At 51.5% G+C, this 105634-nt stretch overlaps 2 protein-coding genes across 4 annotated transcripts; both read left to right on the top strand.

The window, feature by feature from the left end:
- Nucleotides 1-699: 699 nt before the first annotated feature.
- On the top strand, nt 700-39395 carry P2RY6 (pyrimidinergic receptor P2Y6). 3 transcript variants are annotated; one of them, XM_081281984.1, is made up of 2 exons: nt 700-793; nt 35555-39395. In XM_081281984.1, exon 2 carries the CDS (start codon nt 35589-35591, stop codon nt 36573-36575), a length of 987 nt encoding a protein of 328 aa, XP_081138110.1. In that variant the 5' UTR covers nt 700-793; nt 35555-35588; the 3' UTR covers nt 36576-39395. The 3 variants fall into 3 exon arrangements, with proteins under 3 accessions (XP_081138110.1, XP_081138111.1, XP_081138109.1); XM_081281985.1 differs by lacking the exon at nt 700-793 and adding an exon at nt 818-892; XM_081281983.1 differs by lacking the exon at nt 700-793 and adding an exon at nt 10911-10993.
- A 7295-nt stretch (nt 39396-46690) lies between these two features.
- Nucleotides 46691-105317, top strand: ARHGEF17 (Rho guanine nucleotide exchange factor 17). Its single transcript, XM_081281979.1, has 21 exons — nt 46691-50985; nt 84999-85076; nt 89988-90170; nt 92076-92192; nt 92414-92506; nt 92729-92905; nt 93191-93241; nt 93505-93614; nt 93722-93807; nt 96158-96276; nt 96643-96856; nt 97397-97470; nt 98054-98253; nt 98401-98702; nt 99176-99425; nt 99689-99775; nt 100102-100169; nt 100411-100559; nt 101369-101543; nt 101657-101926; nt 103773-105317. The coding sequence occupies exons 1-21, from the start codon at nt 47803-47805 to the stop codon at nt 103967-103969; spliced, it is 6183 nt and encodes a 2060-aa protein (XP_081138105.1). The 5' UTR covers nt 46691-47802; the 3' UTR covers nt 103970-105317.
- Nucleotides 105318-105634: the final 317 nt, after the last annotated feature.

Genomic DNA, 105634 nt, shown 5'->3' with positions numbered 1-105634 from the left:
TTTTTTTTTTTTTTTTTTTTTTTTTTTTTTATGAGCACTAGGCAGCAGTATATGGTGTGGAAAGTGCCACACACTCACACTTCAGGGATAGTTGGGCTCTTAAGTCAGACTATCTGGCTTCAAATCTCAGGTCTACCACTAACTAGCTATGTGACCTTGAGCAGGTCACTTCATCTGTCTGTGCCTCAGTGTCCTCACTTGTAAAATGGAAGTAATGATATCTCTGGCATTGGTATAGGTTTAAATGAGGTAATGCATTAAAATAACTAGCACAGTGTTCAGCACATAGTAGGTGCTCAAGAAATTATACTTCATATTCTTCCTCACTCCTCCCCCTGTCCCCTGCCGCCCCCAACTCCACCATTCCGGAACTGTAGAATGTCAGAGTTGGGAAGATGGGTGAAATCACGATTCCTCAACCGCACACACCCATACACGCCAGAGTAGGAGTCCCTCCGAAAGGGATCCTCACTTGAGACCTACACTCGGGTCCGAGCCCAGGAGCCGCCCCCTGCAACCCGCGGCCTCTTCCAGACAGGATCACCGCCTCCTTGTCCGGCTCCTGGGCGATCAGCCCAGCTCAATCCTGGCTGGGCGGGACTCCAGCGCGGGTGCCAAGCAGTCAGAGTCACAGCTCCTCCCCGCCGCCTTTTGCTCTCACCGCGCGGGCTCCAGAGACATTTGGGGCCCCTGCAATCACAGCCTCTGAGGCACCTGCTGCTCCGTTTGTGGGTTCGCCGCCCAGCACCTGAGCGACGACTAGACTGGTGGGAACTGGTGCTGCGCTGAGCAGGTGAGGGATGCGCATGGCGGACCAAAGGGACAGCGGATGGGGGCGCGAATGCAGCGCAGGACTGCTCACCTGGTGACGGTCCTAATGAGATTCCCAGGGGTGAGTCGGGGTGAGGGGGGGATCCTGGGCCGTGACTACTGTGAGCAGAGGGTTGTGCACAGTTACTGTGTGTCCTGCACAGTGTGCCACAAGTGACCAATGGATTGTGGAGTGTCTGACTTCAAGAAGTGTGTATGATACCCATCTGTTGCCAGGGTAGCCCAGGGCTTCCACCACGTGTGCGCCATGTGACAGGAGCCCTTATCCCCAAAGTGCACTGCTTGTGTGTTGTACAAGTTCTGAGACGTTTTGTGAGCATATCTGTGGCCCCTGTGGTGTGCAGAGCCAGGAATTGAGCGTTGTGCCCTGGTCGCACAGACAGGTTTCCCATGACCCTGGGGTGGCTCTCACTTTTGCACCCAGCACTTCTGAGCTTGGGAGAGCTGACCCCAACCTGAGTGGAGGGAACACACCAGATCCCATACTCGACCCTCCTCCACCCGACTCACACACACATCTACAAGCGTGAGCTCTTCCATTTTTTTTAAATCTCCAAAATTCCTGTGGGTTTCACATCCCTGTCTATAATATTTCTGCATTTGTTTTAATACAAAAACACTGCTCTGATAAAGGCTCACCTGTTGACTCAAGGTTTGCATGCTCCTATCCTGTGCTCAGAGCCCTCCAGCACCTTGTACAGCCCCTGCCTGTCCTCTGAACTGAGAAACAAGGACTTAGACTCCACAGAGCATGTTTACGTGTGTGGTGTGCGGTGTGTGTGTGTGTTTTGGGGGGTGTATTCGTGACTTCTAGTAAAGGGGCAGGGGAGCTGGGCTTCTGGGGAAGGGCCCCAACCTTCAATGGCTCCCACCTCTACTATACCTACAGGACCCCAGGGGACCATGGAGGGTGGGTTTCTTTAGCAGGCTGCCATCTGGGACTGCCAAGGTGAACGGATTGTGCAGAAGTGGTTCAGACCCCAGCTCTGGCACATTACCTGATGTCCATGGGTGAAGCTCTCTGTGCCTCAATTTTTTTGCAGAATAGAGATGTTAAAGCATTTACTTTCTAAGGCTATTATGAGGACTGACAAGAGTTCCTAGATATAAGTTGCCTAGCACAGTCTCCGGCACATAAAAACCCTAACAATCAGTGACAAAACTGTAATGACAGTGATCGAGACTCCCACATGAGTGGGTCCCTGCCCACCCAGAACCCTCAGTTCTCATAGAGCCAATAATTCCAGTGAGCTGGGCAGGTGGGAATCTGAGACCCCCCCCCCCAATTTGGGTGCCTCCAGGACCCGTTCCTGTCCCCAGATGGTACCATTGTTGCATTCTCAGTGACTCCCTGATGCCTGGGCATATGGAGTCAGAGAACTTGCAAGTCTGCAGAGCATGGGAAAGAGGCTAAGGGGGAAATGCAGGGTAGCCTGGGGCTTGGATAGAGACCCGCCCAGCCTGATAACCACTGCAGGATCAGACACTTGTGCACTTCCGGGGTGGGATGGGGGGGAGGGGTGAGAACTAGCAGAGACAAGGGCTGGAGTCCCTCTGCCAGAAATGAAGAAAGGCAAGATGAGCAGGAAGAGGGACGTTTGTTTGGTCCTTGGACCAATGCAGGCTCCGAGAGCTGGAAGGGAGCCTGTGAGGACAGAATTGAGCTGCAGGCCCAAGCGGAACAGTAGACCCCTCAGGCAGGGCTTTGTTTCTGGGGCTAAAACATTTGTGTTGGCAGAGCAAGAGCCCCTATTCCTGGTGACTTCATCGGGCCTGTTTTAATAAGGTGCCCGGAGGCCTTGGAGAACAAGGGGACATAAAAGGCAGTGTTGGGAGCTGTGGAAACATTTGGGGGGAGGGCACCTAAATATATCTCCCGTGGCAGGGTACCATGATGGGCTGGTGGGAGGCTTGGGCAAGGGTAAGGGCTATTGTCGTTACTGCCCAATGACCTCCAGCAGGGAGTGCTTCTGCTCCAGAAGCCCCAAGTACCACTCCACAAGCTCTGGAGGAAGGAACCCTCCTGGACAGAAGGAGGCCTGGCCCAGCCCTGACTTGCCTGGTGACCAATGAGGCCAGTTTTTTCTTCTCAGCTATTAGGGAGCTGGAACCACGTGAAGTTGGCGTCACTTCTGGTCCCAGTTTCCTTTCATCTACAGTTCTGGTTATAATTGTTTATGATTCCAGTCCTAGCCCTACAAGTCTATAATTTTTCAAACATTCTAAAAGTCTATAATCCAAAGTCCAACTTTCTACAATTCAGCTCTGAGGATCCCTGATTCCAGCTCTCATGCTGGAGGATTCTGCCCCCAGTTTTGGCAATCGAACATTCTCAAGCTTCTAAACTACCAGGGAAGATGGACCGGGGGCCACTTTGACAGAATCAAGAAGCCCCAGAAAACGCCCCCTCCATTGCATCCAGCCTGGAATAAAGGACTGTTCCTGATTTTAAAAGGCCAGCTGCTCCTGGGATGGTGACAGTGAACCTAGAGGCTCCTGATCATCAGGCAGAAGTGGTCAGAGGAGCCTGTGGCTGGTGCGTTCAGATCCCGGTGTATGCATTCCTCAGGATGGGGGAGCTGGGGGGTCGTGGGCACCTTCAAGGGCCTTTCAGAGGAAGAAAAGAGAAAACAAGAAATGGGGCTAGCGGGGTGCAGTGGTGCATCCCTGTAGTCCCAGTGGTTCAGGAGACTGAGGTAGGAGGACCATGAGTTCAAAGCCAGCCTCAGCAAAAGTGAGGCACTATGCAACTCAGTGAGACCCTGTCTCTAAATAAAATACACAATAGGGCTGGGGATGTGGCTCACTGGTTGAGTGCCCCTGAGTTCAATCCCTGGTACCACCCCCCACACCACAAAAAAAAGCAAAAGAAATGGAACTAAAGAGACTCAAAGGCAAGTCCTGTTCTCTGAGACCCACCCTCCAGCCTTAGTGGTGGACAAGACTCCAATGGAGTGAGCGGGAGCCACAGCTGCTCAGCCAACCTTGACCTCAGCGCGTGCTGGGAGTGGAGGGACTGCAATGCCAGCTGCAGCTCTGTGACTTTGGACCAGCCCTTTTCCCTCTCCGGACCTCACTTTCCTCATCCGTAAAACCGGCAAGTAGGACCTGCCTGTCTTCTACCACTGGGAAAGTCAGAGCAGTCCTTGGAGGACCAACCATCCCTAGACATGAGCCCAAAGCTTGAGTAGTGAATGAATGAACGAATAATCAAGTGAACAGATGTGAAAACGCAAACTGAGTGATGATCATGGTCTTCTTTCCATCCTTCCACCCAGCCTGTACCGCCGTGTGAGAAACTGATCTCAAACTAAAAGACTGACAGCCTGCTGGGTGGGGGGCTGTTCTTTGGAGAACCCAGGATTGCCTGAGAGTTTAGATGGGGGCTGGGAACTCTCCAGGTGTCACCTGTTACCCTGTAGCATTTCCACTGCCAGTAGTCCTGAGGGGTCCTGGGTTCCCAGGAGGTGGAGTGTGTGGCCCAGGACCAAGTACTGTTGGCACAGATAGAGGGGGAGGCAGCCCTCGTTCTCCAGGCCCGGGCAGTGTGAGGTGCTGGGTTAGTTCCCACAGCAGCCCTGGCAGGAAGGAGAGGCTTGGGCACAGCCTGGACTTCTTCCTTCATTTTTCCTTCTTGCTCATTCTCCCATTCAATATCAAGCCCCCAAATATTTCTCCAGTGGTTCCCTTGTTTCCATCCCTGTGACCTTGGCCCAGCTCTAAAATCCTCCCAGCCTCCTCTCCTCCAGCCCATCTCTCCCTCTATCCTCACCCATCAGAGTGACTTCTCCAGCACAAGCCTGACCACTCTCTCTTTTTCCTGAAGCGGTCCCATGGCTCTATGGCTCAGATGATGCCAAACTCCATGGGCTTCTTATTGATTCAGGCCACCCCCATTGACCCTTGCAGACCCCTCTAGCCATAGTTCCTTCTCAGCCACACCCAACCCCTGCTCTTTCCTATATCCTGCTCTGCCCTGAAGCAGGAATGGTGCCTCAGGCCTTGTGAGCTCTGGTCATGCTTCAGGACCAGCTCGTCCCTCTCCCTGGGTATATCAGAGAGTCCACAGGAATGACTTTCTTGTGTACAGGCACAAGAAAATGTGCCTGGATTCTTGTGCTGGATGCCATGTGCACCCCCTCAGCACTCTGAGAAGCCCCCAGGTGCCTCCTGCCTGCCTTCCCTGGGCAAGGTCCACGCTGTATTTCTCTAAGCACGACTGACCTTGGCCTTACCAGAGGTCTGGAGAGCAGGGGTAATGTTAGAGAATCACATATATGAAAGGACAAGTCTAACCAGGTCTTCAGGCCTCTCTGCTCTTGGAATCCACTCACTTCCCTCCTGGGACCCCCTCCTAAGCATCTTCTAGTTCTTCCCTTAACCCCTATTAGAGGCTATGTCACAGGCACATCACCCATCATCCAGGGCCTCTCCCCACCTCAGGGCCACAGCTAGAAGGAGAAAAGTCCTGCAATGCCATTGTCCCATCTCAACAACCAGTTCTTGAGCCCCAGAGAAGACAACCTTGTGGCTCTGAAAAAGCACCTTGTGTTCTTGCATTACTGTGACAAAGTTAAGGTCACTGGAGTGCTTCTCTCCAATCACAATTGCCCTGGCCCCAAGGTGCATTCGGGCTTCTACCTCACACAGCAAAAAGACCTGAAGAAGCTTTGCAAATTTTTTTCTTAATGTTCTTCAAAGCATTCCTAGGAATCAAGGTCAAAAGTCCAAGACTTCCACCCCATCTCAGCAGCCCTGGCACTTGGAAATTTTACCAAATACAGTATCTTTTTTTTTTTTTTTTTTTTTTTTGCGGGAATGGATGTGGGCAGCTCTGAAAGGTCACAGCCTTTTCCTTTCCTGCACCCTGTGCTGGTCTCTTTGCTTGTATCTCTCTCCCCCTCTTCAGTGAAGCCCCTGGAATTCCAGGACCATGACTTTGTACTTGTTATATGTGCTTCCATTTATATATGCCCAGTGCAGCCCAAAGTCTGCACAGAGTTGGTGCTCAATATTGCTTACTGATGGGGGCTGGGGTTGTGGCTCAGCAGTAGAGCGCTCACCTAGCATGTGCGAGGCCCTGAGTTCAATCCTTAGCACCACATAAAAATAAATAAAATAAAGATATTGCGTCCAACTACAACTAAAAAATAAATAAATAAATATATTTTTTTAAAATAAATATATTTTAAAAAAATAATGCTTACTGAATTAGATTGTCCTCCCCTTTGTGGCACTCATAGAACATTAAGCAGGATTATCCCAGTGATTAGATCCATTCCCCCAGACAAATATTTGTCTCCCTTTTATCATTAAAGAACCATAAATCCTTGCTATATTTTTCTTTTTTACTTTGTCCTCTAAGAAGCCCATCTTAGCCTAGGTTTTATCTCTCTCATATATATATGTTGTAGATGAGCAATATGTATGTGTGTATATATATACATATGGCACAATATCTTTATTTTTTTAATCTATTTCTTTTTTGGCCCCTCAGTAGGATCATGCGGCTGAGACTTATGTGGCTTTTTCTTTCTTTCTTTCTTTTTTTTTTTTTTTTTTTTTTTTTTAGCAGGGATTGAACCCAGGGGTTTAACCACTGAGCCACATCCCTGGCCCTTTTTATATTTTATTTAGAAACAAGGTCTCACTAAGTTGCTGAGGCTGGCTTTGAACTCGCTATCCTCCTGACGCAGCCTCCTGAGTTGCTGGGATTACAGACGTGCACCTGGCCATGTGTGGCTATTTTCTGAGCTACCTAGACCTTTCTGAACAGAGGTGTGAATTCTAAAGCAATCAATAATAAAACCCCGTTATCTCCTAGATTATTATGACAAGGTCCACTGTCTCCTTGTATTTGTTACTTTTCTCTGTTGTCTCTCTGCCACACTGACACCTGCCCAGTCTTGGAGGGAGACACTGCAGCTGTAAGGGGCAGTGGATTGGTTCAAAGCATTATGTTCAAAGCTTGACTCAACCACTACTAGCTCCATGAATGCTGGACTAGTTGCTTACCCACTGGGTGCCTCGTTCCCCAGCTGCAATATGAGGGTAATTATGTTACCTGCCTTAGATGGTGTGAGGGTAAGTTAAGCTCTTCTGTGTGTTAATAGCTAACAATTCCTGGCCAGTGGTGAGCACCATGCAAGTGTTTGACAGTGTTTGTACCATTCCCTTCAGTGGGGACCATAGGGAGGGCTGGCTCTGTAGAGCATTCTATATCAGTGCTTCTCAAATGTTAGCATGCCCCAGCGTCACTGGGAGCTCTGATCAGTAGGTCAGCATGGGGCCCCATCCTGTAATTGAGTTGTGGCTGGGATCCACTGAGATGATCCAGAGGGGAATGAAGGACCCTGGGACTCGTGCCCCTGAGCCCCATTCTGAAGCTCCAGGCAGGCAAGGCGCTATGCTGAGGACAAGAATCATGATTCTCTTGCATATCACAAAGTCACCAGCATTCAGAAGGGCTCAATAAATGTAGATTGAAGGAACAGAGCAAAAGCCCAGTGAAGTTCGGATTGAAGTCTGAGAATAGTGGTCAGGGCTCCCTTGGTCTGGGTATGGCTCTGTCCTCTTTGGAACACCCATTATCCCAAATTCTGCCCTTTGAATTCCAGAATTCAGAATGATTAGCCTGAAGCCTTATTTTGAGCTGGTAGCTGACTGGGTAAGTCAGGGACCACACTCCCAAAGGGACCTTTGCCTGCCTTCTCTGAGTGTTCTGGCCAGGGTTTGTAGGATGGCTGAAGAGGGGAGCCCACCAGACCATCAAACCACCTATCCTTGGGAAAACCCTGTGACCTCTGGGAGGAAGCAGAAGGTCCGGCATCCATCCAAAAATTGCTCCTCGCTTTCCATCTTTCCGGGTTCAGAAAGTTTCTTATCTGCAACTTGTCGCTGAGCTAAACTAGAGCCCTGCCTGTGCCAGGCAGGATGTGGGTGCACACATATGTGGGTACATGTGGGTGTGCTATGGGGGAGCATGCCTCCGAGTGCGGCAGGTGCCTGAGCATGTATGCACCGACACAGGTGGACTTGTGTGCCAGGGTCTGGATGTGCCTCAGAACAGGATCACACCCACAGAAGTGTGCTTCTTGCACCCCTGCCAGCTCTCCACAGCCACTGCCTTCCTAAAATGTCCAACAGCAGACCCCAGGCCCTTGTCAGGATGAGGGGTTCAGGGTGCAGAGCAGGAAAGCTGAGGCTCAGTGAGAGGGCCCAGTATCCCCTGTCTGAGGACACCACTAACCTTGCTGCCTCTAAGCCTGCAGTGCCGTCAACTAAATGGTTCCTGCCAGAGCTCATCCCAGGCCATAGAGATCCTTTTCAGCCCTTGCCAGTGGGCGGGGATAGCTCCATTCCATAATGGGGGAAACCACTGGTTCAAAAAGATGAGACCCACCCAGGGGAGGGCCCAGGACTGCACTATTAGTGCAGCCCAGGGCCAGGAAGGAGGATCCTGAGACTAAGCCAGCAGTGGCTGCCTGGGGGCAGGGCCTCCTGAGGGCCCAAGATCAGTCGGGGTGTTTTTGGTCAGCATCAACCAATAAGAACATGGGTATAAACTGCAGAGCACTTGACTCATTCTAACATAGGCCATGGGGTCCCTGCTGGTGAGTGAGGGGAGGACAGTGACTAAATGGGCCAGTATCCATAAGCAGCTGAGGGTCTGAGGACAAGGGGGCTGTGACCTTGGCAACCCCCACCCCCAAGAGCTGAGCTGGGAGGGCCTAGTTAATCCTCTAAGCTGTCCCCATCTTCTTAAGTAAATACTTTTGTTCTGGGGAAATTCAAGAGCCTGCGGTGCCTGGGAACCCCACAAATCTCTCTTAGCATGTGGGCCATCCTGGTACTGTGGCAAGGAGTGCCCGCCTGGGAAAACAAGGCTTGTGGACTGAGGGTTTGCAGGGCTCCCCACCAAGTGGGCAGGCACAGGCAAACACACATGAGAACAAACACACACTCCAGAGCACAGACACGCGTGTGCCTGTACACACTACACAGCGATTCCAAATACACATCTCCTGGGAGTACACGTGCATCTTCCAGGTCAGATCCACACACGGCTGATGAGCCTCAGAAGACATGCATGTACCAAACATTCATGTACAGCTGCCATGCATGGCCTCTCCCCTCCTGGGGGCCTCAGGTGGTGATGGGTTGCCCTCAGTTACCTGGAGGCTATGTCTGCTCCTCCCAGGGGTCCCCCTTCTGTCCCTTTCTCCTTTTTTCACCTTCTCACCAGAGGAACAGAGGACTGCCCTTCCTGTCGATGCCTGCCACCGGTCGGGAGCAGAGATAGTTTTGCCTTTTTAAGAACAGGTTCTGTGGAATTTCCACTTATTTCTCATCAAGGATAAGGGCTTGCTCTTGGAGCTCCCTAAGGACCCCAAATTGTGAGGAGGCTGATTTTCAGATGAAAACCATTTCATCTGAAATGTTTTTTTTTTTCCATCTGTCATTTGGGGAGTGCTTCATGATACCTCCAAGATGCAGGTGCCTTCATTTCTTCTAGGTCACTTAGAGAGAGTTGAGGCAGACTTAAACAAAACTCTCCCAAGCTTGGCCTGGAGGAAAGTGCTTTCAGCCCCATTGGTGCTTAGAATATGAGAATTGGGCCTGCTTCAGAGCCCAGAGCAAGGGGCAGGCTGGGACTACCAAGTGGGCTAGACATGAGAACTTCATACTCCTTTACCTGTGACTGCCTGAGGTCACAGCCAGCTCCCTCACAGGACAGCACTCTTCTCCAAAGCTCAGACTGTAATTTACCCGTGTGCACATGCCACAGGAGAGGGTAGGAGGGAGAATAAAGATACCTGTACTTTGCTGCGTGACCTAAGCAAGACTCTGCCCCTCTCTGGGCCTGGCACCCTCCTCTTTGCAGCAGAATGCTGGGTTGTCTGGGGGATGTTCTGCCCTCTGAGCCTGCAGAGGGCTTTCCTAGAGAGAGAAGTGGAAGGCAAGCTCAGGATGTTCCAAACCAAAACCTGGAGATCCTGAGACCTGGAAGCCCAGACTTGGTCTTGGTTCACTTGTGGGATCCACCCAGGCTGGGCCTGGTACAGCACAGGGCCAGGGTCTCCTTTTGGCTGGATGGGCCTCTCCAAAGAGAAATAAGAGGTGGTGGGTGGACAAGGGGGTCCAGCAAATCCAGGTAGGGCCAGTGCTACAGATCTGAGATGGCAGCTCCTGAGTCTCTGCCCCTTACCCTCCCTCATGTTTCCTGTGGCTCTTATCACTACCTATTTACTCATTAACTAAAATAAATCCATTTCCCCTGCTAGAATGCTGGTGCCTCTAGGGCAGGGATTTCCTTTTGTGCCCTCAGGTGCCTCACTCCCTGGATCGAGCAGGTGGTCATTAAGTACTTGTAAAAAAGATGAGGAAGAGGAGGAGGAGTGCTGAGGAGGAGGAGGAGTAATCTTAGAAATGGGGAGGGGCCATCCCAGGCCTATCACCGACCAGAGGCAGAGCCACCCTCAGTCTAGGAGGGACTGGAGCTGGGGAGGGGGATGGTCAGCGGGGCTCTGCCCTTTCTCCCAACCACCTCTACCTGAGGCTCCCTCCTCAGTCCCTGGGGAGCACATGTCTGGATCCGTGGGGTTGGAGCCACAGACAACAGAACTGTTGTTCTCAGGGTCTCAGTCTTTCTTAATGGACCTTCCAGGCACTGCTGAGAAAACCAGGGTAATTGTTCCCTGTGGCAGTGATGAACAGGAACAGGACTCTCTCCAGACTTGAGAGAAGCCAGGAGAGGGCTGGGTGGGGGTAGGGGAATGGTCTTGGGATGTGCCTTCCCTGGCCAGGCCCTGGCCCTTAAATCCTCCCTCTCTCCATCCTCCTAGCAGCCCTCGGTCTAGACTGCTGGTGCCTATTCTTGGGGTGAGGTGACTTGCTCCCAGCTGGGTGCTGGTTGAGTCAGCCTTGACATTAGGCACTTGAGCAAGGAGGTCCTCAGGAGCTGAATGGGGCCCTGCCACTCGCCAGCTCTTCGTGACAGCAAGTCACTTCCCCTCCTCCTCTTTCTCCGTTTCCTCATCTGCTGCTCCCCGGACTGCTGCAGGAGGCAGTCTGTGGTGCGGGGACTGACTAGCAGTAGGGGCTGCTCCACAGGTCAGGATCCACTGTTCTTGGACTGCAAGCAGAGCGCTCACTAGCGCCGGTGAGTTTCCCAGGTGGGCCTTGGGTACTCCCAACTCCTCTGGAAGCTTCTGAGAGCATGCTGTGTTATCTACTTGCTGCCACTGGCGGCTCACTGTTGGGTGAAGCAGTTGCAGGACAGGTGTGGGGGGATCTGCCCACTTGTACCTGGAGCCTGCTGCACAGCTAGAAGGGTTGAGATGAGGCACGCAAGGCAGGAGGGGAGGAGGCAGTGACGTGGGGACTGGGCTGTGCCTTGGTGGAGGAGTGGAAGAGTGGAACAGGATTTGGAGCCACATGGGTCTGAGTGTGGATCCTGATGACACAGGACACTTTTCATTTCTGGGCCCCGATTTCTTACTATGGAAAGTGGGGGTAGTAATGATCTTTCCCTAAGATTGGTGGGTGTGTGTTGTTTTGTTTCGTCTGGTGATATTGGGAATCAAACCCAGGGCCTCACACATGCCAGGTAAGCACTCTACCATCCAGCTACATCCCCAGCCCCTCCCCTGAGTTTTTAAAAACTGTTCATTGTAGTGTGGTGTTGAGGGTCCCCTTGGGACAGAAGCTGGGCCCTGCCCCAAAGGTTCCCCAAGAGCCTTGGTGGGAGTGAACAGGCAGGATGGCATGATCAAATTCCCATTTGGTCTGCAGAGGAGGCTCCAGGAAGCCTCTTTTTTTTTTTTTTTTTTTTGGTATTGAGGATTGAACCCAGGAGGGCTCAACCCCTGAGCCACACCCCTAGCCCTTTTTAATATTTTATTTAGAGACAGGGTCTTACTGAGTTGCTAAGTGCCTCGCTCAATTGCTGAGGCTGGCTTTGAACTCTCAATCCTCCTGTCTCAGACTCCCAAACCGCTGGGATTATAGGCATGTGCCACTTATTTCTGTCTTCCCACTTAAATCTTGGACAGACCGAGCTGACTCCATGTGAATAATGGGGAAATTGTGTCCCTTAGTCCAGGTGTGACTTGTGAAGTTAGAGAGAGCAGTGTGAATGAGTGTGTCCAAGGGAGCAGGATTTTCTATTGCACCCAACTCTGCTGATCCCACCACAGGGACAGCAGGCAGCACTCTGAGCACACGCTCAGCCCTGGCTCCTGAAGGTCGTGGGATTCACGTGTCTTGCCACCTCTAGAATGGGCTGAAAGCCAACTCAGGGACAATCTCTCCCCCCCTCGGTATGAAATGAAATGAAAAATGAGACTGTCAAGTGCTGTGTCTCTACACGTGTGTGCAAGTCCTTGGGTGTGTAGGCATGAGAATGTGCAGCTTGTGAACATGTGCATGTGTGTGTAGCCTGTGCACGGTCCACACTCTCTAGATCTGGCCAGGTGGGACTAACTTACACTGCCAAACTCACTCTTTGGCTGGGGCTCTTCTTCTCAAAGTTCTTATAATCATTTTTTTTTTTTTTTTGTATTTCCTCGGCATTTGTTAGTTTACCAGAAAGGGAGGGGGCCACCAACCGGAAACCTAGCAATTGTGTCTGAGCCTGCCCCCCTGGCCCCATCCTGTGGCTTCCCTGGAGACCTGGCCGCTGGGAGCTCCCGCATGGCCCTGTTCGCAGGGCCAGGAGCTTGCTGGACACCTCTGTGCACTCCACCTGCCACCATTTCTCCCTCTAAGGCTCTGTCCTGGCTGGCTGCTTTTGCATCATTGTCCCATCAACTCTTTATAACATTCCAGTATCCTCCAGGGATGCTGTCATTGTTCCCATTTTACTGGCAAGGAAATGAAGGCTCAGTAAGGGAAATGACTTACCCAGAATACCTAGGGGACTAGTGGCAGTGCTCCGACGTTTCAACCCAGCTCACTCCGTAAATTTCTTTCTTCACTGTTGAGGCTGACCTGGTGGGCACGTGCTGCCTGGTTGACCGATGAACCCAGGAAAGAGCAAACGAGTAAATCTCACGTTCCGTGTTGAGCTGAAGGAGAAGGTTAAGCCGCCCCAGCAACGGCTGTCATGAATCCAACACCTACAATGTGCCCAGTGTTTCACATAAAATGGACACAGCCCAGGCGATTGTCCCCTCCATTTTGCAGTGAAGAAAGCTGAGGATCAGAGAAGTTAAAGTGTCCTGTCCGCTGTGGGAGCTGGGATCACGGTGTCAGACTCCAGACCCAGAGCTCTGAGCTAGGATTTCTGGTTCCTTAGTGGAGGGCTGAGTCGCCAGAGCCTGGTGACAGATGGCCATTCCAGAAGAGAACCTGGGGCAGGTCAAGAGTCTCAGGAGGCTGGGTCCACAGGGCAAGCGCTGCTTCACAGCACCCCAGCCCACCCCTCTCCCTGGGGTCATTTCCCCATTTGCCTCTGAAGTGGGTTTCTATTTTAGTCTGGCGTGGGGATCTGGCAGCCCAGCCTCAGACTCTTCTGTGCTGTCTGATGACATGTCTAGTTAGAGCCATTGTCCTGCCCAGGGAACATGGCATTTGTTCTCTTCCCGACACCCTCCCTCACAACCTCCCCCAGGGCTGGCCTTGTCTCCTCAGCTCTGTGGAAGGTCAAGGCCTATGCAGCATGCATTGCTGGTCTGAGGAGATGGCCCAGGCTGGGTCAGTGACCTCTGTGCCCAGTCATGTACTGGACACCAGGGGCCCAGGAGCTAGGAGATCTAGAGTCCTCAGTAGCTGAGGCAGAGTCAGGCCCCCTGACTCCCAGGGCAGAACTTGTTTTCGTAGCCTCAATGGAGTGAGACTGTTCAGTGACACCAGGAGGCAGATCTCAGCTCAGAATAAGGAAAAGAATCTGTGTCATGCCAGAGGAAAGGGAAGCAGCCACTCAGAGGGGCCCGCAGTTCTGGAGTGCCTTGTGCCTTCTGTTGGGGGATCAGGACATGACAGGGACAGACTCTGGCCAGGGGAAAGAAATCAGACTTCAAAATCCAAGCTGGGTTTGAATCCAAGCACCAGCATTTGCTGACTGTGGGATCTCAGACAAGTTACTGGACCTTTCGGAATCTCAATTTACCCATATGTAAAATGGGGTAATAGAACCCGCCTGAGCAGTTTATGGAATAGATAAAATAAGAAGCATATAACATTATCTGTATATCTTAGGAAGTCTTTATTCACCTCCCTTGGTGCCCGGGAGAAATTCCCTTAGGCAACAGCTTGTCTAATGGTTGCAGCAAGAGACAAGATTTGTAAGATGTTAGAATCAACCCTGAAGAATCACCAGTACTTGATATTATGGTGCACGGTGTCTCATCTCATGTCCTTGCCTTGGTCCTGGCCAAGCTCCTGAGGTAGACATGCCTCCCTAACATGGGGAAGAGCGCAAGAGAGGTTAGTGCCTCTGTTTTTTGTTTTTAATGTGCAGGAGTAAATCATATAATAGATTGAAAATGAAAACAGCCCTAGGCTTCCGGACCAAGCAGAAGATCTCCCAACTCGTGGATTCATTGGTGAGATTCATTGAGGATTTGCTTTAGGCCATATCCACATCAGGTTTTATTAAAGATTTAACTGAGTTAATACTGTAATTCACTTTTTTTTTTTTTTTTTTTTTGGCACCAGGGATTGAACTCAGGGGCACTTGACCACTGATCCATATCCCCAGCCCTATTTTGTATTTTATTTAGAGACAGGGTCTCCCTGAGTTGCTGAGTGCCTCACTTTTGCTGAGGCTGGCTTTGAACTCATGATCCTCCTGCCTCACCCTCCCAAGCCCCTGGGATTACAGGTGCACACCACCACACCCCACAAGAGCTGGTTTTCTAAGGAGCAACACTCCTCCTCTTGGAGGCTGCTTCTCCCTTTTCATTCCAGCTGCCAGGAAACTCAGTCAAAATTCCCTGATCACCTACCTTAGGATCAACATTAGACTGAAGCTTCTGTGTAATTTCTAAATCCCTGAACCTGATTCTAAAAACATCAAGATGTAATTCACATTCCATAACACTTAACATTTCAAAGTATTTTAATATATTCACATTGTCCTGTGGAAATTCACAAGATGGTGCAATCATCATCACTATCTAATTTCATAATATTTTCATACCACGAAAAGAAACCCTGTGCCTCTTAGCAGTTACTCCCCATCCCTTTTCTCTCCCCACCCATCTGCCACAGAAACTACTAATCTCCTTTTCTTATGAATATGCCTATTCTGGAAATTTCATGTAAATGAAATCAAACAATATATGCTTTGGGGTGTCTGGCCTATTTCACTCAACATAGTGACTTCAGGTTCATTCACATGGCATGGATCAGAATTTCATTTTCATAGCTGAGTGATATTCCATTGTATGGGCATGCCATGTTTTGTTTACCTGTTCATCAATTGATGGACATTTAGATTGTCCATCAATTTTTAGCTGTTATTAATAATGCCAGTATCTATGTTCAAGTTTTTGGGTAGATATATGTTTTCAATTTCCTTGGGTATATACCTAGGCGTGGAACTACAGGGTTCTACAGGCGTTCCATGTTTAACTTGTTGAGGAGCCTCCAGACTGGTTTCCAGAGTGTCTGAGCCATCTTAGACTCAACAGCAGTACGTGAAATTTCTGATTTCTCCATGTCCTTTCCAACTCTCTTCTTTGTCTATCTTTTTCATGACAGCCATCCTAGTGGGTCTAAATTAATAGTATAGCATCCGTCGACTTGCATTTCCCTAACCATTCCTTTTTGTGTGTTATAGATATTTTTGCCATTTTATTGTATGTATTTCAGAGGCCTTTTAGGACATCTTTTATGGAGCAAGCTCCCCTTGGAATGGGAGAGTCCTGGGTTTGGATCCTCCCTGTTTCTATCAGCTGTATGACCTTGTGTATTATTGGACACTGAGTCTCAGTTTCCCAACTTGTTAAATGTGAATTAAAGCCAGGTGTTGTGGCACACGCCTGTAATCCCAGTGGCTCGGAAGGCTGAGGCAGGAGGATCACGAGTTCACAGTCAGCCTCAACAACTTAGCAAAACCCTGTCTCTAAATAAAAAATAATAATAAAAAGGGGTGGGGATGTGGCTCAGTGGTTAAGAAGTCTTGGGTTCAATCCCTGGTACCAAAAAAGAAAAAGAGAAACCAGCTCTTTAGGTACTTAGCTCTAGTACCAAGACTCTGTACCCAGTAAACAGCAACTCCTCTTTCCCCCTCTCCTCCCAGCTCCTGGAATCCACTATTCTACTTTTTGTCTCTATAACCTGGTCCACTCTAGGCATCTCATATAAGTGGAATCATACAATATTTGCCCCTTTCCATATGGGTTATTTCACTTGGCATATTATTTTCAAGGTTCATCCATGTTATGGCACATTATCAGAATTTCATTGCTTTTTAAGGCTGCGTAATAATATGTTGTGTGTATATAGCACATTTTGTTTATCAGTGTCAATGGGCATCATTGGGTTGCTTTTTGGCTATTGTGAATAGTGCTGCTGTGATCCTTGCTGTATAAATGGTTGTTTGAGTCCCTGCTTTCAGTTCTTTTGGTTGGAATTCTAAGAGTGGAATTGAGGGATGGTATGTTAATTCTATGTTTGTTTGTCTATTTATTTATTTATTGAGAAACGGTCATACTGTTTTTCACAGCTGCTATATCATTTGACCGTCAGGTCAGTAATGCAAAGGGTTCCAATTTCTCCATCTGCTCACCCACATTTTTTACTTCCTGTTTTAGGGGTTTTGTTTTCATAATAGCCATCCTAATGGGTGTGATGTGGTGGCTCCAGGTTTTAATTTTCATTTCCTTAATGGTGATGTTGAGCATCTTTGCATCTTTATTGGCTATTTGCATATCCTCTTGGAGAAACATCTGTTCGAGTCCTTTGTTGATGTTTGAATTGGGTTGATTTTTGTTGCTTGCGTCGAGTTGCAGGAATTCTTTATATATTCTGGATATTAGCCCTTTATCAGACATATGATTTTCAAATATTTTCTCCCATTCTGTGAACTGCCTCTTCACTCTGTTGATGATGCACTTTGATGCGCAAAAGTTCTGAATTTTGATGAGATGCCATGTATCTATTTTGTTGTTTTTGTCACCTGTGCTTTTGGTATCAAAGTTTGATTGCAAGTGTCAAATGTAATTAACTTGGGCAAGAAAAAAATTCATGTAAATAAAGAGTCCAAGGTAGACCTAGATCTGACGTAGCTAGATCCAGCAGTTACAGTGATTCTATCAGCATTCTATTTTTTGTATTTTTGTTAGTCATATTTTCATCACTATAATCAAAATACATAACCAGAACTACTTAGAGGAGAAAAAATTATTTGAGGCTCAAAGTTTCAGAGGTTCAGTCCCTGTTCATTGCTCTGGACCCAAGGTGAGGCCAAGAATCATGGCAGAGATCCTGGCGGGGCAAGGCTACTCAGTTGAGTGCAGCCAGGAAGCAGAGGGAAAGAGAGTAAGGCTCCAGGGATAAAATATAAGCCCCCAAAGCATGCCCCAACTGTGACCTACTTCATTTATTCCCCAGATGCCAAGAGTTACCACCCAGTTCAATAATCCTTTCAAATTATTAATCAAATAGATTAATCCACTGATTGGGTTACAGCTCTTATAATCATTTATTTCTGAACCTTGTTCCATCGTCTCACATAAGCTTCTGGGGGACAGCTCACATCCAAACCCTAGCAGTATCCTTTCTCCTGACTTTTTGCGGGGTTCCTACATTCTCCCTTCAGTTCTTCCCAGCAGTACCATGGTCCTCACAGTTGATAATCCAGGAGAAAAGAGAGAGGGAAGCTTTCATGCTGGCTCCACCTAGATTGCTGAGGCAACTCTAATCGGTTGTCCCTGTTGGCTCTACGTCAGGTGTCCACCTTGAATGAAAAAGATTAGCACTGAATAGGGCAGGAGACTCCCCATAGAAAGAGGTGCTGGACAGTCAACCATTCCTCCCTCCCAAAGAATCTGGGAATCTGATGGGCAGCCAGGGTTGGGAGGTCTGCTTGAAAGGGCGTCCCTTAGCTCAGGCTTCTCAGCAAGGCCTGCAAGAAGGAGAAGGACTCCTAGTTGTTCCCTGCAGACTTTCTGAAGGAGGCAGCCCTGTGGCTGGTAGGAGAGTGAGACCAGAACAGGCTGAACTGGTATACTGACAGCTCCAGCCCTGCTTGCCACCCTCAAGGGCCTCATTCAACCTCTGCCCTCCCTGTTCCCTCTACCTGAAGTGCGCTTTGCCGCATGTTCACTTGACCATTTATTCCTGCCCCCTCGGTGAGCCTTCCCTGCCTGGGCTCCTGCATGACTCAGGCACTGATGTCTGCACAGATACATGTCCCCTGTCCACACTGAGCTCCTGGGGGTGGACCTTGTGGTCAACCTCAGTCTCCAAGGTTTCAGTGGGAATTTTCCAGCTGCAGATGGCGGAAGAGGGAAGGCCAGAGACTGACAGAGCACTGACCAGGGAGCAAAGGAGAGCACAGCTGGTCCCAGGAACAGGAAGCAGATCAGGGCTTGACCCATCACGTGCAAGGGGCAGAGAAAGTGCTGAGAACCGAGAAGCCACAGTCTGCCTCTCTTCTCAGGAACTGGGAAGCTATAAAGGGCTTGGGAAGAGGAGTGAAAAGGTCGAATTTTTGTTGAGCAAATGTCCCTCTGGCTGTAGAAAGGGGATGGATGACAAATGACAGAATGGAGCACAGACAGGTCCTGGTAACTGATGTGATGGGGGCCTCAGGTCTGCAGCAAGGGAAAGGGCAAGGAACAGGCCTGGCCCACTGGCCTCTGCAGGTGGGACTGGACACAGCAGGCACCTGGCCTGGCCATTTTCACCAGTAGCTGTATCTCCCCTGTCATCCTGCACCCCCTCTCAACCTATCACCACCCTGCTAGGGTCCAGATCAAGCACAAAGCCAGACTCTCAGGGGCCTGATGGAGGCTGCAAGCTCAAGGACCAGAGCTGGGTCTCCATCCCGTGGGAGACCTGGTGGGGCTAAGAACAGGGCGCAGCCTGGCTGAGCTCTGCTGATGGTGCGTCTGGCTTCTTGGGGCAGGGAGGGGCTCGGATTCCTCCACCCAAGAAGAGATCTAGCCCAGATCCACAGTGCTCTGGAACAGATGGCACATGGTTCCTTCCTGTTTTGTTCCTGTCAGCCATGCCTTGCAGAGACACAGGCTGGGATAGAAGGGAAGTGACCCTTGGGAATGGTGTAGGACACAAGAGCCAGGCAGAGGAAGACACTGGTGCTGTGGGTGCTCCTCTCTCCACCAGCTGAGTGCCCTCAGGATCCAGGGGCAAGGCTGGGGCTAGGAGCCAGGTACTGTCCCACGCCCAACACACACCCAGTGTCCAGAGGACTTGTGCTGTCCCAGGGCCAAATGCCTCTTGTTTCCTCTACTCCAGAATGGGCACGAAGGAGATGAGAGGACTCCTCAGTCTCTGAGGGCTCCCCTGCCCAGTCCAAGAGAGGAGGGCCTCCGTGGTCGTGCCTTGATTTCCCTGGAACAAAGTGCTAGCCAGGAGCAGCAGGCTTGGGGCTGGAACACAGAGCTGGGAGGATCCCCACAGGTTCACTGCAGGGTTACAGTGTCCTCTTGCCTGCTTCCCGCCTCAGCTTCCCATATGTGACCACAGGACTGGAGCAGGGCGTCTCTGACGCTCCTTACTATTCTGTCTTTCTAGCACTCTGGTTGTCAGGCCTCCTGGAGGGGTGGAAGCCTGCTGTGAGCCTCATTTTCAAGGCCCCTGATTTACTCCTATCTTTGGCCGGTCCCTGATGCCTCCCTGACCCTACCCAGGGTCCCACTTTGGACCCTATTTGCTCTGGTCTAGACTTTAAACACAACCAATCCATCCTCCATCCAATTTAAGGGACCTCCTAAATCTCAAAGTTCATGACTCTGGCTGCTTGAGAAGCCATTGAGGAGCCGGGGTCAGTGGTGCACACCTGTAATCCCAGCTGCTCAGGGGGCTGAGGCAGGAGGATGGTGAGTTCAAAGCCAGCCTCAACAAAAGTGAGGCACAAAGCAACTCAGTGAGACTCTGTCTCTAAATAAAATACAAAATAGGGCTGGGGATGTGGCTCGCCTGGCATGCGTGCGGCCCGGGTTCGATCCTCAGCACCACATACAAACAAAGATGTTGTGTCCACTGAAAACTAAAAATAAATAAATATTTTAAAAATTCTCTCTCTCTCTCTTTAGAAAAAAAAAGAGAGAGAGAAAGAATTAATACCAATACTTTTCAAGTTATTTCAGGAAATAGAAAAAGAGGGAGCTCTGCCAAATTCATTCTATGAGGCCAACATCACCCTGATTCCGAAACCAGACAAAGACACTTCAAAGAAAGAAAACTACAGACCAATATCTCTGATGAACCTAGATGCAAAAATCCTCAATAAAATTCTGGCGAATCGGATACAAAGGCACATCAAAAAAATTGTGCACCATGATCAAGTAGGATTCATCCCTGGGATGCAAGGCTGGTTCAATATACGGAAATCAATAAATGTTATTCACCACATCAATAGACTTAAAGATAAGAACCATATGATCATCTCGATAGACGCAGAAAAAGCATTTGACAAAGTACAGCATCCCTTTATGTTCAAAACACTAGAAAAACTAGGGATAACAGGAACTTACCTTGACATTGTAAAAGCTATCTATGCTAAGCCTCAGGCTAGCATCATTCTGAATGGAGAAAAATTGAAGGCATTCCCTCTAAAATCTGGAACAAGACAGGGATGCCCTCTCTCACCACTTCTATTCAATATAGTTCTCGAAACACTGGCCAGAGCAATTAGACAGACGAAAGAAATTAAAGGCATAAAAATAGGAAAAGAAGAACTTAAATTATCACTATTTGCAGACGACATGATTCTATACCTTGAAGACCCAAAAGGGTCTACAAAAAAACTACTAGAACTAATAAATGAATTCAGCAAAGTGGCAGGATATAAAATCAACACACATAAATCAAAGGCATTTCTGTATATCAGCGACAAAACTTCTGAAACGGAAATGAGGAAAAACACTCCATTCACAATATCCTCAAAAAAAAATAAAATACTTGGGAATCAACCTAACAAAAGAGGTGAAAGACTTATACAATGAAAACTACAGAACCCTAAAGAGAGAAATAGAAGAATATCTTAGAAGAGGAAAAATATACCCTGTTCATGGATAGGCAGAACTAACATCATCAAAATGGCAATATTACCAAAAGTTCTCTATAGATTTAATGCAATGCCAATCAAAATCCCAATGGCATTTCTTGTAGAAATAGATAAAGCAATCATGAAATTCATATGGAAAAATAAAAGACCCAGAATAGCAAAAGCAATTCTAAACAGGAAGTGTGAATCAGGCAGTATAGCGATACCAGATTTCAAACTATATATTACAGAGCAATAGTAACAAAAACAGCATGGTACTGCTACCAAAACAGGCGGGTGGACCAATGGTACAGAATAGAGGACACAGAGACTAATCCACAAAGCTACAACTATCTTATATTTGATAAAGGAGCTAAAAGCATGCAATGGAGGAAGGATAGCATCTTCAACAAATGGTGTTGGGAAAACTGGAAATCCATATGCAACAAAATGAAACTGAATCCCCTCCTCTCGCCATGCACAAAAGTTAACTCAAAGTGGATCAAGGAGCTAGATATCAAATCAGAGACTCTGCGCCTGATAGAAGAAAAAGTTGGCTCCGATCTACATATTGTGGGGTCGGGCTCCAAATTCCTTAGGACACCCATAGCACAAGAGTTAATAACAAGAATCAACAAATGGGACTTTCTTAAACTGAAAAGTTTTTTCTCAGCAAGAGAAACAATAAGAGAGGTAAATAGGGAGCCTACATCATGGGAACAAATTTACTCCTCACACTTCAGATAGAGCCCTAATATCCAGAGTATACAAAGAACTCAAAAAATTAGACAATAAGAAAACAAATAACCCAATCAACAAATGGGCCAAGGACCTGAACAGACACTTCTCAGAGGAGGATATACAATCAATCAACAAGTACATGAAAAAATGCTCACCATCTCTAGCAGTCAGAGAAATGCAAATCAAAACCACCCTAAGATACCATCTCACTCCAGTAAGATTGGCAGCCACTATGAAGTCAAACAACAACAAGTGCTGGCAAGGATGTGGGGAAAAGGGTACTCTTGTACATTGCTGGTGGGACTGCAAACTGGTGCGGCCAATTTGGAAGGCAGTATGGAGATTTCTGGGAAAGCTGGGAATGGAACCACCATTTGACCCAGCTATTGCCCTTCTCGGATTATTCCCTGAAGACCTTAAAAGAGCGTACTACAGGGATACTGCCACATCGATGTTCATAGCAACACAATTCACAATTGCTAGACTGTGGAACCAACCCAGATGCTCTTCAATAGATGAATGGATTAAAAAAATGTGGCATTTATACACCATGGAGTATTACACAGCACTAAAAAATGACAAAATCATGGAATTTGCAGGGAAATGGATGGCACTAGAGCAGATTATGCTTAGTGAAGCTAGCCAATCCCTAAAAAACAAATACCAAATGTCTTCTTTGACATAATGAGAGCAACTAAGAACAGAGCAGGGAGGAAGAGCAGGAAGAAAAGATTAACATTAAACAGAGACATGAGGTGGGAGGGAAAAGGAGAGAAAAGGGAAATTGCATGGAAATGGAGGGAGACCCTCATTGTTATTCAAAATTACATATAAGAGGTTGTAAGGGGAATGGGATAATGAACAAGGAGGGAAATGAATTACAGTAGATGGGGTAGAGAGAGAAGATGGGAGGGGAGGGGAGGGAGGATAGTAGAGGACAGGAAAGGTAGCAGAATACAACAGTCACTAATATGGCAGTATGTAAAAATGTGGATGTGTAACCGATGTGATTCCAATCTGTATTTGGGGTAAAAATGGGAGTTCATAACCCACTTCAATCTAATGTATGAAATATGATATGTCAAGAGCTTTGTAATGTTTTGAACAACCAATAAAAGAGAGAGAGAGAGAGAGAGAGAGAGAGAGAGAGAGAGACAGACTAAATGTGTAGTCTGGCACTTTGAGGCCTGTTGGGACCTGGCTCTTATGACCTCCAGCTTCTCCTCCTGCTGGGCCCCTTCACACCTGCACACAAACACTCCCAGATACCCTATACCCACATCTCTAGTGGGTCTCCACCTGGAACAACTTCCCTTTCCTTGTCTACACTCCATTGAAGAATCTCCTCTTCTAGAAGGCCTTCCTTTCTATCCTAGGAAGTGGTTGAAGCCTCCTCTGCCTTCCTAGAGATCCCCAGGTTTAGAAGTCCTAGCACATTTTAAGACTTCTAGTAAATGTTCATTGAATGAATGAATGAGTGAAGTTGCAAGGTAGGTCGTTTCTTGTGAGGTTGGCTGCTTGGTCATATAATGATGAGCAAGACTAGGAGCTCCGCTCAGTGACAACTTACTGTATACCAGATGCCGGGCTCTTCAGTTCCATTATTTCATTTGAGCTTCCAACAATGCTGCAATTATTCTTAATTTTTTTTATAATTAAAGACTCTGAGGCTCAGAGAGAGAGAAAGTCACTACCCATAAGCTGAACAAGCAGGACAGGACCAGGTCTGTTGGGTGCCAAGCTTTGCAGAGGAAGCAGTGATGGGTGGCAGAGGGGTAGAAATGCCAGGAGCAGGTGTTTGATCCACTTCTGGCTGAAGACTTCTGGGTTTTCCAGGGAGCTCTGAGGAGAAACCTGCACCAGGAGGGGATAGCCATAATTTGTATCCTCCAGAGGTGCAGGGGCAGCTCTCACCTGCCACCCTCTGCCACCTTCCCCTGCTCCATCATCAATTCCTCCTGTCCTGTGATAAAGACCACTGATGTCTTCTCAAACCAATGAACCAATGTCATGAGCTATGCAACGGAATCATCTCCAGCCAGTCCCCCACCTGCGCTCTCTATAACCCCCCAAACAGATGTTCTGGAGGCGCCATTTGCCACCCTGTGCCCCACCCACCTTCTGGGCAGGGTCCAGACCCTTTCCTGGAAGCCACAGAGGCAGCTCCCCTCCCCCAGCCCTGCACCCAGCCTCCAGTGGTGCCTGGATGTCAAGCCCACAGTCACCTGCAAAGACTCATTCCCCCCAGGCCTGTTATGTCAGATCCCTTAGGAGATGTCCTCGGAATGGAGCTCAGATGGTGGCTGGCTCCTCCATCCCATTTCACCAGCTTCACCTAGGAAACAGGGTGCCCACTGCTCTTCCTGGAGCTGGGCCTGAGGACTTCCACCCTGCCCTGAGCTTGAGCCCAGGGGTGTGGGAAGTGGGGTCAGAGAGGAAGTGTGATGTGAGGGGAGGAAGAGATGCAGCTGGAGAGGCACGTGAGAGGAGGTTTTCTGAGAGGAGAAAGTGGGTTGAAGGGAAGGAGCCACAGATGTGATGTATTGATGAAGAAGGGCTAGAGGAGCTGTCTGGCTCTGGGGGCCTGAGGAGAGAAGGGAGCAAAGAGGCTTTATTAGGTGGCAGGAAGTTGAAGACAATTCCTTTGAAAGGGCCCTCTTTTTTTGGGGGGGGGGTACCAGGGATTGAACTCAGGGGCACTTGACCACTGAGCCACATCCCCATCCCTATTTTGTATTTTATTTAGAGGTAGGGTCTCACTGAGTTGCCTAGGGCCTTGCTAAGTTGCTGAGGATGGCTTTGAACTCCTGATCCTCCTGCCTCAGCCTCTCAAGCTGCTGGGATTACAGGCTTGCGCCACTGCACCCAGCTTGAAAGGGCCTTCTTTACAGTGAAGAAGTTAAGGGTGTAAGGCTGACAAGATAGGGCCCAGGCTTAGAAGAGAGAGGAGGGAGTGAGGGGCAGTCTGATGGGCCAGGCATGAGGGGTACAAATTGACCGGCTGTATTCATCAGAATCCTGGGTTTTGGGGTAGAGGTCCAGACTCGCAAGGAATGGGAGGGAGGCCAGGATGCTGGACCGGGTGGGGTGGGGGGACTAGATCAGAGACCCAGTATAGAGAGAGTGTGTGGGCAGGTTGGAAGGCTGGGAGACTCTTAGGAAAGCCAGTTGGGGCTAGTGTGGGCTCTGAGAGGTGGTGCAACACCTAGAGAAGACTTCAGACAGGGTAGGAAGGAAGGGTCTGCAACGCAGCCCCACCTACTCGCCCTGTTTACCCCCTCGGTTGGGATTGTTCACAGCCTCAATCTCATACACCACCAGGTAGAAGCAGCCCCAGGGGTGGCTTAAGGGCCTTCTCTCCCTACATTTCTTCTCTATCTTCTCCCAGTCCCTAATAAATATGTGCTGTAAGTACAAACCACAGCCGAGTCCCCTACATGCCCAAGTGAGGTTTCTGCCCCTAAGTCCTCTCTGTGTAGACATTCTTGAGCCACCCCTGGAAATTCATGCCCCCAAAATATTTATTGAGCACCTACTATGTGCCAGGCAGCCGTGAACAAATGTGAAAAACCTGGTGAAGCTTCCATTCTGGTAGAGGGAGAGAGCCAGTAAACGAGCAAGTAGAATAGTGTTACAAGAAGGTGAACACTAGCTAGAGAGAAGAACACAGCAGGTAAGGAGAGCAGGAATCCACAGATAGCTGTGCGGGGCAGGAAGTTGCAATGCTAGCTAGGTGGCTGCGGAAAGCCTTGAGGAGAAAGGTGTCATTGGCGTGAGGAACTGGAAAGGAGGTCTCTGCTCTTCACATTCCACATGCCACCACACTTCCAGGGCAGGAGCCGCCTGTCTCAGGGCTTGGTGTGATGAGGCACTTCTCCCAGGGAGCTCTCTCCTGATGGAATGCAGCAGCCTGGGAGAGGGGTGAGCTCTCTGTCATGGGAAATATACAAGAAGGAGGCCAGACAAGCCCTGTCAGGGAGGTTTCCCAGGGGTTCCTCCTCTTGGGTAGGAGGTAAAAGAACTCTGAGTCAGATGATCTTAAGGCTTCTCCAGCTCTGAGAGTCTAGAACTCACAACCCCCCCCCCCTTGTCATTGGCCCCTGGACTCAGGGGCCAGTGGTATATCTTATCTCTACCAGATGGGCTCAGGCCTTGGAGGTGCTTGGGAGCCATCAGAGCAGCAGCCAAGACAGGGAGCTGCCTTTGGGGAGGAGGCTGGGCTCTCTGAGGCTCCCTCCATGCTGACCAGAGTTGTGCATAGTCTGTTTGCTTTAGTGCCTCAGTGTCTGTCTGTGAAATGGGCGGAATCATAACCCATAACTACTCGGCAGTGTTGGCGGTCTGCCCTTCTTGAGGTCAAGCCTGGGGGGCCCAGGCAGGCTCAGAGATGCTATTCCTGCAGGCCTTTCCTTTACTCCTCCGGACAAATTTTCTCCATCATCAGTCAAAACAAATAATTTTTTAAAAATTTATTGAACAAGGCAGCACCAAGGACAGAGCCCTGTTCTCATCTTTACTGATCGGATTCACTCATGACCTGTTTCCCGGTGCTTCTTGGTAGCTGGACTCCTTGCTGGTCTTTGGGGCCCTAAAGGCAAAGCAGCTCTTGTCCCTAGTTCCTGACCAAGTTATAGAAGGAGGGAGTCTGTCTGATATTGACCCTTGGTCTGGCTTCTGTGCCCTGACTCCTGTTTCTTTTCCTGTCCCAAGCTCCTCTGTTCCTGAGGGGCAGGTGTCATGGTGCGACTACTGTGTGATTTGGCATGTTCCTAATCTCTCTGGTTTCAGTTTTCCTGTAGGGAAAAGTCACCTCTTTCCTGAACCCAGATTTTATCATTGTTCAGATTTGTATCATCTTCCAGGCTCGCCAGTGACTCGCCATGCCACCTTGGGTGAGTCACCAGCCTTCTCTGACCCTGTCTCCGCATCTGTGAAATGGGAGCAAAACCAACCACCACCCAGGCACTTGTAAAAGAGCAAGTGAGACCCTGGAGCAAATGCTCAGCGCAGTACCTGGCACCTACTGAGTAGCCAAGAAGCTAGCAGCAAGTAGCTTAGAAAAATGAGACTCAGGAAGGTGAAGTGACCTCCCCAGGTCGCATAGCAAGTGGGTGATAAATCTAGGATGGCATCCAGGCTCCTGGCTTCCCATTTTCCCTCCCAGGAGCCACTGAGAATGACACAGCTCTTACTCATGGGAAATGAGCTGGGGGTGGGGGAGCTTCCCTGGCTGCCCCTGGAATAATCAGTCTCAACCTGGCAGACCCTCTGTCCCCTCCTGCCCTCTTCTGGTGGCCTTCAGATACGTGGTCAGTTCTTACCTCCCATGCAGGAACACTGGTGTTTGGGGACCAAAACTGTGAGCAGGGGTCTGTGGAAAGAGGAGGGGGAGGCATGGGGCACAGTTCTACAGGCAGGACACCTGATTTCAAGTGACAGAATTCAGGTCCAATGAATTGAGACAAAAAGGGAATTTATCAGACATACCACCAAAAAAATCTGTGCAGTTAAAGTTTCAGGTGTAGTGGGAACCAGGTGCTCCATGATGTTCTCAGGAACCCGTGTGTTCCCATCTCTTCACTCTGCCTCCCTGTGGCTTTATTTTTGGATGGTCTCCCTGGTGGTGAGTCTCCGGTGCTAAGATAGTGCCTGGCACAGAGTCAACTGGCGATAGCAGATCTAGATTCACTTCCTGCCAGCTTTGCAAACCCAGTGGCAAACTTGTCTCCTTCCCAATCTTCCAGCAAACACCCCAGAACTGATTCCCAAGCACCCAGGGAAGGTGGCCTTTGCTGGGTTTCTGTTCTCTCAACTAAAAGGCTCAGGGGTCACTCCAGGTAAACTGGGCTAACTGGGCTGCACAAAATAACCACATAAGAGACACAAGTACCTTTTTCTTTGGGGTCGCTGTGACGGCTCCTCTGACCTTAAGGGTTTGCAGGAAGAGAGAGAGCGCACTGCACAGCGCTGACCCCTTTTATTGAGGAGAAGCTATTCAAATGAGGCAAGGGGTCAGGTTTCAGGGGGCTGAGTCTATCTTCATGATGTCCACTGTCAGCAGGTTGACTGACACCGGGTAGGCCACACCCAAGGGCACAGTAAGAGAAGGGGACACACACAAGGCGCTTCCATGGAAGATCCTATCCTAAACAGGGCAAGGGGTTATATTACAAAGGAACAGGTGAGCATGGCTTCACCCATGGGGCTGTAGCAAGACACACCCATGCACAGACCCCGACCCTCGAACCCAAGAAGGGTGGGGAAAGCTCTGCCACATTTCTGTGACTGAGCGCCTCAGCACCCAGCCGGGGACTGTGACTCAGTCACATTCAAGGTTGGTCTCCCACAGGCCTTCCCATCCCCAAGGAGCCCACTTGCAGACCCACCTCTCCAAGATCCTCCAGACGCTGAGAAGGTGGGGATCCCCCAAAGGCAAAGCAGGGGCGGGGCTTCATCATGAAAGAGGGTCTGGTGGGGAGAATCTGCACAGGAACCCAGCAGTGAGTGACTGCAGGGCAGGCCACGTACTGGACTGCAGCCATCTCTTCCCGGATGGAGCCCGGTTATCTGGGAGGATGGGCAGGTTCTGAAGGCACTGGGGAGGCTGCAGCAGCCAACTTCTCACAGCCAAGCAGCCTCCTCTGACTCCAAGTGGCCTCTTCCACAGGGAGTGGGCAGAGCTCATGGTACAAGCAAGGCCCACAGCCCGCCTGCCACACTCGATCCAGGACCAGGATTTATAGGAAGGCCCTGAGGGGTGCTGTGGCCCCCAGGGGGCAGGAAAGCAGGACCCAGAGCTCCTCCTGCGCTCCCCACCTGCCCTGCCTGGTTGCTTTCTGGCCTTCTGCTTTCTCCCAAGCTCCTCAGCCTCACCCTCCCTGCAACCTCTCAGCTCTGTGTCCACTAGGGCTGCCAGCGTCCCCAACCTCCTTCAGCCAGAGAGAAACTCTTGCTAACTTTGCCACCCCTCAGTTTCCTCATGTGCCAAGCGGGGACAGTAATCATGAAGATTGGTGGGCCAGTCACCAGTGAGGGTTTTTGCACAGAGCTTGGCACATTGCCCATGCTCCATAAAGCCCTGTGTCTCAGGGCAGGTGGGGACCCTGGGAGCGCCAGCACCTGGCAACTAGGGGCTCAGAAGATGCAAGTTCCTTCTTTGTTCAGAAAGAAACCAATGGAAGTATTCCCAACCCCCAAGTCCCCAAAACTGCTGCTTCCCTTTCCTTGCTCTCAAAATGGAGGTTTCAGTTCCAATTTTAATTCCTGTGGAACAGGAGAGAAGAAAGGGAAGTGGAAAAGGAGAAGAGAAAGCAATTCCCCTCCCCTCCCCTGTGCCCCGCTGCCAAGTTTGTCTGTCTCTGCAGTCAGTCTGATACCACATGTAGGACCAGAGCTCTCCAGCTGGGGATGTCATCCACTGTCATCTGGCTCCCAAGGAGGCATGGCCTCGGGTTGGCCTAAGGTGGGCTTTGCAGCACCTCTGCCCCAGGTCAGATGCTGTCCAGGGTCAAGACTGGGTTGGTGCCTGGAGCATGGAGGGCATCATGACCCAGCAAGGTAGGTGCCATAACTAGCCCTGTTTATTAGCCCAGAGTCAGAGAGGGTAGTGGCTGACCCCAGCTCATGCAGCAAGTTGTTGGTGGATCCCAGCCCATCTGACTCCTCAGGGGAAGGAAGCTGGGTCTTGACCCCTGTCATCCTGTGCCCTTGCTACTAATCTCATGCACCAGGGGCTCAGCAAGGGAGTTCCCGGGCTTGGTTTCCCAGCAGGCTGGCGGGCCAAGGTTGGGAAGCTTCCCAGACCCAACTGTGTCTGGCCACTTTCTGCCTCAACTGGCTGGCGGGCGGTGACTCAGGCTTTGGGCTTCTGGTTGACTGGCCCCTCATCCATTCAGACACAAAGGCCTTAGAGGCGGGATAGGTGTGGGGTCATCAAAAGGGCATCCTGAGACCACTGAATCTAAGTAGTTGAAAGAGCTTCAGCCTTGTCAGTTCTTCCTTGGGTCCAAACTCAGCTGCTTCTGCTGCAGAATTGACCTCGTGGTTGTCACCTGAGCTGAGAAAAGGAAACCAGCAGAGGTTGTCCTCCTGTGGGGTGAAGGGCTTCAGTGTTTCTGCTGAGGATGTGCCTAGAGTGGAGACAGCAGCACTCCTGGGGCCTGTACCCCAAAAAGGCAGTATTTGGCACCAGCCCTGTCACCACTACCAATGTCCCCAAGGCTCCTATGAGCCATATTGACCAGGGTGAAGGTCCCAGAACTTGAACTTGTTTGGGAAGGATAAGTAGTAGAAAGGACAGAGTAGTGGGTCAGAGGAACTGAGGCTAGGGACCCACCCTAAGGTGGCTCAGTGCCAGTCCCAGAGGGGCAGTTCCTGCTGTGTGCTGACCATCCCGGACTGTCCACTGGCGCCATCTCATGGCCGCAGGCACTCACTGCAGGAAGACACCTGCCCCAGTGGTAGGAACCAAAATATTCCGATGTTCCACCCAAGTCCTGCCCTGGGACTGACACCCCTTAGGAATCCCTCAGAGCTGTACAGATAGTGACCTGCCCTGGTGGGGGTATCCATGGGAGGTCATCCTGGGGGATCGGTTACTGGGTGGTAAGTAGTCCAAACTACCTGTTCTCCTGGTCCCCAGCACCGTTCAAATCATACAGGGAAGTCCATGGTTGTACAGAGACATCCTGAATAAGCAGTAAGTGCTCAATTTGTACATGACCAGGTGTTTACCAGCAGTTCAAACCTGAACTTTCTCAGTTTGGTCCAAACTTTAAGCTCCCACTCAGTTCCTCAACTTCCTTGCCTGTAAAATGGGTTTGGGGTGAGCTCAGGGCCCCAATTGCTCTTTGGTTTTAGAGGTGTCCTCAGCGTCTTACAGACTGAAGTGAGTCCTCAATCCCTTTGAACGATCATCCTCCCAATATTCTGGTGGCCACTGTGACCACAGTCTACTGAGACAGCTCAGGGAAGGGGTGGGCTTGTCCCGAGGAAGATTGTGAATAGGGACAAAGTGGGGAAAGAACCCAGGCCTCGGATCCCAGCATATCGCTGCCTCTCTGCCCCCCACCTAATTGCCATATATGCTACAAACCAAAGCCAACTTCCTCCAGGTCACCCTCCTTAAATGCTGCCTCAGTGCCTGGATCTGGCTTTCTGGGGACAGTGAGGAGCCACCTCTCTTTCTCTGGTTGTCCTAACAGCTCCAAGGCCTGGTTTGGTGGTAAGGAGGGGTTGGGAGGGCTTGGCCCAGGCTGGAAGAATCCCGCTTAGGTGAGTTCCTGGGGGCATCCCCTCTCTCCTCACCACACACACACACACACGCCTCCTGAGCTCTGGGCCTGCTTTGTGGAAGGGACAGTGACTGCTAACAGGGTTGTGGAGGGGACATGGGAGGAGCTGATGATATACAATAGATGCTCAATAAATGCCTGTGGAGAAAAGGAAACAGGAGGAGAGAGGGATAGGAATAAGCGAGTAGTTGAGTGGATTGGCACACAGAGGGAAGGGGAGCCGGGCTGCTGGTGGATGAGCTATTGAATGATGAAGAAAGGAAGGGGGGATGCAGGAGCTAATGACTGGGAAAATGAACATGGATTCCCGGTGGCTCTGGTGTTACAGCTAAGGAGGGACCAAGAACTTTAACCACCCATCTACCCATTTGACAAGTGAGACTACAGCGAGGGCTGGGAGAAAGGAAACTGATGGGTCTGTGGGGGCTGGTGGCCTCTGGTCTCCCCTTAGCCTGCCCAGTCCCCTCAGCCCCCTCTTTCCAGGAAAGAGGGGTTCCAGGAAGCACACCTTTCTCCGCCTCCTTGCCCCTCGAGGCCCAGTTTCCGCCAGGCTGAGGGGCGGCGGGGAGGGGGTGGCCCCTGCAAGGGCTATTTCAGTCAGAGACAGCTCTGCCAGGAAGCAGAGGAAGCTGTCCACCCACTGGAGGTGATACAGCCCGACTGGGTCTGCGTGTGGAGAGCCCCACGTCTGGCTTCCCTGGGCCCCAGCACGCTTGGGACCACCAACCTACCACAGGGACAGGAGGCTGCATGTGAGTGTCACTGCGTTTTGGGGCCATGGGCTGGTGGGGGGTGGGATGGAGGGTAGCTGAGACAAGGAGCTATAACTTCAGGCCAGCAAGCTGGGTCCAGCACTGACCTAAAAGAGGCCACAGGATTCCACCCAGGTGGGGGATCAAAAAAGGAAGAAGCAGGATGGGGCTCGGAGCTTGGTGAACACTGAGGATCCTGACAAATGGAGATGGACTGAATGGCACCTGTGCGAAGGGAACAGCAAAGATGGGCAGGGCGTCTGGCTCTGTGACTGGCAGTGGCTGTGTGGCTGTCTCTATGTCTTGGGAACAGTGTGACTGGAGAGGAAGGGTGTTTACCTGAAAGCAGAGGATGCTGGGAAGGGTATGGTCAGAGCCACCTCTTTGAAAGCCCACACCATGGGCAGCTAGTGGGGCAGGGGTCAGAGCTGGTCCAGGACTTGGGGCCTAGAGTGGGCCACAGATATGAAGATGAATTCCAGCTGCTGCTTAGAGGTGGGGGCCAAGCAAGCCTTCCTTCAGGCAGCCCCTGCCAGGAATAGGGAGGACAGCTCAGCCCTCACAACCCCTCAGAAGGCAGAATGAAGCTCTGATAGGGGAGCCACAGCCAGGCCTCTTTCCTGGGCCAGAAAGATTTGCCCAAAGAGCAGGACAGTTCCCTGGGCCCTCTCTACAGCCCCTGACTCCTTCCAAGAGGGAGAGGAAGGTCCCCAGAGGACCAGGGAGCAGGAGAGGCATAAACCAACAGGAGTCTCCAGCCACCTGAGGCAGAGGGCTCTCTGTAGGGCAGGGTCTGATGGCGACAGGCCTCCCAAAGGAAGGTTAGGGACACATCTCCCTTCCACCTACACCGGTTCTCTCAGACCCTGCCTTCCACACCTCACTCCCCACCTGGGGTATCCTTGTACCCTTCTCCACCCACAGAAATCCTCCTCAGCCACCAGGGTCTTGCTCCAAACTTCAACTCTGAGAAGTCCTTTGTACCCTGTGGCTTCCACTGGTCTTCCTCAGACTGGCACATCTGTAGCTATATACAGCTGGAGCTCTGCACCTGTCTATGTCTATATACTATGCTCTACCCCCACGCATTAGGCAGGCAGTGAGTAAAGGCCCGGCAGGTGGAAATGGGAGAATGAATGCATGCACCAAAGAACGGCTTGGATGAATGAACTTAAAGATGAAAAATGAACCTCCTCTTGCCCATAATCGTCTTGGCCACTCTGGGGGTGCGGGTGGACTCTGTGCTTCTTCCTCTGTCCCTGCCCCACACACCCACATTCTCTCAGCTGGACACAGAGCAGTCCAAGCATACGGGCTGAAGACCCACCAAAAGTCTTTGGTAACCAAAGGTGATATGGGGGGGTGGAGTGCAGACCAGAGAATCTAAATATCATTTTGTTCAGGATTTGGGTAAAATAGCTGAGCACAGTGACACATGCCTGTAATTCCAGAGACTTGGGAGGCTGAAGCCAGACAATCACAAGTTTGAGGTCAGCCTGGGCAAGTTAGCAAGACCCGGTCTTAAAATAAAATAAAAAGAGCGGGCTGGGATTGTGGCTCAGAGATAGAGTGCTCGCCTAGCACGTTTGAGACCCTGGGTTCAATCCTCAGCACCACATAAAAATAAATAAATGTATTGTGTACATCCAAAAAACAAAACCTGTTTTTTAATAAATAAATAAAAATAAAAAGGGCTGGGGGGGGGGTGCTGGGGTTGTGGCTCAGCGGTAGAGTGCTCGTCTAGAATGGGCAAGGCCCTGAGTTTGATCCCCAACACCACATAGAAATAAATAAATAAAGATATTGTGTCCAACTACAACTAAAAAATAAATATTAAAAATAATAATCATAATAAATAAAAAGGGCTTGGGAGGTAAAGCACTATTGGATTGAATCTCCAGTACCCCCCCCACACACTCACACACACGAGAATTTGGGTAAAATAATTTCACTAAAATCAAATTTTAAAAATTTGCTCTAATATAACTTTTTAAAAATCTAATAAGCTCATTTATCAGGTGTAGTCACATTAAAAACAGCTAACACAGTGTCAGGCACTGATCCTCACAACAACCTTATAAGGCAGGTACCCTATGTCCCATTTTACAGATGGGGAAATTGAGGCACAGAGGTTAAGTAATGTGCCCAAGGCCACACAGCTCATACCTGGCAGGGCTGGGATTTTAACGTAGGAATCTGAGTCCATATACTCAGACTTGATTCCTTTCCTGGGCCAGAAAGATTTGCCCAGAGAGCAGGACAGTTCCCTGGGTCCCCTTTGAGTACATTTGCAGGACTTTATATTTTTTTCTGGGCCTCAGTTTTTCTCATCTGTTAAGCAGAGTGAGGACTGGATTATCTCAAAGGCTTTGCTTTCCAGATCCATTGGATTTAAGGTGAAACTCTCCCTAGACATCAATGATATGGAAATGTCATTATCCAGGAGGCTCCCAGGAGCCTCCAGAAGTCAGTACTTCAACAGGAAACCCCTTAAGGAATTTGGGCTGCTAAGTTCCCCAAAACCCAGCCTGAACCAGTAAGAGATGGGACAAGATGTAGGATGCAATGACATGGTATTTATTGAGCACCTACTGAATGTCAGGCCCATGACACATTTTACTGTTCAGGCCAGCAAAGGCAGGCAGCATGACCTGAGCTGTCCAGTGTGACAACCTGGGAGCCAATATTGGAACCCAGGCCTGCCTGCCTCTGAAGCTGCCCTTATCATTTCCACATCCCGTGTCTATGGGCCAAGCTGCTTCCTCTGAATCAGGTGGTCTGCTTCTGGCTATAGCTCTGCTTCTAACTTAGTAATTAAGTTTGACTTGTCCCTGCCCATCATTGCCTCTGGATTTCCATCTATGTAAAACTGATCCCTCACCAGGTTGTCTTCAGGAAAATGGTTTTCACTATGGACGCCAAGGGGCGCTGTGGTGTCCACCTTTGCTAGTCCTACCTTGGTATCCTCAAGTCAATTGGAAAGAAACCTTAGGGATGCCCTGGGTCACCTCCTTGCCCTACTTTACAGATAAGGAGGCTGCTACCAAACGAAGAACATGGCTTTTGGAAGGTGGAATTCAGACTGAGGAAGTTGGAGCTGTCCTCAGTAAGCTCATGATGTGTGGATCATTCAAATGGGTTAACTAAAAGATATCAGGAACCTCTCTGCTCTGGACCCCAGGTCTGGCTCTAAGATACAGAGAGGCACCAAACCTGGCACTTCTCAGAAATTCCTCAATCTGTGAGAGACAGGTAGATCCACCATAACCACAATCTCCATAACCCAGGGAGCTCAGGGGAAGCCCTAGATAGCATGACTTAGTGACTTAAATAAGGTGAGTGCAGCATTTCCCCCATTTCACAGATGAGGAAACTGAGACTCAGAGAAGTTAGATAACTATCCCAAGGTAAGCAGCAGAGCTGGGTTTCAAACCCGTGTTCATCAACTTCTACTAACAAATAAGGAGACACATGACCAGGGTTTTGAAGGATGAATAGAAGTTCCCTAGGAAGGCTGATGGGAAATAAATACTATAGAATGAAAGTAAGTTGGATTTCTCCCAAGTTTGAGCTTCATTGTTTACTAAGTTTCCCTGAAGTGAGAGCTATATGGGGCCTCAATGAGGTGGTAAGTATAAGAGATGACAAAGTTAGTTCTCTAATTGTCCAGATAGAGAGATGGAGGCCCAGAGAGGGCCAGGGCCTACTGGTGGTTGGTGAGTATGTCACTAACAAACTGTGTTTTGTTTCCCCAGCCTCTCCAAATGTAGGAAGCCCAGCTGGGCAGAAATGGAGTGGGACAATGGCACAATCCAGACCCAGGGCTCGCCACCCACCACCTGCGTCTACCGCGAGGACTTCAAGCGGCTGCTGCTGCCACCTGTGTACTCAGTGGTACTGGTGGCAGGCCTGCCACTCAACCTCTGTGTCATTGCCCAGATCTGCACGTCCCGCCGGGCTCTGACTCGCACAGCTGTGTACACCTTGAACCTGGCCCTGGCTGACCTCCTGTATGCCTGCTCCCTGCCCCTGCTCATCTATAACTATGCCCAAGGTGACCACTGGCCCTTTGGAGACCTGGCTTGCCGCCTGGTGCGCTTCCTCTTCTATGCCAACCTGCACGGCAGCATCCTCTTCCTCACCTGCATCAGCTTCCAGCGCTACCTGGGCATCTGCCACCCCTTAGCGCCTTGGCACAAGCGGGGAGGCCGCCGGGCTGCCTGGCTGGTGTGTGGAGCTGTGTGGCTGGTGGTGACAGCCCAGTGCCTGCCCACTGCCATCTTTGCTGCCACAGGCATCCAGCGGAACCGCACCGTCTGCTATGACCTGAGCCCACCGGCCCTGGCCGCCCGCTACATGCCTTACGGTATGGCCCTCACGGTCATCGGTTTCCTGCTGCCCTTTGCAGCCCTGCTGGCCTGCTACTGCTGCCTGGCCCGCCGTCTGTGCCGCCAGGACGGCCCTGCAGGGCCCGTGGCCCAGGAGCGGCGTGGCAAGGCTGCCCGCATGGCTGTGGTGGTCGCGGCTGCCTTTGCCATCAGCTTCCTGCCTTTCCACATCACCAAGACGGCTTACCTGGCGGTGCGCTCTACCTCCGGAGTCTCCTGCCCTGTCCTGGAGACCTTCGCCGCTGCCTACAAAGGTACAAGGCCCTTCGCCAGTGCCAACAGCGTTCTGGATCCCATCCTCTTCTACTTCACCCTGCACAAGTTCCGCCGGCGGCCACATGAGCTCATGCAGAAACTCACAGCCAAGTGGCAGAGGCAGGGTGGCTGAGTCTTCCTAGGCGGAACCCAGGGCCGTGCCTGTGGCCAGGACACCAGAAGTTCCACCAACCCCAGACCACGCAGAGAGTTAAAATGTAACTCAACTAGTCACAGAGTAGCCCCTTGAAGACCCCAGATCTCTCTGTAGTCACAGAGACCAAGAGGCCTTGGCCTCCAGAAGTTTCCAGTCAGTCATAGACAGTTAAAAAAACCATGCTAAGGGCTGGGGATGTAGCTCAGTTGTAGAGCACTTGCCTGGCATGCATGAAGCCCTGGGTTCAATCCTCAGCATTACCAAAACCAAACAAAAAGATTTGTTGCCGGGCACAATGGCATACACTTGTAATCCCAACAGCTCAGGAGGTCAAGGCAGGACAGTCACAAGTTCAAAGCCAGTCTCAGCAACTTAGAGAGTCCCTAAGCAACTTAGCAAGACTGTCTCAAAATAAAAAATAATAATTAAAAAAAAAAAAAGAGCTGGGGATGTAGCCCAGTGATTGAGTGCCCCTGGGTTCAATCCCTGGTGCCAAAAATGACAAAGGAAGACCATGTTAAGCTGCTCACAGAAATATAGTGTGACATGTACTGTAACAGAGGCTTTGTACTGTATGCTGCACTGGAGTACATCTGTGGAGTCCTGGATGAAGGGGATGAGGGAAGATGCACAAGGAAGTGAGAGCTTCCAGGAAGCAGAATTTGAGCTGGGTTTTGAGAGATGAATGAAAGCTCTCTGGTGAAGAGGACCCAAATCCCATTTATTTAGCAAACCTTTACTGAGATCTTGTGCTCAGGCCTGGGTGGTTCTGAGGCCCCAAAAGAACCAGACCTAGCCCTGCCCCATACAGGCTCCCAGTTCCTGGAGGTGCAAACATAGACACAGTGATATCAAGGCTGGGATAGACAGAGGCATAACCGGAGGAGGGGTGCCCAGAAGATCTCATGACCCAGTGTTAGGAAAGATCCCTCTAGGAAAGGGCCATCTGAGCCAGGTGGCAAAGGCTGAGTAGGAGCTCAGCAGATGAGGTGGGGACACTTTAGTACAACCTGGGCCAATCTCCTGCTGGGCTCTGCCCTGGGGCAATTGGGCTGAACACTAAGGAGCAGGGCATGTGGACTCCATGTGTCCCACAGCCACTCTCCAGACAAGGACAGGAGCTGGCAAGGTGCTGCAAGATCAGCAGGGAGAAGAATGGGGGACACTTCTTAGAAGAGAAGGCGCTGGTGGAAGGCACTACGAGCACAAAGCCTCCAGGTAGCAATCAGCTGAGTATGGCTGTAAAGCAATTAAACCTGAAGGCTTGTATACAGGACCAGCGCCCAGAAAAGGAGCTGTGGGGCCAGAGCATTACCTGCTAAGAAAAGCCCAGAGCCACCTCCCCTTCACTGCCTCTTCCAAAGTGGATTTCAAGTCAAGGATATCCTCGGGGCTTGGGCACCACCATGACCCCCCCAAGAGAGGGGAAACAGCACTTCAACACTGCATCATTCTAAAAGGAGAAGCCAACAACTTGAGAAGACTTAGGGCCACCAGGAGGCTGCGACCCGGAGGTCCTGTGCCTGGGGACCCCTGGTCTCATGGCAGACTGTCCTTGCTGTGTTCCACACCTGTCCTCTCGGGTCCCTCATTTTGACCTGTCGGTGCCTAGAAGGCTGCCTTGCTATCCCCTGTGGAGGCGCCTCAAACACAGATCTAAGTCTCTAAGATCTCAGTACAAAGCCCAAAGGCATCTTTACTGCAGGCAACTCCAGGAGGCAGCAAAGTGAAATCAAGGGCCCAAGTCCTCAACCCCACCTCTCCCCCAGCACTTCCCCTGACCATTGCTCTGGGGCTCCTCATCCTCTCTGCTCTGGTTTCTCTTCCCCACCCTAAACCAACCCTCCACTGCCCCTTCCTTCCCCTGCAGTCCTCCCAGACCTGTTTCTCTCACGTGGAACCATCTAGCCTGCCCTTGGCAGCTGGTGCAACAGACAGCCCTGTAAGCAAGGAGTCCTCCATTTCAGAAGGTAGAGCTGGGAGAGGAGAGGGCAGAAGAACAGGGCTGGAGAAGAACTGTGAGTGAGTTCTGGAAAAATCTTTAAGCCCTCCATAATCTCCAAGGTTGCCGAGCAACAGGGACATCCAGAGAAGGGTTTCAGGAAATTTAACTCCCTAACACTGTCAGAGGTGTATTTGTAGCTGGTTGAGGAAGAGAAAAAAACAGGCCCAACCCACCTTGGGAATCTATTCACTGTCCTTACTGGAGAAGCTGGTAATTTGGACAGGAAGAACTTTGTATTCTTTTGGCCACAGTGAGAGAGATGTGTGGGGACATTAGAAGACAGGCTGTTTTCAATTCCCCATAAGATGCAATGGGTGCCAAGCAGGTCAGATGTTACCCACCTTGCATCCAGCCTGTTCAATAGGGAATGTGGGGAACCACTAGCAGAAGCCTGGCTGAGTCCTGTTGAGAGGGCCAGGTTACTGTCCCAGCCAGCTACAGGAGCTGTGATGTGTTGGTTACTTTTCCAGGATTGGAAGTTGTAGGTCACAGGTAAATTGCTTTCCCAGCTTCCCTTAGTGAGGCAAAGTATCGTAGAGGGTACAGTGCCCCAAACAGGCCACCTGAGTATGCATCCAGATTCTACCATTTACTAGCTATGTTACTGTAGGTAAGTTACTCAATAAACCCCTTTGTGCCTCAGCTTCCCCAACTGAACAATTGGGATAATAATACCTGTCTTGCAAATTGTTGTGAATATTAAATTAATTAATATGTGTGAAGGAGTCCCTGCAACTTAATAAGCATGCAATGAATGTTACTATTATAATTATTTTGCCTTTTGGAACACAAGTTCCTGCAGAGTCTCTCTCTCTAGGAACAGCCACAGGAGGTTTCTAAACAGTTGGCTTTAAGCAAGGATTTGCAACACTTTCTCTGGGAGGCAGAGTCTTTTAAGGAACAAAAGCTCTTCACACTTTTTCCAGAATAAGGACTATAATTCGCAAACCCCATCTGTTATGATAAGAAAGAAAAACCATTTGTTGCATGCCAGTACCGAGGACTCCAGATGCTGTGTGGGGGCTTGAGTGCCCCTTTCCCTCTCTCTCCCTTTGTCTCCTTTCTCTTTCCCACCCTTTCTTTCCTCCTTACTTTAACGCAGAGCACATCAATGTTGGGGTGGGAGCTGGGGCTGACCCTGGGGATGCTCTGCTCCCTGGGGTGGGAGATAGAGGGGAAACAGAGGGAGTAAGGAGGTAGTGTGGTGAGGCACCTGGATGTGGTTCAGAAAGGCCTAAAATGTGGGTTCAGAAAGGTCCAAGGTGACTCTCCTTTGAGTTGGAGATTTCCTGGGGGATGGGGCAGGACCATTAGGCTTTGTAATGTAATCTGGTGGGAGGAGAGAGATTAAGGGTGTCCCTGGTGCTGGAGAGAGTATAGGCAAAGGCCTGCAGGCTGTTGGAGGAGGGATAGGAGGTATAGTGACCCACGTTGAGGCTGGAGAGTGAGGGCTTGGGTGCCAGTCCAGAAAAGTCCTGGGGAACCACAGAATGATATCAAGGGCTATTTACTGGGCCCTGTAGGTCCCGGGCACCAAGCAATGTGCTTTACACACATTTTCTCATTTACCCCTTATAATACCTCCTGTAACAGATGGGGAAACTGAGGTCACAGTGTTGGAACTAACTTGTCAAGGGTCAAGGTCACACAGCCTTTTTTATAAAATACTGGATTCCCCCTCTTCATCCCCCTTCCCCTCCCTTTCTTCACCTGCTATTTAGGTACACCTCCCCTACACAGTCCCAGTAACTGGGGTCCCCAAGAAGGTGTAACAGAGGCAGCTGGAGGCCAACCACAATATCACTTCTCCCCTTTAGCTAGGCACATGGCCTCCTAGGATGAAAACTTTACTCCCCAGACTCTTGCAGCTAGGCATACCAGTGGCTTACTCCTAGCAACCGGATTTCAACAAAGCGCCCAGAGAAAGTTTCATATGAGAAAGGAGAAGTATTTTTAGAGACCGGTGGAGTCTTTGCCCTCACCCCTGCCCCTTCTTATTGTTTACAAGGCGGAGAGGACAATGGAGGCACCATCTTGGACAGTGAGAGCAAGGGTCCCTTCTGTGGCTGGTAGAGTAAGAAGCCGGGAGCAGCTTGGGTCTCCAAACATTCTAGTCTGAACTTTTACATGAGAAATAAATACTTAAAAACAAAAACACTAGTTTTTTAGGCATTTGTCACCCACAGTCAAAACTAATTCCCTTAGATTCCATCCTGAGCTGGTGGACCTAGGTAGAGGCCTGGCTGGGACTGGGGTGGGGGTCAGGGTCTGGGCAGAGGGCAAGGCCTCACCCTAGTTGGAGCTAGGAGCCAACTCTCTGAAGACACCCAGGAAAACATTCCTGAAAATGTGCAAATCCTGGGAAGAGGACAGCCCCAGTGTGGCTTGAGGCCAAGGGTGTGCATAGGCTTCCTGGGGGAGAGTGAGAACAGAGGGCCTCTGTTTAGAGTCCTGGAAACTCCAACAGGAGCAGGCTGTGGAAGAGGAAGCCAAGGAGGTGGAAGGCAGGGGACTGGAGGTCTCTAAACTGTGGTGGCATGATGGAGCAGTGGAGTTGGGTGAGGGAGAGTATCACAGTTTGGATATGAGGTGTCCCCTCCCAAGAGGTCCAGTGTTAATGCAGCCATATTCAGATGTAAAATGATAGGAATATGAGAGCTGTAATCCAATCAGTCTGTTGGAATGGACTGACTATAGGCAGATGGGGATTGGCTAGAGGAGGTGGGTCATTGGGTACATTCCCTGGAAAGGCCCATCTTCCCAGTGACCCCTTCTCCCTCCTCTCTTTGCTTCCTGCACTAGGAGGTAAGCAGCACTTCTGCCAAGCCCTTCCATCATGTTTTTCTGCCTCATCTTGGGCCTAGAGCAATAGAATTGGCCATCTATGGACCACTGGCCATCATTTCTCTGGCATCATAATCCCCAAATAAACTTGTCCTCCTCTAAGTTTTTCTGGTCAGGTATTCTGATCACAGTGATGCAAAGCTGCCTAACACAGATGGGCTGGAAGGGGGAAGTGGAGGAACTGAACTAAAGTAACTTGTGTGAATTTAGGGTGTCGCAAAATACCACACAGACACAAAATATCTTTGTTCAAGACAGCTTCCCCATAACCCTGCCTCAGGCTCCCCAAGAAGAGGGGCAAGAGAAGGTCACAAGAGGCTAACAAGAGAGAGAGAGAGAGAGAGAGAGAGAGAAAGGACAAACATGTTCTTCAGAAGTGGGCTTTTATTAGGGGGGACGCTATTTCTTAGAACATACTATCAAAAGAAAAAATAAGTCAGAATGGGTAGGATTACAAAGGAACAGGTGAGTGTAACTCAACCCCAGCGGTGACACCTACACCTGGAGCCACACCTTGTTATTCCAGCTGGGGTAACGCCCTTGTTACTGCTGAATGCAATAATTGTTCAGGACCCCGGGGCATCAAGATTTAAAGGCGTGTTCATCCAGGGCAGCTCCCCACAGGAAAGAAGACAGGAAGGACCTGAGAAGGAGCTTCCAGGGCAAAGATCTTGGAGTGTTGGTTCTCAGCACTTGATGACAGGGAGCCAGGGAGTGGGAGTCAAGGACAGGGGAGCTAGAGAATCAGAAATCAAGGCCCATCTCAGGGAGATTCCCATTCCAAGCAGGAAAAACCCCAGGACACTGGATCTGTCCTAGCAATGGATGCTGTTGCCTCCTTCCTTCCTCATTCCTTTGTCTAGAAGACACTCTCTATGTACCTCTGAGATGAACTCAGACCCAGACCCTTCCTTAGGAAAGAATCTGGGGGCTTAGTGGTGCAAACAAAGAAACAGTTCATCCAATAAACGTTTATTGAACAACTACTGTATGCCAGGCATCATAATGGGCAGTGGGTCTGATGGTGGAGATAGGCAATAATGAATAAACACATGTATCTAGATCATTACAGCTGGGGCGGACAGCTCAGAATATAAAGAGGATCAGTCAACAAGGAAGGTCTCACTAGGGAGGTGACAAGGTCATGGAATGGTGGGTGGCCCAAAGATACTGGGAGCTGGGGGTGGGGTGACCTTATTTGAAGGGTACAAAAGGTTCCTTAACTAAGGCAATATGGTCTCAGAAGGCCTGGGCTTAGTGCAGAGGGGTGTTTGGACTCTAGGAGTCCAAACAAGTTCCTTAATTTCTCTAAACTTTTCCTTATCTGTAATTCAGTGACAATACTACCAGCCTTCCCCTAGCTGCCAGGGTACTGAGGATGGAAAAGCTGGAGCAGAAATTTAATAAATTACCAAAAATTACTAGAAGAATGGGCAAGAAACACAAAAAGGCACTTCAAATTAAATAAACAAACAACAACAAAAAACACAGATGATCCAAAAACAGAGAAGAGACTTTCAATCCCAGCTTGATATGCTTATAAAGTGGGTCCACCATTTCCTTTCATGTGCCCTGGAGTCTGCACCACACCCAGCAAACACCCAGGTGTCCATCAGCAAGACAGGGAACCCAGACACAGCTATGCTCGCACATTGGAATACTGTGTACAGCCAGAATGAACCACACAAATGTGCAATGATATGGATGCATCTTAGCAGTATAATATTAAGGGGGAAAAGTCTCCCATATTATATACAGCAACATGCCCCTTTTATAAAGTTAAAACAACTAAAGTGAAAATATATCATTTGAGAGAATATGCAAATACAATAAAATCACACAAAAAGGAAAGCAAAAGAACGCTGGGAGAAGATTTGAGATGAGGGTTACCCTAGGCAGTGGGGCAGCAGGGGGATTATAGAATGACATGTAGGTTATTGGAAAGATGCTAGCTGTTTTTGTTTTTGTTTGGTGAGTGCCAATTAAATAATTGATAGGAATACATCATGAGCTGAGCACAGTGGTGCATGCCTGTAATCCCAGAGACTTGGGAGGCTAAAGCAGGAGGATCTAGGGTTTAAAGCCAGCCTCAGCAAAAGCAAGGAGTGAAGCAACTCAGTGAGACCCTGTCTCTAAATAAAAAATACAAAATAGGGCTGGGGATGTGGCTCAGTGGTTGATTGCCCCTCAGTTCAATCCCGGTACCCAAAAATATTTAAAAAAAAATTAAAAAGAATACATCATGAACAAAAAGATTATAAATAACCCAATCCTGTGCACTTGAGGTCTAATTAATTATTCAGGAAGATATTATTATTATTTTGGTACTGGGATTGAACCCAGGGGTACTTAACCACTGAGCCACATCCCCAGCCCTTTTTTGAATTTTATTTAGAGACAGGTTCTCACTGAGTTGCTTAGGGCCTCGCTAAGTTGCTGAGGCTGGCTTTGAACTTGTGATCCTCCTACCTCAGCCTCCCTAGCCACTAGGATTACAAGTGTGCACCATCAGGCCCAGCAGGGGAATTTCAGATGGTTTCTATTTGGCTTTGGAATGGAATCAGGAGCCAGACTCCCCATTAAGCAGCTTCTTCCTGGAGTTTATTTCTCATGGGGGACTCTTTACTCGTCTTAAGACTCATACTCACCCTTTACCCTCTTTTTCTTACTTTTAGGTGGACACAATATCTTTATTTTATTTTATTTTTATGTGGTGCTGAGGATTGAACCAAGTGCCTCATGCATGCTAGGCGAGCACTCTATCACTGAGCCAAACATCAGCCCCCTTTACCCTCTTAAGTACCCAAAGCCCGTCACGGACTGTGACTGGTGACTATCTAAACCTTCCCATCTTCATTTCTCCAAATGCTTCTAGAACCCTGACCTCACTGGGTCACCATGACTAACTGGGTAGATGGTTTATTTGCATTCCCCATTCATAGATGAGCCTGAGGACCGAAGGAAGGGGGCACTTCTAGGGTAGGCCTGGCTTCATATTCTAGCAATGTTCCTGGCTCCACCCTGGGGCCCAATGCACCCATTTCCTCCCAGATGAGCCTTTTCAGGGCTAAAAGCATTCAGGCCTTCTGTTTCTGGAAGATGACAGTCTCATCCTAGATCCTGAGAGACTGGGGTGGGAGAACTCCTGAGGCAATGCAAGCAGGCAAGCCACTCTCTGAGTGGGTAACTTCCCTTTGGGCAACGGCCCACCAGCGACCCTTAAACTACACTCCCTACCACCAACAAAGCCCAGCCCAGCCAGCTCACCTTAGAGCCAAATCAAAAGGCTATCACAAAACTCTAGAATCTGGTGAGTCTCCATCAATTTACCCAATTGTGATATGGGATAAGGACCACTAGGCTCTCTGTCCAGAAGTGACAAGAAGGCAGAATTTAACAGGCTATCAAGGAGCTTAGAAAAGTACAAATTTCAGATGGTAGGAGCCATCATCACAAGAGAACACAATAACTCTTGGGATAAGAGTCTAAACACACCCCCAAACTTGCCCCAAAAGAGCAGAAAGAAAAGACTTTAAAGGAAAATGACTCTGACTTCAAATGTCAGAGTCAGAAAGGGCACATTTGGGGAAACCTGGCAACTAAAACCCAGTGAAGCCCAGAGATTTACCCAAAATCACATAGCCAGGCAGGGCAGAGAGGCATTAGGCAGAGCAGGCTCTTTTCCTTGCTCACCAATTTTCAGGTGAAGAAAGTGTGTTTACTGCTCAGTCCCTTTGAAGCTGAGCTGAGACAAAGTTCAATGAGGGACTCACTGGAGGTTTGTCTCAACTCAGGAAGGAAAGACTTTCTCCCTACAGAGATTTTCCACAAATCAAGGGGCTTCCCAGAGGGTAGGGAATAAGTTCCCATTTTGAGGACTATGTGAGCAGCAAGCAAGACCTGGGGTCCTGGTTGTCCTCCCTTCCTCATACCATAATCACTGAGTGTCCACTGTCCTGCCCTATACCCACATCCTTCCCTCTCCTCTTGAGTGGAGCCTCCCAGCCTAGTCCTGCCCCATAAAGGTCTCTTTGATAGGCACCCTGGTGACTGAGTAAGACAGATTGCTGACTTACCACATCTTTCACTGACACCCAGCTACTGCATGGATGTAGGAAGGCCAAGGGTAGGTTTGACCAGCCTATAGAGGGCTGGGGCAGGGTTGAAGGAGCATGGGGCAGTTCAGGCTGTCCTTTGTTACCAGGGAAGGTGAGCTCCAGCCCAATAAGGAAGAGAAGAAGGCTGCTGGGGGGCTCAAATGAAAGAGAACTACTTTATCAGGATCTGGGGTGAGGTTAGACTGTCAGTGTTTGAACACCCTAAAATCTGAATAATAATAATAATAATAATAATAATAATAATAATAATAATAATTCAGTTCTGGGAATTGAACCAAACAGTGTTCTACCACTGAGCTACATTCCCAGTCCTTTTTATTTTTGAGACAGGGTCTGGCTAAGTTGCCTGTCTGGCCTCAAATTTGTGATCTTCCTGCTTCAGCATCCCCAGTTGTTGCTATTACAGGTATGCACCACCACCGTGCCTGCCTAAAATCTGAATTTGAGTCAGCAGGAGCTGCCATTTTTTTCCTGAATTTTTTCCTGACACTGGTCAAAGTTACTTCTTCAAAAATATCTATCTCCAAGGGTGGCTTGAGGATTAAATCAAATGAATGAAACAACATTACCCTACATCATAGGGGTTCTGCAAATTTTCGTTCATTCAGATGGGGTCCTGTGCTTAAATTGGGCCAGAGAGGATGAAAAGGACCTAACAGCCAAGCGAGAGTGGGGAAGCAGGTGGCACCAGAAGACGCGAAAAAGACTCTGGCAGACGGGCAAAGGAGCAAAATAGATTAGTGTGAAGCAGGAGAAACAACCTATACGTTTCCTGCCAGGATGGAGCAGTCGCTGGAAGAAATTTAAGTTTAGCAGTGGGCAATCAAGCGCATTCCTGTCGGAGCCCTTTTTGAGGGTGAGGCCGAAGGAGGGACAGGGAGCCTTGCGAAGGTTTGTAAAAATTAAGCGGACTTAGAAACACTAAAAGGAAGTGAAGTCTTCCCAGTTCTCCGATGGCTGGGGGGTAGAAGTGGCTTATCTGTCCAGGGCTCAGAGGCCTGGGAGGATCAGGCCGGTAGAGGGCGCAAAAGCCACGTACCCTGGAGTTCAAGAGAAGAGGGGGAGAAGCGCAGGGCGGAGCATCGAGAAGAGAAGCCTCTGGGAGGACCCCGCGAGGTGGGAGGTGTGGCAGCTGGAAAAGTTGGGTGAGGTATGACCCCCAGGGGTGGGGCTTCTGGGATAGGTAGCAAGTTTTGAGGGACCATCAGAACTGGACAGGCCGCAGGGAGGTAGTACTGGTGGAGCGTTTGAAAGTGTGAGGGGTGGGACGTAGGCGTGGTGTTGCAGGATTCGCCACAGAGGGTGGGACAAGGGGCGTGACCTGGGCGGAGTGAAGGGCGGAGCGGGAGCAAAGAACCCGGGCCGGCTTGCCCCGCCCCCGGTTCCCCAGATCCCACCCATTTCTGGAGAGTGTTTTCTGGAGAGTGTTTCTCCGTGTACCTGAGTATCGGTGTGTACGAGAGTTTGTGGGTACAAGGTTGCCATGTTGGAGCCCCTCGGGCAGAAGGTGTTCCCGCGCGAAATCTGCTGAACTGCGGTGGGTGCTCCACTGCGGCTGTGTGTCTGCGAAGCTGACCACGTTCAGAGCTCGCGTGTGTCTGAGCGTGTGCCTGGGGAGCAGTTCGGCCCGCTGCGCTCCCGAGGGACTTCTCTGGAGGGTCTCGCCGGCCTTCCGGTGTTCAAGCATCTCGTTTCTCCTTGGGCTCCTCCCCGATTCCCAACCCCCTCCGGGCTCCCAGCCTCGCGCGCGCCCGGAGCCCACCCCCTCTTTTGGGCGCGAGGCCCCGCCCCCCGCCCCCTTTCCTCAGCCACAAAGTTTATTTGCAACAAAAGGGAGCCAGGAGAGAGCAGTCTAGAGGGAGGGAGCGGGAGCTGGAGAGGGAGCGCGAGGGGAGGCAAGCCGTCCGCCGAGCAGAGGAACCGAGTGTTGGGATCCCTTCCCGGCGGAGCCACGATGTCCCTGGACGCTCCGGCCGAGGCGAGGGACCAGCCGGGAATTCGTCGCTGAAGCGGGAGCGGCAGCCTGGGATGGAGCCGCTGCCTCCCGCGACCGCAGAAACTTGATCCGCGACAGATAAACCTCTGCTCAGATTTCTGCGCCCTCCCAAATCCCGCGCGTGGCGGGTGCAGGACCCAGGCCTTCGACTCCCGCCACTGCGCTCCTTTGGAGCGGGGGCAGAGGGGGGGTTGGCCGCGGCTCTCCGAGGCCAGCCCCCCCGGAGTGAGTGCTGCCACCATGGCGGACGGGTCACCCCGGCCCCCGCTTTACCGCAGTGTCTCGTTCAAACTGCTGGAGCGCTGGAGCGGCGGACCCGGACCAAGGGAGGAGGACACGGACACCCCTGGTTTGCGGCGCCGCGCCTCGTGCCGGCCGGCCACGGCCATCCCGGGCCAGCCCTCCCGGCGCGTGTCCAAGCTGGCGTCGGGGCCCCCGGCCGCCCCCGCGCAGCCGCGCCCGCTCCGCAGCCTCTCGCCATCCGTGCGCCAGCTCTCCCGGCGCTTCGACGCGCCGCATCTGGACGACGACTCTGCTGGGGTTCGAGACGGGGGCGTCTCTCCCGGGGCCGCTGAAGAAGCGGCCGAAGGCGCTGCCCGGGGGGCCTGGCCCAGCGTCACCGAGATGCGCAAGCTCTTCGGCGGCCCTGGCTCCAGGCGGCCGGGTGCGGACTCTGAGGCCTCGGGTACGCCCAACCCCGACGGTGCTGCCTGGGAGCCCCCAGCTCGGGAGCCCCGGCAGCCACCGACGCCGCCTCCTCGAACGTGCTTCCCCCTGGCGGGCCTGCGATCGGCGCGGCCACTGCCCGGGCCGGGGATTGAGGGGAGGCGGCGGCGACAGCAGCAACAGCTACAGGAGCGGGCGCAGCGTCCCGCGGATGGTTTACATTCTTGGCATAGCTTCTCTCAACCGCAGGCCGGGGCCCGGGCCTCCTGCTCCTCCTCCTCCTCCATCGCCTCCTCCTATCCTGTCAGCCGCAGCCGGGCTGCCAGCTCCAGCGAGGAGGAAGAGGAGGGCCAGCCGCCGCAGCCTGGGGCTCAGAGTCCGGCCTACCATGGCGGACACTTCTCCGGCAGTGACGAGGACCAAGACCGTGAGGGCGGCCACCGCCGGAGAGGGAGACCGGGGCTCAGGCCTTCAAGCTCCCTGTTGGATCAAGACGTCCGGCCCGACAGTGATGGGTTAAATCTGGGCAACATGGACTCAGGGGGAGTCAGGAGTCCTGAACCTCCTACATCTCCAAGAGTCCCTAGTGAAGAGGCATCCCGGGAGTGGGACATTGGCTCACAGTCTTGCGTCTCAGGTGCCCAAGAAGGCTTGCGGCCTATGTCGGACACTGTGGGAGGAGCTTTTCGTGTGGCCAAGGTGAGCTTTCCAGCGTACCTGGCCAGCCCCGCGGGCTCCCGCGGTAGTAGCCGCTATTCTAGCACAGAGACCCTCAAGGACGATGACTTGTGGTCTGGCCGGAGTTCTGGAAACTGGGGCGTGTACCGCTCCCCTAGCTTTGGAGCCGGGGAAGGGCTCCTGCGGCCCCAAGTTCGAACTCGTAGCAAGGGGCCTGTGGGCACCACCAGAATGTTGAGGGATGGAGGATTGGAGTTGGATAAGAGCCGGCAGAGGAAGTCCCTGTCCAATCCAGATATTGCCTCAGAGACTCTGACACTGCTCAGCTTCCTGCGCTCAGACCTTTCAGAGCTAAGGGTCCGAAAGCCCAGTGTTGGCCCTGGGAACAACCTCCTAGATGGCAGAGACTCACCATCAGCAGGTGGCCCAGTGGAGCAACTTGAGCCCACGCCCTCCCATACTCCAGCATCACCTGGCACTCGCCCCACACTCAAGGACTTGACTGCCACCCTTCGGAGGGCTAAGTCCTTTACCTGCTCTGAGAAGCCTATGGCCCGCCGCCTGACCCGTACCAGTGCCCTGAAACCCAGCTCCTCTGAGCTCCTGTTGGCAGGCTCTGGTGCTGAGGAGGACCCATTGCCTCTTGTGGTCCAGGATCAGTATGTGCAGGAGGCCCGTCAAGTTTTTGAGAAGATCCAGCGTATGGGTGCCCAGCAAGATGATGGAAGTGATGTTCCCCACAGAAGCCCTGACTGGGCAGGGAATCTGACCCAAGGGCAGCGGTCCCAGGAGGAGCTGTCTGGCCCAGAGTCCAACCTGACAGATGAGGGCATTGGGACAGATCCTGAGCCTCCTGGGGCAGCCTTTTGCAGCCTGGGTACTACTGGAGTGTGGAGACCTCTTTCTTCATCCTCAACCCAAACAAACCACTATGACCCTGGGACTGAAGACAATCTGGGTGGGTGGGCCCTGGTGTCCACTGACACCCCTCCCACACCAGGTGCACTCCGCAGGAGACGCAAAGTCCCACCTTCAGGCCCTGGTGGGACTGAACTGAGCAATGGGGAGGCAAGTGAGGCCTATAGGTCCCTGAGTGACCCAATTCCACAGCGCCATCGGACTGCCACCTCTGAAGAGCCCTCTGGGTTCTCTGTGGACAGCAACCTCCTGGGCTCACTAAGTTCTAAGACAGGGCTTCCAGTGACCCCAGCTGTGGATGAGAGCTTGACCAGTGGCCACAGTGACTGGTCAGTGGTCAGTGAAGAGAGCAAGGGTTATCAGGAGGTCATTCAGAGCATTGTTCAGGGGCCTGGTGCTTTGGGACGTGTGGGAGAAGAGAGGGTTGCTGGCAAAGCCCCCAAGAAGAAATCTCTGAGTGACCCTAGCCGTCGTGGGGAGCTGGCTGGGCCTGGATTTGAGGGCCCTGGAGGGGAACCCATCCGAGAAGTCGAGCCTGCATTGCCTCCATCCAGCAGTGAGCCTATTCTTGCAGAGCAGCGGGCAGAGCCAGAAGACCCTGGTCCTGCCAGGGGCCGGGCACAGTCTGAGCGGGCACTACCAGAGGCCCCGCCTGCCTCCTCCACTGCCCACCACAGCTTCTACCTTGACCCCAAGCTGACTGATGTTCTATCCCCTCGGCTTAGCCGCCGAGGCTCCAAGAAGCGCCCAGCCAGGAGCAGTCACCAGGAGCTTCGGAGAGAGGAAGGAAATCAGGACCAGATTGATAGCCTAACTCAGGCTCGGCCTTCCTCCAAACATGTTCGCCATGCCAGCGTGCCCGCCACCTTCACACCTATTGTGGTGCCTGAGCCTCTGACTTCTGTTGGCCCCCCTGTAGCTGTTCTGGAGCCTGTGGCCTTCCCTGCCCGAGCCCACCCCACATTGCAGGCTCCATCCCTTGAAGATGTCACCAAGCAGTACATGCTGACCCTCCACTCTGGTGAGGGCCCTGCTCCAGCTCCTGTGGACCTGCCCTTGACTCCCATTGCACCGCCCTCTGTGGAGGCCAAGCCCTCTGAGGTGGTTCGAGCTCCAGATGAGCCTCCCCCAGCCAGCAAGTTCTGTGGCAAGCCACAGGTGGTAAGTCCTTTATGGGGAGCCTTTGAGTGGGGCCCCGTGGGCACTAACCTGTCAGGAGCCTTTTGCATGTACTTACTGGACAGGTGCCCAAGTCCAAGAGTGCTTAACTGGACCTGGAAGTGCCCTGGCAGTATTAAGAGTGTTAGTAACAGAGGCTCCTGTCTGCTCAGACCCTAAGGAGGCCTCAGCTTCTGCTGGCGCTAATGCTGAAGGTTCTCTGCTGCTCCAAGGTGTGCTAGTGATGACAAAAGGTTCTTATCAAGTCCTTTGCATGTGTCTCAGGGACTGGCTTTCAAGACTCCCATGTGGGTCTTTGTTGTGAATGCACTGAATGTGTGAGGGTGGCAACACCCTGCACACATCAGTTCTGTCTCTGAGGTTTGTTGCTCAGCTGCTGGCAGCAAGGCTTCCCCTTGGATGTTTGGGCTCAGGGGTCCACAGTTGGCATGTGTTTTCCTTTCCTTTTGTGGCTTTCCTGTGATGGGTCAGAATGTCTGTTCCTGAGCCTGGGAGAATTGGGGAGTTAAGGCCTTACTCTGTGGAGTAGTGGAAGGGACTCAGGGTGCTAGCCCCAGCTCATTCCTAGTTGTGTGACATTGGCCTTTCTTAGGACTTAATCTCCCCATCTGTAAAATTGGGTCAGGAGGGATGTGGACAAGATGGTGCCTGTGTTTTCATCTAGTTAGTACTGTGCAGATTGGAGGAAGTCTGTGGGTTTGAGTTGGAGCATTCTCGGGGTCTGAGTTCTGCCAGAGCCTCCCTCTTCAATTAGAGGAGCTTCCAGATGGAGGCTGCTGGGGAAGGGTGGAGGCAGGGAGGCTGGGCAGCAAGGGCCTTTAGAAAGGTCAAGATTAGTCCTGGCCCCCAGAGGCAGGGCTGCCTCCACGGGTCAGTTTGGGGCCCTAGTCTCCCATCCTGACTGCTTGCTTCTGTTCTCCACCATACCCCTTTCCTGGTGATTTTGAGACATGACCCCACCCCAGGACCCAGGCCTAGGGGTCTCACTCTCCCTGAGGCCCCCACTTCTACCTTTTGGCTTTAGCCATCTCTGAGGGTGGGGCTGTGGGTTTAGATTGGTTCGTAGTTGCACATGTCCTGGCATCTAGACTGGAGGCTAGAGTCAAGGCACTTGGTTTCTGGACTAAGCTCAGGGGTGGTCAGGGGTTATGTCAATTGCTGCCCTTGCTCTCACTGTGTTCCTGACTGTGAGAAGCCTGGAAACCCTAAACCCTGGACTAATTTGGTCACTCCCATTCCCAGCGCTCTCACGGCCCCTCTGAACTCCAGTTCCCTTTGTTTCTCTCTGCTCAGCTCCATTTCCCCCTGGTCCTGGCTCTGCTGTTCCTCATGGAGGCCGCAGTGGAGTCAGCAAGCACCATGGGAGGAGGGAGGGAGATTTGGACCTGTCCTTCCTTCTGAGGCCCTGTTAGGGGAGCTCAGGTGCCCTACACTCCACTACCAGTTTTGTTTTTGGAAGATGGGGGAAGGGAAGACAGAGCAGGGGCAACTCCTGCTGTGGGTACTGTCCCCCCTCCCCAGCTTCCTTTCCCATGTAATGCTCTCCTCTGGGATCCTGAGCTATGCTGGGGAGAGGGCAGGAGTAAACCAAGGGACTCAGGGAGCCTGTGTGCGGTGGGGGTGATCCTGAGGGGAGGCATTGAGATCAGGGAGGGGGTGGGAGTTTTCTCAGAACTGGCTCCTGCCCACCTCCCTTGGCCTCCCCCACGCACTGGGACACTCTGAGGTGGGGGAGCTGCCATACAGACTTCTCCCTGCCCTGACAGCAGACTTTCTGTGGCCTCCAAGCCTTTGGCCTCTCCAGTCCTCCCACTCTTCCAGGCCCCATTTCATGTCCCCTCTTACCCTTTAGGGGAAAGAACTGGTGAGTCTATAATTAGAAGAGCAGAGTTGGAGCTGCCTCAGCTTCAGATCTCTGTGTGGCTTATAATCTGTCATATGCTGTCTCTGTGCCTTGTTTTCCCCTTCTGTATAATGGGATTGATGGTCACTGCCTGGCAGGTTGAGTGGATGGTTTCATCATTTCATGCCTAGGAGCAGGAGAGGGAAAAACAGGCTCCCCTGCCCTGTCTGCTTCTCAGAGAAGCTTGTCCCTCCTCCCAGTTTCTCCACTGGTTACTGAGCACAGGTCTCAGTGTGACCTAGGCTCAGAAGACATTCACCATTCCTGAGTTCTCCATCTCCTCATAAAGCCCGTAAGTTCTCCCATCTGCTAGTCTGAATCCATCCTGCTGTCCCCTTCCTTCTGGCACCATGAAAATGGGCAGCAGCTGTCCACCACCTCCTGTTGGCCTTCCTTTAGGAGATAGTGTTCCCTTGTCTAGGGTCTGGGGCTCTAGTCCCACTCCCTGCTCTGTGGGTACAGATGGCATGGTATGGGCTCCAGAATAAGAAGAGATGAGAGGAGCTGTCACTACTTGCTTATGGGGCAGAAACCAATGTGAACTCAACCAGGACTGGCAGGAGAGAATGTGGGGACCAAGAGGACCCCGGGCATGACCTCAAGCTTTCAGAAAGTTCTCACACTCAGGTGCCTCCCAGCCCAGACCCATAGTCACCCTTGGTGTGGTGCTGCCCCCTTGCTGGGAGGCAGGAGGCTCAGACCCAGACCTGGCCCAGCCTCTGACTCACTTTGGACCTGTACAGTCTTCTTTGTGTCTCAGTTTTCCCATCTGTACAGTGGGAGGTTAGACTGTGGTTTTGGAGGCCCTGTAAGAAGGACTGAGCCTCCAGGGTGGAAGAGGCATGGCTGGAGTGAATAGAGAGACAGCTCTCTGCAGTTGCTCTAAGGGATCTAGGACCACAGAATAGGGGGCAGCTCATGGCATCTAGTCTGAACACCTGCTTGCAAGTTGCTGTTTGGGCCTCCCTGCTCAACCCCTTCCACTCTCTTGGTTTCTTCCACTTGGGTCTAAAATAGCTAACTGATCAGCCACCCTTGGCACCAAGGCTTCCCCTACCCCAGACTTGGAGTCGTGTAGTCATTTCTGCACTCAGGTACTTGGTGCTCCATTGACACACGAGACGTCTCTAGCCCAGAAACAGGAAGCGGCTTGTCTCAGAATCGCAGATGGATGAACCCATGGAACTTGAGCATTTTGGAATAGCAGTGACAATGGAATGGCCAGCATTTATTAAATGCCTACTATATGACAGACACTGCTATTTCATTCTAGTGTGAAAGCTTGGTCATCTTATAGTGTTGCCTTAGACTCAGAGGCTGTTGGATTCACCCTGAATCTTAGCATACCAGTATCTTAAGGTAAAGAGACTGTTTCTCAGTGAAATTGGCCTGCCATCTGAGAAGGGGCTCAGGGATAGTTGGGGACATCACCTATACATCCCCAACAGCCTAAACACTTTCATATTGGTTACTTAATTCAGAGCCTGGGGTGCAGGTAAGAAGAACTTTGAGACCCAGAAAGGGAAGATGCTGGGCCCAAGGTCACATAGCAAGACCAGGCAGAGCTGGATTCAAGCACCAGAATCCTGGCCTTCTTCCTCCCTCCCCCAGCAAACATCTCCCCCCACCCCCAGCTCACCCAGCCAGCTCCCTGCCCTCGGAGGCCTGGGCTGCAGCTCTTCCAATTGCCTTTGTCTCTCTGGCTCCCCCTTGGCAGGGAACCCACAGTTGTTGGTGGTGGGGGTTCTCTCCTTCCCCTCTTTGATTCTTTGCTGTGATTTTTCCATGGAAACTGGTTCTGGGTGGGAGGGGATGAAGCCATTAGGACATTTGGAATTCTGAGCAGTACCAAATATCTATAATTAAATATCTTGTCACCCAGTAGGAGGAGGTTGGGATGGGGGAGGACAGGCAGAAGGGCTGTCCTTTTCCTGTTTATTCTCTATCACCCCCATTCTTTCCCAATGTCCTGGGCTGTTGTGGGGAGTGCTGTCCAGGAATGAGTCCACCCAGCAGGGAAGGGTTGGGGGATGGACCAGAGAGTTGAGCATGACATTTTCCAGCCCCTCTGTTTCTGGGACCAGCTGGGTTTGGGAGGCTGCTGCTAATCCTGTCCCCAGCCCCCTCTCCCCAGCATAGGGACTTGCCCCTCCTGCTTTTCTCCCTCCCATCTGTGATCTCTCTGGCTGCACATGCTGCAGCAGTGGGGTGGAGACGCCCCAGGCTGCCTGAGAGCTGAGACAGTGAGTTTAGAATCTAGAAGCAGTCTGGACAGGGCTTAGGATGTTAGCCTGGCAGAGGAGGCTTCTTAGAGGAGGCTTTGCCTGAGATTGGCCTTGAAATCTGGGAGAGAGGGAGGGACTCTAGGAGGAGGGCACAGCTTCAGCAGAGGAGTGGGAAAGAACCAGGCAGGTTATGTGCAGTAAAAGTTTGTTCCAGAGACTTGGGCAGTCCTTGATAGAGTAATGCCGTCATCCGCCCAACAAATACTGAGCACCTAGACCAGCAGGCACTCTTCCAGGTCTGTGGATATATACAGTAGCAGTTCCCAAAGCTTCCAGACTAGTGAGGACATCTATCTATAAAAGTGACACTATGTGTCAGGGAGATAGGGAGAAAAATACAGCAGGATTAAGGAGTTGAGAATGACCCGGTGGGGTGCTGTTTTAGATTGAGGGGTCTAGAAAGGCCAATTCTGAGGAGGTGACATCTGAGCAGAGGCCTAGAGGAAGTGAGGGAGCAAGTCAGGTGAGCATCTGGAGGAAGAGCTTTGTGACAAAGAGGGACAGCAAGTGCAAAAGCCCTGAAATGTTTGAGGAACAGACTGGAGTATGGTGTGGATGGAGCAGAGCAGTAGGAGATCCAAGGTCAGAGTGGTAAAGGAGGGTGGGGTGGGCCAGGCGGGGAAGAGCCATCTGGTGGTAGGAGGACTTCACATCTGCTGGCTTCTACTGAAAGTGAGAGGGGCAGGCATTGTTGGAGGGTCCTAGGTGGAACGGGACCTGAGTAATTGGCCAAGGCATGAACAGGTGTGCTCTGCTGCTGTGTGTGGGTAGACTGCCGGGCTCAGGGAAGAAGCAGTGAGGCCAGTTGAGGTCCCTGGGGTAATCTGGGTAAAAGATGGTGGTGGCTTGGGCAAGGCTTAGGTGGTTGGGTAGTGAATTTCTGCTGTATTCCAGAGGGCTTTGTTTTTTTGTTTGATTGTTTTTGTTAAAGGGATTGAACCCAGGGTTGCTTTATCACTAAGCTCCAACTTCAGCTTTTTGTTTTTTTATATTATTATTATTAGTAGTAGTAGTGTACCAGGAATTGAACCCAAAGGTGCTTTACCACTAAGCTACATCCCCAGCCCTTTATTATTATTATTATTATTATTATTTAAATTTTGAGACAGGGTCTCGCTAAGTTGCTTAGGGCCTTGCCAAATTGCTGAGGCTGGCTTTGAATTCATGATCCTCCTGCTTCAGACTCTTGAGCCTCTGGTATTACAGGCATGCACCACTGTACCGGCTTTTATTTTTTCTTTGAGACAGGGTCTTGCTAAGTTGCTGAGGGTCTACTGAGTTGCTGAGGCTAGCCTTGAATTTACAATCCTCTTGCCTCAGCCTCCTGAGTGGTGTATGCCACCATACCCAGCGGCCCAGAGGGCTTTGAAGGGCCAAGGTCCCCAGCTATCAAGGTGAACACAAAACTACTACTGCTTCTGTAGCTAAGCAGTGTGTGTGAGGTCTTTTAGGATGAGGAGAGGGATGACAAAGCCCCTAGAGTGGACTGGGACTGCAGGATGTGCTAGCCATACCCCACAGGGCTGTATTGACTTGGCTGAAATGCTAAGAGAGTGGAACCACCACAGAGCCTCAGTAAAGCTGGTGACAGTGCCATATCCCTCTCTGTCTCCTCTGTAGCCACCATGTCCCATCTAGGTCCAGCTTTTGTGTCCCCTGGGACAGGGAGCTCATGCAACCCAAGGCAGCCCTGTCCCTTCCAGCACTGCCTGGCTCTAGGAACATGCCTGTAGTCCCAGAGACTTGGAAGGTTAAAGGCAGGAGGATGGCTAGTTTGAGGCCAGCCTTAGCAACTTAGTGAGACGCTGTCTCAAAATAAAAAGGGCTAGGGGCGCTGGGGCTGGGGCTCAGTGGCAGAGTGCTTGTCTCGCACACAGGAGGCACTGGGTTTGAGCCTTAGCACCACATAAAAATAAACAAATACAATAAAGGCATACTATGCATGTACAACTAAAAAAAAAAATTTTTTTTAAAGAAAAAAAAAAAAAGGACTGGGAATGTAGCTCAGTGGTAAAGTGGCCCTGGATTCAGTCCATTAAAAAAAAAGCAAAGCAGGCTCAGAGCTGGCAGAGGTTTGCCCAAGGCCCTGTGGCTCATGAGTGAGCTCTGGCCCCAGGTGTCCTGACTCTCAGGCCTTGCATTGGCCCCACTGACCAAAGTTGGCAGAGACGGTGATGGCAGGGTAGGGGACAGGGCAGCCCATGTTTCCCAGAAAGACTCACAGCCTTGGCACACTTATTGGGAAACGTGCCCAGGCAGCCTGGCGTCTTGCTGGCAGGCTGTGAAATTGGGACCCTGGGTCCCCTGGGAAGCAGGAGCCTATTGGAGCTGATATCCCCCCCATGGGAGTTGATCCCCCACATCCTCCCTCCACTTTATAGCCACAAGGAGACAGAGGCAGAGGGAAAGTGCCAGATGCTGGGCTCTGCTCAGTAAGTGAGCTTCAAACTATGATGTACAGGGGCCTAGAGCCCCAGCCAGCCCCCAGTAGCTGTGGGTTCACTCATAGGAGTCAGGAGACATGAGATCCAGCCTAGCCTCACCATTCCCCAGCTGTGAGGCCCAGACTATGTCCTGACCCCTCTCAGAGCTCATACCCCTCCTTGTCCTCAGAGCCGCTGGGGAGGCAGCAGCTGTCCTGAGGGGGCCCTCCACTTGCTGACCTTCATGCTGGCAGGCTGGGCCCGAGGCCCCCAAGGAGCTGCTCCGAGTGCTCTTCCCCTCCCCTGCCCGGGACAGTCCTTCCTCACGCTGGTGTCAGGCCCCAGAGCTCACTGAGGCCTGTCCTCAGAAGTGGTGTTGCTGCTGCACAAGGGATGTTCAAACTTCTCCTGGTTTATTTTTGGAGGGACTTGGGAAGTCAGTGGGCTCTAAAACCTTCCCACGTGCTGGGGTGCAGAGGGCTCCTGAGATGAGGAGGTCATGAGCTGACTCCAGAGGTCCAGGCTGCCCATGGAGGTATATAGCATCCTGTTGCTCCTTTAGCGACTCACTGCACTTCAGAGACATGGCATCTTCTAATCTATAATCTTCTTGCCTTTCTTTTTGTTGTTTGTTTGTTTGGTTGGTTGGTTGTTGCTGCTGTTGTTCTTATTATTTTGGTACTGGAGCTTGAACCCAGGCGAACTCTACCACTGACCTACATCCCTGGCTCTTTTTAAGTTTTGAGACAGGGTCTAGCTAAGTCAAATTTGTGGTCCTCTTGCCACAGCCTCCCAAGTCACTGGGATTACAGGCATGTGCTGCCAAACCCAGCATGTCTCTCTCTTCTTAAGGACCCTTGTGATTACATTGAGCCTACCTGGATAATCCATGATCCTTAATGACATCTGCAAAGTCCCTTTTGCCGTGCAAAGTAACATATTCACAGGTTCAAGGGCTGAGGACATGGAAATCTTTGGGGAACTCTTTGTTTTGCCTACAACACAGGTAGACAAGGTACAGGACTGTTGACTTCTAAGATCCAGAGCCCTCTGTAGGAGCTGCTCCCAGGGCAGGTCCACTGCACTCATCCTGTGTCATTTCATTACGTGTTTCTTCATCATTTATTAATTTAGTAGTCAATCATTGAGCTCCTTGATGGCCAGTGGGGCCACACAGGGAAAACTTGGACACCATTCTTGCTTGCCAGGAACTGTCCTCAAGGGTCCTCTAACCATGAAGTGGGTGAGGCCTGAAGGAAGCCCAGGCCAGTGGGACAGGGGCAGAAATGCCAGTGGGTCCCTTGGGGACGGGTCTGGCTCCCAAAGGTGGGTGCCCGAGGTGTGCTGACTAGACATTGGGATGACACAGTTCCTGAGAAGGGCAGTTGATAGGAGTATTGAGGGAAGCAGGGGCCTAGGGAGGGGGCAGAAGTCACATCTTTGCCAGGCCATCTTACCTAAAGGCAGAGCTGGCACCTCTGGGCAGATGGAGAGGAGTTCCCTATCCCTAAGTGCTAGAGCTCCATGTTGGGGGTCGTTCTATCTGTGCAGAGGACCTGTCAGGTCCCTTCATGTCTGAAAGGTCAAGAGGCTTCCAAAGAGGCAACATATGGAAGACCTAGGATAAGCCCTTACAGATTCCCCTGAGTCTGTAAAATGGGGTCAGTATCTCCTCACTCCACAAAAAATTCTCCTTAGAATTAAGTGAAATCGTGTCAAGAGGGCTTGGCACATAGTAAGTGCCCAAGAAATATCAGTTCCTCCCCTCATGACTGACATGCTATGATGTAATTCGAAGAGTCTCAGCTTCTCCCAGCCATGAAGCAGAGGACAAAGCCCTAAATTGGAGGCTACTCCTAGGTAGGGTTGGTGGTTCAGTAGCCTGGGCCTTCAGAGGTGGTAAAGAAGGAGGGGGACCAGGAAACGGGACCACACACCCACTGTCCTCCTCTCTCTGGCTCCCTCTGCTTTTGTTACCTCCAGTCCCAACCTAGGCCTTGTTTGAGATGTCTCATCCCAGTTAGAGGCAGAAGAGAGCCAAAGTCCTCTCTGAGTCAAAGCCCCAGGCCCTAGGAGCTGGGGCTCAGTCTCTCTTCTTCCTTTTCTGGGCCCCAAGCCCCTTTTTAGCAAGCAGTCAGAACCTGTGTGTCTGGTAGACCAAAATCTTTGACTCTTGCTAGGTAATATTTTACAAGTCATTGGACCTCAGTTCTGATCCTCAGTTTCCTGCTCTGTAAAGTGGGGACACTAAGGAGTTATTATGAAGTCAAAAAGAATGCTTGTGGAGCCCTTAGTCCAGGACCCTGAGTCTAGGACAGCTCTCAGAAATGTGGCCACATAGTGTGTGCTTTTCTTCATTTTAATTTTTAATTTTTTTTTTTTTTTGAGATAGGGTCTTATTAAGTTGTCCAGGTTGGCCTCAGCCTCTCAATCAAGGTAGCTGGAATTGCAGGTTTGTGCCATCATGCCCAGCTAGTGTGTGTTTTTGATTAACACCCTTAAGAGTCTAGCATCTGCTGGATGTGGTGGTGCACGCCTGTAATCCCAGAGGCTCAGGAGGCTGAGGCAGGAGGATCGTGAATTCAAAGCCAGCCTCAGCAACAGTGAGGCACTAAGCAACTTAGTGAGACCTTTTCTCTAAATAAAATAAAAAAGGACTGGGGATGTAGCTCAGTGGTTGAGTACCCCTGAGTTCAATCCTCAGTACCAAAAAAAAAAAAAAAAAGTCTAGCATCCGATGGTTTAAAGATGAAGGATTCTGAGTTCTTTTCCAAGAGGCAAGATCTCTTAGCTTCATTTTTTATTCGTGCTTTTGAGATTGTTACTTCTTGGTTCTGACACCCTTTGTCCTGAGATTCTGGGATTAGGAGAGGCAGGTCCTAGACAGTGGAAGGAGAGGGGGCCTTTGAGTTTAGGAGGGGTCACTGGAAGGAGCAAGTGCAAGGTTGGTGTCTGTTTCCTGTTTATTGGTTCCCAGGGGGTGAACAGGCCCTGCTTCTCCAGTGCTGTGGAGCAGGAGGGAAAGAGGCCATGCTCTGGCTGCCAGCCAGCCCCACAGCCGGGCCTCCTGGGACTGCTGAGACCCCACTCCCCCACCCCTGGACAAACACTCAGTCCTTTCCCAGGACAGGGCACTGGAGGTTAAGGAACAGATGTGGAAGGGAAGGGGTGGAGGAATGGGATGGGGCCCTCCCACCAATGGGAGTCCTGCAGACTCCATCTTTCTTGGCTACCCGTGTCACTAAGGTATCCCTCCTAATTTCTCATTGTCCCCCTCCATCTGTCCCTATCCCCCTGGGGTGGGTTTTGGAGTGAGACATCAGCCTCTAGGCAAGCCAGGCCTAGAAGAAAGAAGAAGAGGAGGTTTGAGGCCTTAAATGCCAGGATGCTCCACCTGGAAAGACCCCAGATACTAGCCATGTATTCGAACCATCCCTCACCCCTGAGGTATTAAGATAGGGAAACTAAGGCCCAACCAAGGGAACAAACAGTCTTTCAAGGGCTTGCAGTAGTGGACCAGATCCAGAAACCATCCCCATGTACTTTGCTCCAGCCCCACACTTGGACCCCTGTGTAGAGGGGGCCACAGAGTTCTTGTGGTTCATCTGGCATTTGAGGGAATTGGTCTGAGCTAGGGCAGGAAAGGGAAGCCACTGTATGTGTTAGAGGCCAAGAGGGCAGGGAGGTCTCAGTGAGACCAGAGCACACAGAGAGAGGCTGTGTATGCAGGAGCCAGGTCAAAGATCTCATGTACCCAGTTAAACAGCCTGGGCAGTGGGAGCCGCAGAGGCCCAAGAGCTGAGGAGGAACGCAACAGTTTTGCACATTAAAAAACATCCTTTGGTATGTGGTGACTGGAGAGAGCAAGGAGGTCAGAAGCCTGACTTAGGGGAACAGGTGATGTAGAGGTAGCCAGAAAAGTTCTGACTGGGGAGGCAATTTGAAGGTAAAAATCTGGGGAGCCCTGGGCTGGAGTTGTAGCTCAGCAGTAGAGTGCTTGCCTGGCACATGTGAGGCCCTGGGTTCGATCCTCAGTACCACATAACAATAAATAAATAAATAAAGGTATTGTGTCCAGCTACAACTAAAAAAAAATTTTTTTAATCTGGGAAGGGGCTGGGATTGTGGCTCAGTGGTAGAGCTCTTGCCTGGCATGTGTGAGGCACTGGGTTCATCCTCAGCACCACATAAACAAACAAACAAACAAATAAATAAATGTCTCTAGTCCATCTACAACTAAAAAAAACATTAAAAAAAATCTGGGGAGCCCTATCAGTAGCTGAGGTGGGGGTGTCCTGTCCCTTATTTGAATAAGAGAATGGGGCAGTAGGACAGGATGCAGGGTCTAAGTCATGCCCCTGCGCCTGGGCAGAATGTTCCTCTGCATTCTGAAAGGGTCGTGCCCCTGCCTCTGAGTGCAGTGTGCCCGCTGACCAATTCCAGTTTCCCCTCTTGGGCAGAAGCACCCTGCCTCTTGAGGGGGTCCACAGGGAACAGCCAAGTTCCATGCTACACCCTCAGTAGGCCCTTCTAGGAGAGACCTGATGTAGGGAGTGTGTGGGGAGGGAAAACCCCGCCATGTTGGCATGCTGACTGACCCAAGACAAGTCTCTGTGCCTCGGCTTCCCCATCCGTGAGCTGAGAGTTTTGGATGTGGTTCTGGAACACACAGGCTCCCAGGAGCTGGGGATGGAGGGACTAGTAGGCTGGACAGCAGGCAGCCTTGCTAACAGCACGCACAGTGGGTCCTGAGGTCCCTTGTGTTTGTTCAGTAGACACCCAAGGTCAGTGCTGGGCTGTGGCCCTGTTGCCCTGCAGGGATTCCTGGAGAAAAGCAGGGAGGAGGCCATCCAGAAAGGAGCAACTCAGATTTGGGGTCTGATCCTCAGTTTCCTCATCAGATGCCTAAGAAACTGCTATGTCTTCGCTGCTCCTCTGCTCTCCTGCCCCAACCAGCCACTTCCAGGCTTCTCCCCAAGGCCAGCGGGGGCGTTGCCTGGGGCGGGTGAGGAATTTCCGAGGGAATGGCTAAATTCAGACCCAGCTAAAAATAGTTTAGGCCTGGCCTCAAAGCTGGAGGAGGACGAGGAGGAGAAGGGGGAAGGTGGCCTGGCTAATTCCCTTTCGCCCTGCCTCATCACCTGGGCAAGGGCCACCTCTATCCTCTTGGACTCCTGCTTCTTTCTTCTCACACCAGGCCTTTCTCTCGGTGCGAGCTCCTGGCTTTCTTATTTCCTCCCCTCCTCTGTGCCTTGTTCTGCTCTTGCCCCTGAATCTTGTGCCCTTGTCTGTCTCTTCTGGTCCTCTGTCTCCCTGCCTCCTCCACAGAGCAAGATTGCGGGCCCTGGCCAGGGATAGCCCTTCCAGAGAGGCCCCTATTTAGGACTGTGTCCCTTTGGCCTCCCAGCCCAGGTGTCAAAAACCATCTCAGCCCCAGGACATAAAGCTAGTGCAGCTCTGCTTTGCTCAGTGGGGAACACACTTTAAAGGCTCTGGGGGTACAGAGGTGTGGGTAGGGGCCTCAGGTCGCTCTGAGACCCAGTGCTTAATTCTGGTCAGGAGGCCCCACCCATGCCAAGCCCTCCTGTTCCTGGCACACAGTGGGGCTTCAATACACCTTTATTTAAAAATAATGTTGGGGAAGCAGGGGAAGAGCCGCAATTGCCCTGGAGCTGCTGGGAGCTCCCCTGCCACCCATATCCAGCCCTGTTGGCTCTGACCTGGGGACCAGGCAGGTGGAAACTAGCCCATGGGCAAAGGGTCCTGTCCTGAGTTAGTGAGGATTAGAGGCAGGATGGGAGCAGACACTGAGGCCCAGAGAAGGTGAGGTTTCTGGCCCAGGTCTTGGAGTCCAAGGAAAGAGGTGTATTTGAAGTCTGTCTGGCCTCCCTCCAAGACAGGAGGAGTAGATTTTGTCTAATGCAGAGGGATCAGGGAGGAAACTGGTGAAGAACCTTCAAAGGTGAGGCCCACAGTACCTGACTGTGGGCTCTGGCCAAGGGGTGGATTGTCACATCAGTATAAAGCCTTCCTGAGGGCCAGGAGCAGGTCTGAGCACTTAACTGCCATTAACTCATTCAACCCTCACAACAACCCGAGGGAGGTCCTGTCATCCCTACATCACAGGTGAGGAGCTCAGTGCTGTGAAGTAGTAGCATGCAGGTTCAGTTAGCTAAATGAGTGGTGGAGCCGGAGTTCTGCCCTGAACAGTCTGGCTCCAGAGTCCATGAGCATTACTCAGGCTCCTGGCCCTCAGGACTATCTAGAGTGGTGGCACAGGAGGAGACACGATGATTCCAGTGGATTCACAGCCTATGGTCCAGGCCCTAAGAACTAACACATAGATTGGAACTCGCACATAGTAGTTGCTCAGGAAATAATTGTTGAATGGCTGCACTACATTGCAGGGCCCTTGGAGAGTGAGAGGTGACAGGCTGGGAGAAAGAATGAGTGTTTCCTGCTTTGGGGGGGCCCAGGAACAGTTCTCTTGGTGCTGGAGAGCAGCTTTAGTGGTGGTGGGCTCCCTGCTGGCAGAGACATCTCTCCACCAGAGGTTGGGAAGGTGCTGAAATGGGCCAAAGTGTTGGTGGGGGGTGCAGTCCTGGCAGTGCTGGTGCTGGCGCAGTCCTGCCTGCAGTATCTGGAAAGCAGATCTCTTGGGCCATGGCCGGCGTGACTCAAATGGAGACAAAAAAACCTTCCATATTTGGACAAAGAGCCCAGAGAGGCCCAGACCCACAGCCATCCCAGGCTGGCTCCCCCACCCCCAGCCTCCTTCCCTATCTCCCTCTGGGCCCCTATCCCTGAGCCCTGTCCCACAAGTTTAACTCTTGGGCCCCAGATAGCACTGTAGCCCCATCCTCTCAGTCATCAGGCCACTTTCATTGTGGCCAGCCTGGGCTGTGGATGCTGGGGAAGGCAGTGTTGAGCCCTGTGCTTGGGGTTGGAGGTGCAGAGAAGAGCCCCAGCAATCTGCAGGCTGAAGAGCACACCGTGGGGCAAGTCGGCAGGACCCCGACCCCCCTCCATATGGGTAAAGCTGAGGTGCCCAACATATAAGGGTGCATATGTGCATACTCTCCCCCCACCCTTGTTTAGTTCCCAGGAGATTTCTGTACCTACAAAAACATCTGTGCAGATGCTACAAGTGAGGAACCAGCCTTCAGCCCTTCATACCTTCCCTGGAGCAGGCTTTGGTGGCAGCAAAGTTGGAGTAGATGGGGACCACCAGATATCAACTGAACTAGTGTAAATAGGCACCATCCATCTGGGAGATGTGAACAGAGTAGTTTGTCCTTGTGCTAGAAACCTCTTGTTCCTGACAAGGGGCTGGGCTGGGCAGCAGACACCAGACCACAGAGAGGGTTTCAACCCATCCCTTCCTGGCAGCAGGACCTCATCCCATGGGAAACCCCCCAATTTGAGGACAGGGTGCTTGTCATTAGCGGATTGAGTGCTGGCTGCACAGACACTTTCCTAATTGGTCCTGGGCAGTTACCTCTGGGATGAGCTTTAGGGTTGGGTCTGGGGAACCCAGGGGAACCTCTGACATTTGGTGCCATTGCAGCCCATTGGTTCCTGGAGGTGTAGGGTTAGCAGGTCTTTAAAGATGAACAAAAAGAGGCTTCTGCCCCAGGGAACCCATCTGAGAACCAGGGTCACAGGAGGCCATGGAGGGTAAGGGCAAGGAGACCAACTTGGGGCAGCGGCTGGACCCTTGAAGGACCAGTGGGGTCTTGACAGCCTAGAGGAAGCTGGCACTTCTGATCAGAGAAGGCTGTGAAGGCCTGTGATGGAGAAGCCCTGGTGCATACTGGGTGCTGTGAGAGCTCCCGGTTCTGGAGAGTTGTAGGCCCCAGGGAGTCTTGAAGTCAAGGCCTGAATATCTGGACTTGATCCTGGGACAGTAATTTTAAAAGCTTTCAAAAATAATGGAACCCTTTCTTTAGTGGAATCTTGACAGAACAGGAAGATTGGCCAGCCTCATTGTTCTGTGAGAGTGGAGGTGTGTCTGTCAACCATGTCCCCAACCATGTCTCCCCAACGTACTCCCATGGAATCCCCCAGGGCCCAGAAAATGCCTGCTGAGGGCCCAGCAAAGCCCCAGGGGAGGTGTACAGAGCAGGCAGGCCTACCCTTCAGGGTCTCTGCAGGCTCAGAAGTGTGGCCAGCCAGGCACCCAGGGCTGGGAGAACTCTGAGGGGCCAAGTCTCCAGAGGAGCTAGAGTAATGGAGCACCCCCCTGTTCTTGAGGTTCCTTGAATAGGCGATACCCCTACCCAGGGCCTCTGGAGCTGACCTGGGCTCTCCTGACCAGGAGTTCAACTGTTGGGCAGTCGAAGACCCTCTGACCATGACTGCCACCTGGAAAGCGAAGGCCCTCCAAGGAGGTAGGATTCTGCAGCCAACCACGCTCCCAGAACACACACCCTGTCTTAGACCCAGCTTAGTCACTGACCAGCGACAGGTGGTAGCACACTGTCTAGAAGCCCAGGAATCCTGGCTTCTCTATGGTGAGGTGATTTAGTCTAGAATCGGGAAGGATTTCCCCAGAGTTGGGAGTGAAAGGAAGAATGGGAACAAGCATTTGCAGGAGGAAGCCTGAGTCCTGAGGCAGGCAGGACCACCCTTTATCAGCCTCAGGATCGTCTTCCTGGCCTGCTATAAAGTCTGGGCCCCACTTCTTTGAAAGTAGAATGAAAGCTGTTTCCCAGAATAAAAATACTGGCTGTCTAGGGGCGTAATGGAGTGGGCAGGCTGATCTACCGAGGCCTGAACATGATGCAGCCGGAGCAGGTTACAAGTGGGGAAATGTGACTCCCTCCGGTAGGTCGGCAAGGTGAGGTTACTGAGAGTGAGAGGAGTCAGCCTAAGTGCTTGGACTTGATCCTGTACTCAGCTGGGTCAGAACTGACTGGAGCCAGATGGCTTAGGTTCAAATCTTGCCCTTCCTCTTCACTGTGTGACCTGAGCACTTAGCACCCCCATGGTTCAGCATATGCACCTATAAAATGGGGATAATGACAGCAGCACCTATGATAGGGTTGCTATGAGGATTTAATGTGATAATGTCTGTGGCAGCTGGGCTGGACCATAAGCCACTGGGGATCAGTAGGAAGTCATAAACCAAGTTGGAAGGGGAAGGTGAGTGGTGATTTAGCCTGGCTGAGGAAGGGCCAGGGGATGGGGGCGGGGTTAGACAGGGTCACTGACAGTGGCCCAGGAGAGTCATCTTTGGTAGTGGCATGACCTAAGGGAGTTCCTGAAATTTCCTCCAAGGCCACATAGGAAAGGAGCTGAGCAGCTATGCAGTAATCTCCACTGGCAGACATCCTCACCCCACTGTAAAGTTGTCTTTTTGGGGTGTGAGTACCAGGGTTGGGACTCAGGGTGTGGGTACCAGGGTTGAGACTCTGAGCCACACCCCCAGCCCTATTTTGTATTTTTAAATTTAGAGACAGAGTCTCACTGAGTTGCTTAGGGCCTCACCGTTGCTGAGGCTGACTTTGAACTAATGATCATCCTGTCTCAGCCTTCTGAGATGCTGGAATTACAGGCGTGCGCCACCACGCCCGGCTTGTAAAGTTGGTTTTATGAACTCTGGATCAGCCTATCTGTGCTCCTTGTTGTACAGATGAGGACCCAGAGAAGGGCAAGGTCACCCAATAAATTCTGACCTCAGGGCCTTCATCTAGCCTGGGAACTCACTCTAAGCTCTGGCCAGCCAGTCCTAAGGGGGCTTAGTTTAAGCTGGGCCCAGGAGTTTGGCCTGAAGAAAGAAATGGACAGTTTTCTGCAGAAGGGGCCAGAGCCAGGCCTCTCTCTGCTTGCAAAGTGGGCCAGGAAGGCTTCTTGGAGACACATCCCGGGTGAGACTGGAACTGTCCAAGAGGAGACCAGTGAGAAAATGGAAGGACGATGGCAAAGACAAAGGCATGGTTCTCAGTCCCAGAGCAGCACCTCATTTGTTTGTTTTTTTTGCAGTACTAGGGCTTGAACCCAGTGTTTGGCACAGGCTAGGCAAGCACTCTACCACTGAGCTACATCCCCAGCAGCACTCCATTCTTCCATGTGACCTGCATTCAGCAGGTACTGCCCTCAGACCTGGTCCTATGTGTAGGCTGGGAACACAGAACAATACCATGGACAGCAGGGGGTGAGCAGGGATAAGGCAGAGATGCCCTGATGTGAGGGGAGCTCAGGGGTCCCCATGCAGGTGGGAGAACAACAATGAGGGGCGCAAAGGCTGCTCACGACTGAGACACAAGATTGGGTGGGAAGCAGGGACCAGATTGTTTTAAACATTCAATCTGGGTATCAATATTTTGAATAGGTAACATATTCCTGTGATGCAGAAGAATCAAAAAGGGTAAAAAGTCTCCTTCTCACCCAGCTGCTTGTTATGGCCTATATCCCTGCCAGGATGCAAGGTTTCTAGGTTTCTAGTGAATCCTGTCTAAAATACTAGCAAGGGGCTGGGGATGTGGCTCAAGCGGTAGCACGCTCGCCTGGCATGCGTGCGACCCGGGTTCGATCCTCAGCACCACATACCAACAAAGATGTTGTGTCCGCCGAGAACTAAAAAATAAATATTAAAAATTCTCTCTCTCTCTCTCTCTCTCTCTCTCTCTCTCTCTCTCTCTCTCTCTCTCCCCTCTCTCACTCTCTCTTTAAAAAAAATTTAAAAAAATAAATAAAAATAAAATAAAATACTAGCAAGCACATTGTCTGTCCCCTACCTTATGCACAGGTGACAGCACATTGTGTACTCTGCCCTTGCTCTTTACACTTAATAATCACATGCAGATCTTGCCTCCTCAGTATTTTGAGGGATCCATGTTCTTTTTTGTACTACATGATGTATCACCGTGTCATTACCAGCTGTATGGGGAACCACATAGAAAGGAAATCTGGGTTACTTGCAGTCTCTTGCTGTTGCGAACAGTGCTGCAGTGAACAAATGTTTCACGCATCTGTCACTTTCTACAAGGGTCACTTCTTAGGAGTGGAATTGATGAGACATGGGATGTATATACTTTGCATTTTGGTGCAAGAGAGGTTTCCCCACAACCTCACAGTTCAGACCTTTGGATATTCAGATCCTAGTCTGAGAAGTACGAAAGGATATCTCAGTGCATTTTAATTCGCATTTATCTCATGCTGAGTAATCTCGAGTGTCCTTTCCTGTGCCCTTTTCTGTGCATGGTTCTGATCTTCTGTCTATTTTTTTGTTTTTTTGGTTGTTGGCTTTTTGTTTCATCTTTTTCTAGGAGCCCTTTAAATCTTAAGGACATTAATTCTTTGTCCAGGTTATGAACCTCACGTTTTCCTGATTTGTCACTTGACTTTTTGACTTTGTTTATGGTATGTTTTTGTGATGTAGGTTTTGTTTTTATGTGATCTGATTTATCAAGCTGTTATTTTATGACTCCTGGGTTTGGAGTCATGATTAGAAAGCCTTTCCCCTGCCTAAGGCCATAAAGCAATGCTCCCGTATTTTTCCTCTGGTATTTTATGTTGTTTTACATTTAAATCTTGCATCTATTTGAAATTTATCCTGGGTTGTAGTGTGAATTATGGCTCCAACTCTTGTTTTTTTTTGTTTTTTTTTTTTGTTTGTTTGTTTTTTTTGTTTGTTTTCCCAAATGGCTGGCGTTTTAAGCAGAGGAGCACCTTGGTCACAACTGTAGTATCTTTCTGACATGGGTGTGAAGGTCAGCAGAAGGGAGTGAGGCTATGGCTTCTGAGGGTTAGTGGCAGAGAATGAGGAGAAGGAGCTGGGGTGGTGTCAGAAGAACTTGGTGGCATTTGGAGATGGGGGCCCAGGCTGGTGGTACAGAGTCCCCAGGGGCTCTGGACATCACTCTGATCCCAGGGCTGACTGTGAAGAAGGAGCTGTCCCAGAGTTGGGGGCACAGAAGATGGCTGTGGATCTAGCCATGTGGAGCAGGCTTGACCAAAGTAAATGGAGAGTTAACTGCTGAATTCACTATGTTTGTGGAGTGGGGGCAGGAAGGTGAAGAGGGGCAGGTGCCTTTAAAATACCCACTGCAGCTTGGCTTAGCAGGTGCCTGGAGCAGGCCCTCTGCCAGCCCCCTGGATCCAGGAGTGCTAGAGGTTACAGAGAGTGGGTACATCATCTGCCATCTCAGGACTGTGGACCTAGCCAGCCATTGCCATTCTGGAGTATACATAAGCAGGCACCCTTGTCCTCTCCTCGGGGATGCCAGAGAGGACACACCACTCCCCAGAATCTAGTTATGGCAATGCCCTGGATTTGCCTGACTTCAGGTGAGTCCTTGTCCCATGGGTTCCCTATCCAGCCTTAGCTGCCTCCCAGTCAGTTAGCTACTAGAAAGGGAGATCTTGAGGTCCATGCCTCTTCCCCATTTACAGATGGGAAATCTGAGGCCATGGAGGGCCCTGGACCCCTACCCTGCCTTGCTTTTTGGCTTTCCTGGGCCTCTGGACCTTCCTTTCTGCCCTGAGTATGGCCTGTACCAACTCCCCACCCCCACTCCTAGGCCCCAGTGGTCAAATTCCAGGACTGCCATTGCCATGGCAACAGCCAGCTCACTGGGCCCCTCCTCTGGGGTTCTCTACCAGGCCTGTTGTCCAGGAGAGGAGGCTGAGAGTGCCTCCCACCCCTGGGGGACTGGAGAGTTGGGGGTGGGGTGGGGAGTAGGGCAGACCCAGCCGGTTTCTCATTTGTTTTCCAAAGGAGAAAATGGAAAGTACTGTCAGCAAAGGTTACTCTGTTATCGTGGAGAGTGGGAGGGAAGGAGAGTGGGAGGGAAGGAGAGTGGGAGGGAGGGAGGCAGGCGGTCACCTGGGCTCCAGACTAGAGCCACCCAAAAAGCCACTCCCATCTCATCTGGTGAATCATCCCATAGGATAGTCTGAGACCAAAGTATTTCAGAATGGGAGGTGGAGGAAGATCCTGTGCAAGGTCATTGTCATCCAATGCTAAGGCCTCCCAGAGACAGGGGCTCCAGCCCAGCTTGGGCTTCTCCCAAGCAGACTTCCCAGAGTGGAAAGAGCTCCCACCGGACCATTGAAGGAGGCGAGCTTTTCAACTCTGGGGTATACAAGCAAGGGTTGCCGACCAAGCCAGTCCTTGGAGAGGACTGGTCTAGGCAACCCCTGAGATAGTCTGCTTCTAAGAGAATCTTAGACTCTTGTAACAGCTTGAGGCAGTGGCATACACCTGTAATGCAGCGATCCTGGAGGCTGAGACAGGGAAATAACAAGTTTGAGGTGAGCTATTTAGTGAGACCCAAAATAAAAAAGGATGTGGGACTTAGCTCAGTGGTCAAGTGTCCCTGTGCTCAATCCCTAGTACCACAAAGAAAGAATCTTACTACTAACATAATACAATCCTATTTGTAGAAGCCAGTATTTATTTCACACTTCTTGTGTTCCAGGCACTGTGCTAAGTAAGCCCAAAACATTCCCTACTTTATAGGTGAGGAGACTGAGGCACAGATGTGGACTTCCTGGAGGCCTGCCAGCCATCAATGGAAAGTGGTCTCTGGCTTTATATTCCTTATTCCAGATTCCCTGTTCATTGTTAAATGTTCTGGTGTATTTTCTTCCAGACTTTCTGGGGGTGGGGGGGGTGTTTTTAAGTGACACTCAGTGCAATAAGCATGCTTCTTGGATCTGTCATTGGATGTTACACCTAAACCCTTCCCCATGGCATTTTGAAGATTCCTGTGTCATGACTTGCTGGCCCTCCCCATGGTTGGATGTTGGAAGAGGCCAAAGGCAGACTCCCTATGATGGCAGCCTGGCAGCCTGGACACTCAGGGTTGCTCCTGACTGGAAGCCCCCCTCCTGGCACTGTGGATAGATGTGGCCATCCTAACCCCTGTTCCACCTGAGGCTTCCTGGGGGCAGGAATTCTTTCTGCTTGACCTTGAGCAAGGTACTTACCTTCTCTGCAGGGTAATGATAGGACCCACCCAGGAGCTTATTTTGAGGTTAAAATAAACACCTGTAAAGCGCTTAGTAAGCAGGCTGAGGAATCCCTCAATAGATGCAGCTACTATTTTTAGGCTTCTGCTCTCTTTCTGTCCTCAGGCTTAGCTAGGTTAAGTGATTTACCCCACAGTCCCCGCCAGTCAGTGGCAGGGCTGGGATTCCACTGCTTACTCCTGAGAACCTGAGCAAGTTATGACTCATCACTGAGCCTTGGTTTCTCCCCAGAGTTGCTGGGGGTCTCATGGGATTATGTCCTGAAAGTGTTGTGAATTTTAAGATGCTGGGTGACTGGGCCACTTATTGTCAAAAATCACAACAGCAAAACTACAGGGACTCTGAGGTTTCAGGGCTGCAGCTCCAAAAGCTCAGAAAAGGAGGTGCTGTCAAGCTGTCAGGTGCCTTGCTGGAGGTGGTGGGCAGCCTTTGGGAGGGTAAAACTTTGGTCTTGAGCTGACCTTGAACTGTGAATCATGTTGTCTACGGTGCGTGCATGTGTACACTCACATGTGCACACACACTCAAGAGTGACTGTCCAGGAATTAGGGCTGGTCACCAGTTATGGATAAAGTACAGTAAGGCCTTGAAGCCCCAGCTCCCACTGATCAGCCAGAGGCAGAGACCACTTCTGCCAGTGTAGCCCAGGCTCAGTGACAGCAGGCTGGGTGGAGACATCTTTGAGCAGGGCCTGGTCACTGTCCCTGAGCATTGAGACTACCCCAGGCTGGTCTAATATGATAGAAGGGGACTTTTCTGGGCTCTGGGTTGGATTAGGGTCATCGGTCCAGGGCTAGAGTCACTGACTGAAGGATAGAACTTATTCCTTTCCAGGTGTGTCCCCTGGGTCCTGGAACAGGATTGTTGTAGGGAAGGTGAGGCCACAGTGCATCCCAGCTGGTTGGACTCCCTTGGATAAGCTGTATGGGAGGCCCATTTCTGGCTCAGCTGACTGCCTGCTGCCCTGGGGTCATGAGATACTTTCCTCTCTGGGTCTCTGTGCCCATGTGCCTGTGGGAAGGAATGGCCCCTTCTCTGCCTCTCCATTAGGGGAGGGTTGAACATGGACATGGTAGACTTGCTGGGCACTTTGATTCTACTGGCACTTGCTTTCATTCATCCACAAATTCACTGTGTGCTGAGCACCTTCTAAGGCTGGGCTCTGTTCTAGGCCCCCTTCCTTTTAGAACTCACAGACTTCATCATGTGTCCCCCTGTGCTCCAGGCAGCCTGCTGAGTGCAAGGCTGACACACTCACACTGTGGGTCTGAAGTATGTCAGAAAGAATGTTGATTAGGGAGCTGTCCCAGGGTGTCTGGCTGCTTCCCTGATCTGTGGTGGGGACAGTCACTGAGGTTAAGGTAGGGAGGGCAGAGGGTTCAAGAGGCTTCCTAGAAGAGGCAGAGCATCAAAGTCAGATGGGATTCAGATGGGGCCAGGAGCAAGGAGGCAGCCCAGGCAGGGGAATAGCCTGCAAAGGTGCCAAGGTGGGGGTGAGCCTGGCGTTGGGCAGCAAAGAGACCAGCCTGGCTGTGTAGGGGCTGGGAGCGTGGAGAAGCAGGCTGGTGGAAGCTCACTCCACCTGAAGCTTCCCTGGGCCTTAGGTGGCTTGAGGGGAAGAATTCTGGCCTGTGCAAAGTGGGAATGATGGCCTCTTTTGGCTTCAGTCTCCAAGAGCCCCCAGGATTTATCAACAACTTAGGCAGGCCCTGTGCCCCTACTCCCTGCTACTCAGCTCCCTGGGGCTCTGGCCAGAGGCTGGCCTGGCCTTTCCCAGGGTGCCTGGCTCAGGGCCCAGTGAGTCATCTTCCGCCCCAGAGGCAGGACACCCCATTTCACCCAACAATGCACACAAATGAAGCTCCCCCACCCTGTGTGCCTGGGTCTGAGGGAGGGAGGGAACAGGAGGGGCTGGAAACAGACCTTAGAAACTTCCGTTCCCACGACCCCTCGACAGCCTCCCTGCATGCTCTAGGCCTGAGTGAAGGCAAGAGAGAGGGCCTTATTTTCCAGAGCACCTACTGAACAGAAGGTGTTCTTCCCACTTTTCAGGAGAGGAAACTGAGTCTGAGGGAAGGATATTCTCAGCCAGAGGTGGTGGTGCCAGGCCCATACCATATGGATCCCGATTCCCTGTGTGGTGTTCTGTTGCTGAGCAAGGCTTAGACTTTTTAATGAAGTAATTTTTAGAGCTTGGAGGAGAGGGCTCCTGGAGGCCATGTCACCTAGAGGTTCTGAACCAAGGTGAATATACGGGACAGACCAGTATGTGGGCAGAAATGTGGTGGGGGGTGCACTTCCTGGGATCCCCTAAATTAGTGTTGCCAGATTTAGCAGTTCCCACCCTAGGCTTCATTGGCTCCCCAAAATTGTCCCTGTCTTCCCCCTACACACACACCCAAACTGACATGGGAAGAACAATCTGGCCCCTCACACTGGACACAGAAGATCTGGATTTCGTTTTTTTTTTTCTTTTTTTTTTTTGCTTTTAAAGTGGGGGTGCAGCCCCAGCCTCTTGGGCTGAGAAGATGATTAAAATCAGAGATTACTAGCTCCTCAGATGTTTCTCACATCTGTTGGGGTCTAACCAAACCTCCCAACCCCCACCTCCTGCTTCCGGCTATTATCTGTGAGGTTAGGAAACTTTTCCTTCTCAGCCTAGAAGGTCCAGCTGTAACTTCTTGAAATTAAGGAGGGCGGGGTGACAGAGAAGAAAGGAAGGGGGAAAACCCACATGAAAAAAGGACTGGAGTTAAATTCAAAACACATGCACCACAGCCCTGGCCACGCGGGCCTCTGCTGCCACCTGTCGGCGTCTGGCAGAAGTGCAGTTTCTGAAGCCCCAGCTTCCTCACTTCCAGAAAGTTTGATCCTGGCCCGAAATCTGGGAAAGGTCAAACTGTCAGTCCCAATTCCTGGGCGTGACCTTATCTACCTCCCTGGAGTCTGGTGGGGAATTTAGAACACCCCTGAACCTTCCCTCCTCCCCCATTTGTTTACAGAAGGGAAAACAACCTTAGAGGAGACAGCAACTTAACTAGTCACAGAGCAAGGTGTCAGTGGATATGTGTTGTGCACCTCCGTATGTTGAGACCTGGTCTCTGCTTTTCTTGATCTTATACTTGGTTTGTGTGTGGAGGGGTAGACATTGAGACCCTCCTCCTGTTTTCTGTTTTCCAGCCATCCAGGGAAGAGAATACAACCCCTGTTTCCCAATACGAGGCTTGGCTTGACTCCTTATTTAGGTGCTCTGTGATGCTGGTGGAGTCACTTACTTTCTCTAATGCCAATTACTTGGGGTCAACTCTCAGTTTAAGTTGCTTCACTTCTAAATCAAACTTTGTTTCCTCATCTGTAAAATGGTAATGACAGAACACACTCAGAGGATTGGTGTGAGGACTCAGTGAAAGAATATTTGGAAAATAGCACCTCGCTAAACATTGACCAGCTATAGGAATTGACCAGTCAAGTCCCCAGCAAGGATATGATGGGGAATTGACACTTCATACCTGGAGGCCCAGAAGGTGTTTCTTGTGGGCTGATAGGTGGGCCAGCCAGGTTTGGCTGCCTGAGCTGGGTCTGAGCTCCAGCAGAAAGGGTGAAAACTGCCCCCTCAGTCCTCCTTTCAGCCATCAGGGATGGTTTCTAAAAGAGATGGTGATGCTTTCTAGTGCTGCTGATGCTGAGGTTCCAGCTAGACCCCTCTGGGCCAATAGATGTAATCTGGGTCTATGCAGAAATCACTTGCTGCACCATTTCTATTACCGGCACCTTAAAGATCTCAGGTTCATATCCCAGCTCTGCCACCTACTGTCTACACATGACTCTGGCGCCTCCTTTCTGAGCCTCAGTTCTCACTGGGAGACTGTCATGCACCTTGGTCAGGTAGTACTGGGCTGGAATCCTCTCAAAGGCATCCTCCATCCTCACAAGTCTGCCACTTAAATTTGGTATTTGCCTGGGACATTAACTGGGTTGTTGGCTGGAATTCCTACATGTGGCTTGGGCTTCCTCCCAACCTGGCTTAAAGAATGCACAAGCCAGAACAGGGAGGTAGATCACACCACATTTTTGTGACCTGACTTGGGATGCCCCATAATGTCACTTCTGCTGTGCTCCATGGTCTAGGCAGCCACAAAGATCCATCTAGTCTCAGGGGAGGAAACCTAAATCTTATCACTGTATGGGAAGAATGTCAACACCACATCATAAGAAGAGCTGGTAGGACAGACAATTTTATGGTAGCTATCTGAAAAATATCGCCTGCCACACCTAACTGGGCTAATTGTGAGGAAAAAATAAAAATGATATGAAATATTTAATCCATGCCTATCACATAGTAAGTGCTTGGTAAGTAAGCAATAGCTATTTTTGATCATTATTGAAGTGGCCCTTTTATACTTTGTACCTCTGCCATAGAACCACATGGACTGCTACCCTCAGACCACTGTGCAGCTACCTATCCACAGATAACCACTGACAGAGACATACACAGACATGTGGAGGTGTCACTCGTAGTCCCAAGTACATGCACAGACCCATGTATGCAAGGCAGTGGTCCCATAGCAGGAAAGTCCTAAGGCACCTTAGGCCCTGAACCTCTGCTTCCCATTCTCAAAGCCAGAGTTGTGGGGTACACAGAGCAGCCAGTTCCCAGGGAGCCCTGTTGTGTGACCACTTCCATTCCAGCTGCCTGCGAGGCCTGGGAACTCTGTATAGTCTTCAGAGGTCTATCCTTTCAGAAGGGAGGGTCTGTAAGGAAGAGGACGTGATGAGGGGAGACCAGGGGAAGGAGGGAATATGGGAGGATAAGTTTCTCCAAGAACTGATGGAGACTGAGGCCCCAACAAGTGAGGTGTTTTGCCCAAGGTCATACCCAGAGCCTGAGCTGTATAGACTCCAGAGACTGTTTTCTTTATCTCAATACAAAGAAGTCCCTCTTTGGGAATTTTCGTTTTATTGATGAGCCTGGGGACCCAAGGAGGCAGCAGCCGTCAGTGAAATGGATAGCCCATTAGGTTAGGAACATCCAGTACCAACTCCAAGCTTATGGACATAGATGGGGTCAGACAGCCTGTCTGGGCCATCAGCCAAGGCTGGGTTCCCAGGGAAGAGGATCCTCCTTGATGCTGGCATTGCCTGTGAACAGTATTTTGTTTACCTCTATAGCCTTCTTGAGTCAGAAGAGCCTGTATATGTCACTCTCTTGGAACAAAAGAGACTGGAGAATGGCTACCATCTTCTCAAGGTTAGGGAGGCTGAGATGCTCAGCTGAATGCCAGATGTCAGGGAGCTGGTGATGGGCTATCCCCCAGGGGAGTGGGCTTAAGAACCTGGTCCTGGAGGCAGCCATCTGGGTCCTAACCCTTACCAGCTAGGTGACTTCTCTACACATCAGTTTCCTGATTTGTAAAATGGGAGCCTAACGATAACAGAGCCCTTGCTGTAGGGCTGCTATGGTGTTTAAGGAGCCAGGGCATACAAAGCAATAGCAAGTACATGGCCCCCTGAAGATTGTTCAGACACCGTTGGTGATGGCAAGGGTTCTGAGATGAGAGCTCCTGCCATTTTCCAATTAGGGCAGTTCTGGGGTCTAATAACTCTCTTGACAAACACTTACAGAAAGCTGGACAAATGGGAAAGGCTGGAGACCCCTCCCCACCTACAGACTTGCTTTCCAGAACTGCATATCTCCTTCACAATCTGCCCTCTTTTGTCATTTTTAAAAATATTTCTTTAGGGGGCTGGAGTTGTTGCTCAGCGGTAGAGCGCTCACCTAGCACGTGCGAGGCCCTGGGTTCAATCCTCAGCACCACATAAAAATAAATAATATGAAGGTATTGTGTCCAACTACAACTAAAAAATAAATATTTACAACTAAAGAAATATATTTTTAAAAAATATTTATTTTTTAGTTGTAGTTGGACACAATACCTTCATATTATTTATTTTTATGTGGTGGGGAAGATCCAACCTAGGGCCTTGGGCATGCTAGGTAAGCACTCCACCGCTGAGCTATGCCCCCAGCCCTCTCGACATTTCTTTTTCAATTCATGTCTTCCTACCTAGACTGTGGTGTCCAGTGGGACACAGGTCTCTTTTCTTATCTTTAAATCCCCAGCATAGTGCTTGGCACCTAATAGGTGTTAAACAAATAGTTATTGAACTAATCAACACATGAATAAAATAAAAATTAAAGTAGCTGCTCATCCATTGAACCATGTATCTGTGCAGCCCTTCATGTGTTCATCTGTCATTGATTCATCCATCTGCTCACCCATCCATGTAGTAGTATTTATTCATCTATCCTCATTCCATCCTTTCATCTGTTCAGCCATTACCGTCCATCCTGTGTCCAGCTTTTGTCATCATTGGTCCCCTGATTGGTCCAGCACTAGTACCTCAAGTGACCAGTGACCAGATGCAGGGTCTTGGCAGGGCTCAGAGTGGGTAGTGTGACTGGAGGCAGGTAAGCACAGCAGAATCCCTCGGAGATGGGGAAGTTGTCAGCAGGTTAGGGGTGAGGTACATGGTTCCCCCAGGCTGGTGGAAGGGTGGTCCCACAGAGCTGGAGTGCCCAGCCTGTCTCTCCTAGAGTTGAGTGGCCTTAGGGAGCAGGGCCCTTTCCTCCTCTCTGTCTTTTGCCTTCTCTGCCTAAGGAGCATTGGAGGGAAGTGCTGGTGAGGAGGGGATGTCTGCTGTGGTGTGGGTATGGAGAGGAGGCCTGCAGGCCTTCACCAACCCTTTGTACACTTAGCATAGCTGTTCTGAGCCAGATCTATTCTATAAACTGCAGACACCCAAAAGGGAATCTGAAATCAGCCTCCAGAGGAGCGCTCAGAGGGACAGCAGAACCATGCCTGCATGGGGTGCCCTCAGCCCCACCCTAACTGACCTCATACTGAAGGGCTCTGACAGCCTGTGCTGTTGTGAGGTTATCCCTGCAGACCCTGACTCAGCCACTGTGTGCTGCTGTTCCTTCATTTTTCTGCCCCACCAGCACCCCAGTTGCCAAGGCAACAGGCTTGGATCTAATTAGCTATCCTTAACGAGGCAGCAGTGCAGCAGCGCCTCTGGCACCAAGTCCTGCCCCCTTCCTGGGCAGGGTTCTCCAGTGAACTCTGCTTCTGGCTTCCTCATGCCTCTGGATCTTTTGGCCTCAGGACCTTGTTCAAACCCTACCTTCTCCGATGAATGCTTTCCCCCAGGCAGAGATGGCCCGCTATTAAGCCCTATGAGAGAAGCCAGGAAGCTCCTGGAACCTAGAAAGCATGGAGTCATCCCTGCTGGAGTTAGTGAGGGAATGGATATGCCATTGTAAGAACCCCGAGCTACGCAGTCCTCCCAACCACTGAGAGGAAACTGAGGCCCAGGGTTGGAGAGCTTAAGAGGGGTCAGAAGGAAGGAGGTATTCTGATTGGTCCAGCCCTAGTACCCCAAGTGACCAAAATGTGGGTTAAGTATTCACAGTGGCCAGAGTGGGGTCCTCACGCCACAGGTGTATGTGCTCGTGTGGAGTTATCTGTGAGATCTGGTTGTTTGTCCTGGACATGGGGCAGTCATCCTCCTCTCCAGACCCATTCAGTCAACTGATCTGGCTAATCCAGACCCTCCCCACACACGCACAGCCCTGGGAGGAGGAAGATGAGGAGCTGGTGCGCTGCCAGGCGTGACTGCAAGCCATAAAAGCAGGTGGGCTCACTGGATTTCTGGTTCCAAACTATCAGAAGGGGGCTTGGGGCCCTCCTAGAGGACCTTTGGTTCTGCCACTCAGGAGCAGAGGGTGCTTGGCAAGGGCCTCCTGCCACAGGATTGGCAGGCTCAGGATCTTATAAAAGGCTGGTAAAGCACAGATTGCTGGACCTTACCCCAGTGGTTCAGACTCATGGTGGGGGCAATGCGCATTTCTGGCACCTTCCCAGGAGATGCCAAAGCCCTTGGTCCAGGAGCTGCACTTTGAGACCGGTGCTATAGAGAGGCCAGAAGTGGGTACTACAGAGCACACTTTCACTCCATCATTTGTTCACTCTACAAATTGAGTTGAATTATTCTGAGCCAGGCCTCTAGGGTGACCCAAGGAAGACAGGTGAAGTCACAGATTGCCCTTTAATTTATGTAGCACAGGTTTCCTGACACCTCTTGGTAATAGGTTCTGACCCCCAGCACGGCCCCCTGCAGCTCCCACTCTTGTCTGTGCTATGTGAACTATCCTGGGATTGCCTGCTTGTAGGGGTGATGCTGGCTTTCATCTTGCAACTTTCCTGGAATTCTCTGTGCCTGTTTTCATTCTTGGCCTTTTGGGGGATTGCCTTTTTGGAGAGTTAAAATTGCAGTGTTGGATATTTTGGACTCTGAGAAGGCCTATACCACCCGGGCCTGTGGCTGGCCCTTTTAGAAGGTGAAGAATAATTGCCTTGGATTGGCATGGAGTGTGGATCCGCCTGGTTGAGGGCTGAATGGGAGTGTCTCAGTGAAAAATGAAAATAAAAATAAAAAGATCTGGGGATGATAGAGTACCCCTGGGTTCAATCCCTAGTACCACAAAAAAGCAAGCAAAACAGAAGTGGCTGTGGCATATCAAGAGAGTGGGCAATGCTCTGCCACTGAGGTACTTGGGTGGTGAGGTCAGGATGCCCCCACTGCACAGGAAACCCAGGGGAAAGCAGGCTTGGGAGAGGAGACACCTGGGAGATTGGTGAGTGTGGGAGCCCCCAGTGTACCAAGATGGAGAGAGGTGAAGTGGCAGAGACCAAATTGATGGGGTGGGGTAGGTACCACTACCCTTTCAGTGGTAATCCCCCTCTGTCACACTCAAGTGCTCCTCCCTTGGGCCTTTAACCAGTGTGGAGTTTCCAGGGATGTGTATGTGCTGCACACAGGCCTGCCTGTCTCTGCCTGCCATGGGTGCCTATTTCTGTGCTGTCTGCCACGGTTGTGGAAACAGGGAAGCGACTGCCACTGTGTGCAGGAATGGGTCAAACCCTGTGTATCAGGGTTCAGGTTGGTATGGCACCTGAACTGTATGTTGATGTGAGGGCACTGGTCTCTGACCCATCCTGCACAAGGACCACGCCCAGAGGGCAGCTTTCCTTGCATATCCGCTTGTTCCGTGAAGGTACGTGCGTGCCCGTGTGTGTGTGTGTGTGTGTGTGTGTGTGTGTGTGTTGTAAATTTGGGTTCCATGAGTGCCCGCACTGGGACTAGTATGGACGAAGAGTGCGTGTCGCCGCATATGCTCGCCTTTGTCCACAGGCGTGAGTGACTTGTGTTCTGTGGGGTACCGACCGCCTGTGAGCGGTCAGTGCAGGGTGGGGGCGCGGCGGGTGCGAGGTGCCGACGCTCTGGGCGTGCTGTGGGAGAAGGGGCGGCGCGGAGAGGGCCGAGGCGGGAGGGGGGCCGAGGGCGGGGACCCCTCCCCCAGCGGCGCCGCGCGGGGCTCGCCGGCGCACTCCCTGCGCGGAGGAGGCCGCAGCGCCACCGCCGGCAGCGCCGCCGCGCTCACATTGACGCTGGAACTGACACCGGCACCACCACCGCCACCGCGGCGGGGCTGAACAGCCGAGGAGCTAGGGTGGAAGGGGGCCCAGCCTCCGCACCATCACCCGCTCGCGCCGGCGCTCCGGCCTGGGCGGCGGGCCGGCCGCATGCTGCAGATGGTGAAGACCCTGGCCCAGTTCACCATCGCGCTGGAAGACATGCGCGACCTGGGCCCGGCCGCCGCCTCCGGGGAGCCCGCCGGGGAGCCCGCGGGCGGCAGCGGTGCTGATGCCGAGGAGCCAGGGGAGGCCCAGGTACGGGGAGGGGGAGGGGCAGCCAGGAACCTGGGCCTCCGCGGAGGGGATTGGGGGAGTTATGTGCAGATATTGGCTCGCAGGGCCAGATCAGTCACCCACCCTTCTGGCCACTGGGTGTGGGGCCTATGATCTACAGTGAGGGCAAGGAGATGGAAGGTGAGGAGTCCTACCAGGTGGTGTGGTTGGCAGGGCGCTAAGGGCCAAGGCCTGATGGCACTCAGCTTGTGAAGTGGGTCAGCATGGAAGCAGATTTGTTGCCAGGGGTATCCTGGGTCCACAGGCTCAGGATCCAGGAAGGTCTTCCAGCCTCCTTCTCCTGAGCCGCCTTCTGTTGATCCTCAACCCACCCCCAGGTATATGCATGTCTGGTGGGCAGCAGCTTTGCTTTCCCCTTGCCATCCTCTCCTGGCTGGACCTCGGAGATGCCATGTTGCAGTAGGAAAGGTGGTGTTCCCATTCCTGGCTCAGTGTGGGGGAAGGGGAGGCATCCAGGGCTGTTGCCATGTCTCCCCTGACCAGGTCCACTCTGGATCCAGTGGGGTCAGAGGTCCTGTCATCCGGGTGCTGTGCTGCATTGTGTGTCTCTCTCCACTGCCTCAGGTCTCTGGGTTGCAGGGCCTGGTCCTCAGCTGGGTGACTTTCCTGCATTTTTGGTCTCTGTGCGAGGGTATCTTGCCTTTATGGCTGCTCTCTGCATGAGTATCTAGCTGTCTTCATGCTGTGTACATCAGGGTGCCTTTGGGTTTTTATGGCCCCAGTCCCACTAGGAGGAGAGGCCCCCTCTGTTTTCATGCTGTATCCCTTGTCCCCACCTCCCCTTTCCCCACTTCAGGGCCCCATATAATGAAGGTTCCACTGAGGGGTGAGGGGCTCTGGAGGGAAGCTGGGCTTGCAGGGCTGTCCCGCCCAGAACAGGTGGGCCTGCTGATCTGGTTGACAGCTGCCTTGTCTGTCTCCTGCTTCCCCGGTCTCCCCCAACCCCATGTACTCCACCCGTGTCTGAGCACGTGCAGAAGTGTGCTCCATGCAGTGACAAGGAGCTGGCCTTGTTTTCGGTTCCTTTACCTGACAGCTGAGTGACAGCCTACTGTGTTTTGCAGCAGGGAGAAAGCTAGGAACAGTGGCATTGCAGCGTCAGTCTCCCTGTGTTACCCCAGCCCTCCCGCCTGTCAGGCCCAGAGCCAGCCCTGCCTCTCAGGAAGCCTCCCTGACTGTGACCCTCCCTGTGCCTGTTGGGCCAGGCCTGCCAGGAGGCGTGGGCAGGGGATGGTGGCTGAGGGGCCCAGAGCCCCGCCTGGCCGTCCTGCTGTCAGGAAGCTCCCTGCTCAGTTTCACTGAGGTGGAATGAGAGTGAACAGTGAGGCCACGTGCGTGGACACTGCCTGTCCTCATTGCTGTGTTCTCACAGTGCCAGGATGGAGGATTATTAGTAGTTCCATTTCATAGAAGAGAGTGTGGAAACAGGGCAATTAGGTGACCACAAGGTCACGAAGCCAGGAAGGGCAGCACTGGGAACCCTGTGGCCTGAAGCTGTGCCATTAGTCTAGGCGAGAACTTGGGGTTCTAGGGCCCTAGGAGTCAGCTTGAGGTGACTGAACAGACTCTGGTCTTGGCTGTGCCATTACTGGCGGTGTGACCTTGGGCAAATCATGTCACCTCTCAGACTCTACTCATTGGTGCTGTGGAGGTGACAATACCTATGTCACCTGTATGAGGTTGGAACAAGAAACTGGGGACAGGAGACAGGAGCAGACTTTTGGGCCTTTCCTTGGGAGGTCCCTCTGCCCCTGAAGCTGTGAACTCCATCCCAAGGTGGGCCTCCTACTGGAAGCTGCCCTGAGTTTTTATTTTTTCATTTTTATTTTAAGACAGGGTCTGTATGTTTCCTGGGCTGGCCCCTGAACATACGATCCTCCTCCCTAGTAGCTGGGATTGCAGACTGCTCTGATTTTTTTTTTTTTTTAAGGCCTCTGACGCACAAAAGATAGTTGGTCTGGTTGTACATGGGAGATCTGAGGCAGGGCCTGGTGAGGACATCAGGGCACAGGGCTGGCAAGATTGGGGCAAGTTAGCCTCCTCCCTCCCTCAGGGGGGTCCCTCAGACTCCACCACCAAGTTCCTAGCATGAGAGCTCACGTTCCTGGGTGTCTCATTGTAAAACACAGCCTCTGAGTCCCTATATCAGAAGAAGAGGACCTGAGGTGAGTTTGCCACAAGAGGTGAAGAGTGGGACAGGCAGGCCAGATGACCCAGAGCTCAGGTTCACCAGGCCAACAGGAACCCTGGACAGAGCAGTGACCAGGGCAGCCCTGCTTCTTGAGTCATACCCTGAGGGGCCCCTAGGGTAGGGATAGAAGGATGCCACAGTCATGGACACCCACCCTGACATCACCACATGCAGAGTATCCACTTGAATCAGCAGGTCTCAAGGACCGGAGTCTCAGGCAAGGCCAAGCTGAGACTTGGTAGAAAAATGGAGTGGGGGACTAAATCAGAGATCAGGAGTCTTCCCCAGGACCATTCTAGGGACTCAGAGGGGTCAGGGAGGAATCCTAGAGTGAAGTCCTCACAAGCAAAGGGAAGGTGTTGAGGCTGGTGTCATCTGGAAAAGCTTCCTGGAGAAGTGGCTCAGGAGCTTAGGGACCAGTGGAGCAGGCAGCAGATAAGCTCAGTCACAGGGTGGGGGTGGGGCAACATTCCCAAGTGGCTTCTAGCAAAGCCTTCCCACAGGTCAGGGCTCATCCTGACAGGGGTGGGCACCCTGTCCCTCAGGGTATGGGTGCAGGGACTGAACAACCCCTTGGGGACTTTAATTCAGACCTTCAGGATAGAAGCATTTTCCCATTCTTAAAATTGGGAGAATAATGACATCTACTTCACAGGGTGATCAGGAGTGTTAGGCAACATAAAATGCTCAGCCTAGTGTCTCAGAGGGCTCAGTAACCTCTTAAGAGAGTTGAGATCCAGCTTTGTCTGACAGTGACTGAACCCTGACACCACCCAGCTCTGTGACCTCTGGCACCAGCTTTACCTCTCTGTTCCACAGTGTCTTTACCTATAGCAGGGGGGTTGGGGGGTGTGTATCAGGGGGACTGAGTCAACTCCAGGAGAAGTTGTGAAGCCCAGCTAGGTGGGACATGTCCCCAGAGCACTAAGCCAGAAAGTGGGGTTTTTGGAGTTGGCAGCTGGAGTGGGTGGGAGCCTAGAGGCATCTTTCTTGCAAATGTGAAAACTTATGGATTTTTTTTTCTTTTTATATTTTTGTCCTTTTCAAGAACCCATCAGGGAACCAAGAAGTAAATCAAAGGTCTCAAATCTGCCCACAGCTGCAGTGGGGGGATGGGATGGGGTGGGGGTGGAGAGTGTCACCTAACTCTGGGAAGGGTTGCATTTGAAATTCCCACAGGACAAGCACCTGAGCGAAGGCCTGACAGAGTGGGATCCAAGATGCTTTGGAAAACAGCCTAGAGCCCCGCGGGGGTGGGCAGGCCTTGAAGGCCAGGGAGAGGGTGTGGAGTATTCTCTGGGGCTACAGGTGAACCTGCGCGTGGTTGCAGGTGATGGGGTCTGAGGGGAACAAGGCACCGCTCACACTTTGCTCCTGTCCCCACAGGACATGCGGAAGCACGTGACTATGACCCTGCTGGACACAGAGCAGTCATATGTGGAGTCACTGCGCACCCTGATGCAGGTGAGATCCACAGTGCAGTCCCCGAGGGCAGCCTTCTGAGGCTGGGGGGCCTTGGACAGGTGGGAGCAAACTCATGCCAAGGACAAGGGGCCTAGGCCAGAGAGCTGTGACCCTGAGACACACCACCCTTCCATGGAGAGCTCTGGATGTGGTGGCCCCAGAGGAGGAAGAAGTCCCTTCCAGGGCAGAAGAGAATGGAGAGGGGTCAGACCAGGCCACCCCAGGGCAAGAGTCCCACCACACATTCCTCCAACAGCCCTGGATTCGAGCTCAGAGCCGTGTACCCCCACTGGTGTGCCCCCTCTGTTTTTGTAATTGATCGTTGAGGGGAATTAAATGTTGGGCACCTGCTGGCTCAGGCACTGCTCCAGGTTCAGGAGGCACCAGAACAAGTGAGATGAGCCCTGCCTCAAAGCCCTGAGGGACAATACCTGAGTTTATGGGGCATTCTAAAAGCAGGGAGGACACCTGCCCCTTGTGGAGTCAGGGAAGAATCCCTGGAGGAGGGACAGACTTCTCAGTAGCAGGGACAGCACATATAAAGTCATGTCCGAAAGGGCCCTGTGCCTTCAGAGGCCTTCGTGGTAGCACAGAACATCAGGGGTTGGTTCTATGGTGAGGCTGTGAAAGCCCACAGGAGCCACACTGTGGTGGCCTTGAACACCAGGAGGAGGGTCTGGACTCCACCAGAGGCCCTAGAGAATCAGTGAAGGGCTTGAGCAGGCCAAGCTCCTGCCCTGAGTCATGCTTTCTGAAGTCTGTCTGACTGTCAGGGAGGTGAGTGGCAGGAGAGGATCAGGGCCACTGAGAGGCAGAGGCTGCAAGGAGGAGAGCTGGGGCAAAACACTTAGAAGGTCCATTGATCAGGCCAGAGATCGAGGGGGAGAGGAAGGGGAGCCCAGCATTGTGCCAGAGTTCCTGGCCTGGGAAAGGTAGGGCATAGGAGAGGGATGCATCTGGGGCAGGATGGTGAGTGGAGGTTTAGACATGTGGAGTCTGGGGAGACCCAGAGCCTGGCTGCACGTGCTGAAGTGGGGCCTGCTGTCACATGAAGGATAAATTTGCTCAGGCCACCAGGCAGATAGGAAGAGAGGGGGAAGGTGGAGCCCTGGAAATATCCGCAGTGTTTGTTCACTTATTCATTCTGTAAATCTTCAGCGAGCTCCTTCTTGCACCAAACACTGTGTTCTTCAGCCAGGAGTGGGAGGGGTGCAATTCAGCAATGAGCACAAGTGATATGGACCTGTGTTCTGGAGTTCATGGTCTATGGCAGAGACCAGCAGTCACCAGCCAGACAAATCACACATGATGAGATGTGGTGATACAAAAGTTTATGAGAGCACATACATATACAATGGATATTTCTTAGCCTGGAAAGGAAGGAACTTCTGACACAGGCTACAACACAGAGGTGCCTTGAGACATTATGCTAAGTGAGGTGAGCCAGTCACAAAAGGACAAATACTGTGTGATTGATTCCACTTCTGTACCTGGAATAGTCAGTTTCTTAGGGACAGAAAGTGGAATTGTGGTTTCCAGGGCCTAGGGAAGGAGGGAGTTTGGACTTAGTGTTTGGTAGGTACAGAATTTTGGTTAGGGAAGATCAGAGGTTATGGAGATGGGTGGTGGTAATGTTTACACAACAGCGTGAACATACTTAATATGAATGTACTAAACTGCACTTAGTGGTTAAGATGTAAATTTTCTATTATGTGTATTTTGCCACAGAAATACATTGCTTTTATTTATTTATTTGTTTATTTATTTTTAAATGTGCACAGGGGCTGAGGCTGGGGCTCAGTGGTAGAGTGCTTGCCTAGCATGTGTGAGGCCTTGGGTTTGACCCTCAGCACCGCATAAAAATAAATAAATAAAATAAAGGTATTGTGTCCATCTGCAACTAAATTTTTTTTTAAAGTGCACAAAGTAGAATACAGAATGGGGTCTGCCTTCCTGTGGGGGGTCAGGGAAGGCTTTTCTGAGCTTGGGGTGTTTAGCAGAGACACAAAGGTGAGTAGTATTTCAGCAGAGAGGGACCCTGGGGGGATGGTTCCAGGCAGAGGGTATAGCAGGAGCGAAGGGTACAGTGAAGAAATCAGAAGAAACCAGTGTGACTGCTGGCAAGGAGACAGGACTAGGCCATGTGGGGGCTGTGGGCTGCTGGTCAAGGACTGGGCTCTCCTGTAAGCACAAGAAAGCCATAGGAGGGACCCATCAGATTGCCAGGCAGAAGTGTTGATGTGCAAGGAACTGCGAGGGTCCTTTGCCATCCTGTAGGTAAGAGTTGCAGAGTATAGAGACAGACAGTCCAGGGTTTGAGTCACTTGCCTGCTGCTGGATGACCTGGCTTAATCACATCCCCTCTCTGAGCTTTGATTTTGCCTACAGAATGCAGCCAGTCATTCCCACCTCCCAGCACAAAGGTTAAAAGATAATGTTACACTCAAGCCCACTGGTAGATAGAGGCAGGTGCAGGGAAGAGCTGGGAGCAGGCAGGGCCCGGAGAGTCTTCCCACCTCCAGGGCAAGCTCAGGGCTGCACAGGTAGAGAGCATGCAGGATGTGTGTTGGAGATGGCCAAGCTGAAAGTGGGGGGGTGGGGGTGGAGCTGGGCAGGAAGGTGTCACCTGGACCCAAAGACTGGCAGTGACAGCCCTGGAATGTGGGAAGGAGGACTGAGGTGGCCCCAGGAGTTTGGAGTGCAGCTCCAGTGCACAAACTTGCCTGCACCTGTTGGCCTGTACCTGTGTGACCTGGAACATCTGACATGACCACTTACTTCAGTTGCCCCGCTATAGAGCAGGGATGGGAGGGGTGGCTGCCACCATGTGTGCTTGTGATTTCGAAACTGCCTGTAGCTCTGCCTGTGTTCGTATGTGCCCGTGTAAGGTTGCCCCGAGTCTTCACGTTACCTTTTGGGTAGAGATGGTGATCCCCTTCTTCAAATGAAGAAATGAAGCCTCAGACGTTCCAAAATGTGCCAGGTGTAACTTCTGATGCTCATTGAGGGCCAGGCACTGATCCCAGCAGTTTACGTGAGGTAATTGATACCACCCTCACCATAACCCCCATTTTACAGATGAAGATGAGGCACAGAGAAGCAAAGCAGTGTGTCAAGGTTACATACAGTTAGGAAGTGCCCTAGCCAGAGAAGAAACCCTGTCAGTCTGACTCTCAGTCCCCACTCTCACTCACCCGTCTATACTAGCTGAAGCATAATGATATTCAAATAGAGATTTGGACTTTGCAGCCCCGGTGCAAACTCCCAGTGACAACTGCCAACAAAAATAGATAAGTATTGTTTCTCTAGAACAGGAGTTTAAAATAAAGAAGTTAAGTACCCAGGTGAGCAGCCAGAAGGTGGGATTTGAGCCAGGTCCTAGCGCTGCACCTTCTTCTGGGTGTCACTGTCACCCTCAGAGCCTGTCTTCAACCCCAAGACTCTCAGCTAAGAAATGCCCCTTCCCGAGTGCCCTGACCAAGCTTCCCCTTTCCAGGCACCCTTGACCCCTTCTGCTCTACTTTTTTTCAGGAGCATTTACTCCCTTCTGGCATATTATGTAACAGTTCGCTTCTCTGCTCCCCTCCCTCAGCTGTCAGCTCCCCGTGCAGGGTTCTGCAGCCCCTCTCCCCCTACCGTAGTGGCCCAGGAGCATTTGTTGAGTGAATGTGGATGTTGACCCGCTGGTTCTGGGTGGGCTTCTCAGTCTGTTTATTCTTTTCTCCCATTGTGTGCCTGCCTCTCTGTGGGGTTCTGGGACCCAGATCTGCCCAATATAGCTTCTGTTCCTTGGAGGGCAGTGATCCTGACCCAGACGAGGTGCTGGCCCACACCGACCAAAGAGCTCTGACAGGGGTGCTGCCTGTCTGCCTCCTCTCCATCACCGTGAGCTTTTTCAGAATCCCCAGACAGTCAAGAGGATTCTGTTGCGCTTGACTTTCTCAAGTTTGTTTTACAAAACAAGCCAGATTTTTAAAAAATGTTTAATATAAATGTTATTGCAACATAGCATATGCTTTTTCAAGTAACACCCTCCTGTTTCTTTGGTCTGTAGTTACAGTGTGGGCCAGTAGAGGGCAACCTCTCCATCAGAGCTGAGCTACATATTCTGGCAACACTACTGAAGCATAGTTGAGGTGAAAAACAGGAATTTTACTCACTGACTGACCAGCAGATCTGAAACCTGTTAAAACAGTGTTCAGATAATGTCACTTAAGCCTCCAGGAACTCCCCCCCGGGGGACAGGGGTTCTGTTTTTTTCTGCTTTGCTTTCTGCACAGAAATATCACCTTTTAACTTCTTGTGATTACACATGCAATTGATTTTAGGACCTGGGGTATTCATATTTTAACATCTCTGGAATCGGAGTTTCTCCTGCATTGATAGCATATCATAAATTTAACTGGCAGAAAATTTCTTTCCTAAAGATAAGTAGATTTATTGAAATATGACTTACTTTTTTCCTATTCCTTTTCTTGGTGTGTTTTATCTGATTGCATGTAAGCTCTGTCAGGTCAGGGATTTGGGTCTTTCTTGTCCACTGCTGTCTCCCGATTCCTAGAACAGTGCCTAGCACATACTCAGTGCTCAATATTTGCTGAGTTAGTGTGTGGGGTTCTCCCAGAGAGCCCTAATCTTCTTGGCTTTCTTATTGTAAGGTCCATGCATCCAGAAAACCTTTCCTGATCCTCCTTATCCCATTTTGTGTCAGGTCCAAGACTGGGCAGGAGGGCAGGCATGGGGATAGGTCTGCCTACCCCCTGGAGTTCCTAGTCTATGGAGGGGGGTGTGGGAGGCAAGGCACTGAGCCATAGGCCCAGAGGATTCTGTGTGCACTCATCCTGGTACTTGTGCAGGTGGTGTGGGGTGCCATCTCTGCAGGAACATGCCTTGACTCTGTGGGTCCCCCAGGGCTACATGCAGCCGCTAAAGCAGCCAGAGAACTCCTTGCTGTGTGACCCATCACTGGTGGACGAGATCTTTGACCAGATCCCCGAGCTCCTGGAGCACCACGAACAGTTCCTGGAGCAGGTGCGGCACTGTGTGCAGACCTGGCATGCCCAGCAGAAGGTGGGGGCCTTGCTCGTCCAATCGGTGAGTGCCCTGTGTGCTGCCAGGTGCCCCCCATCCTACCCACCCTGCATGGACACTGACTCTGATCCCTATCCCAGGACAGTATCCTGGGCTGACCCCCTTGGGGGCCCAGGGATTCCTGCCATAGTTCAAGGTCAGCATCAAGGTCCAGGCAGGTGGCCACACCTAGTGACACTGAAGGTGATGGTGGGTGAAAGCATCAGTACTCAGTCCAAGCTAGGGTCTGTCATCTTATCTGGCCAGATCAGTTTGTAGACTAGTAGAGACATTTTAAGATTCTTTTAGGTTCAAAGCTCTATTTCACATCATAACGAGCGTATTAAATGACATTCACATTCCAAAGTAGATATGATTTTTTTTTCTATTTGTAAAATTTTTGGAAGCAGAATTTTTGCCTTGGTCTCCTAAGAAGCTGGGATTACAGGCATGTGCTGTCACGCCTGGCTTATATTCATCAACTTTAAAATGAATGTAATTACTGTACCTACCTCACAGGGTTGTTGATACATATAATGTATTTAGAATAATGCCCAGCACGCAATAAGTGCAAAGAGCTAGCTACAATTATTGTAATACCTGATGGTGGGCTGGGAATGTAGCTCAGAAATAGAGCACTTGCCTAGTATGTATAGGGCCTTGGGTTCAATCCTCAAGACTTCAATCAATAAAATAAATACACATGCCTGATAGAAAAAAGAGCTGGTCAGGATGAGGTCGTGTCAACATCAAAGCCCACATGAGGGTCAGGGCAGTTGTTTGGGTCCAGGTAAAGATAGGGGTTGAGGTCAGTACCAGCATCCACGTGAGGGACTGAAGTCAGTACCGGCATCCTAGTGAGATCTGAGTCAGCATCAACACCAGCTCAGGGTCAGAACTAGGGTTAGATCAGTGCCAGCCACTGGTTGGGGCTGGAGTCCATACCAGAGTCTGGCCACTCTCTGGGATTTGGCACTTCCAGGTTTAGGTGCACCCAGGAGCTGGTTGGTGAGGGCTGTCTTTCTGCTTCAGGCTCTGCCCTGTCTTGCCCAGAGACAGAGAGTTGACACCTTAAGGAGGCATGGACTCAGAGGCCCAAAGGGGCCCTGAAACACCACTAAAAGTCACTTAGCCTATCCATGGCACAGTTGAGACAAGGAACCCAAGTGTCCTCACTCCTAGCCAAGGCTTCTGATGAGAGCATCCATACTTAGCCTGCCATCAGCTAGCCAGCAGGTATTAGCCACCAGCTGCCATGTGCCCTGCCCTGAGTCAGGCATTACTGTGACTAAGAAAGGAGTACTTCTATCTCTGGAAAGAGAGAACTTGTCCTGGGGGTATGAGGAGAAACCAGAGACACACCGAGAAGATAGAACCCTAATCAGGAGCTCAGCCCTGAGGGTGGGAGAGATCTGGATGGTGAAGGGAACTGCATGAGCAAAGTCCAGGGGCTAGAATGAGTCTGTTCGTCTGAGGTCGGTGAGGATGGAGACCTGCCTGGTGGGACTTGGGGGATCAGAGAGCTGGGGACAGAAATGCCAGATAACCAGACAGATAACCAGGTCTGAGCTCACAGGACAAATCCAGGCACACATTCATATATTCACGCATGAGCTTATACAGGTAAGATACATCCATGCATATATGTATGTGCGCACATGTACATAACTAGTCACAATTGTACATACTCCTTATACATACCTAGGAACACAAACAAAAACACATGCCTGAGGCTGGGGTCCTGGCTCAGTGGTAGAGCACTTGCCTACCACATGTGAGGCACTGGGTTCCATCCTCAGCACCACATAAAAATAAATAAGTAAAATAAGGATATTGTGTCCATCTACAACTAAACACACACACACACACACACATGCCTTATCCCATCAAGACACCCTGAGGGTCCCCAACCTGTCTCCTTACCCACAGTTCTCCAAAGATGTCCTGGTAAACATCTATTCTGCCTATATTGATAATTTCCTCAATGCAAAGGACGCCGTGCGTGTGGCGAAGGAAGCAAGGCCGGCCTTTCTCAAGTTCCTAGAGGTATTTACCGCAGGCAAGGGCAGGGGAGTGGAGGCCACCCTCACCTCGGGCCAGATCCGAGGGCCCCAGGAGCACTCTGCTTGGGCAGTTAGGCTGACCAGTGGGTCTGCCTCTGTCCTTGGGCTGAGCTGAAGGGGCTTGATGGGAGCCTGCCCTGGATAAACCTTTCCTGGCGTGTCGCTCCTCACATTGGTGCCCATTCACCCTGCTTTGGGTTTCAGCAAAGCATGCGTGAGAACAAGGAGAAGCAGGCACTATCTGACCTCATGATCAAGCCCGTGCAACGGATCCCACGCTATGAGCTGCTGGTGAAGGTGGGCATGAGGCTGAGTGGGCAGGGAGGCAAGGCCTGGAGGCATGGAGGAGATACAGTGGACTTTGAGGACCCTTCTTGCTTGAATCTGGCATCAAGGTCCCCAGGGGTCAAATAGGGTACAAGTCCTCCCTGGTACCTACCAATAGACCCTCTAGCTCCAGCAGTCTGCTGGGCCTGAGGGCAGTTAAACAAACAGGTCTGGTCCTCATTCTCATCCTAGGACCTCCTGAAGCACACACCAGAAGACCACCCAGACCACCCACTTCTGCTGGATGCACAGCGGAACATCAAGCAGGTGGCCGAACGCATTAACAAGGGCGTGCGGAGTGCTGAGGAGGCAGAGCGGCATGCCCGGGTGCTGCAGGAAATCGAGGCTCACATTGAGGGCATGGAGGATGTGAGTGCCACCCGCCCCCACCCCACCCAACTATGTCCACTTAGCCTGTGTTCTTCCTGTCACTTGGAATCATGGCTGTGTCCACATCCACATTGGAATCTTCAGTGTGCTTACATCCATGTCTCCCGGCATCTGTGATCACATAGCTCTGCCTGTCTGTCTGACTATGTGTCCTGGGCCTGGCAGCCTGGCCCATGGAGTGGGGCTGCAGGATCACTGGGATTTGTTTAGTGGAGAGGGATTAATAACTAGCCTTTAAGATGCCATATCCATCCTACCCCACAGCTCCAGGCTCCTCTTCGGCGATTCCTGAGGCAGGAGATGGTCATTGAAGTGGTAAGAAGTGGCCTGTTGTCTGCCCACCTGTCATTACCTCTCCACTGAGTTTACTCTTTTTCTTACCTGCTGCCCATGGGTCTCCCTGCTCTTCCACCCCAGCAGGAGGCCTGGTCAAGTCCCTACTCTGCTCTGACTCTCTGGACTTCTGGTGGAGAGCTGTCATCCCTCCCTGGGCCTCATTGTCCCCTTGAGCACTATGGGCAGGCGGTGGGCTTCTGCACTGTGTGCACACAGCCTGAACCCTGCCTCTGGCCCCACAGAAGGCAGTTGGTGGCAAGAAGGACCGGTCCCTCTTCCTGTTCACAGACCTCATAGTCTGCACCACCCTGAAGCGAAAGTCGGGCTCCCTGCGGCGCAGCTCCATGAGCCTGTGAGTGGCTGGGGATGGGGCTGTTTGGTGCAAGCAGGGGAAGCCCTTGTCCTGCCCTGGGCCTTGCTCCCCTACCCTGGCCAGACCACCCCGCTGGCTCCCCACAGGTACACAGCAGCCAGCGTTATTGACACTGCTAGCAAGTACAAGATGCTGTGGAAGCTGCCTCTGGAAGATGCAGACATCATCAAAGGTGGGGCTAGCCCAGGCCTTCCAGGGGCTCCTGGTATTGGAGTCTTCCTCTGAGAAGCCTCCTGGTGGGTTTGAGCTACGGCCAGTTGGGCTGCTTGTCCATCTGCTTTCAACCTCATTTTCCCATCCCATGTGAGGGAGCTGGCATGAAGAACTAGGTTGACGTTCATAGAGTCAGACCATCCTGTCCATTCAGACCACCTTCTGATGAACAGGACCAGGGCTGGCAGGTGGGGCTGGGTGGGCTGTTGCAGGGGAAGGAGACATAGCTATAATTAGCCATTGATTCCCCTGTACAAACTCATTTGGATGCCAAATATTAGGCGAGGCAGCATTCAGGCTCAGCAGTGTCCCTCCCAGGGAACAGAGTCCAAGCAAAGAGTTGATTGGAAAGATCCAGTTGGTTTGGGGCTGAACCTATCTGGAGCTAAGGTAGCCCCAAGGGGCCACCCTTCCTGACTCTTCTCCTCCTCATGCTGTGAGTTGATCCCATTCTCACTGCACTTAGCCTTCTGTGCTTCCTTGTAGCTCTAGTGATGAAGCCCAGACTGTATCCAGGCACCAAGTGACCCAGGCCTGTCCCCCAAGGGCCCCTATGTAGGAATGCAAACTGTGGTGAGGATGATTATTGGTCTGCCGCATCTCTTCACTAGAGAATAGGCCAGCTCATGTAATGATACCTTTAGGTTAGCTGCCCACTCCTAGTCCATTCATCTGTGGCCAGGAGCGGGCCAGGCCATATAGAAGAAAATATGGCTGCCCAGGCAGTGAGAATTGGGGTGAGACTGTTTCTCTCAGAAGGACTAAGAGATTGTCTTGGTCTTTGTGGGCTTCTGTAACAAAAATACCAAGACTTGGATAATTTATAATGAATGAATTTATTGATCATAATTCTGGTGACTGGAAAGTCCAAGATCAAGATGCCAGCTGATCTGGTGTCTGAAGGACATATTCTCATATGTGTTCTTACTTGGCTAAAGGGCAAACAAGCTCTCCCAGAACTTTTTTTTTTTTTTTTTTTTTTTTTTTTGGTGCTGGGGATTGGACCCAGGGATGCTCTACCACTGAGTCACTTCCACATACCTTTTTATTTTTTATTTTGAAATAGAGTCTTGCTAAGTTTCTGAGACTGGCCTTGAACTTTCTGTCCTCCTGCCTCAGACTCTGAAGTCTGGACTTGGACTTCCAAGTCCAAGTTGCTGGGATTGTAAACATGTGCCACCATACCCAGTTTTTCCCAGAACTCTTTATAAGGGCACTAATCCCATTCATCAGGGTATCATTCCTATGACCTTGTCACCTCCCTGAGGCCCTGCCTTCTATCAACACACTGGGGATTAGATTTCAACATTCAAATTTCAGAGAGAGATGAACATTCAGACCATAGCAGAGCTCTTCTGGCACACCTCGCTGCTGAGCACACACCCTGCTTTCTGTAGACAGAGCTCCACAGCCTCCCTAGCCAACACGATTCCACCCTACCATTGACCTCCTCAGCCTTGAAGAGTCCCTGGGACAGAGCCATTCCAGAGTGATTTGCCCATCTCGGAATCTGTTCTTCTTCTGGTGCTATTAGGACCCCAGTCAAGTCTTCTTTCTTGCCATTCTGCAACCTGTGACCCAACTAAACTATATACTCTACCAACACATTCTATAAACAGAACAGGAAAAGACAGGAAAGACCTGTCATTTAGGAAAAAGCAAAAAGAAAGAAACTTCCTGTCCCTTGATTTCAAGACTTGGTGTCCTGGCCCAAGGGTGGAGGAGGGTCAGCCCCATGTGTGATTCAGAGTGCACACACACTGCCCCCCAGACAGACAGACAGTGGGGAGGGAGGAGGTGGCTGCTGAGCTGGTCTGTATGACCAGCCACTTGGCAGTGGTCAGGTGTGGGATAGGACCAGAGAAATCAGGGCATCAGCTCATTGCTCTCTCCCTTGTGAAGTGGCGAGTCCCTTGGTCAGCAGATTTGAAGGCCTGAGGCTCTGCCTACTTGGCAGTTCCCCCATGGCAGGCTGTGCCGCTGCCGCAGTCCAGTGTCCACTGGAGCCGGTGTAACTTGTAAAGCTATCTGCCATTTCATACTTATATTCTTCTGGCAAGTTCTGCAAGGGCCTGACATCCTATGCTCTGTGACTGTGAACCCCAGTCCCCAGCTCTCAGGCCTGGTGTTCTCTGGGAGTTGCCTGTTAACTTTATTCCTGAGACTTTGGGGTCTGTAAGCTCTCGAGTTTGTCAGGCCAGTCGTCCACCCAGCTGAAGTTATGTACGGAAGGAAGAGTGTCTATCCAGGCCTGACCTTGTCAATCTCTCTCTGTCTATGGCCTTCCTCTATTCCCTTTGGATGTCCAGGGGCATCCCAAGCCACCAATCGGGAGAATATCCAGAAGGCCATCAGCCGCCTGGATGAGGACCTGACCACCCTGGGCCAGATGAGCAAGCTTTCTGACAACCTGAGCTTCCCCCACCAGGTCTGTGCCCTCTGCCCAAGGGTGGGGTTTTCTGACCCTGGGGAAACATACACATAGGCCTGGCATTTGCCGGAGGGAGGAAATACCCCATCACTTATCTGAGAGGGAAAATTACAGCCTCACTTGAATTTGAGGGAAGTAACATGTTTCAAGTCTGAAGGTGGAGACGTGGCTTCATCCCATCCGGGGAGAGAGGGTCTATCTCCTGCTTGGGGTGGGGCGGTGGGGGGAGAATCCTGATTTCTCTTGGTCTGAGGGGAGGGGAAGAGAGGAATGGGGAGAGGCAGGTCCCTATACACACTCCCAAGGGCATGTGTTGACTCTGGTGAGGCCTGAGATCTGGGACCTGGGCCTTCTTCCCCACAGAGCCTGGACGATGCGCTGCGGGATCTCTCAGCCGCCATGCACAGGGACCTGTCAGAGAAGCAGGCATTGTGCTACGCACTTTCCTTCCCCCCCACCAAGCTGGAACTGTGTGCCACCCGGCCTGAGGGCACAGACTCCTTCATCTTTGAGTTTCCTCACCCTGATGCCCGCCTGGGCTTTGAGCAGGCCTTTGACGAGGCTAAGAGGAAGCTAGGTGAGCTAGGTCCCACATGGCCCTCTCTTCTCAGATCATCCAGGAAGTGTCTGACTTCACAGCCAGAAATTCCAGAACTGCTGTGTCCTGTGCTGGGTGTCCAATTGGCGGGGATAAAGGAGATGGGTGGGGGTGCTGAAACTTCAGGACCAGATTGAATTCCTGGCAGGGAGAGGCATAGACAAGGTCAGCTTAGGACATAGGCCCCATCATGGGTATGAATGGTCAAGACCCTCCTCATATCCTCCCCAATTCTGAGCATGGATCAAGGAAAGCTATGGTCAGGGCCCATTAGCCTAGAGGCCTGTGAGCCAAGCACCTTCATTGTATATATGGGAAAACTGAGGCCAGAGACAAGCAGGGCATAACCCACAGACCCTCCTAGCATGGTTGAGATCAGGCCCTCCTTAGACCTTGAGGGGCAGAGAGGGAAGGGAAATGGGACAGTGGCAAGAAAGGGAGTACTTTGCATGTACTAAGCAGGGTCTGTCTCCCTCTGTCCTGTCCCCTTGTCTGTCTTTCCATCCATCTCTACTACAGCATCCAGCAAAAGCTGTCTAGATCCTGAGTTCCTGAAAGCCATCCCCATCATGAAAACCCGCAGCGGCATGCAGGTGTGTGTACGCATGTGAGTCACGTAGCTGTACATGTCCAAAGCCAGCATGTGTTCATGAATCCTTGTTTTGTGTGCAGCATTGCATTGTGTGTTAAACACTGCAGTTGCTTCCTATGACTTTGAGTACGTAGTTCTCTGTACATGTATATGGATACTGCACATCTGTAGCACATGTGCTTGGGTATGTTTCATTCATATCTATATCTGTTCATGTGAAAGAAGCTATACAATTGATGTGAGTGGAATCTAATTTATGCCCTCACATGACCCTGCATACATATGTACAAAGGTTACCATTATCACACTCTTACATGTATGTATCCATGATCACATTCAGGGTGTGTGTGTACATGCATGTATGGTTGATACCTGTATCACACAGGTATGAATGCATTTGATGCGCAAAGAGTGTCACGTGTGCATGTGTGTCGTGTGTAGAGAAGGGTGTAAAGGGATGTGACGAATCCACACACACCCATGCAGGCCTGCCTCCCTCCATTCTGCTGGGGTCTCCTGGGAGATCAGGATGCTGACAGTTTTTCTTCCACTCACCTTTCGCTGTCCATTGGCACCTTCTGCAGTTTTCCTGCGCGGCCCCCACCCTCAGTAGCTGCCCAGAGCCCATGCCAGAGGTGTGGGTGTGCAACAGCGACGGCTATGTGGGTCAGGTGTGCCTGCTGAGCCTGCGTGCTGAGCCAGACGTGGAGGCCTGCATCGCTGTCTGCTCGGCCCGCATCCTGTGCATCGGTTCAGTGCCCGGCCTGCAGCGTTGCTGCCACCGGTGAGGCCCAGTTGGCGGGGTGAGCATGCCTGGGAGATGGACCCTGCACTCACTGAGGCCGCCACTGATGATGATGTGGGCGGGGCCCGGTGGGTGTATTGGGACTGGTGGGCGAGGCCGCACCTCCTTAGTGATTTTTGTTGGCAGGGAGCAGTCCACCTCACTGAGGGGTCCCACTGAGTCAGCCTCGGAACCCTCTGGACCAGAACTGGACATAGAGGCCCCCGCGGATGAGGAAACAACCATGCTAGCAGAGCCGGGGCCCCAACCCTGCCTGCACATCTCTATCTCAGGCTCTGGTCTGGAGATGGCACCAGGCCCAGCCGAGGGTGACCCCCGCCCTGAGCTGGTGCCCTTTGACAGCGATTCCGATGATGAATCTTCTCCCAGCCCTTCTGGGACTCTGCAGAGCCAGGCCAGCCGGTCCACCATCTCCTCCAGCTTTGGCAGTGAGTACCCCACTTTGGGGCTGGCAGAGTGGACTTCCCTGAGCGGGGGTTGCTGAGGGACTAGTGGAAGCAAAGACTGGAATCACGTCTTAGGATGTTAGCATACAGAGCAGTGGGGGCCAGCAGGGTGAGTGGGAGCTGTTATATTGAGGACACAGAGGTCAGTGGGACAGACAGATGAAATCTTGAAGACCCTGGCATGTCCTGTTAAGGAAGGCAGACACCAGGTGGAGTGACAAGTCCTTCTGTGCAAAGTGTGGTGGCTGGATCTGAAATGGCCAGGCTAGGACTAGGAGGCTATAGCCTGAACTCTCAGTGAGCAGGGTAACAAGGCCTGAGCAGATGCAGAGGCCGAGGGACTGGGAAGGAGCAGCTGCCAAAGGCCCTCAGAAGGGGGATGGCCAGGACGGATGCCTGAGGGGGACTAAGGCCCAGTGGAGGGGAATGGAGACAGAGACCTTTGTCTCCCTCAGATGAGGAGACCCCAAGCTCCAAGGAGGCCACAGCAGAGACGACCAGCTCAGAGGAAGAGCAGGAGCCTGGCTTCCTGCCGCTGTCAGGCTCCTTTGGGCCTGGTGGACCCTGTGGCACCAGTCCAATGGATGGGAGAGCCCTTCGCCGCTCCAGCCGTGGCTCTTTCACACGGGGCAGCCTGGAGGACCTGCTGAGCGTGGACCCTGAGGCCTACCAGAGCTCTGTGTGGCTGGGCACTGAGGATGGCTGGTAGGGGCATGGATGGAGCCAGGGACACAGTGCCAGAGCCTTGTGCTCCCTGCTCTGGAAATCAAATGGTGTCAAAGCAGAAACAGGAGGGTTTGGGGGCAGGTCTCAGAGGTCCTACCAGCCAGAGAGCCTGAAACCCACAGGGAGGCTGTGGGATCTAGTACCTTGCACAGGCACCTTGGGGAGATGGGGGTGGAGGCACAGAGGTGGTGAGATGACTCCCAGAGTCAGTATGCCTGAGCATTTGTCACCCCGATCCACAGTGTCCACGTGTACCAGTCCTCCGACAGCATCCGTGATCGCAGGAACAGCATGAAGCTCCAGCACACGGCCTCTGTGACGTGCATTCTGTAAGGCCTCATGATGTCCTTCTCCTCAGACCCTTCTTAGCCATACATGCAGCCTCCTCTGTTCACCTGACTCCCTGCTCTACTGGCCTCTCCCTTCCGAGGAGGCTGAAGGACAGAAGCCTGGCCCTAGGCCAGCTGTGCTTCTTATACAATGTGAACTTGAGCAAGTCTCTGCTTCTTAGCTTCAGGCTTCCCCCACATGGAAAACAGTGGGTGAGAAGAGATGGTCTCCTGGGAGCCAAAGCCATTCTACCTATGATTCCCCTGGTCCCAGGTAACATGCTTTGGCCTTCTGAAATCCCTGACACCTTATTTTCCTTGCCCAGGTATCTAAATAACCAGGTGTTTGTGTCTCTGGCCAATGGAGAACTTGTAGTCTACCAAAGGGAAGCAGGTAAGTGCCCCCTGCACCGTCCCCTCACATCTGCATACTGGTGGTAGAGCTGTCTCTTGGGAAGAATGGGGGCTTTCAGGCCAAGGATCTGGAAATGTGACTGGGCAACTTTCAGGCTTCTCTGGGCCTCAGTGTCCTTGCTTAGAAATGGGGATATTCACCTGTCACTTCCAGTGTAGGTGAGGCTTAAATTCAGTACTGTACTTAATTTCCTGCTTTCTTTACCCCATTCCCATTCCAGGCCGTTTCTGGGATGCCCAGAACTTCAAATCGGTGACCCTAGGTGCTCAGGGGAGCCCCATCACCAAGATGGTGTCTGTGGGTGGACGGCTATGGTGTGGCTGCCAGAACCGAATCCTTGTCCTGAGCCCTGACACGTTGCAGCTAGAGGTAGTGGGAGTAGGGAGACAGAATCAGTGACTTGGGATGATCTGGGCCCACATGAGAGGGAGATGAGACCATGGGGACAGAGAAGTGTCCAACTGAAGGATTGGTATACTTGCCCTGTGTGGTACTGGGCCAGGCCCTTCCTTTTCTGATCCTTGTTTCTTCTCTAAATGATGAGGAAGATAGTAAATGCCCATTTTTGTCAGGATTCCTGATTCATCCTCCTGTCCACCCTCTGAGTGCAGCTATTGGGTTCATTGGGGGCTAGAACAAGGGTCCTTCCTGATGTCATCATCCTTTAGCAATAGACTATGCTCTTTGGTCGTGATGTCTTTTTGTATATGCCAGAGGTTTCCAGCCTGGGTGGTGTGCGGTGGCACCTGTTCCCTTGATTTTCCTCTCATGCTTCTGTCATTGACTAGAATGGAAGCTAAGACCCAGGTTGGGTCCTGGCTCTGTGACTGACAAGCTGTGCGACACTAGGCAGGTCACTTTTTCCTCCTGTGGTTGGACTTTGCCATTTGTCCAGAGAGAGGCCAATGACTGGTCTTAAACCCTCCAAGGGTTGAAGTTCTCTGATCCTCAGGCCACTAAGTTGCACAGGGAAAGGGCATCCCATTTTAATTCCTGAGGATTGAGTGGGGAGGCACCAGTGCAGCTGAGCTTTGGAAGGTTAGTCATCCAGACGCAGGATCCATCGGGTGGGTGTCTGTGGGAGTGATGGGGAGGGAGGGATGGACACTGGTGAGGCTGGAGGACGGGAGCGGGCCTGCCAGTCACTTGTCGGCTCCCTGCCCTCCCCTCTTTCACAGCACACGTTCTGCGTGGGACAGGACTCAAGTCGAAGTGTAGCTTGCATGGTGGACTCCAGCCTGGGCGTGTGGGTGACATTGAAAGGTAGTGCCCATGTGTGTCTCTACCACCCAGACACCTTTGAGCAGCTGGCAGAGGTGGACGTCACCCCACCTGTGCACAGGATGCTGGCAGGTACTGACCTCAGACTACCACTGCTCCTTCTTCAGAGTCTTCCTGCTCTGTCCCTGAGGAGGCTGGGCCAGGGCCAGCGTCAGGCCCCAGCGCTACTCTTTTTCCCACCCCAGGCTCAGATGCCATCATCCGGCAGCACAAAGCTGCCTGCCTGCGGATCACAGCACTGCTAGTGTGCGAAGAGCTGCTGTGGGTGGGCACCAGTGCCGGCGTTGTGCTCACCATGCCCACCTCCCCCAGTACTGTCAGCTGCCCACGGGCACCTCTCAGCCCTGCTGGCCTGGGCCAGGGCCACACCGGCCACGTCCGCTTCCTGGCTGCAGTCCAGCTGCCAGATGGCTTCAACCTGCTCTGCCCGACCCCACCACCTCCTCCAGACACAGGTGGGCTTGCTGTCCAGGGATCCTGGGTTCTTGATTGCCCCGATCACCCTGTTGCCCTGCTGAAAGAGTCTTTAAGAGGGAGGAAAAGTGTAATTGACCTGGAAGTGGGATATATTACAGGAAATAGGCTATGGAATCCCCAAAATGAAATCTACTAGGAGATTGTGTGTCTGTTGGGTGCATGCATAAAATTTTATCCAAATAAATGTTGTGGGAGACAGGAGGTAAATTATAAGCTAAGAAGTAGAATATGGCAGCTGGGCATGGTGGCACAAACCTATTATCCTAGCAACTCAGGAGGCTGAAGCAGGAGGATTGCAAGTTGGAGGCAAAAAACAAAAAAGTAGAATATAGCACAGATGGGATACCTTTGTAGGAAATATATCCTGTTGTATGTATTTCTTATCCACAACAGGAAATAAGACAGGACTAGAATTGATCTATAAGGCAGGAAGTGGACTTCGGAAGTGATGTACAGAAAAGGAAGTAGAAATAGTGCTAGAAAAGAAAACACAGCATAGCGCATATGACAGGAAGTGGGCTGTGAGAATTAGAGAGTGAAACAGTGGGAATGAAGTACATCACAGAGTCACAATCAGGCAAGCCGTATTCCCAAAAGACAGTGACCATGGGAATCAGGAACCAATAAAGCCTCAGTCAGGAGTGGTCTGGGGCCAGAGAAGACTTAGCCGTTTAACTGGGATGGGGCTGTTGGAAATAGGAATATTGTATACAGATGTGCCTCCCTTAACAATAGGACGTGTTCTGAGAAGTGCATTGTGGGCAACTGATTGAGTATGTGGGAACGTGGTAGAGTATGCTTATATAAAACTAGAAGGCTCAGCCTCCTGTGCAGCTGGGCTGTATTGGTAGGTGCCCAGGTGAGCCTGCTGCTCCTAGGGCCACGAGGAACAGCACAACACGAGATTAAATGAAGCACAAGAAAAAATGATGCAATTGAGAGATGCAGTGAATAAGATTATGAGGCTCTGTCAACATAACAGCATACTGTTTACAATAAGCTTTCAAAAAATAAAAGTAGTAGGAAATACATTCTGAAACAACAATTTAGTATAAACCAGGTACAGTGGCACATGCCTGTAATTCCAGAGACTTGGGAGACTAAGGTAGGAAGATCAAAAGTTGAAGGCCAGCCTCAGTAACTTAGCGAGACCCTGTCTCAAAATAAAAAATAAAAAGGGGGTGGGAATGTAGCTCATGGTAGAGTATTCCTGGGTTCAATCCCCAGTACATTAAAAAAAGAAGTTTAATATAGAAAATATAGGGTGCCACTCAGTGTAAGAGTGCTTGCCTAGCATGCGTCGAGGCCTTGGGTTCAACCCCAGGCACCATGAAGAAGAAAAAAAAATACATAAACCAATAACATAGTTGTGTATTCTCACTATCAGTACCATGCACATCTGTAACTGTATGTACAGTGCATTCGGACATCTATCGATACCAGGGTCTACAGCAGCAGCACCACAGACGCGTGAGCACTGAGTTGGCTATGATGTCACTGGGCGACTGGAATTCTCGGTTCCATTGCCATCTTATGGGACCACCATCATATGTGCAGTCTATCGTTGACCTCGTTATGCGCACATAACTAATTATAATGAAGAGGACATTATGTGTGCAGTCATCAAGAGAGAAAAAGTGATGTGGCGCTAGTAAGTTAAGTTAGTCCTGACTAGAAAGTACAGGCTGCCAGGAAGTGGGTATTTCTAAGTAAGAGCTCAGCGCTTGTCTTTCTTGCTATCTTCCGGGATGTGGAAACTCAGGCCATGAGGGGACAGTGAAGCCCAGCTCCCTCAGGCTGATGATCCTCCCTTCTGCCCCACAGGCCTTGAGAAGCTGCCCTCCCTGGAGCACCGGGACTCCCCTCGGCACCGAGGCCCTGCCTCTGCCAGGCCTAAAATGCTGGTCATTAGTGGAGGTGACGGCTATGAGGACTTCCGACTCAGCAGTGGGGGTGGTGGCAGTAATGAGACTGTGGGCCGAGATGACAGCACAAACCACCTCCTTCTGTGGAGGGTGTGACCCTGTCCACTGTGGCCCGGGACTCACCTGCCCACCTGCCCTCAGTCTGCTTGCCTCTTACTAGCCCACGCACAGACCTTGACCAGGAGTGTCCAAACAGGGCCACCTAGGTGCCTATGTGGCGCTGCGCCATCTCATCTTCGTGGAAGCATTCCTGATGGACACCCGCTGGCTAGCCACGGCCTTTCCCAACCCACTGGCTGCTCTGGTGCTCCCAGGTGTGACCAGGGTGGGGCATGCAAGCTGCCTAGGACCTCTGTCCCTGGAGCTTCTACCAAAGACACGGCCAGGCTGGACCCTATGCGGTTGGAGAGGGCCATGTGCAATATTTGGAAGGTTTTCTGGGGGCAGCGGGAAGGCTGAGGGGTAGCACCCTTTCCCATGTACAGTATTTATATTCCTTTTTAGACGAGTCCTTTCCAAAGCACTTATTTATGCAGTGACTGGGGACAGGGTGTGATGTGATGAATGATGGGGGAGAAAACCTGTTCCTGTCCAAGGCACCACCTTTGGACCCAAACCAAGCCTTTCTGGAGGGACCACCGTCTCCCCCCATTACACACACACACACACACACACACACACACACACACATACACACTGCATGTTCAGGGCACTGAAACATTGGCCTTCAATATAAACTTCCCAAGCCCATCCTGATGGGACTGCCCACCCTGATCAGAGGCCAGGACCAAGTGCCCTCAGTCGTGCAGAACAAGGTGATGGCTTGATGATGGCTCACTGGGGGCATGACACCATCGAGGGGCCTCCCTAGGCTTTGGCATTTCCCAGTGTGCTGGTGGCATCTTTAATGGTGTCTTCATTTTGGAGCACTGGTAGGGACTTGGACAAGGCTTTCTCTCAGGTAAGAGAAAAGGGCCCTCACTTCTTGCAGTCGGCCCTGGTCCCCAGCCCCTGCCTCCCTGTGTCTCATGCACTGGCACATATGGTCACCTTGGGGTGTGGGCCTAGGATCCCCTCACTCTGACCACTGAATCCCTCTTTTCACACCCCTTCCTGCCAGAGATGGCCCCTGCAGGAAGGACCCCCAAAGCTGAGGGGCTGGGCATGGCCTCTTCAACTGGGAAGGCTCCCACTTGAGGGCAGCCTCTCTCCCACCTCCCAAGCTGCAGGGAGCCACTCTGACCCTCAGTCCTTCGCTTCAGCTACAACTCCAAAGGTCTGGTTTCAGATGGGGTTTGTTTTTGTTCTGTTTGGTTTTGTTTTTATTTAGGGCGGGTGGGTCATTGTGGTCTTAGATTATGTTTTTCTTGCTACCAAACAGTCATGTATTAACTTTCCTTGGATGATGAAATTTTAAAGAGTCAATAAATAGAAACACCAAACAACTGCTTCCCATTGGTGGCCATAGTGGCCTCCTATCTCCCCAGTCATGGTCTTAATAACAGGACCTCCCTTGGGCAGAAAAGAAGCCTTAGAGGCCTATAAGAGTCGGGGGTGGGGGGTGCAAGGCTGCCAGTCATTGCCACTGTCTGGGCAGCAGTTTCCTCATTAGGAAAATGAAGAAGCTGCGGGAGTCCAGTGCTTCCTAACTGGGCCACGAGTTGGAGTCCCTGGCAGGGCATATAAGGAGTCATCACATGTGTGGCTTATGTGTCAATCAAGAGCTGCTGAGTCAGTCTGTCTGGGAAGGAGTTTGGGAAT

The sequence above is a fragment of the Spermophilus citellus genome (genome assembly GCF_964194105.1).
Source record: "Spermophilus citellus genome assembly, chromosome: 2".
Taxonomy (NCBI): domain Eukaryota; kingdom Metazoa; phylum Chordata; class Mammalia; order Rodentia; family Sciuridae; genus Spermophilus; species Spermophilus citellus.
This window is presented reverse-complemented; position numbering and strand designations above follow the sequence as displayed.

What these genes read in the sequence shown, in the direction of transcription:
- ARHGEF17 (XM_081281979.1), top strand. Translation starts at nt 47,803, where the DNA reads ATGGCGGACGGGTCACCCCGGCCCCCGCTTTACCGCAGTGTCTCGTTC. An exon ending in GGGCCTTGCTCGTCCAATCG is followed by an intron (nt 90,171 to 92,075) that starts GTGAGTGCCCTG and finishes CCTTACCCACAG; the next exon opens with TTCTCCAAAGATGTCCTGGT. An exon ending in ACCACCTCCTCCAGACACAG is followed by an intron (nt 101,927 to 103,772) that starts GTGGGCTTGCTG and finishes TCTGCCCCACAG; the next exon opens with GCCTTGAGAAGCTGCCCTCC.
- P2RY6 (XM_081281984.1), top strand. Translation starts at nt 35,589, where the DNA reads ATGGAGTGGGACAATGGCACAATCCAGACCCAGGGCTCGCCACCCACC.